A 144,179-nucleotide genomic window follows, 5' to 3' on the forward strand; every position below is an offset into this window, starting at 1 on the left:
GGAGACAGCAAGTTTTAAATAGATCACACAGATTTACATGGAACATAAATTAAGTCCCAAAAGCATAAGTTATAAGAGTGCAAAAAAAAAGTAAATAACTGTTAAAGCACTGCAATTTTAATTAACAAATCACTGATGTATTTCTCTATAAATGCACAATTTCTGAACTACAGAGTCCTGCTGCATTTCAGCCTGATGTAAGGTTTTATGGCCTAGTTATAAACCAAACAGATTTATGACAGAAAATGCTGTCAGCCCAGGGATAAGCAGTATAAACTAGGCATTGCTGCCATTCTCTGCTTTGTGCTGTCACCTCACACTCTTCACTGTAATTTGATCGATTCATGATCTGCAGCACATCATTTCACATATTAAAAGCTGTTGCAAAACAGTGTTTACAGACATCAGCAATTTCAAGATCTATGTTAGTTTAGTTCTGAACTCCTTGCATACCTTTAGGCCTTTACACTTGGCTTTGTCAGAGGAGCTATTTTTCATCTTGAAGAACTGTAGCTCTTACACCACTATATGTGCAACTGGAATTGAGAATGATAAAGAAAAATCTCTGCAACTAAGAACAAAAATATAGCACAGCTGCTTTGTGTTCTGTTGGCTCAGTGGTGACAGCATTGTGCTACAAAACAAAACCACAATGGACTTGGAGAAACCTTCCACCCAACGTGTTAAAGCACCTCAGAAAGACAAATTAACACAGTTTCTACCTGGGTAAGGAAACTGAGGAAAGKGGAGGTTAAGAAACTAAGACCAAGTTACAGCCTTGGAACAAGATTTGGGAGAGATTCGGGTCTGCTGATTGGCTGCCCTGGCTCAGCCCAGCAGAACACACAGTGGTGCTCCACATGTATTCATACACATGAACAGGGCTGTAAACAGTAAAATCCTTCTGGAGCTGCTTACCTGGGACTTGTCCTGCTGTGTTTTCCAGGCAAACTTCAAAGGAAGCCAAGTGATTTTTACCCCAAATTCCTCTAAGGTTGCAAGGAAACAGTAATATAAAAATAGTCAGAAAAAAATTGAGGAATGGGGTGAGGGGAATCTAAAGAGGAATAAAACGTGCCTTGTGGCATCCAGCTTTATTCCCCTGAAATATGAAGATCAAACTCAGGCTGGAGCTGATGGAGTGTAATATCCTGGCTCAATAGCAATGACTCTCCTGCCTAGATTTCTTTACAGTATTCTGTAAGTTGGTCAAAGGTGCCACAAAAACTCTTTGAAAAATGCTGGTAATAATTTCTGACTCATGAAAGTTAATAATTTTATCTGATGCAAGGATACACAATTCTAATTCAATTTAAAACACAGCTTAGGGATTAAAAAGAAAATAATCAGTTAAACAGTCAAAGAGCACTTGTAATKTAGCAAAAGGTACTGCAAAAGAAGAGGAAGCACAGAAAACTTACAGGTACTGATACTTCTGTYTTCCCTGGACCACCAGTTCCTACTGATCACTTTGAATTTCCAGTTGCCTGCTGCAAAAGCACACCCACCATATCACAAGCATAAGGAAAAAGAAAAAAATTAAGGACAATATTCTTTAATAAAACCTAGAAAATATTCTTAAAAAAAAACCTAGGAAATATGAAAGGTCAAATGTCAAAGGTGATGTGAAATATTTCTTTGTGCTGAAGCAGAAAATATAAAATTCAAAGACTSTCATTAAATGGCTGTCAAATAGCACTACTACAAATGCTAAACACCCTTAAACCCACCAGACTGTTAAATGTTTTCCATGCTGAAAATTACACCAAAACATGAAATGTCAARTGATGCCCTTTGACCACTGTGTGGATGGAGGTTCAGCATCACAGCAGAAGCAAAGCTGGTGACTTTCACCTCAGCCAGCTGTGGAACTCCATGGCAAAGCAAATGTGTGGAAGCAGACCCTGAGCCAGCACCCTTGGGGGCTGGGCTCGTCCAGGGGTGCCAGCAGAGAGCCCAYGGCTGCACAGGGCTGCCAGGAGAAAGGGACAATCTCTGTCCTGCCTGCMACCCAAGGCCAGGCCACAGAGATGATCAACACCCTGTGACTCTGTGCTGTGGAGTTCYTGGACCAAGAGCTGTCAGGAAGACACAAGAGACAGGAAAACTACAAACAAGCAAYCCCAGCAATCCAGACAAACAGATGGAAAACTGCAAGAACAAAATTAGGAGTCATAAAGAAGATACATTGGCTAAGATGGAACRCAGCTTTTGTAAGCAAAACCCTGCCTTGTAAATCTATTTAGAGTTCTTCAAGGTTCTCTGAAGCAAGGGGACAAACAGATCCWAGTGATGGATCCACTTGGAATTCCRTAACTAGGTTTGCAAAAGACTTCCAAAGAAATTAACATAGGAAAAGAAGAAAAAAAGATCCTCACTCTATTCAATCTATCTGAACATACTAAATAAGAAGRTACAGAATCAGCTTAAGGGTACAAGCAGCATTCCACTGGGAAAATGTCACAATATATTTTCCTCTATTTTTCTGTGCTATTCCCTTGGAATCTACTATAGGCCATTCCTAGATGCAGGAGCTAGACTGCATTTAAAGAAACAGATAAATAAAAAATATGAAAAAAACCTATCCAGGGAACATCATCTTGTACACCAAAGCCCAGTTCCAGCCTTGCCATACTCTCCAAGTGCCAGGCCCACCATGAGATCTAACCACAGGAACTGCATTCTCATTTTACTGGAATCAATGCCAAAGCATCAGATCGAGAGCAAGACTGAACCCTTTTTAACAGATACAGAAAATCATCTTAATAATTTGGTTTCTGAGAACAGGTTTTTCTTCTTTAGGAGATCTCTAGTGCTGTTTCAATCTGTCAGTTCTTTAACAACCCAGACAGGTGTTAAGATAACCTCAGTAGCTTTTAGGACCTTAGCTACTTCCTGAAGTACAGGGAAGATAAAGGGAGTAATTCRAATTTAGCAAGGTATAAGGTTTTAGGACTGTCCTGACTTAGCTTTGGCTGTCACATCAGTTGAAGCCTATTAGGATCCAAACATAGAGCACRGTAAGAGTCTGTCAATGGCAAAACAAAGGAAATTCAGAAGGGAACCATTTGGTGTGGCTTCATTTAAGGCAAGAGCTTAGGTTGGGTTTATGTTTCACCACAAGGCAAAAGAAGTGAGCAGATTTATGGCCTATGAGGATATGCTTCCCCATTCYGTCCTTGCTGCACACAAGGCCAAAACTGAAAGTTGTTACTGATACTCAATGGGACTGCCCATTAGCATTGGAGAAAACAGGAACATTTCCACTACACTGTTATTATTTTTTTACTGTGGCTGTACATGTTTGGATTGCATTACAGGAAACACTGAAAAACTCTTTCTCATCCCTCCACTGCAAATGATGCTGCAGAGAAGGAGCASATTAAAGAAACCAGCAACAACAGCAAGTGCAGAAAGCCTTCTAAGTATACAAAAAAACCCAGATACAGGGACCACTGTAGAGAAGGGTGTGTAAAAGAACTGCACAAAATATAAGTGTACATTGCAAGGACAGAGTGATGACCCCATTGATCCTATTTGCCATTCCATATCCATTATAAAGACCAAGGGAGGTAAGGGGACCCTAAAATCATCACAGTTTGATCCATAATATTTTAAGCTGTTGCACCATCCAGTCTGCTCCTCATAGTCCAATACAATTTGCATCTCTATCAAGCCTGTTGGCCAAAGTAGCCAAACTGGCTCAGCACTGGCCAAGGCTTCGGTGTTATTTGCACACAGATGTGAAAAGAAAGAAAGGGGAAAAAAAGCTAAATCTATAATCTGCATGAGGAAGAAGACATGRCACAATCAAACATTAATAGATGTATATCCTTGAATGGAAACCTTAAACACTATCAATTTAATCACTAAATCAGGCAGAAATCCTCATTAGGGGAGAAACTCAGTCTTCAAGAACTTGCAAGTGAAACGAGTTCTAAGAAATGCTGATTTCAGAGTATGTTATGCAGCCTATGCAAGTTTTCATTACAAAACAGACTTTCAAGACACATTTCCTGAAAGCTTATTTTTAAAAATTCACAGAAAAAGGGGAAGCAGAAATAAATTRGAGTACAGAGGATATAATCTTCTAGGAGAAACTTTCTCAATTTTTTTTTAATTTGCCTTTCACCACTTAAGAAATGCAAAAAACTATGATGCTCATTATTGTACTGAAGTGCTGAAGTGATGGTTAAAAGAATTTTTGTGGCATTTGTGATTCATTTGTAGAATACTGAAAAGAGACTTCTGCAGGACAACCATTGCTACTGAGCCACAACTTTCTGCTCTGTCAGCTCCAGCCTGCGTGTGATCTCCACACTGCTTTTTTCTGCAGTTCATAACTGTATGGATAGATTAGTCTCTTGGGTGAAATATTTCATGTGTGTGTTAATSCAAAGGTGAATTAGTCTGCAAGCATGATACAATTCTGACAGGTCACACRGAGCTTTGTTACACAGACAGAACTGAAGATGTGCACATGGGGACTCTGAGCTTTCTTGTCCCAATCCCTGTCCCCACACTCTACCATATACAAARGTGGTCTTCTCTCCAAATGCCACAGACTCTCTGAAATGCACCATTCTCTTTTTGTGGATTGCCTTCATCTATTTTTATCAAGTCCAAATAATCCTGACCGCATAGAAGCTTTTCACTTCATGATGCTAATAACTGGATCAAATCTTCACTATTTACCAGAAGCTAGCAGCATCTCATTTCCCCAGCTATACCAAATGGTTATTTGGGATAAATTGGGATGAGAAAAGCATTCAGATCAGAAAATTCCTTTTATTCCTTCCCTTTAAGCATCCATCAGAGAAGAGAAAGCAGCAGTTCTCTAACATCAAAAACTCCTTACGGACATGCTGTCAGTATCAGGATTCCCAGGGCTGCAGAATTTCCTTGCCCTGCCTCAGCTGATCCTTCCAGTCCCTCTCACAGCAATGCAGTGCAACACCTCCCTGTCTTATCACTGCACAGATCCTCTCCACCCAGGATAAASTGACATCTGAACCTGGCCTTAGCCCCTTTGCAAATCACTGATCTGGTGCAACTCAGCCCAGCTCCAGCATGCAATGCTGCCCATCTGAAGGCAGGCAGATTACAAGTTCCATTTACTTCCAGAACATTCTGTGGATGTGGTGACTAAGAATGGAAATCCTTGACTCCTGAAACAAGAGATGGAAATGGGTTTGATGTGCAGCCACTCAGCAAGAGAGTTAGACCAAGATTACGTTTGCTTTGCTGTAATCAATAACAGAGACCAGCTTTTGGAAAAACCAACCAAAAGACAAAAAACCTTCACTCTCTAGAAGAGACACACCATCACTAATGATGTTTGTAGAGATACCTGTGACCAGTCCGGTATTTGCTTAAGCCAATGGAACAGCATTTCATAGTAACAGTGATTGAATGTGAAAATATTCAGCTGGCATAGACCAAGAAACACTGATTGTCTCCTCACTGCTCAGGCTTCTTTCTCCRCTCATTTTTTGTAGGAACCTCACTCTTCAGTCTGATACAGAAGCACAGCTTAGTCACACATTTGTGCCAGCCTTTGGGCCTGGTCACAGGCACTCCAGGGGACAGGAGAGCACCTGGATGTGAGTACAACCCTTCTTGGGATCTGCCATTTCAACAGTTCAGTGACAACAGTGCATTTTAACATGTGATCCTGAAAGAGAGCTGAAAAACTGAAATGATCAACTTCTATTGTTATCATTCCTGAGTGTTCTGAACAATGGCTTAAAACCCCACTGTGGGCCCTGTCAATGCAGTTCCACAGTGCAGGGTGCAGACATGAATACCCTGAGTTTTTCAGGCATGGGCACTGCTGGTTCACAGACCTCTCTATGCAGTCACACAATGATGAAATTCAGTTCTGCTCTGGAACATCCCATGCGAAGAACCATCGAGGAACTGCCCTCTGGGCTGTCTCCTGGATTCCATCAAAAAGATCATCTGTCACCTTGGAGGAAGCATCAATACTGCAAAGCACACCTGGCCTGCAAAACACAAAAGGTTTGTGACCGAGGGTGACATGGCTGGTTCCCAGAGCCCACACCCCAAAGTGAGCTTGAAGCCCTCACAGGGAAAATTAAAAGATTACTAACTTTAAATAAAAAAATAAATATACAAAACACACTTACAGACAATTCTATGACATTTCTGTACTTGCTTTCAGACTGTAACTGTTCCAGGAATAAAACCTATCACAGCATAGAAAATCCTGTCTCATAGGTGTAGCACAGGCAACTTTATGGTRTCTCAGAGTGATCCATTTCAACTCCTCACTTCTGTGCATACAAAAATGCCTGAAGCATCGTTTGCTGCATTCCAGTCAAACTGTTGTGCTCACTTCAATTTAATCACCTTCACAAGTACACTGAGTGCCTCTATTCATAAATTGCATTTTAATAACCCAACTAATTGCCTCCTTTTCCCTAAACAGATAAGCTCTTAGAAAGACAGAATCTTTGGTATCTTCTGATACTGGCAAAATTCAGCTGAGTTCTGTAGGTGTTTCTATCATTTCCTGCAAAAGGTGGCTGAAAGAGGGAAAATTTTAGTARGGCCTGAGGAGTCCAAATAAGTGTAACTGCAACTGAAGCAAGACACAAAGTTTTATCAGCTTCATTATATACACTTTTTAGAATATGGCAAAACTTGCCTGTAAAAAAAAATACTTGATTAAAGTATTTACTACAATTGAAAAAGAGTTGGATGAAAAAAGGAAAGCTAAGCAAATCCTCTAAGGAATTCTGTAGGATTAATTTGTRTACTGGGTTTACACAGTTCTACATGGTCTGTATACAGCAGATTTTACTTGATTGTTGTATTAGATATTGCTAAAGGGAAAAAAAAAGGTTTTCTGATTTTAAGAAAAGTCACCATTGTATCAGTGGCTTCTCTGCATCCCTCCCAGGCTCACAGAGCTCTGGCACTTCACCTCCCCTCAGCTGAGGCTGGGRTGCCACAATCACACTGAAAGAGAAGAAAAAAGGATAAAAACATTTATGCACTCAATTTGTATGTGCTGTGCAATAGGAAGATGCCAAGAACCATATTCTAAGAAAAATATACTGACTCTGATATTATGTGTGATTATAAATAATTCCTAATAACTTCTAGAGATGCGTGTCTAGTACTTACACCATGGATGCATCAGGTAAGCTTTATTTTGATAAAGGCAGAGAACAAATTCCAAAAGCACAGGACAGAAACTTCTCCTCGCTGACAGACATGTTTCTACACATACACAAATTTGCTCTTCACAAATGTCAATATATTACACAGACAAAACCCTTTCAGCATACATTCATCAGTAAATGTCCAGGAAGAACAAATCAATATGCCAAACCAGAATTTACAAAACACAGGTTACAAAGCACATTTTCTAAGGGCTCAGAAGCTACAGAATACAATAGTACAATTTATAACGTTTTTTATCCTGATGACAGAGTCGATTTTCTTCGGTGCAAAAATCCAGTGCAATGAAAATCCTGAAAACATCAAAGTCCATATTGTATGCAGTGAAAATACAACACCTGTGAAGGGTTTCTAATGGACATGGTGAAGTCCTTTCAWGTTTTTTTGGTTTTCTTTTTAAATAGATTCAGCAAGGTCATAATTTTCTTTTCACTTTCACCAACTCAYAGAAATCTAGAYTCAAAACTGCCCAAGGTGAAAGGAYTGATCTAAGGGTTGCWTTTAACAGGGAATGAAAAAGAATAAGAAAAAAGGAATCAATATATTCCAGAGTATTTTTATTTTTGTGAAGAAAGCTTTCAATATGTCATGCCAAAATCTGCAAAGTGGGTTAAGTTTTTATTGACAAAATGACATCTTAAATAACGTTCTGCACAATGTCCAGTTCTTTCATAATAGGGGACTTCTTCTAAGATTTACTTTCAAGTATAATGGAAAGAATTTGCCCATTTACAATCCAGAAGCAACCTCAGAAATCCTGTTACTGGGTTTAGGTTTTTAAGTTTAACCAGAAAGAAAAAATGCTCAGAAAAGCATTAAAATATGTTTAGAACAAGACAAAATAGAATAACAGTAACATGAAAACCATTTGTTAGAATCTTTCCAGAAAAGGGRGCAGAAGAGATGACTTCAAAAGAACCTCTAGAAGGGAGATGTCGACACTTTTTTTTTACCACAACCGTAATCCATGTGCAGAGAACACAGGTGATACCCATGAACCCAAAGTAGCAGCCAATGCAAGTATCTTGTTTGCTCCAGTTCAGAAGATGTGTTTCATGTGCTTGATTCCATATGTTTTGAAGAAAACCATGATGATCAATGCCCAGAGTCCTAAAATAAATCCTCCAGGAGGATGCCAATCCTTTTGTTTTGGTTTCTGGAAAAGAAGAAACAAGAGAAAATCAAAGAATTTGTACTTAGTTTTCCACCATATTAATCAAGTGCAAAAAAAAATAATCCTTGCAGTAGAACAAAACAGTAATAAGCTGTATTTCTGCATGAAGCAGAAGCATCTTCCTTTGTGATGTGGCTAATGGGAGGCAAGCTGTCACTCAAGCAGGGAGGGTGAGGACCACAAAAAGGCCACTGGAGCTGTGCCTGAGWCACCGCTTTGCCTGTGCGTATTGGTACCGTGGGATGTGCTACAACTCATTTGTTTGGACAGATTTTCTTTTATTTGGTCTCATGYTAATACAAGAGAAAAATGCTGTAAGTATGAAAAACAGCTCCCACAAGTGAAAGTGTGAAAGAGGAAAAAGAGTGKTGTTTTTCCACTACCTGTTTTCTACAGCTGCTTTTGTAGTCAGAATTATCTGAATAAACCATTATCTGACCACATAAGAAGCAAAGACTCATCATTACAGGAATATCATAAAACAAAATAGGATTGTTTTCAATGTCAATCCCACTTCCCAGGGGCCTCATTGAGTTTAACTGCCTTTCCCTAATGTAGAAATATATTCTGCAATTCAAACTTCTGTCCCTCTTCAACAAATTTTTCACCTTCATTAAAAAGTAATACGCTGCAATTGAAGGCCTTTCTTTTCTGTCTCACACATAGCAGCTAGACAAGATAAAACTTGCCTGTCTTCTGCCTCCTCTTATTAAACAAAAAATTCACATACTCCCCAGTCAGCAAATGGAGAAATGGATTGTAGAAGATAAGAGTGACTTGTACCCCAACATCTGTCTCTGGGGCTAAGAATAAGGTGRTGATATGAATGCAAAATTTTAGTTAAGACTATCATGACAAAAATATCAGCATTACAGTATTTAGAAGGATAACTCAGTCCCTCAGGCCTGTGCCTACTGTTGCCCTCAGCAGGTATGTTTTATAGATCTTCTAGGCAGACAGGCATGATTTACTATTAAGATAATAAATACTGAAGCGCTTGCTGAGATTTTTATTCCTGCCTTGCTGGAAGATTTGCACCATTTTGTCCTTGTGCAGAATGAGACACAAGGGGCACRGAGCATTTTGGTTTTGTTGCATTTTAGTCAAATTTAAAATTCTCTTTCTGCCAYGTGAATAGCTGTTACAAAAGATGTTGCTGTTTCATTTCAACATCAATCCACGTACAGAAGCTTGTTGTTCTCTGCTAAATGTACCAGGAGGCTGGGGAACTTTAATGCAAGAAGGAACAGTTTGCAGTGTCTGTTCTTTCAAAACAGCTTTCCTATCAACACAAAAACAATGTTTGCTGATCGCTCAGCTCCCACTTTCTAAACCACAGTCTTAGCTTTAGGATTTTTCTGTACCATGCCTGCAATTAAAAAGCAGAACAAATAGTCACATCACCTGAGACRCCCAAAGAACCTGGGAGTCTGAAATATTAATGATTTTACTCTGATGCAGGAATCACAAAACCAGCACTATAATTTACATCAACCACAACAAAACCAAAGATGTGAGCAGAGCAGGTGTCTCTGTATGCAAACCACTGAATTCCCTGAGCTGCACTCGTCACTGCAGCGTGTGCTGTTGGTGATCTGCCWCCTCGCTGATATTCACAACTGCACATCTCCACATAAACAGCTCTGAAAATCAACTCTGCCTGTTCAAAAGGCTGCCAGCAAACCTCGCTTCTGAGAGTAACAGCACATGACACTTCTCCACACAAAGGGACTTTCTTGTTTAAATCTTCCTAATTAACCCGTAACTTCRCATGCATATTGCAGTGCCTGTTCCATCAATCTCTTTGTACTATCAATCTTTCCCTTCTTGGATCTCAGACAAGTATCTTACCACAAAGTGGCACCTGACCCTTCTAGACAAATGACTTCAATTTGCAGCCAGTGACACTAAAAGCCTCTCTTTCCTATTTTGTATAGAACACGTAATCTAATTTCTTTAAAGAATTTATATGRATAAATATTTATAAGGTGATCTATGAGTATGGTTTTACATTTTRTCATGTCATGTACTGAAATCTCCATGGAATTGTGCAAGGGAAGRGAGGCCAGTGCAGCAGTGGCTCTGCACTGGGAAATCAAGGACATAAATATAGTCAGTTTAAAATCATGGGATGCAATGTTAAAATGTAAAGGATTAAAACCGTGAAGGCATGACAAAAATTCTATGAGGCTGTACAAGAGCTACATACTCAGTAATCTTAAAAATAAACTATCTTAATAAGAAAGACTGACAGACCCAGAAACTGAAATCTACGTGTAAATATTAAACCACAATATAAGGGCAAAACGATGCAACTCCATTGAATATCTGTAAGYCAATACCTGTAAATGGTTAATTGAGCACAAAATCATACTGAAATATGCCAGTATTTTCCAGGAGGGGCACACAGATATCAACACCTTATGAATATCTAAAATGGGATTACACACATTCACGTTTAAACATAGAGAGCATACCTGCAAGAGCTGAAATATCTAATTTCATTTAAATGAACTTGCTCGTAGATTCCTAAGAGAGTTCACCAGTGAATTAAAAATATAATTATCTATCAAACCAACAAGTTCATCCTTCTAAAATCCTAACAAACACAACACAGAAAGCATCCATAACAAAACTCTGCCCAGGTGGGCACGTCAGCGAAGAGCRCTGGAGTTCCTTTAGAAAAAGCTGCTTTTGGCACCCGAGCACGACCCCATCTGCATGGGAGATGGAGCCACTGCTCCCATGAACTGTGCCAGCAAAGCTGTACTTGTCACACGCTGGCAGGGCACTTCAGCTGTCCCCAGCAGCTCCTTGCCCTGGCAGCGCTGTCACCAGAGCTCTGACAGGGTGGCACCGCCCTGGGATGGCAGTGAGGACGGATGGGATGCCCCCCATAAACACACCCCGCTGTGGCTGTTCTGTGTAGGCAAAGGGGAAGAGTCACAGAGATTTCTCCTAATGGGAAAGACTATTACAGCAAGAAAGAGTCACTTTAACAGCAAATGAAAATCCTTTTTAGATCCACATACTGGAAAAAGATTTAGAAAAGTCAGACTTTTTTTCTATGCTTATATCAGTTCTGTGGCCACAAGCAATGCCYATATAAGCTATCTCTTTACATCAATTTTAGGATTAATCAGAAAGCATTGATGAAAGTAAAGTTTTTCACAGATTCCTAAAAAAGAAAATTCAGTAGTTCTCCTATGAACATTGCCTACTTCAGAGTCTCATTTCAGCAAATTTCTGTGAGAGTCAGGCAATTTCTAAAAGGCATACATTTTGTCACTTGCAAGAAAATACTAAATGGGCCAAAACCATGTTAAATGTCATAATATTTTGATCTGCAATTTATTATGTATCATTAATATGTTCCAAATTGATATGAGGATGTGTCTGTTAAAGGCTACAGACTGGCTGCACTACCTACAAATTACACAAAACTTGTTTGGGACTGATCTGGAGGAGCACAGGCGACACTGTTTTTGCTCAAGTTATTCTGAATTTCACTACGGTAGAACCCACCTGAGAGCTGCTTCTGTAACTGACATATTTAGGTATTGTGATTTCCACCACAATACAATGCCATGACAAACACCCTCTTTATCCCTGTAATAACAGCAGTAACACATAGGTGAAATGCACATTCAGAATGGTACAATCTGTCWTGAACAAATACATTTAGCAGCTTAAGGACTAGTCATTATGGAATTGCTGGAGATTCCAAATTAAAAAGATAGGTAGCTAAGCAACGGCAAGCTTCCTCCTGTGAACAGTTTTCTGTTGTACGCTCTCTAGTTCTGCTAGACTCATTATCCTGTGGAACTTAAAAACAGTTAACAGAGAGTTGCTCCAAGTACTGTAATTAAGGAGAGGATAAAACAGTGTATTTTCAAACTGGATGGGTCTGTAGGGACCTGGATGGAAAGTATCCAAGGCTTTCAATGAAGGTGTTTCATAAAACATGCAATCCGTGTTACTCCAATTAAAATGAGCTTTATGAAAAAAAAWAATTTTAAAAAGCTGAAGTAGTAATTAGATGAAGAATTATTTAATTTTAAAATGTTACATCACAACAGAAATAAGATTTAAAACACCATGCATTAACATTTCACATGGACAACACTGTAAAAATTATCTACCAGGATAAATTTAACAGTGTTTTCCACACTGAAAGGTTGTTGTATTATAATATCCAACAGCTTTCCAACAGAACCCCTTTTGCCACAGTGTCCTCAGTGAGCACACAAATATTGGTACAGTAAGCTTTGGGTTAAACCTGCAATCCACATCTGGATAGTGGCAGCACAGAAAGCCATGCATACAGTCAGGAATGAAGTAATTCCCAAATGAAACAGGAATACACAAATTCTTAATCTCCTCCAGCATCTCTTTTCCAAGGAGGGCTTCAAGAAAGGGTGCAAAAGCTTAGAAATGAATGTGCACATCATCCTTGTTGCAGGGGATGTGCTCCCCAACCTGAGGCAGATGGTGTGTGTTTGTACCAGGAGTGCAGAACACCCCTGTGCAACTGCACAACAATAACACACCAGAAGTGCTGTGTGCCAGCACGTCCATTAAAGTGGCAGTGATTGGATTTCAAATTAATCCCTGCTTAATTCTCACTGCATTTCAGCGCTGAGTGTCCTAGACCCAGTTTTGGCCTATTYATTGCAGCACACGTGGTGTAAAACATCGCAGGGTTCTGGGGCTGCCTGTTCCAGCCCAGGAGAAAGCCCGTGCACAAACTCTGGGGGTTCTCCAGCTCAACTCACCCTGGGGACCGGCAAACACTCACAGGAAACCGTAACACACCTGCCTGTGCTGTGCTTGCACTCACTGGGGTGAATTTCATGTGTTTTGGGGGGTGAATTTCCAAATTTCCATCTTGGTCATTTTCCATTTAAATGAACGTTTCTTTTTCTTCCACTGCATACCAAAGATTTTATTTCTAGTTTCTCAGGGTACCAAATTTTATGGAAGGCTCTGTTGTAAAGACCAATATTGAAACCTGAAAAGATCCACATCTCAGAACAAGTCTTTGAAATTCAAGGTGAACCTCAGATCCAAAACTGAAACAATCCTCCTGCTTCTCATYTCAGAAGACTGATCTCAGTCTGAAGGAAATTCCTTGGAAAAGCTAAAYTCTGCTACACAGTGCACTGTGCCAGTAACACACTATGTATTTCCTAGAGGCACTCAACAACTCAGGTTTACTTGCAATTTACAATTTCAAACTGGCTAATCCTTTCAATTCTTATGACAAAGCCCATAACAAAGTTTATTTTCAGAATGAATTTATACGTATCACAAGCAAATCACAGCATAAAGTATGACCTCAAAGCTTTCAGTGGAAGTCTGCACTTCTAATTTGTTTGATTTTGGGGTCCTTGCAGGGGAGTGGGGGAAATCAAACAGCTCCAGCCATCAAGTAATAGTTTAATCCCTTGTGTGCCCACAGCAAGATTAAAGTCATAAGAGAACTCCAGAGTAAATGGTGCTGTTAATCTGCAAAACAATTTAAAGTACTTTTGTCTAAGCTCTCAGTTTGTATTTATTAACCACAGTGCCATGATTACTGATATCTCCAATATTAATAAAATAATGAAAAATGTTCATTCATCAACAACAAAAACTCACAAAGAGAGAAAAAACAACAGCTAAACTAAATTAACATCAATACCAACAACTGCATTTTAATATTTACTTTGTATAATCATTGTAATAGGAACAATACTGTTAAGATAGCTTTACTTTTTCATTTCCTTCTAAAATTAATCTATAAGGGCCTTTTAAAAATGAGCTTCTACTTATTACTGCCTACTTTCAGAGTTATCTCGTAGCATTTCACAGCACTGTAAAGTGCTTTTAGTGGTTTAGCAATTATTCACTAATCTCTTACCTGTGWTATATAATATACAACTTCTAATCAAAGGGAGCCTTTCCAGTTGAATTTTCAGACGCACCAGCGCTCAGGTGAGTGATTCCCACCCAGCAAACACAACAGGGATTGCACCAGGGTGACTCCAAACCCAGGAGCAAAAGAGAATACACAAATACACACATCTCTGGACAGGAACCATTCCCAGCTGTCCCCAACAGCCTGGCACAGGGCTGAGCTCTCACCTGCTCTGCTGACMCTGAGCTACATCAAGGAATTCGCAAATATTTTGGAGAGGAGATGAGAAAAGCCACACTATAAAGCTGTATTTAGAAAAAAGGGTACAACTATGTCTTTTTAACATATGCTAAGCAAATTGTTCTTTATATTTTAATCAAATTCATATTCGTATATGAAGCCATGATCAAGATTTTCCACAAAAGAACACCTAAGTCGACAGCAAATATATGAATTACATTTGCAAACACAAAGGTTCATGCCAACTGAAGCATGAAAAAAAACCAGATGAGCAGTCTAATTAAGGAGACTTGGTATTCAAAATTCAGTCACCRCTACTTAGAGAAGCATGCTCCTTTTTTAATATGCTTATATTTAATTAACTTAAACAAGAGGAGGATTATTAGCAAAAACAAGACTAAAGGCWGGACTTTAATGTTCAATGTCACACCACAGATGGAAAGATAAACTCCTTGAGCTCCTTACATTGGAGGGGGTCAGAAAATGACAAAAACACGCACTGGWGAGGCAGGGAAAAGTCTCTAAAAATCATCAGATATGAAAGCAGCTCGCTGCTACTGAAACTTTGGGTGAAGCAGACACAGAGAGCAGAGATCACAGGCAGTAAAAAGGGTGTGTGAAGGCTGCTAGGGGGAAAGGACATTCTGTATTCACAAAAACACAGTGGTGTCAATAGGGCCARTATCAGAGCTATTCTCAGAGCACCATTTTCCAAGAGTGTGCACTGCTCACCTTCCCCTGGGAAAAGATTGATCTCTCAGTCTTTTGCTGTGCAGGTTTTTACACAAATGCAACACTGCACTGCTGCTGGGATCAGCCCAGAGCTCTGCAGAGCCCCCAGACACGGGCACATGCACACATGGACTGCCAACCTGTTTCATCTGGGATCATTATTCCAAGTCCCACCCTCATCCACCCCAACCTTTCCAAGGAGCACAACACTGCTGCTTCCTCCTAGGAACTCTGACATGGATTTCCCTTAGAGCCACAAGGTGAGTCCACTCAGATGGTTTTAAACCAATTTTTCTAAGGAAGGTTTTATTCCTAATCTTATAAAATTAATTGTATGCTTAGAACTTTCATTATGAAGTACAATTCTGATCATTCAAATGCAAGCAAAGCTTTTTTCTATTTATATAAAGAAACCATGATGTTCATAAATTATTACGTTATTCCTTTCAAAGTGTTAGTGATGATTCTAACCACACTTCTTTTTCTGCACGTCCCGTAAGTATCTCTTCATTTACTGGCAGGTGACAGGCTGTATTAACAACAGATATTAGACTGCATTAGTTCTCATACTGAGTGTGCCATATTGAATACATGATCTAATCAAATCCTTCAACAGCTACGTTTTAAATCCAAATAAGTATTCCTTATCCACATAGTTTTTAAGGCCCATTACTCAAATCTGTAGAACTAGAATTTTAAAAGTTCTCTGTTACCCTGAGCTATGCGCTGCATTACGCGTGTGCAGTAAAACTCCAATTTTCCAGCTCCAGCTTGCACAACTTGAAACARCATTACACTGAAGAGGCAGGCATGAAAAAAGAAACCGAGGGAGAATCAGGGCTGAGGCAAAAGATGCCTTTACTCTTTTAAGAGCAAGATCAAGTATGGCTGTACTTTTATTGCAATACATTTTCACTTTCAGTGAGAAACCAGTGAATAACAGCTGGTGACAGCTTGGTTTGTTCYCCACCACCACTCAGCTTTTGAAGGTGATTCTGTATTCAGGACTTTTGTATTTGCAAGTCGAACAAGTGTTCTTACCCAAGTTTATGTTGTATGTAGTCCCCCTTATGGGAGCAGGAAAAGAGGAAAAGAAGACCTRTTCTGAAGAATCCACCAAAAGTAGAAAACAAACCATAAAACGTGGACACAGCAATCATACAGGCACTTATTTAGTGGCTGTACATGATTACAGCTACACAAAAAGGCCATTTTTGTCACACTTGATGTGTCAAAGGACAAGGAGTCCCAGAGAGCAGATCCATTCCTGCAAAGAGTTTTTGTAGGCATTAGCAATGAACAGCAGACTTACGGTATCATAAATAATCACTGCTACCCCTGACATTTGCTTGACACAGGTCATCAGTCAAATACTCTGTGGSGCTCACAAAGAGCATCCTTCTGGAAGAATGAAGGGGTGTAGCTGAGGACACACCCTCCCAACACTAACAAGTGTGGAATAAACAGCTTCTGAAAGGGTCTTCCAAAATGATGAAACCGTACATGGTTTAATCTAGGGGCAAACCAGTTGCACCCTTCCTGCCTCCATCTCACTAGCCAAAGGCTACTGCCCTCTCAATGTCCCACTGTCACTCGGTCCCCTGTAAACAGCAATCATTTGTCAGCCATTATTTGTCCAGGGTTTTCATGCTGAGCACTCACTGGGTAATTCACAGGCACACAAACCCTGATGCCAACAGTGAGGCTCCCACGCTGGGCAGAGCTGGCTAAAGCAGGGAGCCACACACCAAGCCAGGCATTACAGAGGAGCCATTTCCACAAGGTGGAATCACAGCCCCMTGTGAAGAATTTGCACAGCAATGACAATGCAGGATGCTGTCTTATCTGTCCAACCGTATGAACACAACTGCTCCATTACTGGAGTCTTCATTCATTYACCCCTTCCATTCATTCTTCAAATGGAAATGATTTCATCAAATTTCAACCCTCTGAATTATTTAGGAAAACAATTCTAGACAGAGCACTAGAGAGCAGCCTGCCAATATCTCTATCTCTGGCCATTCATCAATCCTGTCAAGAGCTCGTGAGTTACGTTTCTATGCTCCTCACAGCATGCTACTGAAGAGTAAACAAAACATAATTAACTTAACACAAAAAAATCACCAATAACACCTAGGATTACATGGTTAAGTGGGATAAATGTGTGAATATATWTGGAGCTAACAGTGCCTTCCCCTGAGGAAAACTGTTCAGAAAGGTATTCGCTGTCACAGCACTGTAAAACACATCAAGATGGATAACATTTATATTTTTTCYTTATCAATGTGAGCTTACTGGTAACAGCTACGTTTTATGCTGCATAAGCTCAGAAGAAATACAGTAGATAGAAGAAAAAAAATTATCAAAATTCCTACTGCTAATTCTTCTACTCACTGGAATAGCATTTAAATACACACTGTCTATCAGGGAAGCTTTCATGTGTAAACAATAAAAAAGTAATGATTAATAAGAACTGTACAATGTTATGTGAGAAAYRAAAATGTTACACAACACTGAASAGACATCAGAAAATGGAATTAAATSTTGCATCTTGGACAACCTACTATAAAAAACTTCAGTAATCTGCTTTATAAAGGAAGGTCCTGATCCTGCATGTATTTAGTGATAGTTAACACAAACTGGGTCAAAAATCTAGTAACTGAGTGTAATTTGCACTCAAATTACACATGTGCTTATACACACACTAATGGTGCCCAGTATCACGTACTAAAATAAGAATAAAGACTAAGAAATACATTGCCCTCTGCCTAAAGGTCTCACAGCATCCTCTCCTTTCCTCAACTCTACAAACATCCATGCACACACTTGGTTCTCTTATTCCTGGCATTATTATTCCAGGGCCACAAACACAACCCATCAGAAACCAGAGAACCAATTTACCAGCCACAGTGGATGCTGACCCTCCTCTCCAGGCCTCATCTCACCAAAACTGCATGACCAACACTGGACTTTTAGCCAGGTAATTTCTACCACAGCTCTGGGGAGAGAAGGGCTGAGGGACAATCAGATCACTCCAAGGCTCCTGTGAAGAGACACAAAGAGGGGCAGAGCAGCTCAGCAGCAGCAGGAAAATGCTGCAGCAGAATGTGCCTCACCCCTGCACACAGCAAAGCTCTGTCCTTTCACCAGTTTCTACTGCAGGCAAAGCCAGAAAAGTTCTCAACGAGTTGGGCATAATTTTGGGATGTGAAAGGCAGCATTTTCATGGCCCAAAGAGGCTTCTGCAGAAAAAGCAGCTGCAAGCTAGAAAAGAGGCCCTTTCTCTGCACATAAAAACTAAAGTCTTACTAATCAATGACCACTAAGGAGCATTGCTTACTTTACATCTGCCAGTAAATCTCATTGCAAATACAAAGCTTGGTCCGCCAAAGACTCCTCCTGAGGAGCGGCAAAACTGATCACCAAAATGAAAGTAACTCTAGAACAGTATTTCTACTGTTAAATACTGTATTTAACAAAAGAAAAAGTAAYTTAATTTACCATTAAAAGGATTTGATAAATCCATTTTCTGTCACCCAGGGAAGTCCTAAAATTTATTTCAGGTCAACCATAAATTTTGAATTACTGGACCATAGCACTTTACAAGTGGTTCTCATATAGAAAAGATTTACATTTTTTTAATTTAAGAAAGATTAAAAAAATAAATGTAGCAGTAGCTCTTCATTCCATAGTATCTCAGCTTTTAATATACATTAAAACACAGTGAATAATTTCTTTTAAATGTAGACTTCTAATGCTACTGTTTACAATATAATAATAATAGTAACAACAAYAATAATAATAATAAAAGTTATTGTCTCTACAACCCCAAAATTCTACTGCAAGGAATTATACTTTCTCACTAAGGTTTTTGTGGCTTAATTGCCTTCATGTAATATTGATATCTGGTACTTRGATGTAATTAAGAATAGGGGAACCATTCTTAGAGTACTATTCCAATCCATTAGGTAAATTTTCTCACTATGATATGAAAATTTTCATCTACTTAATTAGCACACCTACTTCTTCCACGCCTAAGTGCACCTAAGCTGTGTTTTATGATGGCCCAAGGAAAGGAAAAAKAAACCACAACACATCAATTATGCCTCCACTCAGTTGTACAACTATTTTAAAATGTGTGAACAGTTAAGACAAAATTGAAAAATTACCATAATAGGCTTTTGACACTTCCCCACTTAAGCAAAAATTAATTCTAACTCCCTGTTTTTATGCAAAGCCTTTATAATTTCTCTAATCTCAAGTTCCCACGAGAGAGAACACAATTCTTTCAAGTACAAGTATGTGAGGCTTGGCATCTTCTCTTTTTAGTTATGCAGTTTATTTGATGGAAGTCTAAACCACTAAGCCTCCCTTTGTGCTTAATATAAGCCATCCTCAGTGGAAATACAAGTTAATTTAAGTAAAATGAAGTTTTAGGAAGAATGCATTCCATTGCACAGAAAGCCTCACTGAATCAAAGCTTTTTTAAATGGAGCATCTGTTTCCTGAATTGCTCTAGAACCTGTAACAAAAATAAACTAAAAAGAAGAAAAAAATTTTAAAGGTACTTTTACATATGAAACATCATAAACATAAAAACAATCGAATGGATTAACAGTTTACTTCTCATTTTACTGTGCTTTGCAGCCACACCTTGCATCGTGCATGAAAACACTCTTGTAACACAATGAATTAGCACATTTTAAGCATCATCTGTTTTATTAATGGTGACTATTATTAAAACACCTGCTTGTGTTTACAAAGGTGCATCAGCTGTACTGGATTGCTGGGATACACTTCCATACACACAAAGCTGTGTGGATCACGTCCTAAATTCAGTTATTTCACAGCACTGCTTAGCCCTGAAACACACCTGAAGTATTTGTACATCACATACTTTGCTTCAGCAGCACAGGGTGTATTCTGATGCCTACAAACCTATTAAGGTCACAGACAGCTTGAGCAGATATTTAGGATATCCCCATGAGAGGCAGAGGTATATTATTTGCATACCATTATGCAGTGAAAAACCTATTCAGTTATCCCCGCTGRAGACAACTCACCTCACTGACCTAAATAGCATTCACATTTCCAATATTTGAAGGAACAGCAAATAAATGGGACAAATCCAAAAAGACTCAGAATATCTAAGAATCTCAGCTTMTAAATGACAAATGGAATGCATGCAGACCAATGTATCACATAAAAATATCATGGAAGCAAGGAATGATGAAAAAAGTGAATTMTATGCTTAAGAGAGGACTATAATGTTGAGAGTGAAAGTGGCTGTAGAGATAATTTTAGCAAAAAAAGCTGACATTAGCCAAGMTTATTACGACAACAAAGGAGAGCAGAAGTGTCTCAAAGCACAGAACTCACTTAAAAATAGCCTCCTTACATYTGCAGTGACAGCAGTGGTTCTAATATCATATCACCTGCCCAAAACAAAGTGTGAGAGCTACTGATATTTTATCTATAACAGAGTGCAACTCTTACAGTTCACATATGTCAGCAACTGAGACCCATGGGACATGTACATGTTGGTTCTTCAGTACCACATGCAATACTGTGAATATTTGCTGTAATTACAAATATGTTCTACCATGCCTAATTGTCCTCCTCGGTTTTACTCCCCCCATAATTACAATGTTTTGAATAAACATCTCCCAGCCTTTGCAAACTCCCTTTTTCTATTTATCCTTCCTGATGTCAATACAGCCACAAAGAAGGGAGAATATAAATAAAGTATCTGTGTGCTTTGTGCAGAAAGTCAGAAGAGATTAACATAATGGTCCTCTACAGCCTTAGTCTGCAAATCAGAACCTCTCACTGTTAAACCTTGGTTTTTGCCAACCTGCTATGTGAAGTTTACTTTAAGCTGCAAGCATTTTTGAACCTGTCTCTTTCTGTAAAGCTCTGAGCACAGACACAGMACAAAAGAAACAGTAACCATTGCCTTAAAATCACAGTTGTGAGCAGGTTGAGAAGAACAACAAAAGGGGATCACGGCACAATCAGTCCCATGCCAAAACAAAGACACAGAAACATCAATAGTGCATATTGAAAGGTTTGTGCACATAGGATCTTCAAACACATGGCTGCTTCAGCTGAAAAAAAAGCAAATCAATTTTTTGAATATAAGGAATATAATAATTTTTTGAATCCATGGCTGTACAGCTACTACCGACCCTCCAAATGCAGTTATTTGAAGTTCAGATGAGTAAACCCCAGAGATCTACAGCACTCTATAAAGCCTGTCATGTTACAGTMATTTCCTGAACATCTTCCTTCATTTTACATCTTAAATAGTGCTTATTAAAAAGAAACGGTTACTGGAATCACCTCTTAAAGAAGCTGCARATCCAATGCAGCACCTCGAACAATTACAGCTACTATAGAGCCAGGGTATCTTTTCATATATTTTTTAATAGTACATCTGACAATTCTATATGCTGKTGGGTATGAAACTGATGTCTCATAATCCACGAAATGGATGAGGCTAYAGTCACATATAAAGCCTCATATTAGCAGTATTCTCAAGGGCAAATTGAACACTCCCATGATATGCTCAAAAGCCTCAAATTTATTTCCATTTCAACTTTCCACAGAAACAGCTATTTTTACTCTCATCTGCTCATGAGAAATATAAACAACAACTTTCAGGAATTCAAGTACACTTTATCAGTTTTATCTGATACTACGTATCCTAGTTGGCTATAGAAATTCTGTAGTCACACACCCAACCAACATAAAAAAAACAGCCTTTTTTTTTAAGCAGTAGTTTGCACCACTGCTGTGCTTAATGAGCACAAGACTGTACCAGGAGTGGTGAGAGTGGAGTGTGGCCACTTGAGGGGCAGCTCCTTAAATTGCTCCGAGCTGTCTGTCAAACTGATCTCCCATCCTGTGCCAAAGAAGAATGGAGATAAAATGCCAATCTGTGCATGTCAGGGTTTCACAGGAAAGAGAAAAGGGACATGACCTCAGAAAACTGACAGATCAGAGTTAAGACTTTGTCCAAACTGCAGGATCTGGACAGCCTAAAACAGTCATTTTGAAAACACTGCATCAGTTGCATCCACGTCTGCTACTACRACTCCCTGAAGAGGAAACTGGTTTTGAGGGCTGGGGGTTACTGTCACCTTGCTGGGAGCCATTTCTGTGACRGGATAAATTCACATTCCAAGACATGACAGCAGAGACTGGAATCTACTGCTGCCCAGAAGAAGCTCATAATGCACATGCACATCAAACAGAACATTTTGATAACTGCTCAAGTGACTGTTCTTAATAGAGTGTGTAAGAGGAAAAAATGGGTCATTCTTTTATTGGTTTTAAAATCTACTTTGGTTTCATTTTTTAACAATGCAAGGAGCAAGGTAAAGTTGAATGCTTTAATGCATATACAGGGAAGAAAAGATGGGCCATGCATACAAGAGTTCTGGCAAGAAGAAGCTACCCAACACCATCTCAAGTGGCTCTGGGAAGCTGGAAAAGGCAAAAGTTCCCCTTCTTGGCTTACAGGAAATGTTCAGTGTGGTATTTCCAGTAYGAAATGGTTAAAAACAAGAAGCCCACAACAGACTGTACAGGTTCCTCATACAAGATACCTTTTCAATGGATTTAGTTATTCAATCCATTGTATTCAGCTATAATTGGAAAAGTTTAACACTACATTCAGTTCCCCTGTAATGCTTGGTCAGCAACAAAAAGCACTCATGGTTCTTTTCTGCCTCTGCTGAGCAGTGTTGTGTGCAGACAAAGGAAATGCTCCYCATGCATTCATATTTTGGCACTCCAGCCCTACAGAAATGAAGTTYCCCATAATTGCTACTAAATTTTTAAGATTTGGGGGCAGCATTTGAAAGAAAAATATTCTAGATACTTATCTCTATCGTGTCTTGAAGACTAAGAGAAGAGATTCCATCTAATATTTCAACTTAACAAAGAGATAAACCAGCAGAACTTCCCCTGTGGTTGGGAAACAGTAAAATAATGGTCCTGGACAGGCAGAGAGTGATCACCCACAAGAATGCTTTAATGGGAAGATGGAAGAGCCTGCTTTATTACATCACTGCTTCTGAGAGGGAAGATCACAATCMGATGAAAAACATAACAAAACAAAAGCAGTTATGTCTTGCCAGTAAAAAAAAGATCAGTAATTTATGCTAACTCCACATCATTGTATTCTGTGATTGGAAAAAACTGATGAGAAAAACACCAAATTTTTTAAATTACATTTTTATCTTATACAAAAATACTTTATGCTGCACTCAGATATGCTGTATTTCAGGCATGTTACGAAATTTAATGGCCTAATGAGCTGCTTAACTTCTGAAGAAGAAAAAGAGGGACAACCTTACTGTTTTTGTGGACTACCAGATTACAGTGGAAGGTCCGAGTACCATTCCTGATTCTGCAGTAGTTCACTAGATGAAAAAAAAAAGCCTGAAAAATCTCTGGTTTAATGTTTTGCTAGAAATAGAACTGTACCATCTATAACCAAGATTGTTTGGTGATTTCTTTCAGTGAGTCAGAGAAACAGGGGACTGTGCCATTCTTAATGTTTTACATGACTCATACACATAGCAAGACTCTGCTATTCAACYTTTTTAATCAAACTTAGTTTGATTTAAATCAAACTTATTAGAAGGAATCTTAGCAAGTGAACTTCAAAGCACCTGTATGCACCAAGTAGCAAAAGGTGTGCCAAGAATACCTATGATATACTCCGTTTGTCTGGTAAAGTGTGCAGTAACAGCTCTTTTTCTTTTGGTCCTTTTGCGCACTGAGTTTTCTACTAGGTTCACTCAAATTTAAGAAAGCCCAAAAGATTTAAATAATCTCTAACTTATGCAGCAGTGAGAGAAATTAAACCTATATACTGTTTACAATTTAGGGGAAAAAGCAAGTTCTTACTTGCTAGATGACATCCAGTCATGATTCCACTTGAGACCACTTCCATTACAGTTACAAAATGTAGGCAAACCACCTCTAGGTTAAACAATTCACAAACTTATGTTTGATACATAAAAGAAATGGAAAAAGCCTGAACAKAGTAGACTACATTAATTTCTAACTCCCACACATCCCAAGTGCCTTTGCTGGTTMAGCAAAGTGGGTAAACACACCTGGGTTTAGCTCTGCCTGAACACCAAAAAATGACTGAACCCCAAAAAAGACTTCAGGTGAGCTGGTGAAAATGTCAAAATATTTCCATGACCTGCACCAGAAACAGCTTTTCTCACCTGTAGTCTGCACCAGCCAGATGTGAGCACTGGCAGGACAGGCTGCTGCTCTCCAGGCACTCAAAGTGGCCACAAGAAGTGGCCATGGCAAGGGGACAGCACTGTCTTCAGCACATTGCTCAGAACTCAGCAGTGAAGCCTGACCAGGCAGGTGTCCTAGAGCAAGCTGACACGTCACAAGGCTTTTTGGTAGGTAGCCAAGTGATGTATTTTGTTAAAATAAAACTGGGCTCTGAAGTGAGTGTACTTTTTAATATTTGGTATGAAAACTTCAATCTTCAATCATCCTGACAAAATCCATTTTTGACAAAGAAAAGCATCCCTGCCTGAGCAGACCTGTGTCTGTGCTAGCAGGTGCAGCAGAACTTGGACCTTTTGGTGAAAGGTTGTGTTTCATCTCTGACATCATCTGAATATGATGACCTGAGTTCTAAAAAGCAAGCTATGCTTCAAAGTTATTTTCAAACACAGCTACATGAATGGATTTTCAAAGAATGTATAAATAGCTCTGTCTAAAACTTTACACATCAAACCCAATACATCTAAGTATTACAAGTTGCTTTTGAACCTCTTAGCCTGTAAAGACACAGTAAAATGCAAGTATCACTTATCAAAGTACTTTCAAATTTTTAATATATTAATATTCATRAACAAAAACTACTGTCTGCATCAAAAATAAAAATAAAAATAAAAATTTAGGTTACTCTTGTGCTGGTTGACACCTTGCATACTTAACCAAAGTTCTAAACACTAATGGCTTTATAAAATATTTACAGGATCCAAGACTCCACCATCAGGACAGAAGCAGGGTGGGAGTGAGGGGAACTCCTGGAATGTACAGACTGGCAAAGGGCAGCTACAAGGCAATGGGCAAGGCACCAATGTGATCCCTGAATTTTAAAGCTATGTTTTCAAGACTGTATCAGCATGTGATGGGTTGCTTTTCATATCGAGCWTTTCACAAAGATCGTAAGACACATAAAACCACTTTAATTTAATGTTTGTGAAAACATTTTAAGTCTGAGAGCTAAAATTGTTTTGTTATAGACAATAAAAGATACTTCAAAAAAAATCTATACAACATAGTGTGTTCTATTTTCTTAATACTGTTTCAACAATTTCTGGCAAATGCTACTAAAGAAAACCACTGTCAATTAAATCAGCATGAAACCAGAATAACATCAACAAATGCAATAAACTACCAGCCCTCTACAGTGTGAGACTGAGGCCCTGAGAATGAACAAAAAATTGATCTTCAAAGCAAAAGGATTTTATTTGGGGGAGGGGTAGGCAGAGTCATGGCTGCCAGCTTGTTATAGAAACACAGAACTGATGGAAACAAAGGCTTTCCTGCAAGACTTACTGCAGAACTGCAACCCTGCAGAATCCTTTGATGGCCATCAGTCTGTGCATTTACAGCTCTGGAGATTCCCCCTTCCATCATCTTTCTTAAGTTGACTGATTTCCCTTAAGGTGGGCTGCAGTCAAACCAGACTGGGTGCAGCACTCCCTGCTGCTCTCGGAGTCTGAATGGAGCAAAGCTCCCAGTGCTCCCACCACCTGCCCAACTGGAACCTGAAACAGAGACATCTCAACAGGGTCAGCGTGATTTCCCAGGAATCTCCTGAAATTACTGAAGACATTTTCCCCTGAGGCTTCTTATGGAGAGGCAGCAGAGAGGCACAGGTTAAAACTTCAAACCAAACAAACTTAACATGTATCTCCAAAAGGAAATTCACTCTAATTTAATTAGATATTACATGTAACATTGCCCCCATGACAAAATACCTAAGAAACTCCTTATTTTTAAGTAAATCTGCAACTGTAAACCATGTCAGATTTCAAGTAAATTGTGCAATTTCCMCTATGGGCTGCAAGTCACTTTCCTKAAATACTATCCTRGTTTAACAGCATGTTCATTTATCTRCTTAATGGTTTGAAATKGACTAAAATAAGTATACAAGTTGATCGTGGTCTGAATTTGCTATTTCATTTTGTTTTCAATTATAACACCATCAGGAGATCTGGTGTTTATCCACTGAAATGTGCCTTGCATCAATAAAACATTCTTCCATCAGCAGGACACCTGGAACAATTTAAATCTCTTCAAAATCCTAAATCCTGGTTAGGCAAAACATGCTAACACACAGTGACATTCCAAGCACAAGCACTGGCACTGAAGTTAGGTACTTCTATTAAAATGACTTRCTGAACTGCAAGGCCAGCAATAAATATCACTTATGATAAATGGAAACAATCTTCTCAAATGCAGTTTTCCCTGTTCTTCCACCAGACCTGTTTTGACTAAGATAAGTGCGGAATCAAAGTAATCTCTCTTCTTTCTCCCCTTTCTGATTTGGGTGKTTTTTTGGCCTTATTCTAAGTAGCACAAACTTACTCTAAGCAGCAGCATTGTRTGYGTGGCTGTACAGAGAGAATCTCATYAAAAGGTTGTCTCATGGGGACATTACTCTGAAAGCTCAACTTTTACAAGTTTATATTAATGACTGCATTCCTTTACCAAGCACTAGTGGCTTTTTATTTCAGTTAAAACCAAAAGGAGCATTTTGGTAGTGTTCAGGAGAATAAATTAAAGATGAAATTTAGACACTACTAGTGGCTATGTTGGCTAACAAGGATAATTAAAATATACTTTATACATTATACTGATCTAGGAAACCTGCCCACCACTGTGGAACTTTAATGTATATTTATAATATAAATACACAACACTGATGCTCTCATGTATGTCTAGAGGTAAACAGTACATGAGAGAAATTTTACAGGAGACAGAGAAACAACAACAAATGCACAAACACAGTGCTTATCTATTTGGATACAGCATCATAACACCACAAATACTATTCACTGGTTTTACTCCTGTGATTTTTCAGTTTCTTAAAATTCCTTTCCTTTTACTTAGACCAAAAAAAAAAAAAAACCCAAAACTTATTAATATAAACATGGCCCTCACTCAACTTGTGGCAGTTGTGCCAGGTCCCTCAGAAAGGGGCCAAGGGATCTCTGCAGAGCTMATTCAGCAGGAGGCTGGTGCAGGGATGCTCAGCTGGTTACAGCTCCTACAGCCTCAGACAGACCATCATCAACCATTTCACCCACAGCCAGGGCACGGTGCCAAMCCCCCTCTCACCACAGCCAACAATGCCCTTTTTATTCAACTTCTCTACATCCAAGATGTTTGCAGTTCTTTTGGGTCTGTTCTGCTGCCTTGTGCAGACCCCACCTCAGTGCTATAAGTTTAGCAAACAGATAAAGAGTACATAAAAGCAGCTTTTTGCTTTTCCACAGCRCAATATTCTATTGCAGTGTAACACACAGTAGCCAAATGAACCCTCCGTGGTTATTACCCACCTAATGCTGTAAAAATGTTGCTATGACATTTTGTCTGCTCGACCATTTTAAAGGTTAATTCTGTTTCCTATTTGAGATTTTCCTCTAGGTGAGCCATTCCATGCACTTTCTATTTACTGATTCCAAACAACCCCCAAACTGTTTCATTGCTCACTCTCACTGTTAAGAACATATTGACTGGCTGCCTGCTCTGCTGTTTAATTCATTTATGCTGAGAGTCAGGCATGAAGACAGAATTTTAAATGTGACATTTGCAGGCTGTTGGGTCATTTGAAGCTCTGACAACACCAGGGAGTTCCTGACATACAAACTGGTCCTGATTTCCAATCTTCCATGTTCTGAACACATCAGAAATTCTTCCCGAAGGTACAGATTTCAGCCAAAAGTTTTAAAATCCCTTGTGTTTACAACTTGCAGGAAAGGCTTGTACACGTTAAGGTTTTAAAATAAAGCTTATGTTTTCTTTAAGGCAAAACCAGCACCACCTGCAGCATGAGACTCAATGCCTTAAAAAAAAAACTTATTGCAAGGTATTTGGGAAGATCTACAATAATTAACACACCTAAAGATGTTTAGAAAATTCTTTACAAAATTAAGGGACTTAGAGGACTTTTATTTGCTCCTGTTGATCTTCAAGCATTTAAAAACAGCTCAGTCTGAAACCACAGCTTTGTCTAACATTGCCTATCTGGGTTAGCACTACTCTGACCAGTACCAAGTCCCAGTTTTCAGTCTGGAAGTTTTCTTTATCTCAAGGCAGTGAATGGACTGCACCATTTTGTCTGCTATGATGAACTGTCATTATCTTCCCCAAATTTCAGGCCAAATTTTGAGAGCACACTTGATTACCTGAAAGATTCCATATGGACAATATACTGTTAGGAAAACAGTAATCTGACCTGTTTKGTCCTGATTTAAGAAAACTATAGTTACATGTCCCTGAAGCAGGACTCACATCTACAAAGYTTAAAAATTATTTATTTTGAGAAAATTCCAAATGACTGCAACACAAGAGGCCATTTTGCTTCCTTTAAGGCATSCCCAAGAAGGGGGATGCTGAGTCTCCACAGTCATGGTTGACACAAGTTCTATTTATGTTATTTGGCCATAAGCCTCTCCACACAACAGGCAGAGCCTCTGGGGCTGACAGCAAAGAATGAGGAGACCCATGAATGCAGACTGGGGATCTGATCTACCAGCAGGATGGACTGAAAATCAGMCCTTGAACTTTGAGAGAAGAGCAAGTTCTTGCTATAAACTGGGGAAGACATGTTACAATAAAAATTTCTATTCAATCCCAGCTTGAATGTCCACATCAGCCCTCATTTGTTTAGTTAAATCMATAGCACAGTATTGCATTTAAATAAAGACAAAGTTAGAAGGCACAGTCTAGGAAAAATACAAATCCTTTTTTTTTAATTGTGCAAAACAAAAAGCAAACAAAACACCCTGTTCAAAACAGAAAGTATGATGACACTGCTATAGTTAGAAATTAAAATGGTGCTAATACAGAACTACATTAGGAGGAAAGATTGTTTTTCCCTGCTCAACTTGTCATGAMAATTATCCCACAATAATGACTCCATACTTTGGCTGCTTTTTCAGGAAGAGGAATATGATTTAGGTCAAGATGCAAATTTGGAGAAATTAATGGATTTTTTCTTTTCTATCAGTAGACAGAYAACGATTTTAACAAGTAGCTCTGAAGTGTTAACCGTGTCATACAGCAAGCATCTTTTCATTGCCATGTTCAGAATAAGACTTTYATAATTTAATAGTTGTCATCTGAACAAGACTATCTTGTTTATACATATTTCTAGCATGAGGACATTAATTCTATGTGACCTAGAAAAGCAGTTTAAGTATTACAGATGTTCTTTATTTTCAAAGGAATTTTTAAAATAGAAAGACATACCTGGTGTATTATCTGTGCTACAGGAAGTTGTTCAGCATATTTTAATGGCTCGGTTGCCAGCTCCTCCTCTGGAAACCTGGGAAGAAATTAATTCACATTTGTCAACGTCAGTTCAATGTTTACCAAATTAAGTTAATAAAATTAAGTTTTCAGGGATATTGTTTTGCTTAAGAGAAKAAAAAGTGTATTTTATGACAGTAATGGAATATATTTCTAATAAAGTGTAGTGAAAGAACAATTTTATAGTGTGAAAATATAAATGAACACAAATGTGTGAAACGTTCTGGATTTTCTTCCCTGACATAAAGCACAAATTTAGCAGCAGAAACCTAAGAAAACCTTTCAATTCAGCTTTAGGTGAACAAGGACTGGTGAAAGCTGGATTGAAATCCCCATGGAAAAAAAGTCTTATGCATTTACAGAGAAGATTCAGCACTGTTAACAATACAAGCTTCTTCACTCAATCCTGCCAACATAATTCAAATACGACCATCTCAAAAACCAGGAGGATTCATTCACCATTTCCCATTTTTGCTGCAAGGCCACATCAATGTTTAGCTGTGGTAGAAGTTCAACACCACAAATATTTATGCATTTACCAGCACAGTAGTATGTAGTCCTGGTTGTCAAAAAGCTAGCGGGGAAAAAAAGGGTGAAAACCTCACAAAGAATATACATCATAACCCTTTAAACTTTGAATAAACTKTAGTTGCTGCTGAAAAATCMGAATCCATAAGAAGTCTCTCAAAAGAATATTTAAATGAYAGTAAATTAATATGAAAACAYGTTTTAAACCCTTCAACCATATTGCTTTCATCTACTGGAACTGCACAGCATGTGCTACATTTTCAAAGTATCACTCAAATTTTTCATCAGCCATTCCTCTATCTTTCTGAAGAGTTCTGAATATATGAATTTGAGAAACATGACAAGAAAAGAAGGAGACAAAAAAGATCCTGACAAAAACAAGGCCTTTCTCTAAAGCTGATGCAGAATTATTTTCAGACAAAASCTGTGGCCAAAACATTATTTTCCAGGCTCAAACCAGTACCTTCTACACATTCTAGTCAAAAGGGATCCACACCAGCTGGGTTATTTTACCTGCAGACAAGCTCCCATGTAAGAGCCAGAAACAGACAACAGGCTGTGGTAAAAGAGAGAAAAATATGTGCCCATCTCTTCCTTTTTCCACYACTGAATTTCTGCTGTGGTTTGAAAGGTTTTAAGCTCCAAATGAGAGTCTGAATATCCAGAAATTTGTAATGAACAGAATAGGAAAGTATGAAAGTCTTACTGTATAAGAAATTTAAAAGCAGAGAACAAAAGAAACACAGCAATATTTCAAAGATCATAGTGACAGCCTGCCTAGAACCGTTAAATGTGCTTAAGAAAAATTAAATAAGCAGCAGGCTCTGAACTACTGAGGCTGGTCTACAGATAGAGCTCATTTACTGATACGGTTTTTAGAGTTTTTGGATTATTATGACAATGATGAATTCATACTTTTAACATGAAATTTACTGCTGTTATAGTCCAACACAACCATCAGAGCTTAGAGGGGGATCAGCAATTCCACTACAGAGTGCAGAAGGAATCTTTCCACTCAGTCCATTCCTGCTTTCTATCATTGGTCCTGATTGGCAAGCACATCACAGTCAGTACGAATTGGAGATTACTTCTGTTCTACTGGGATCCTGTTAGCTGACACAACACCTTGATTTATGGATAYCAGCTACATAAACCCATTTTTTAGCCATAGTTCTAGATACAAAATAACTGTACACACAACACAATATTCATCAATATCTTGAAYGCTTATCTCTGCAGTCTTTACAGGGACACTGCAAATCCAGGGGGAAAAAAGGAGTATCTCAAATACCAAAATTAAACACTTGAAGCTGAAAGTAACACCTAAAATTACTATAAACTGAATGTTAGCAGAATTTTTTTTTAAAAAAAGAGGCTTCTCTGTCTGTTCTGTCAAGGACCTTGTACATCTGGCAATGTTTTCTGTCTAGACAGAATCAGCCTTCCCTTGCATAGTCAAACACCCTCCTTGTCAACTGAAGGAAAAAACAGACCTTTCTTCTAATGACAAAGGATTAAAAAAGATAAAGAAAAATTATCAAGATAATTTTAAGCCTTAGGAAGCTTAACTGAAAAAAAATAGGAATGGGAGAGTAGTATAAACATGCATTTAAAAGTAATTAGATTTAAATTGAAATTATGCTGATAGGAGCCTTTCAACATCAAGAAAAACATTTTCCTTTTTTCTAATTTACTTTCTGAAAAAAAAAATCCAGTCACTTGAACTACACTACATTTTATACATAAAAAAATTCTAAGATATAGATTAGGTAGATTAAATTCCAATTTATTTACATACATGTCTACATTTATATACCCATATTTTAAAATGTTTACACACACATAGACATAGGGGCATTTTGGAAGAGAAGTTCAGAACTGTTTTCTCAAMATTTTTGCTGTAATGCCATGAACCTTTTGCATATGTACTTAGTGATTTACTAACAAGTCTACTAAAGAGTTTTATATTCTTCTCTCCTGCAGATAAGCCTAAAATCCCCTGCAAGTGGGCACAGAGGATGTATTTGAACCGGTCATTTACATAAGAACAGAGACAGCTCATGGTCAGTAAGATCAAACCACATGATACAGCTCACAAATGGTTGAATTCTCCCACCCAAAGCAGGGACTGGTCCAAAACTGGCTCCTCATCCAAAACTGGCTCCTTGAGGCCGTGTGAGCCTTGAACCACACACAAACATTGTCCAAACTGGGGTGGGCCACACTGACAATGGCTGCAAGACAGGACATCAGCCCAATTCAACAGCACAGATGCAGCCGCAGCCTGTCTTTGAGGAAGTTTTGTCTTGGTTTATCTTGGTCAGTTTTGCTACGGATCAAGCAAAGCCACTTTCAGGGCAGTTTGTAGCGAGGAGAAAGAAACCCACTGCAAAGGTGCTCCTTAATTTTAGGAACAGCAGCCCTCAGCACTCCTAGACTGGCTGAAGGACATGTAAAAGGCAGTCCTCTTCAAAAAAGCATAAGGGAAGAAAGGCCTAGAGAGGAGAAGGTCAACACAGAAAAGGATGTTCTACTTGCTCCTCTTTTGCAGGGTGGAGGAAAAGAACATATCAGAATAAAGATCATCTCCATCACAGTTCTTCTGACCTTGTCTCTCCCTTTCACAGAGGGACACAAGTAAATTGSTTACTCCTTCCAGAGATAATTTCCAGGTGCCTGGGGAGGCATTCACTTCTGCTCAAAACTAGTTATGTCAGGAAAATATCCAAATACAAAAACCATCTCAGCTGATTGAATTTGTGCTCAAATCACGTGTGGCAATTTAAGGCTGTAATTTCACAAAATTAGTTGCCCTCATTGTGTTTAGTTCATTCATATTTGACACTTAAACCTTTATAAAATTAAGGGCTAATTTGTTGTAATACAGTTTTCTTTGTATGTTTAATTTCTTTCAGAACAATTCTATTACAGAAACAAAGGTAATTTTTCATGAATTAATTTTCCAGTAAGAAACAGTCCTTTCTGTCTCAATTGAGCATGACAGCAGAGTGCTGCCAACAGTGGCAAAGCAAGCTAACACAGTGGCATATCAGCATATACGGCATCATGCCTGACAGCTGGTAATGCAAAGCATAAGGAGATCTTGATTTTCAGGGAGAAGACTAAAAGAAATGTAAAATCAGAAGRGAAGTGAGAAGCAGTAAGAGATAGCAGAAGAGGAGGATCTTGAAAAATTCAATTTAGRAGTTATTTTTATACTGCTACTGTGACTGCTCTAAGATGAAGGAAAGTGAGCATGAAACAGAAACTGTGGAAAGTGAATCTAAATCCAGTAAAATGTGTCAAGATATTTAGCGAAATATCTTATTTGTTATTTATATTTGCTAGCTTGCTCTTGAGGGAGGAATCCTGTGAAAGTCAATGTGTGCTAAAGAAACATAAATTCTGAACATGAGAAGGGGGCACATTGTAACACAAGTGCTAACCCAGCCCTTGGTTTTCCACACAGAATATCTATGTGCAGTGGCTTTAGGGCAGAGATGTAGTTTATCTTGTGCAAGTGTTACAAAAATACGGGGGGAAGGGGGGAAGTACAACATGTGATCACCAACTGGTTTGCTCATAGCAGAAATTTTGTCTGAAGACATTTAGGAGACAGAAAAGTCTAGGTAAAACCTGGCTTTCTGGGTAAATATAAACATTCATTAATTATACCAGGCAATAGGACKAGGCTAGTATTTCTTCCTTCCTATATGGTCTGTAGACTTGATGGTTCCGACAGCTCACAGAATTTCATGTCTATGACTCATGTACAGGTAATATTGCAGCTTTTGAAATTGTTATTCCTTGATGGTAAGTCCTAATAAATAACCACCTCTCTTAGAAACTATAYAAACTGCAAGTCAGAGTGTCACCAGGGTACAGAGACAAAAAAGCATTGGAAGAACGGGTTTGGGGATCACCATCTTTCTTCAGTGTAGTTGCAAATGATTTGTACTGCTCAAGTGCTGCCGGGCTTGTTTGGGGCATGACTTCTGAATAATGAGAATGGAAATACTGGATTGGGCTGTCCCACTTGTAGAAGAAACATGGCAACTGCTCAGACAGTCAGCACGAGACCAAGGGATGCAATAACACAGCAGTGCCTGTATCTGATACCCAGGACTGAAAAGCTGRAATTAATCTAGACCTGTGTATAGCACTGATAGCTTTATTGACTGTAAATACATGAACACACTTGCATCTGGCAATAAAAAGAAAACAAAATACCAGAGCTTTATGCACCACATCAGAAAAAGTTATGAGCTTTCCTATTAAAGAGAGGCTGAAATGGGCTATGTCGGGTTTGAGTGAATAGTTTTTAAAATTGGCCGTTRAGAAATTTATCTACCATATCCATGGTACAGAAGATTAAGAATTAAACCTTGGATTGATGCCAGGTACTTGATCTATCTGTTAAATCCTAACTTCATTCATATTTAAGAATTGGGTATGTTTCAACACAAAGGTACATGGAAAACAGCAGTGCCTGCAAAGCTGAGACCATGCTTAACYCTGCTCTTCTCCCAGGGTGTCCTCATCAAGGCTTTTCTTATCTCTAGAAGGGAATGCCAGGTTTGCCTATGCACATGTTTGCCACATGGACACTCACAAAGAAGAGAAGCAAYTACTTGAGAGCATCATCATTCCAGGGAACTTCCTCACAACGTCTTCTCCCTGGCACAGTTTCTTTAGTTAAAGAGTCAGCACTCAGTGTGCATTTTATTGCTGCCAGCTTTGCTCAGGTGAGTTTGGATCTCTCCCTCTAAAGAYCTAATAATGCAAACAACTTCCTTCATTGCCCTGGTCCTGAGCTCTCCTGAGCAGGGAGCTGACCTTGAGTGACCTCACAGGGCTGTCTCACAAGGCCAACACTCATCTTTGCCCTTCATGGCTGTGCAGTCTGGATTTCACATCTCTGGATGGGAAAACCATTAGTGCACATCCACAGATGAGGAGAGGAGGCAGCTGTGGTGGAAATGTGCAGGCATTTCACAGSTACAGCCAAGAACACCAAGAGTCTCATCCACAAATACTGTGACTTCCTCTCAATAATGCTTTCAGTACCTACTGCAGCAGATGGCAGACCATCAAAGACAGCTTCAAAAGAAGATTGCACARAAATGAACAATAGAAGATGGAGATAAAGGAAAAAATAAATTGACAGCAAAAATATCTTTGATGCAAYGAAAAGCTAAAACAGTGTTAGACACAATCAGTTTTATAATTTTTTGAAGAAGGAAACGACTGACTTGCATTGTGAAGAAAAATTAACTACTTTAGCATGCTGGCCTTTGCAGGAAGATATTCCYGTGGAATAAAGAGGTAAAACATCTTACAGCTCAGAAATGCAAAACACTTTTTGTAATCTGTTCAATTATTTTCAAATAAATGTGAAAGATTTTGACCCAAACTAGTCATACAGACTTATTCCTGGAGTTTAAAAAATAACTGAAGTCTSTAAATGCACAGCGCCTTCTGTTGGACCTGACCATAAAAAGGTCTGCTGGTGTTCCCAGAGTCTGCAAAACACACTGAGWTACTTCATAACCTGGATAAAAACTGACTGCAACAAATGTTTCCTCTRTCTTTCTGTGATCCACACAATTTCTTATCTGAAGGATTTCAGATTATTAACCTTTGTCAAGCTACATATTCTTAACCATCCCACAATCCTAAAAAGACGTAACAAATCTATCGTGTACTTYAACACAGGCTGACCAATATTGTCTCTCTCCTCTTTTCTGGCCAATGACTTGTGTCAAAAAATGTTGCTGAAGGGACTCTGTTCTGCCTGCTCCTATTTTTATTCTGAGGCAAGACATAGGGAAGGAATTAAAAAGAATATTAGCTTAAGTAAGCAGAACTGACTTTCCTGCTGCTAGAAGCCACAATGACCTATAGGRCTTCATTTTGTTATCTCAAGTATTCCACATTTTAGGTAAATTAGAAAATCTCTTTTGAATTAATTTAAAACTTCCATATGATGATGCTGCTGAAGCACAAAATGCTAATCAAAAGYTGGAGATAAAAAGACCCACTAAGTCTCTCCTCTATCACTGAAAATCACCATTTGAGTCCATAGCTGAAAGTAGGTGCTCATTGCTTAATGCTAATTCATTCTCACAGCAGGCAGGTATTGTGGGGGAAATGAAAAAAAAGAGAACAAGTGTCAAATTTCCTAAACTTGAGGCACATTTATAAGGTCCAGTAATATCAGAGGAGCTTCAACTGATGGTCCAAACCAGTCAGAAGAGAACACTGCCCACCTCACTGTGCAAACGTTTGATYGAGTTTGAAGTGAGTATGTGCTGTACCTAAGAACTAAGGCAGCAAACTTCCTCCTTCCAATCCTTCCTAATTGCATGGGGAAACGTTTCCAAGAATGGTTAAAAAACACATAAGTTATTATCRTTCTATGTCTGGAAACCCATGACTGAATTTCATAGTAATCTCAAAGAAAAAGATCCAAATAGTCCCATGCCACCACACGTAGGTAGTTTAAACACTACTACCAGTACATGTTGAAATTATACTTTCAGCTGGATAAAGCAAGATTGTTCATTTTCCACAACCTGAAAGTTTATCCACAGTGCCTGATCTTTATGTAGACCAATTCAAAACCACCTGCTAGTGCACTGCAAGTCAGGAAAATCAGTAGGAAGATGTTTTTAAATCAAAGAATTAACCTGGGAATGTGCCAAGATAGCAGTTCTATTATTTAGTGGCCACAAGAAGTCTTTATAGCAAAGTTCATTTTGTGTTTAATACTACTGTTCCTTTCTGCACATACTCAAACTAAACAAGTATCTGCATTGGTTTGCATTGTTACACTTTTCAACAAGCACCTTCTTAAAAACCCCGTAACACATATTTTAAGTCCCAATATTCTACACCTACAGTACATATTTCTATTTTTTCAGTTCATGAAACACCTAATGTACCATCCAGCTTAAATTTCTCATGAGACTGCTAAGTTCAGTACAAGAACCTGTAAAAGTTGCAGTGTTCTCTGCCTGTTCTCTGCCCAAAACCATCCTCACCCTTTTACCTTACTCCCTTCATTTCAAGCTTCCTATTTTGCTTTTTTGACCCTTTACTCCAATTAATCAAGAGAGGTAACCACACAGAATTACAGAAATCTTGTTTCTAAGGTACTTTTTGAGATCATCCAGTTCAGCCTCCCAACAGCAGGTCAGGTTCAGCCATGGCTTCGTCCAGCTGAATTTTCACAACCTCTACAACCTCTTTGCACTAATTCCCTCTCTTTGCAAGCATTTCTCCTCATGCATAACCTGAACCTCCCAAGCCACAACCTACAGCCACATTCTGGGAGAGGTGATTGAGAGACTTGGGCTTGCTTACCCTTAAAAGGCAGAAATGTAATAGCAAGCTGCAGATGGTACTGGTACCAATATTACACCCAGATTTTCTTRAAACATGCTACACCCAAGGCACTCAGAAAATTAATCATAAAAATTACRGTTCTGGGCTTTTGAGAAATGGTTTACTGTGCAATCATGTCTCTCCTGAATATTAGATGTTGCTTTTGATCTTTTTTGATACAACATGATCAGCAACACATTTCCATAAAGCAGACAACCAAGACACATCAAGAATTACAGAACACTATACTACAAAACTTAATCGTTTCCCCTTTTTCACCAGTGCTGTTCTCTGTTCCAGTGCTGTAGCCAACTCTAAGGGTCCTGAGATCGGCCACACAGATAAAATTGAGAAGCATTCCAATCAGCCAAGCAATAAATGCTTTATTCTCCTGTCAATGCATGGACCTATGTAACACTATATGGTTAACCACATTACAAGGGTTTTTCTTCATAGAAAGCTGCACAGAATGTATGCACCTCTTAAGTTTTTCATCAGTCTTATCCTTGGGACCATGATCTTCTGTTATTTATAGATGAGGTCTGCACGACTTTTGTCTGGATTCTGTATGTTTGTTCTTGTTAATGGCAAATGAAACCTCCAGTTCAAATACAAACACTTAGATTATATTCTCTGAGGCCAAGGTGCTGCAGTTTACYGAGTCTGCTGATGTTGAACAAATCTGTTCATGTTTGATCCTGTAGTGCAGTAATCCTTTTTCTTACTATTAGTATTTTGGTCTGTCTTTCTGTCCTCACTTATCTCATAGCATTAGAACCAAAAGGACTTGTCTCCTGTCTACCACAGATGCTGTATATTAACCAGAGTGTCCGATATTAAATTCAGTGCCTTTATAGCCTTTAAGCCCATACAATTTAAGTGGTGCCAGGAAAAAAGGCAGAATCAGCAAGTCATACTTATCCTGGGCCAAGTACAAGGCACATCATTTGCTAACCTCCCAAAGACACACACATTGGGAACTCCCCTGCCTATTCAGGGAAGCCACTAGGTACAAGGCCTGTGGGACAGAAGGAAGGACTTTATATCCTTGTGTTCAGTTCAGTGCTGTTCTAATTCCAGTACCTGTCAGCTCTACCAATACAAGATACATATCTGGATTTGCAAGTTACTCCTAGATGCAAAGCCAAGCAAGTTGGCTGGAGAAGCCAAACTTCTAATATTCACAGGTGGTTTCTATTCTAAATACTTAAGACAAAATCTGGCATCTCAGACACCTGCCAAGTCCAGATTTCTCACTACCTCAGCCCCTTCTTACTGGGAAGGGACAGATGCAGTAGCTCAGAGCGTGCCACAGGCTATCACCACCCTTTCTCTCTGCACTCTCCAAGGAACAAGCTTAGAGCAGRAACAAAATCAGCTCTGAGGGCTACAGGCATGTGCCTCCACTTTCTTTCTTCTCAGTTACCTTAAATTCTTGCACAGATTTATTTGTCTTACTGCAATAGTAAGGAGATAAAACCATTTTAATATGGAAAAGCTTATTTACAAAGTTTCCTTTAATTTACATATCAATTCTGCAGCATGGTAAATGCCAAGCAATRTTTAAGCAATCATCAAAGACCTTTATAATGCAATAAAGCAAAAGCTACTTCTGTGAAATATAAGTTCCTAAAAAATTAATTAGCACGTTTTTCAACAACACCTATATCAGTTGGACCTAGCCGACAGTAAAAATACGTTTGTAGAATTATTATACTCACAAAAATGTCTAATGGAGACTAATATTAAATAGTTATTTCTGCAAATGGGACTTAAAACTATTTAAATTAAACCTTCATTATTCTGTCATGCCCAAACTTAAACTGACCATGACTTTCTAAGACTTTCTTATGACAGTAGAGTACCTACAGCAAATGGATTCAGCTGGTTTTACTTTCAAAAACAAAACAGAAAAAAATACCAAGTTCACTCTTTTGTGAGAGGATTATTCCATGTTATTTCTTTTTAGACAAATGCAACAGTTTACACAAAAATTATTTACAACTTTAACTAAAATTGAAGGCTGAGTATTATTAACCTAATCTCAGTCTAYATATCATTTTTATGGTATGTTCTTCCATTATTTAAAAGTAATTTCCTACAAACATTTATAATCTACAGAACATTTCATCAGTTAATCTRAATGTTAAGTTACATTATCAGTAGATGCCACCATCAAGAGCCTGTGTAAAGCAGAAAAGATCATGATGCCAATCTCTAGTCACTCAGTTTTTAGAACKTCAGCTTTGTAGCACACCTCATGTAAAAGAATAAAATCTCCAGTGCTGGTACAGCCTTTCCCAATCCCACACATATATATATGAGTGTGTCTATGTGTGCATAAAAGGCAACTTTGAAACTAAGGCAAAAATTAAAAGTTTTTTAGTTCATTTAGCACAGATAATGAAGGCAGATTTCGCTTTTGACACCTTAAGATGGAATAAGTAATAGCTACAGAAACAATGGAACAACTCCAATTACACAGTAATACACTTAAGAAAAAAATTCCAAATTGAGAGAAGCATAAAGCAGGCAAGAGCCAAAAGAGTTCATTCTACAAAATTTTATATGGCACATATTAGTAAATATACAAAGTCTAGTAACGAGTTTACATTCTGTCTTGCACCTTTCAACTTCATATTTTAYGTTTTGTGAAAAAACCTTCATTTTTAAACCAGCTGTTTTCTCTCATGTTTTCATGAAAGTTCAATGTACCTACCACCAAAACTGCAAGAGTACTTTGAATGGGAGCACTACAGTGTAAGTTGAGTATCTTTATTGTATATGTTCATTGCTCAGCCACAGTGGATCCTCACTCATGAGTGGGACTCCCACACTACTACAATATAAGTAATCAAAACCATTGGCACTGGATTTTTTTGACAGAAGGAATATCAAAGTATTTTAACTATACCACGAGGCCCTTCTACTTACATCACCATATAGTTCTACTCTGGCTTTGAAGTTAATAATAGTTGAAAGTGAATGATGGCAATTGAGTATGCTGGTCCTCTACCCAAGGAAACTAAGAAAAAAAATACTTTCTTTCGCATTTTAAGGCTAATACCTCTGTTGCATTTTTTCTGTGTGTATTCTGTAGAGGCTATACAGCACAACAAAATCTTATTGCAAAGCTCAGAGTGTGTGTTGACTATTTGTGGTTAGTGTATATATTCTTTATGGTTGCTGCTCAACTGAGATTTCATGGGTATAAGTTTTTATACTTTAATGTCTTATTTCTAAAAAAAACGACCCAGCAAAAAACCCTCCCAAAAAAATCCCAATCGAAACACCAACACAAAAAACCCTAATCGAAACACCAACCCCAAATCCTCTTCTGCTGCATTTATCACCACTCAGATGAACGCCGCGAACACACCCATCCTGACCGATGAATACCTAAGCCACTTTGAAATGAAAAATTTCCATTYCAGTAAATATACTGCACAGTAATATACTGAACTTTCACTAGAAAGCTGCTCAGTGACTGCAGTTACTGTCTTATTACAGAGTCCTGGAGTGAAAGGTGATAATACAGTATTTACTGATGCACTGTATTCAGCGAGCGAGCGAATGGCAGACAGATAGCGAGGGGAACGCAGCAGCAGCAGCAAGAGGAGCTGCTCTGTCGGGCTGACTGCTAAGCAGCCACAAACACTCCCTGCAGCAGCTGCCCTTTAGCACAGGCAGAGCTCTGCTCAGGATCGGGGCAGCACCRCAGCGCCAATGCCTCCTCACACGAGCTGGCAGCCTGCAGTCTGCAGGGAAGCCACATAAACTCTGGTAAAATATGATTACTGACAAGAAAATGAGAGTGCTGATGGYTCTCCACAGGTAGAAATTCCTGGGGTCTTCCACTTATCTCAAGAATGTGCTGTTTCTTGCTATTCAAAAAGTTTTGCTACTGATCCTATGGCTGTAAAAATATGTTGACCATGTACGGGCCACCGCATCTTCAGTAAAACCACCATTGCATGAGAGATGTTTTCCGTGGAGAGCAGAGAATATTGAAAGGTTATACAGCCTGAATTTAAGACAATGGCATAGCCAAGTGCAACAGAAACTGGTATGGTTACATTATACTCACCTCAGGAGTACCATGAAGGTCTGGAGTTTCATTTTGTGATTTTCTGGTTTGTTTGTTTACTTCCAAATAAAACAGAACTACTGATTGCTTTGACATACACATTAACCCACTACATTAGACTAATCGCCTACATGATGTCAAAATTATTTTTTACTGGAACTTTGTTCACTCCACTGTAAACTGACAGTACATTATTGTAACTTACTGATTGAAATCTGCTCTTTGAACAAACAAATAGTTTTAACTGTGTGTTCACAAATAGAGCYGTAAAGGTAAGCAAACCCAAAGTAWAACTGGCATAGGATAAACTGCAAGAGAGATCCTGAGAGAGAATACTMCAAGCAGATGCCAAGTCTGGAAATGCCTCAGCTTGTGGAAAGGATGTTATTGCACAGCAGCCACTTCTGATACACAGCAAACACAATGGAAGCCCTCTGTCTGTTACCTGCTCGGTGAGCCCCCCCAGCCCTACTATGAATACACCATCGTGGCACCAGCCCACTCTGCAACAAAGGCATAAATACGCATGTCTCAGCCAAAACAAGAACGCACTTTTTTACCTGTATGTGGAAAGACCAGTCTAAGACAGCATTAAATATTAAATTTCAATAACTGTTATACGAAATCACAAATGAAAAAAAAAAAAAAAGACAACAAAGAAAGAATGCCTTTTAATTTGATGAAAGACACCCTTTCCCCAAGTTTATTCAGCTGAAGCGAAGTAGTTTGCAAGGTGGTTTATTTGCTTGCACCACCTAGTGGAGTTTAGTTTAATCTACCAAAATAGTCAGAGGTCAGTTGTGTTCCTACCTCATGACATTGGTGACAGACTGCATTTTGTCACAGGACAATGTTTCAAGCCTCCATGACCCACCCACAGCACTACACTGTTAGGTTTCCACACATCTATAAAAACACATTAAAAAATCAAGAAAAACAATACCTGCTTTGCTTGTATTAAGTTCTGCAGGAACTTAACAGAGYTGTCACAGAAAACTGTTTCATAAAGGGATGTTTATGAGCTTCTAATTCAAAGCACATGTCAACAGTACCTTGTCAGAGTGTACCACACATAAACTCCAGAGTCTGAACAGATTGTAAGGTGATAGCAAGGCCACACACTGACATTTGGAATATTTCTGCAGGACTTATGGATCAAACCCCTGGCAGAGACAGGCACATTGTGCAAAGGGCTCTGCCTGCAAGAATGAGGGCTCACCAAGCAACAGCAACCACTTGTGACATCTTCCAGCTGCAGCAGGAACAAACACCTACAGCCCCTCTGTCCTGGCTCCAGTTTGTTCCACCACACTTTATGCTCATAACCTGGCTGCTTCATAATGCACTGCCCAGCACAAAACTAGTACTAGTTTCCAGCCACACTGGAAACGTTTATCAGACCAAACCCCAACCTGATAATGGACAAGAATTAATCAAATATGCTGCCTAGGGCCTGTACTGAAACACTAAACTGATCCTGTCCAGAATACATTCTTATCCTAGTTATTCCTAGGGAAGAACTCACATACTGGAGTAAGAAGTCTGTTGCATCTGATCTGAAGCAGAAGTCATGCTAAAGAGGCACTCTGTCGAGTGTTTCCAGATGAGGCAATTAAACAAGAGATCAGTGCCAAAGTGCTTCTACATCATCCGTGTGAATTTTGCAGAGGAGAGACCTTAAACATTTACAGAAATTCACACCACCTTTCTTTCTTWCAAAATATTTTATGTTATGATTTCAGCTTAATCAGTCTCAGTTCTCACTTCCATACAGATGTGTATTTGTAACTCTGACTATTGTCASAGAAAAAGTGCTAAACCCACTTTACAATAAAGAATCACAAATGTTTCATTCGGATGCACAGGAAGACTTTGGGGAATGATGCAAGACTTTTTACCCTTCTATAAACTTCCATACGAGGGAAGAGGAGAAGAAAACATTTTTGTTTCACAGTGGTTTATAAAATAATCAAAATCTGTTTGTTTAGAAGCAATGCCTTTTTTTCAGAAGAAACAGATGCCAGTAACAACTGCTCTGACATGCACACAAAGCCCCAGGCTACRGCTCTGTCTAGGACAGTTAAGTACCATCTCCTACTACACACAGAATCATATTCTAACAACGTGAGAGGATAACTGTGCTGCAGCCAAGCAGACAACAACACAGCTGAGAAGGCAAGAATTGAGTCAGACTCTGTTATAAAGAAAGGATGAAGTGTTTGTTGTTGCCCTTTTTGTACTCAAACTTGTAGTTTGTTTCAATCCTCATATGAAGCACTTTTTCAGGACAGAATATTAAAGTTACTTTTTTCTTCATAGTTTTCTTATTTGGTTAAGGCTCCAACATGGGCCGTTTTGCTCTATGAGGACTAAGATCAAATTTAAGACAACAGCTACATAGGCAGGAGGAAAGAAGATGTTTGCAATTTTATTCCATGTACATTTGATGCTCACCCACATAAAATCTAATCCTTCACAACTATGGAGTAACATCTAGACAAAACACTAGACTTCTTACTTGATCTGGATGCACAGCAGAATGCTCACTCCATTCAAAAAGATAAAAAGAAATCCAAGCTCAGCCCTTAAATAATCACTGATAYTGGAATACAGGTTCACATACAAAGGCACAGGCAACTGACTGCACCTGTTATTTTATGTAAAGGTGCTATGAATGGGCAGCTCACATCCCCAAACTCACCAATGTGGCTCTTTACTGAAATTTTTATGACCACAATTTTTAAAGCTGCCTTTGCCACTCCTCTCCTGAAGAGCAGGGCTGTGAGTTGACCCCATGTACCATCCCATGAAGAACTCATAGCAGTGCCATTGTGGGACCACATTTRTTAGTTGGAATTTTGGTCATATTTATACCATAAAGGACATTTTCCAAAACTCTACTGCACTGATTAAGCCTGCAGTTGCTCAAAAAACCATTTGCAGAGAAAAAAAAAARGAAGGAAAAAMCCCCAACAAACAACAACTCATAAAACTTTCAATCATTTTTAACCAAATTCACAAAAGTATCTCCTTAATAGGGTCTAATGGGAACAAAACACTAAAACTTTTATCAATAGTGGTCCTGTTTCTAAATAAAGAMAAGCTGCTGCTTATCAGGGATTTCTAAGATAAAAGCTGAGCAGTAATCATATTTGCCTTAAATTTCATTTTTATTTTTTAATGCTTTATGAAATGGCCCTCATATTTTCTGTTACATTTCTGCTCTTTTTACTCAGCTATTTTCTAAAGCACTGGTGGTTGCTATGGTAACTGTGGCTTTTTTCCCCTCAATGTTCATGCAGGTTTTCATCAAACCCAATGACTTTTTTTTTAATCTTATCTGCTCTATAACAATAGTTCTTTGACTAAGGTGCTGGATACTGTACCAGATGAGAATCCTGGTATTTCACAATAGAAATGAAAAAATGGTAAGTTTTGCTAAATTCTGAAAACTAGCAATTAAAGTGGAGGGTTTTAGGAGGTTGGTTTATTTGTTTTTAAATGWCTGAGTACATTCCTTTCTTCCTTTTAATCTGCGTATTATTCAGGTGAAAGATAAAGCCAATTTTTAAAAATAGCAATGCTTAAGGAACAGAAAACTTTGTTTGGAACCTTTTTGAAAGAAAAGTAATAACTGTTGTTTCACACGGACTAAGCAGGACACAACTAAACTAAATGAGAACTGTGTCATTTACTGCATTTCCACTACAGATTAACATGGGTCCAAATCTCCCTGTCACAGAAAAAAAATACTTCTGGTCATTTTAATACAGTATTTCTCATGATCAGCAGACAGTTTATTACCAAGCTGATCGATAACCTACAGGAAACAAACTGCAYATGCCAGCAAACAGATGAAGAAAATGCAAAGGTCTGAGCCACTTCCAAAAACTCTTCAMTAAGATTCTATTTTAAATCTATTCTTCCAAGAATATTGAAGTTTAGAGCTAAATTTTTCAATGCAGATTTGGTCTTAAAGTTTTGCTTTTCCTTGTTTTAATGCAAAGGAGATGCATTCTTGATATTTTCTACAGGACAAGGTTATCTTTTTCTGCTCCAGATACGAAGAACCACTCAGAAGGACTTATCACCTTACTCACCAAAAGTAATACACACAGACTGGGCTGATTAAATGATACAAAATTAAATGAACATACAGGACTGAACATTCAAAAAAATTAATCCACCATACTTTAACAACAAGGAGATAAACTACTTCACTCACTAAATGAAGTCCAAAAGTAGCATTACTGAACTGAAGTTTTACTCCAAAATAATTACCTGAACCTGGCCCCTGACTGCAATGTTTACAGGCAGAGCCATGCTGGAGACAGCTTGGTCCAGTTCAGCAGAGTAGGCTATTGAAACAACCTTTGCTAAAATTAATTCACCTTTAATAGTRTCATTTTCCTAAGCAATATCAAAAACATGAGCAAAAAGAGAAAGGCTTTACAAGCTAGGAAAATTACTGTTTCATAGAAATCTACTCTGAAAATGATTTTGTACTACTTTCTCTGGGGATGGGTTGCATTCAATATCCATTTGCCTCAACAGTAATAACTCATCTTTTTGTCTTTTATTATGGTTATGGAAATTTGCCTTAATTTCAGGTTTTATAATCAGAAGCACATTATGCTTTTTTTACTTGTGTAGATGAGTACCATGTATATTGCTATYATTTCTGATTATATCGATTTCTTGAGTCTCTCCTCCCTATGAACTTTTTTTCAATTCAGTTTGTAAGAAGCATACCTAAAAATTATTATTCTCTTTTACAAGGACAGGTGAGAATAAATAATCCACAATTYGATCCACTTCATTTCAGCAACTTTGTTTCTTTTCAAATTTCTGGTGAAGTTAGCTTCATTATACAATTATTCTTTTTACAATTCTGATTACATTTAGCAAAATAATCTGATTACTAGATGAGCACAGTAGGCATAAAATGCATTAATACATTAATTATTCCCTGTTTTAATTTACATTACCCTGGTTTTACTGAGACTTCAGCAACTGGGTGCAGGTTGCATATTCATTTGGCACATTAAAGATGGTTGGATTTCCTCAGTAGGTGGGATCTCCTTTCTAATGATATCTGTATCAACCACAATTTCTACGGCTTTCTCTTATGCTCACAGCAAGATACAGGCAACAGTCACACAGCAATTAGGTCTCTTCCATAGCTGCATTTTATGACATAATTACCAAGATGTAAAATGAGCTTCCCCTCCCCCAACTTTTACCTTCCAGTCTCAGTGTATCTTGTAAAGGATTTCATTTGACATCCAGAGAAAGCAGAAAGAAACATTTAGAAACCRGTAAGAAACAATTACCTAGGATATCTAAAACTCAACTAAGTACCTCCTGGGTGATGTACTACCATGAATAAATGCCACATCAAACTGCTAATCACTAYTATTCTAACACATCTCTTGCATCTATTATTTTCATCCATAAAACTCAYGTAAATGTACACAAAATTCAAAGCAGTGATAATGATAATCTTTTCAGAACTGCACTGTAATTTTAAATGTTTTATATTTACTATAATCTGAATTTAAGAACAGTCATAATATGGCATAGAATTATCAACTGACTCATGCATACTCTCCTATAGTGTTCAAGAAATAATTATGTTTGCACAAAACCTCCATAGTGCAACATAATAAGAATTTTGTGACGAGAATGGAATCCCTCTGTTTGCAGAATATGTACAGCCACATACAAAAACTACATTTTATTTCTTCCACACTCCACCAGCAAGTGGAAATGTGTCCCCCTCCATGACCTTTCCACAGCTTCCAGTGTTGCTGGAAGCATCCCCAAGAATGACAGTTGAAGAAGCTGTTTCCATGAGATGGTTGCTCGTTAGTAACTGAACAGACACATCACATAAATACAAGGATTATTACTATAAAATATTTAGAGTGACACTGATGTAAACCATCTTTGAATCTATGCCATGAGAACTCTTCCTGCCACAGCTAGCTAACAATTTCTCTTGTCCTTCCTAAACTACTTTATAAATGCACAGATTAAAAACAGTCWCATATTTTTCAGTAGTGCCATTAGATTTGCAAACCACACAGAAATATTCTGATTTAAGGACAATTTTCTATCTAACCACATTTTCCTTGTGCACACACAGTTTCCAGTTCTAAAACATTACAGCAGAGTGCAGATTTATCCATTTTACAGTTATGCCATATATTTTTATAGAGACATTTGTAAAAGCTCCTAAGCACCTAATAAGATAGAAGTCAGCTCAGAATATTTTGTAATAAAGTACCTGTTAGTAAAAACTGCATCAGAGGGAAACCACACACAAAGGAAAATGGAACTAGGGCACTCTCTTTGACAGCTGAGGAAGAAACAGAGGTTACGTCCTCTATGGCTGAGATTTAGGGCAGTTTCACTTAGTGGCTGTTCTGCTCCAATTCCCCAGTTAAAATTTAGACCTAGAGCAAGAAGTCTTCATTCCTATTTTATTCTAGCAGGAAGTCATGGTTCAGACTCTTAAGTAACCAACAGAAAAAAAAATACTAGCCAGTGGGGAACTATGAAGCCTAAATATTATGTTACAGTTAAATTGAGATAAACCTAAGAGTAACTATAGTGTTCACTATATTCTCCCAAACGAAAAAGTTATAAATTGCTAACTATTTAGAAGTGCAACTTTTGTCCTACTATTTCAAACATAAAAATACTACCGGAATTTTGGAGTATGTCTATGGATAACACAGGACCAGGAATCATCCAGGAATACAAATAACCCTTTCTGATTTTTATCTCACTCAATTTATTTAATACAACCATAATATTATATGCACTACCCCAGCTGTCAAATTTAAATAGTTACAGTGGAACTAGAGGAAAAACATACTCTTATCTACTCCTTTCACACAATTTGCACTTAGGTAATCTTTCTGATTGTACAGAAGATCTGACCACTCCAATCCGTCAGAGCGCTCTGCTGATGGGGAGGAAATTCAGATGGACAATCTGCAGCCAGATTTGGTCCCAGTTTTGGAAAGCTTCTGCCAGCAGAATAATGGCCCTGGACTGCRGTTCCAGGAAGGCAGCCATGGGGAAAACATATTGGCAGCAAGCAGCCCCAGCCCTCCTGTCCCTCTGAGWGCCCAGATGGGGTCTGTGCGAACTGCGAGGCAAACGGGGCCGTTCACAGGACACCACAGCCTCAGCACAGATTCACTCTGCCCCTCTGACACAGCACCCTCAGTCAGCACMAGGACCATCTGCTCTCTCCTTGCAGTTAATCCCCCTCCCAAGGAGGGCAGCAGATCTGCCCTGCCAGCAGAGTGCAAGTGAAACAGCTACCAGAGCACCTGGGAACAGCTACRGTGCAGGTACAGAACTGGGGAGATGCATTTCATGGCCCCCTCTGACAGCCACTCTGGCTTTCCTGAGCAGGATTAATGCACCCAGCTCTGGCCGAAGAACATTCAACACCCCATGACAGCAAACCCACTTTCAGTAATGGTTAACCTGGCGAGGGTATTCAGATTCCTGATGTTAAATGTGMATTCAAACATTTAGCAGAATAAGTGCAAGAGGTAACCCACTTCTACAAAGCACCCTTCCATGCATTCTGAAGCTGTATGAATCCAAATGTCTGCCATTTATCACTGACTGCGGAAAAACCAACAATCTAATGAACTTYTTTAAAATACTGAGATAAGAAACATAAAAAGAGTGAAAACATAACATCAATTTAAAGATTATCATCTGGTGAACATTAATCTGAAAGATCAGCAGAGTTTTTCCTTATCCTTCAATCAGTCTAAAATTATACCAATACATTGCCAGTATTATTCAGTCTCTTCCTCTGCATCTGGTGCCTCCAGAATTGACTTTTTTTGTATGTTTTTCACAKAGCAATTACACAGAGAATTACACAGAAAGTACCACTGTAAAATTAAAAATCCAGTAACACAAGGCAGGAGGAAGGTGCAACATTTTTAATTGTTTCCGCTTCTGATAAACCATTCCCTTAGCAGTGGAACCAACTTGTACATCAGCTACACTTCAGCAACTTTTTTTTAACCAGTAGGGAGAGAAATTTAAAATACCTATCATATAATTCAAGGAATTTATGCCAAAGGAACTGTGAACACCAATGTTCAACATCTATTCTTCCCTTCCCTACAGGAAAGGAGATTCCAGCCTCCACTGTGGTTTTGCCTTCCCTTGGGAACTACTGGTCTGAGCTGTTTATGTCTCAACACTTGGCTGGGGTGGGAAGAAGACACATTCTCTCTCTGAACCTGCTTCTAAATTCTCATTCCTGCCTGTCACCAAAATGCCGTTCAAGTAATGCTGTGCTCCCACTAATTTAAGGTAGCATGTGCAAAGCAAAAGGGGAATGCCCTAAACGTTCTGGTGGTTTCAATGTATATATTTTGGAAGTCCATTGATTTGAAGCWTTCCCGCATCCATAAGAAACATAAATATATTTTGGCCACATAAAAAAAAACAGTAATTTCAGTTTACAATAAATTCTGCTGCTACATTACAGAATATGGACACACCTCTATMCTTAGACACACAGTAGCAACTTCCAGTTCATTTTGTGAAAGAGAAATCCTGCCTGTCTTTATGTTCCAAGTGAGATCAGATGTCTATGCAGRTGACTAAGGAGTTTTCAACTTTTTTAGTTCTTTTCCGATATCATGTAAACTTGTGCCAAATTTAAYTGGCAGGACAGAGGTGGGCTGTTGCTATATATCCAACACTTGAACAGATATTCTCCAGCTCTCTATGTATCCTGCTTTCATTCTTTTTTTTTTCTTTTTCCACTTCAGAGGATACAAAACACTTTATTGTGCTTCATTACTTCGTGTTTGTTTCTCCTGGTATTTACCTATTACAAACCCTTCATGCAATCAGTCTTCTGCCTGCAAAAATGCTGAATAAATCCCATTTTGAACTGAATTCTTTCTTTACAGTATTACTATCTTTTCCTGAAAGATCAATCTCACCACCAAGATAATATTTTGCTGTCCTACAAATTTTATATAATAATCTTAGCAGCAGCTCGGGCACTTTGGTAGATGTATTCAGCATCTGTTTCTATAGATTTCTGATACTCTTGACCAAACACATAAAACAATCTCATTTCATAAAGTAATATTAAACAGTGCTCAGCAAGCCATCTGTAAATCCAGAGCTTTATGTGATCAGAATCRCCTTTTGTAATTACCTCTAGTTTTCTTTCCATCTTTTGATGCAATTGTGATTTTCTTGCTCCCCTGATATCAGAAATTCACACTGGTCTGAGCTAGCTGGATAGAGAAGAGATGCCTGGCAATAATGCAATGCTTTTCTTTTTGGAGTTCAGCTCTTCTTTCACACCTAACCTATGTATCTCAGTATGCCCACTGTGCAGCACAACTTCTCTGAGTGTTGTAGAGCCTTCAGAAACAAGCAGTGCAGGGGCACATTTCAATCTTCCAGACCATCCTGCAGCTCACCAAAAYCAACAACAAGCCTTCAGGGACTTGGTTTTAAGCAATAAATTTAATAGCACTACGGTGAGAGCCTTGGTCCACCAAACACCGGACTTGAGAAAAATCTCTCCTCTTGGGACGACTGGAAGATTTTGGCTGAGATCAGTTTATGGTGTTTTAATCATCATTATATAAATATGTTATGAAGGCAGAGTGTCCCTTTCCCTCCCACAGCTTTGGGCAAGGCAGGAATTTTTAGAGGCAGAAATTTCTGATCATCCAGAAGGTCATCCCTCAGGCAGTCARAAAAAATCAAGTTTAAGCTTTTTCACAATACGACAACAGGCAAAGACTAAAAGTATTTGCATATGGCCTAATACCATATTAAAAAAAGTAGTACTGTTGCTTGAGCCTTGGAAATTTAGTAGTTATGTGCCCAGATTAATTTCTGGGGTGTAAGGAATGCCAGTGTGAGCTTGGCTGCTGAATTCCAAAGACCTGAGAGTCCCACAATCACTGCTTCCAGACGCCTGTTTCTCTTCACTGCTGGTTTTTTCACTCTGCTAGAAATCACACAAGAAGTGTACCCTAACAAACATCAGCAGCAGTTCTGGTACTTCTGACAGGAAGCAAGTAATAGTGACACAGATTTATTGAAACTCCCATGTTACCTCACAGTCCTCAAAAACATGCCAAAATTATATGAAAATATTCCTGGTCAAACTATGCTAAGTACTACAGCTGTTTTCACAGTCTTCTTCAGCAGCAATAGAGTACACAGCTACAGAAATACCTMTAGGAACAGACATTAATTTTTATTTAGCACCTGGGCAGGAAAGCAAGAGGATCAAGCCAGGACCTCCATATAAATAGCWCTAGAAAGAATAACAAGCACTTAAGGAGACTGCAATTATAAAGCAGCCTGCTCAACTGCAAAAATAATAGCAGRCAAAGATCACAGAGGGAGAAGAGATGAAGAAGAAATAATGAAACAAAATAAAAATGTTACATAGGAAAGGTATAAAAAGAAATGGAAAAAGGAGAACAAAGTAAAAACCCTAGACTGAACATCCTATGATATCTGGATATTCTCAAGCTRTCTAGATGATGTTAAAATCTACTAAACATACTTAAGACCTCYCACTAAATCTGCCATGCAACAATTGTAGACATTATCTGGCCACTGCCTAACAGTATGATGTGCCCAAGTCAACTGATATCTAAGTACTTATGAAGAATGTAAAGGTTCTGAACTTGATTCAAAAGCTGAATTCAATAAAATATTGCCATTCACTTGCATGTGCTTCGTAGTACCTCGACAGACCAAGAGGTTTCTTTGCTGTCAATGTCTATTAAAATTATCCATGGAAATAACTAACTATATAGAGGTTCAGTAAAACAGTGTTTTACTGAAAACATGATACCGACAGTAGAAGGTTTCTCATAGAAAAAATGCAGGATGCCCCACAAAACACAAACTTGGAGGAAGAGGGGGGAAAATCACCAAAGAAAATCTGAGTCAAGAGCTAGAGTTTTTAAACATTTTTTTTAAAAATTACAACAAAAATCCCTAAAATCTGTCAGAACGCATGGTCAAAAAATCATTTCAAAGGAACAAAAAATATATTGCTCAAAGCTGCTTTTTAAAATATCGTGCTAAATAGGGACTGTAATTACCAAGCATAACACTTTAGTGTATTTAAAGTCTTCCCAATGCAATTTTTACCTGCAGTTCCTTTCGATATTGTCAGTCATCCTTATTTCTTTTATACTGACATTATACTAGTGAGATTATACCCTCCTATATAATTTTCCTTCTATAGCCTTCATACTAGTCTCAGTTGTATTACCCTAAAAAGTTCTTTTGCACTAGCAGGTATAGGAGTGTATGTATGTATGCCCATACATGCATTGACCTGTCGTTATGCAAGCAAAGGAAACCCAAATATATTTACAAAATACTTTAGGAAATACAGCAATAATATTTAACAGCATTAAGTATTAGTTCACCCACCTTATTTAATTACTTACAGGCTATTAAAAAACACATGGACCACAAAATCCAAACTTACCACTAAAACAAGATAAATTTGGAAGGCATTAGAGGAAAATACAGTGCATATATAACTGATTAGTGTTGTTCATGAGAAAAATTTTGAAACCTATCTGAAGATGGTTGTGGACCTAGCTTCTTGATCCCACTGACAATTCAATGAGTAGAGACCTGCTAACTTCTGTGTTCTTTTCCTATTCTCACATTTCTCTGAAACTGAAACACAATACATCTCCACCAGTTTGCAGACAGTAGGAAAAGTGGGAAATAAGACAAAACCCTCCCATTATCCCGTCAAATTTTCACCCAACAACGCCCAAGTTGAACTCCCCGCTTCCACATCCCCTGATTCCCAAGGGATCCCGCAGAGCGGGGCGAGGGGCGGGCACGGTGAGACAGCCCCGGTTGCGGTCCCGGTCACGATCCCGATCCTAGCCCCGGCCCCGGTCACTGTCACGACTCCACTCACGGTCCCGGTCACTGTCACGATCCCGATCCCGATCCCAATCCCGATCCCGATCCCGATCCAGATCCAGATCCCGGTCCCGATCCAGATCCTGCTCCCAATCCCGATCCCGATCCCAATCCCGATCCCAATCCCAATCCCGATCCCGATCCCAATCCCGATCCCGGTCCCAATCCCAATCCCTGCCCCGCTCCCGATCCCGATCCCGCTCCCGCTCCGGCGCGATGGCGCCACCTGCCGGCTCCGGAGCGGAGTGCGGTTCCCCCCGAGCTGCTCCTGCCGAGCCAAGCGATCGGGAACCCGTCCCGAAACAGGAGCTGCCAGAGTTAGTCCTAACAGYGACCAAGAAACCTGAAAGGACTTTACATTTGTGGCCTCTGGGATCTCAGAACAAAGCCAGACATTCATGTTAAAGAAAGTCTCACTGAGCTGAACGGCGTCTCCTTGCCAAACCAACAAATGACCTGTGGGTTCATAAACTGCATCCCAACGACAGCTTTAATTATTAAGCTCATCAAATTGAAAATAGCTGGTGGAAAAAGGGAAGGACAGGAAAGAGACAGGAAGAGACACCAACAGGCACACACAAAAAAAAAAAAAAATAGACTGAGAGAACATTAGCTAGTAAAAAAAAAAAAAAAAAAACCAAAAGGCAAACAAAAAAAAAAAAAAAAATAGACTGAGAGAACATTAGCTAGTAATATTCTGCAAATGAACCAATTACTCATAATTAGCCTGTTACACAAGCATCCCTCCTAATACAAGTGGCCAGTTTATTTACCTCTAGGAAAACAGCCATTGCCAGTAGAATCACAATTCTTCCTAACAGAAGTATTAAATACAAAGCCTAATTCTCAAAAGCGATGAAACTAGGATGGCTTTATATGATGCTGTCTTTAGTTCACTTCTTACTACCCTCAAGGGAAATATTCATCCCAATTTTTACCTACACTTTCTGCTGATACAGATCTTTTCCTCGTGTCTAGAACTGAAAAGGAGGAAGTGTTCCAACTGGCTGCAGAGTTATTGTCCAAGTTTAAGAGACACACTCCTAATTTATTAGATGCAAGGCTCAGCCTCCAAAGATGCAGGRTTTCTTCTACTCCTTAATGCTGACTCCTTGCACTTGCATGGGGATTTAGACAAAACATAACCAGCTGAAGCCTCAGAACCCCTAGACTGTCAGATTTTCTGCTAAAATTGGCAGCTACAGATCCAGTCACGACTGAGGCAGCTGCAGAACAAGCCCTTTGAAGTGAACACAGCTTAGACTGAAACCGCTATGAAGAAAGGAAATAGCAGAGGAACCTTCTCTTTATTTTTTAAAGCTTTTACTCGCAAATATTCRCCTACCACTACGTGGATAGAAAGAAAGCCTCTTCTCTTGGTTAATTAGTAGTTGTTCTCTGTGCGAGTCTCAGCCCAAGCCAGAGGAAACTTCAAASGGCTCACTCGTCAAATGTCACGGCATGAGCTCCACGTGAAGCTGCCAGTTCTGATCTGGTTGTGCAGCTATGGCTCACGCTGGGCTTGGGAGCGGATCTGTACAACCAAGTAATTGCTAAGCAATTGTGTGACAAAAGAACAAACTTCTATTGAAAAAGATTTGGCAAAGTCRCAGCAGTGGGCAAGATGAGAACTTGAACAGTCTGCCAGCAGTACAATCCTGATACRTGTTCATGCCTCACACGACAGCATCCTCTTCACCCATAATCTGTGTAATCAGTGGTTTACCTCTTTTGTTCATTTGGCTTTTAATGTCCTTATCTGCACGCAGGACACCTGCAGCTTTAAAATAAACAAATCAGATCTAACTCAGACYACTTAATATTGTGTCAGAGTTGAGGCCTGGATTTCATTTTCTGGTTATGCCCCATAAAAGAAATATTCTGTAGCGTTCTACTGCCACCACCATGTAAAAGGAGAAGAAAAAAGGTATCARGCTTACACTGAGGGAAGAATAAAACAGAGGACMTGGTTSATWAAGGAATGAAGCCTYGAGACTTCATCAAATATTCAGCCARTAACATCTTCACACTCAGTAATCAATGTAACAGAAAATTTGATGTATTAGTAGTGTATACTTGTGATTTATCAGATACTTCTTGCAAATGCTTCTTGGAAACTCTTAAGGGCCCAAGTTCAATTCTCTATTACCTTATTCTGCTTCATCAGGGCTTTTAAAACAATCTTGAGCATGAACAAGATTAGTCATAAATAATTTAGAAGGATTATTTTAATAAGCTTGATTAGTTCCCTCCCGATGAAACAAAAAAGAATAAAGCAGGCTGCAACAGCCCCATCTTTTCCTAGCTATTTCACCTAAGAGTGTCAACAGCCATCACATTCCCAAAAGGCACAGAATGATTTAACTGACACTGTGAAGGTTAAGAACAGGCATYAACATTCTTCATTCAGGAGTCATTCTTACATTAATTTGGGGCAATCAGTGGTAGTACCTATTCAAAAATCACATAATTTGTGTTCTGCCCTCTCAACACCCTCAGAAATAGATGTGTGTAATGTTCATAACGTTCCTTTTTAAAAAAACAGAGTAACAAGCTCTTGTAGACCAGATACTCCAAAACTGCATTTTTAAAAAGCATTGACATTTTCATTTAATAAATTCACTTCAACCTGTAATTCTTGAATTTGTCATTGCTAAACGGAGCTGTCATACCAAGAGGTACTCACCTCAGAATTGTTTTAAGGAATTTATGAATCACTCCACATCACTGTCTGTTACAGCTATACAACAATTTTTCTGTACTTTTTTAACAAACTCCATACTTTCTCCTCCATTAAAAACATATCGTTTACAAACTCTCTCAAAATGGTAACAAGACACTGAGAAATTAAATACTTTCTTTAGAAAATTGTATAAAGGATAACTATTCAGCTATTAAATCACCATGTCCCCATCCCTTCACAGACTTAGCATGGCATTATCATGCCATGATAATGTAATACAGCTTTCATTAAATATCAGAACATTTCACAAGGATAATATTTCTGTCTGTGCACGAGTGCCCATTTCTCACCCTGCTTCCAGGGTGTCTAGTCCACTAGTGTCAGGCACCAAAAAAACCCTCCTCTACTGGCACCAAACAAACAGAAAAAAAAAAACAAAGCTGAAAATCCCAGCCAATCAATTCCTGTTTCAGAACAGTAGTCCTTCAAAATCTATTTCTCCTTTCAACCCTCCACAAATTAGAAATACACATAGGTAAGTTTTCATCATGGTTTTTGACTAGCAAAACATCTGTTACTTACCAAGAGCTTTTTTATTCTTCAGAGAAAAAACAAATTTACTATCACTAAGTATTTTTCCATACTAAGAAATCATAAAATTAACTTAAAATTTATATGGTATGTAATGCATATGATCCCAATATAAATATAATATGAAAGTAAAATAAGAACTACACTAAACCTGTAGAATGCTTATAATTACAAAGACCAGAGTAACTGTTACCTTTAAAATAAATAAAACTGCTATCCACTAGCTTGAGCAACAGTAAGCAACAAGGCAGACCAGAATTTACATACATTATGTGTTGAAAAGTATTTAGTCCCCAATATARTAAAATATTTCTATCCTTTGTTACCCCATCCTACAGGGAAGTATCATCAAGCATAAAAGAAGCAACAGAAATGGAAGTACAATGCTAAATAAATGCTACAGAACAAGCACATCTTCCTTCACATCTTCCCAATAGGTGGCAACAGAATCCCAAAAATACAAAGAAGTTTAAGCTTCTTTCTTTATCCACAAAGTAACAGAAGCCCTGTTACAATTTCTTTCAATGAACTTGCAGCAGCATTTTAATCAAATGAATCACTGCATCTCAGGACCAGATATTCTCAGGACAGGACAATGTCAAAGGGCAGAGAATCCAGAGAACTGGAACRAAGTATTTATTAAAAAGCTAATTGTKATCAAACACCTAACTGATGGCTTAYACTCAGAGCTTATCTGGGGGGGTAAACTATCACAAGCAGGAATTGMAATAACAAAATATTGGAGCACTAAAGAAGAAATGACAAGGAAGAAAGAAAATTCTGAACTGCTTCTTTTGTTGTTGACATCCACACCTTGGTCTCAAGCAGCATTTATTTACAAGYGTAAGGAAAGGACTGGGCACTTTCAAACTAAGTTTTCAGCTGACAACTTCATCACAGCAGAAGGTCCAMACTATCTCCCTGGTTCTTTGTCAGAAATGACAGGAAATCAGAGTTCTTTTTCCTTGTCAGTTTTACAACTACTTTGTTTTTGTGGCACAAAGTTATACAAATCAAGTCTAAATAATGACCACTTACTTGCTTTCAAAAGCAGCCACGTCGCGGTCCAAGGAAACCGTCTCTGCTGTGATCTCCACCTTCCTGACGCTGCCAAAGAAATCTGTGATCAGAACATTCTGAGGGTCTCGCTGGAACAGATCAGTTCGGTGCCCAGGCGTGGAAACACACAAGCTTTTGGGACAGACCTGAAACTGGAAACCAAGATGGACAATCACATCCTGTCCCTCGTTTATCAACAGTCTCCACATACACCTTCCAAAATGAAATTGCTATAAAGAAAAATGCTGAAAAGAATGGTTGAACAAATACATTAAAACATATAAACATCTTGATTGTGCATTTTTGCAAACCTTTTTCCTTACTTGAGTTTAGAATAATGCCACTTGAGTTTAGAAATGCTCCTGTGAAAGCCAACCATCAATTACATCTAACTGATAAATGCACAAATATATTTCKGAATACAGATGCAGCACTGCTGCTATAACCTTCCAGAAGCCACAAGTGGGCATAAATTTTCATATTTACCAAAGGGAGGCATGTAAAATTAAACAAGTTTTGATAAGCAGCTATGTTGAAGGCTTCATAAAGAAGCAAGGATMTACATTTTGATTGAAAATTTAAAAATCCATCAGTCTTTTTTCTAGTTGATAGCCTACAAATTAATGCAGAATTAAGATCTTCAAATACAAAAGGTGCTTTATTTACATTAAGGTCACAGACATCCTACAAATTAGAAACCTACAAATTAGCCATATACCTTATTATTTGTTTTACCCATGTATTTTGTGTATGTATCAGRTCCCTATATTCAGCACACTGCAATACCTTGGAAGACAAAAACAGCACTAACAAAAGCAGATGTAACAGTGACAGATYGGCTGCAGCATTTAGAATATTTGATGAGACAGGATGCCCCTTAAGTAACAAGATTGCTAAGTCCCCAGCAGGCAATAAAATTCATTTTGGACACAAAGCCATTTTGCACAAGTCCTACCACACCTACACAAARCAGACCATCCACTACCACTGTGAGAAAAGAAGGACTGCAAACCAATTATACCACAGCAGATTCACACTAATAACCAAGGTCTTCTGACAAAAAAAAAGGAAAAGACAAAACTGGCTACATTACGCACATTTTCCTGTATCATTTTTYCCAATTTRTTTTTTTTAAACAGAGGTAAACTCCCCCAACTTTATTATCTTGACTTTTCYTAACAACAATTTAGCTATTTTATGACAAATGGCATCTCATTTAGAAATTTATTTTGATTTTATTTTAAAAGWTCAAATGTGTGACATTTCAATGTATTCTTTATTTTCTGGGAATTGTGATCAAACCTAAAGTCAGTCATTTGCACAGCTTTATGCTATCCCTTAGCAACACAGATGGAGCAGGTGGAGAGTAGGTGGAGTGGATTGTGAAAAATAATGTCTCATTCTCTGCAGGAATGCAATATCCAAATCTTAGGTGGATGTGAAGAGAAGCTGTTTCAAGAGTGGTTAGCCAAAAGTAAAGAGGTAACAGGATAGAAGTGGTGTGACAAACACACAATACCTCAAAAAGACATATCAGAAGATGAAACAACTAAAGATCATCTAATTTCAAAGCTAGGTAGTGAGCAACATAAGTTACCCTGATCTTGGAAAGYATTAATTTAAATTTAAAAAATCAGAGTTGTATAAGCAGTGTCTTTGTCCTTAAACCAGCTAACACTAACAATGTATTCCAGTGCCAAAGTATCTCCTACAACTATTGGCAAAATAATAGGTTTATATCCTTACCATGGACTAACCATATGCCATTTTGGAACTCTTGGATGAAGCCTCGAAAGGCACTGACTCAAGGGCAAAATGTGTGCAGATTATGACTCAGTACATGATCACACAATGGTCTGAGTTGGAAGAGACCTTAAAGATTATCCAGTTCCACTCCCACTCCAGGGCAGGGACACCTGCCACTAAACCAGGCCTCAAAGTCCCATTCAACCYGGCCTTGAACAAATTACCAMAAATCATAATAGATTTGGATCCCTTCTCTTCCACTCTCTGAGCAACTATCAGCAGATCAACATATGATGACATACATGATGTAAGGAATTCACCAGTATGGATAACTTTCCTTAGCTCTTCATGACTATTTGGCATACAAGCAAAACCACAGGTGACTTCTCCAAAGAGCTCAAAAAGTAAACTACTTGGCCAGCTAACAAATTTCTACACTGTTCATAATAATCAGATTAACATCCTGCTGGCCAGACCAACTATACCACTTCCCAGTCAGTGTCTTACACAGTGGAAAGCACTTTTCCTTTTTATGACCTTCTATTATTAACAAATTAATTTTCTGGTTTACAGTGCCATTTGAATGAACAGGYTAGACAAAGATAATCAATAAAGAACTTGCATATGCTTCTTCACCAAGATTTATTTTTAAGTTATCTGTATCACATAATTCAAAGGTGTTAAATTACAGGAATTTCATTCCYATAGAAGTAAAAGATCCTTGAATCTTAGCCACTGAATCGATTCTGTATCAATATAAAATCTGTCAAGTGTGGGCTGTTTAGAGAGAATTCTAGCACACATGTAGCAGCCAGGCTAACACCATCCTCTGTAGACAGAGGGTGGCATAAAACTTTTGAGCAGCTGCTCCTTTTACAGAAATGAATCTATGACAATGTGCTCTATAAGTGGTGGCTCTTAGATCACTGATGTGGCACATCAGGATTTACAGCTACAAGGTACCGAAGTATAATGCATGACTACAAAGAAACTAGCATTGGAACAGGTATAAAGGGACATTAGAGTAAATAAAATATGGTTACTTTTAAGGTAATCTCACCAGTATGTACATCTCACTGCTAGAGAGGCATTTTCATAAGTTTTGTCATAGGTTATCTGTTTGGCTTCTTTTCTTTCTGCCTCATACCTGAAATCCACAACAGTGTTTGTCTCAGCTATAATTAAATCCATACACTGATGGATTTGGACATATCTCGCTCTGGAATCTAAGCAGATATACAGATAAATTACTCTCTGTAGGCATCTGTGAGTGCACARTTGGAATTTTAACTGTTTGATCACCTTTGCAAAACAACACCAATCCCTGCTTTTCCACATCTGCAGTGTCTGGTATCCATTAAGCTGGTTTTAGAAGGTTCCTACTAAAACTTTTCACACGCAAAAGCTTCATTCTATTAAAATCTGGCTAATTTTGGTTAATTTTTTCTGTAGCCAGCAAACCACTTTCAAACAACGACAATCCTTGAAGTGTTACACAACTACATTTAACAATGCCAAAAAAAACCTCCCTCCAAAGCTGCTTCCAAGAGAAACAGAAGGAGCATAAAAAGCATTTGAAGAACCCTACGGACAAAATAGATTAGTTTTGGAACTATTAAAGTCATTAGCATATTCATGAATGTCGAGTATTGTACTTACCAGGTCATTCATGTTTGTTTGACTGGCTGGATGAATTTCTTCCAAGAACTCTAACACATAGAACGTGTATCTGTCCATAAGATGAACACCAATCCCCAGGTCAGGTTGATGCTTAAAAAACAACAGAGAGCAGTTATTGGGCATTTGCAGGAGAGAACTCAGTATTCAGGAGAGGGAACAGAATGTAACAGCATGTTGCAAAAGTTAAGCACAGTATTTTTTGTTCTTAGGCAAATTACGCAAAAGAAATTACTAGTTGTGAAGAAACTGATAAGGTGAACAATGTAGTTTATCTATAAACTATATCCTGGTAATACCTATGTTTTCCAAAAAGAAGGGAATCCTTTCTTAATGTTCCAGCATGGATTTGTGGACTTTGAAAACAGGGCTGGGAGAGCCGGTGTATCTTACAGCAGTGCATGGGTTCAGGTAATCCTGACCTGCTGTGTTTGGTCTGGCTAAGGTCTCTCCTATTTCTCCTTATGTGATTCAGCTGGGATATAATTACAGCAGGTGAAGGTTATTGCTTTGTTTTGTTTTAWATCAAGTGTATTAAGTCCTAGATTGAATATTCCCCACACACATCTCTCAGCAATGTTCTGCTAAGATATCTTCCTATCCTAGGCAATGCATAAACTGGCCAGCAAGCACAGAAATCCATCATTAGCCTGGTTCTTTGGGACAGCACACAAGCAGGAAAAGTAGAAAAGTACAAGTTTTGTCAAAGTTACACTTTAAGCAAATACCTCACACATTCAGCAATTTTTAGTTAAAAGTCAATAGGAATTGTGCTTTTAACTCAGGCATTCTGAAAACTGTCTTCAGGATCACATAAATCTACTTACTGATAAAGAATCTTCTCCTACTTGGCTGCTAGCCAAGGCCATTATGTTAGGGGAATAAAACCGTTCATACATGGATGCTCCTTGACAAGTATCAATAATAAACAACAATTCATTGTACCTGAAAGAAACAAAACAGCCTTCTTACCCATTTCTGCTTAAACACCATATACATACTTTGCTTTTTAGTTACCAGGGCAGCTGCTCAGAACCTAAGGAACAGAAGCTCACCCTGATTGGTTTTAAGATGCAAATTTGGCCAAAGCCATGCATTTGAGCAGGAAGCTGAAAGCAAAAACTAAAACTCTGCTTTCTGAATGCAAACTTTTATRCAATCTTATGGAAAACAGACAGTATCACTGCCACAAGTAAGCAAGGCCTACCAGTAAGACACACTCAAGAAATACAGTATTCAATGTCTAAATAATGCTATTTCTTACCTCCTTTTCTGCCACATTTGTTCAAAGGCATCAGCAAGTTCTACATTTGTGATTTCTTCAGAATCCTGAAATTTTAGGAAACCATTTCCACCATGGCCTGACAGAAAAATCACAAGTTCAGCAAATATGTAGGTTCAAGGACAATATTCAGCCTGGTTGATCATTTTTCTAAAATAAGGCAAACACAATTCTCTTTCTCCAAAGACARCTCAGCAAAAGAAAATATTAATACAATAAGAACAGTACACATACACCACTTCAACTGGAAACTATACTAGCTTAGAACTGCTTTACAGGCATTTTTTTCTTAATTAGTCTGACACGCTAAAACCAGAAAAAAATCTTTTGGTCGATCCTTTTGTTCATCTGGACTACTGATGCTTTCAACAAACCCATCCAACTGAACAAGCATCAATAAATTGTACATAGAAACCTGCAATTACCTGTCATGTATATTAGAATATTGCTTCTGTCATCAGAAAGAAGACGTTTAGATCGTGGTGTGCTTGGTGGGATTCTTCCCGTTAATACACGCAAGAAATTTTCCACAGTAACCTATGAATAGAAGCAAAAAGTCATTTTCAAAATATAAAAATATTGATTAGCTTCAGGCTGGGCAACAGCCTTTAAATAATGGAACACTGAAATATGCAGTGTTTCTAACCAGACATAGTATGGCATGGTACAAACTGCATAAACTGACTTTTTTGGTGTAAGGCTTTACCACAGGTTAAGAATCATGGAGTACCTTTTACTTTATTCTACAAACATCAGCCTGTTGCTTAATTATATCCAATAATTTTACCACCTTTCAATTTTAAAATACATTTACATTGATCAAAACACCTGTCATCATACAACTTCTTTCTGCCAAAGCTGCTCAGGCACTCAAAAAGCTCCAACATTWGTGTGTGTGTTACCATGGAAAAACAAAAGTTTAAATTCCCTTTGCAACTCAGGAAAGGAAAAATAAGATCAATTTGATTACATAAGTCTGAGTAATCAGGTAAGGTCCATCTGAGTGGTGACTCCAAGAYATCCTATAAAACACCACTTCCACTTTATGTACACGTACACAGCTCAAATGTCAGTAACAAAACCACACTCTGGAAAAAAAACATTATAAAAAGAATGTAGCTCTATTCCAGTTCTTTACTTCTTTGTATAAAGYTTCAGAGAAATAGAGCATCCACTATATACTTAAATACAATCCAATAAACCTTTAGCAATAATTATACAGCACTATTAATCCAAGAAACTGATGTGTAATTTTATCTCAACTGGTGAAGACACTGCCTGGTATGAAATAATGTTACACAAAAAGAAAGGTGACAGAATGCAGATTTTTATACAGTAATTGCTTTGCAGTAATGCTTAGGTTATGACTTTTGTTTGACAATTCACTTGCACACCAGAATTTTTACAGTAATTTTTGTGTTGGCAAGATGAGACAATGAACAGTCATTTCCACAGAAATTTCAGTAATAGCATTCTATTCCATTATTTAAAATAGCCAGTATATTAAACATGTTTATAGCATAAYGAACTTCAAATACAAACTCAAATAGCAAGGAGAGGAGGGGTATGTTTAAACTCATCAGCTGATAATAAAAGCCCAGCCCAAAACCAGAAATACGAACAAAAAAACTTCCTCAGACTTCACAGATGCTGCATGAATCTTTAAACCAACACTAAAAATTAAAGACGCAGTGTTTTAAATAAAGCACAGTTACCTCATAGCTTCTGTAATCCACTTCCACATCATCTCCATAGACATTTAGCTCCATGTTTTTATGACTAAACACAGTAGCTGGTTTGGGATTTCTGGGATTACATGCCATATCATCTGCCAGCATCAAGACAATGTGACTGTGGAAAATTGAACAAAAACAACATTTCAGTCATTCTACTTTCACATAACAGTCAAACAGAAATTAGAACAACACTGTTCAACAATTACAATCATTAAAGAGATTCAATCATTAAAGAGATTCCTGGAATTGCAAGTGAAACTTTGCATAGTTATACCCTATTTCCTTATGAGCATCCTCAATATCACCAAGRTAGCACACACAAAAATGCAGTTGGCTGTCATTTACCTACAGGACTAAGTCAGGCCAAAGATGATAATGGGAGGATTTGACACCAGCAACTTTAGCACACAGGCTTGCCTGGACCTAGGGTTGTAGAGCTCTCAAAAAAAAAAATCAGAGATTTTCAAAGGGCACTAAATCATTTCATGCAGYACCACAGAAGATATATTAGCATGTGTGCACCTCCTCAGACAGGTCAATAAAAACATTATGATAATTTTCAATTAAATCTGAGGAGCTCCTGAACATTTCCCAGACCATTATACTACATCACAACCACCCCATGCAGCACTACAGGTCAGGGCCAGAGTGGGAGGGAAGCAGACAGGCAGAAAGGGACCCCGGGGTGCTGCTTGACAGAGGATGAACACGAACCAGCAGTGTGTCCAGGAGGCCAAGAAGGCCAATGGTAACCTGGCCTGTATCAGGAACAGTGTGGCCAGCAGGACCAGGGAAGGGATTCTTCCCCTGTACTCGGCACYGGTGAGGCCACACCTCGAGTGCTGTGTCCAGTTCTGGGCCCCCAGATTACGAAGGATATTGAGGTGCTGGAGCATGTCCAGAGAAGTTGGTGAAGGGTGTAAAAACACAAATCCCATGAGGAGCAGCTGAGGGAGCCAGGGCTGTTTAGCCTGGAGAAAATGAGGCTCAGGGAGACCCTATCACTCTCTACAACTCCCAAAAAGGAGGCCAGGTGAGAGTCAGTCTCTTCTCCYAGGCAACCAGTGACAGACAAGAGGACACAGTCTGAAGCTGCACCAGGAGAGGTTTAGGYTGGACATTACAAAGAAGCTCTTCACAGAAAGGGTGATTGACACAGTTGCATGCAAATAAGGCTATGCCTAAATCCCTCCAAAACATCCAACCGTAAGAACCACGATGTTTATTTCTAAGATGTTATTTTGAGGTTGTTGGAAATTTTTGGTTGGGCTTTGTCTTGTCAATGTTTTGAATGAAGTCTTGCAGCAAAGAAAGAAAAACAGATAAAAGTCTGTCTAAGGAAAAAACACACTCAAATCCACATAAAWATGCTGCAAATACTAAAAAAACAGTCTCACTCTCCCTCTCTAGGTCTTCTCCAACATTTTATTCTTGACTGTAGTCTAAAGTATTGCTGGCTTTTTGAGATTTAATTTCAGATCTTTGGATATGAATAAGAAATGGATCTTGCTACTGAATACAGAAATCTCAGTCACACCATAGTTCTTGCAGTATTTCTAAAACTGACACCTATTTTGACTTTAATGGTGAAGACGGATGGATGCAAAGAAGATGAAAGCTCTCAGGTAAGGGCAGGACTAGTGACAGAATTTCTGAGGCAGTGCCGAGGGCACCTGTGCTTCAAAGGCAGCACAGGAGAGAGGACAGCTGCTTCTGAACAACATGCAAAAACAAAAGGCATCCTTCTGTTGCTTTGAGCCCACAGTGCACTCCCTCAGATTTATAACAACAAAATACATCTAAAAATTAAGTTTCAAAATCCCCTCTTTCAAAAACCAGAAAGTCACTATTTTTTTTTTAAACAATAAACACAGGGAATAAGATGATACTGCCATTGCATTCACAGGTGAGTRGGAGCTAACTGGGGACTCCAATTGTCCAGTTTTGGACTTGGACAAAAAAAATGCCATACAAATTTAATCAATCAGAATATGCATATTGCAGTGATGAAGCAGGCCACACTTCTTTAGGCAGGCATCCTGGAGAAACTACCAGTCCTCTAAACTAACATTAAAAACCAGGAGCACCAGGATTTCCACAGGAGCCTATGGTACATATARCCTACTATATAATGGATGCTGGTGCCTTAAATTCACTTCCACAGCTCCAAGTAAATTACATTGTGAAACAGCTGGATGGAACTGTGCCAACACCCCTAGAACTTCCAGTAGGAAAACATAGAAAAGACACTTGAGAACCTTCCTACTCCTGTTGTGAAAGAAGGGATACTGTTCCAATCCTTGTGCTGTCACTAGGGAAACACAATTTGTATTGACAAAGAAACCAGTATCTCTAAATAAATCATGCAGAATGGCTTTCTTCAAGGCAACTGTCAATATAGAGGAGTGGCTCTGTTCAGAGACTTTTCRAACTCAGTGGAGTAACACATGTGGAAGTCTTACATCTTAGTACAGYCACAGTCACCAACATCTCCACACTGAAAGGAAATACAAATACAGCGAGGTTCATCTCTCACAGTAGTACTGTCATTGCTGAGTGCATTTAGCAATTTTCATATTACRCTTTCACCAGCTGCTAAGTGGTACATTTTAGTGCCCAGATCTAATTAGCCTGCTACAAATGGAACTTTTATTATATAACTTGTTGCTTTTCCTTTTGAAGAACATTGGCTGTACTCTTCACCACCATGATTCTTCCTTTCTACTTTTATCAAGTTAAACTGGAAATATAAATGTATTTCTACGCTGCTTCAGATAGCATGAGAACTTTAATAGCACATTTGTAAGGAACAGGATTCACCAAGATTCCCTCACCTATCAGGAATGCCCAGTCTCTTGACACTTCTGTACACTGAAAGAGTATTTGCCACATGACGATAATTAAACCAGAATCGAGATGTACACACCTTGGAAAGAAAAAAAAAAACAAACCACATATTAAATAGTGTCAAAACATACAAATTGATCTGGCACATTGCATCGGAAGAACACAATTACAGGACTATTAAAACAAAAGTAGTAACAAAAAGAACAGAAAGAACATAGTAATATCAAGAAGCTCATGATATAAGCTATATAAATCTTTGTTGTACCAAAGCAAAAAATACTGAAAATAAAACTTTTAAAAAAAAAGTTCTTAGTATATTGACTCATGATAAAATTGTCATAAACCCTAACRAAATATAGAAAGTGGCGCTTTGGGGAATAATTCAGCAACAGTAAATGGATAAGCTAATTTTTTTCATTTGCTTTCTCCTTATCAAATGGAAGAAAAATCAAAGGAAGAGTTCTCATCTCAATAGCAAACCCATTCTGGGAGCATTCTTGCACAAAGGCACAAGTGAATCAATTCATGCAGAAGCCACACACAGGGGAAAATGCACTGAGGACATTTGCATTTAAGGAGTCATATATAATAAAGTAAGAGCAAAGTGAGCTCTAGACAAACTCTGAATGCAAATTCTCAGAAACCTCCAGTGAGCTCAGGTTCTACTGTTCTAACAGGCAAACAGTCAGGGTTCAGTCATTCCCTGTACTTAAATGCTCCCTAAATCAGGTATTATTCTGATTCAGAGATTTCAAAAACTTCTAAAAGAGGTGAAACCACAAAAACAGAGATGCAGGAATAAGCCCTTAGATGGCTTTTTAATTTTTCAGCTTTAAATGTGGAGATAGAACTGAGTTGTAGCTTAAGTGATAATAAAAATTCAACCGAAAGGATCCCCTTGTGTGCCTACCACCCTGTCACTCAGGAATTAAAAAAAAGCCCACAGGAATCAGTCAATGAGAACATCTGCCTTTTAGCAAGATTTGAAACTCTGAAAATTAACTGTGACCAATTTAGCTGAGGCATTTCAAGGCACCATCATCTGCCCCTTGCCTCCATTACCTCTCTTAAAACATAGTGGAAAGTGTGTCTAAGCTTTAAACACAGTTATTCACATTGCAGCACATTAATTCAAGMAATTGATGAGATGGGATTGCAGTATGGTCCCAGGTTTGAAGTGCCTGACAGCAGTAAACCCCTGTTTTACTGTTTAAAAAATAAGTAGCAATTGTTAGAAAAGTTAACAATGAACTACTGAGAAAATATAACCAGCAAAAAATCTGTTCAGGACAGAAGGTATAGCTCCTTGGACCTAATTTTCCACCTTCTTTGTGTGTTTTTATAGGGACTAAAAAAAGCATCTATTCGTTAATAGCATTAAAATAGTCTGTTATGTTTTAATTGCTCCAAGTTTGTACATTGTAGAATATAGAAAATATTCCTTCTAATTCAATTAATTACTGTTAACTTGCCTTTTATATTGCTCAATTTTAGTATCTGGAAAACAAACAGCTGCTACTGAGTAATTACAATACTGTTCTGAAACAAATTAGTCATTAAGACCTGAATTGTGATTAAGAACCAATTGTGCAACATGATTCAAAGCTAATAAAAGTTCCATAACAAAGGAAAGAAGAAAAAGGGCAAGAACAGTTGATCTAAACACTATGTTGCCTGAATTGATTTTATTCTCAGCCTGTTACACAAGTTAGCAGATTGAATAAGAACAAAAATGAGATATAAATTCTACCTTTCTGGTAAAACAGACCAGACTTCCCTCGTATCAGAATTACATATTTTTTTAATACAAAGTATGCTAATTTAACTATTTTAATGCTTTCAGAACTTCTGTTTTATGAAACCTGCCATGTAGCTAGACACATTGAGTGCATGAAATTCAGTCATATTGAAAATATAATTTCATTACAGTGTAATAAATTTGCAGGCACAATTTCAAATCTATTCATTTCCAAATGTTTATCTTCCCATTTCTTTCAAATGAGCAGGACTCTTGAATAACTGCCGCAATTATGGGCCCTGATGAAAAATCATCAATTTTATTGGAGGAAAACCTGGACMATGCTTACCAAAACTGCCCAGTTATTTGTATGTCCACTTCTAAAAAACTGTTCAGCTTGATCCTGAAAGATGAACAAAATTTTAGATTTTTCAAGAAAAGAAAGAAATCACTATAGTTTTGTTACTTCCATAATAGTGTTCAATATATTTGTTTACCACAAATTAACACTGAATAAACCTTCAAAAAGCTACAAGAGGTCTTTTTCTCTGTTTTGCACATTTCGTGTGAATTAACTGCTTCAAATCTTTCCCTGAAACTTGCCATGAAAATGAGAGAACTATTAGTCACTTGCAGCTTAGTTAAAACAAAAAGCCCACACACCTCTAYTCCAAAGGACACTCCAAGAACAAAATAATATGATTTATTGACCAGTAGTTTCACCCTCAATGAGAAAAGGGGTTTGGATTCAATTCAATTCTATTTTTAAAAGCAGGTAAGGGAATCTGCAGTTCTAACCCACTTTAAATCCAAGATGGTTACATTTATCTTCCAAAATCAGAATCTATGACAATAACCTTCTGTATAATCTGTGTTCTCCATGGTTCCTACTTTCCTTTGCCAATGATAGGGCCCTTTTTCCTTAACAGAGAGCATAAATTAGACACAAAAAGGGGCTAAGACTTCACAAAGGTAAGGGAATGAGCCTGTCACAGGGCAAGAATCTACATAAGGTGACTCTTAAATCAGATTTTATTAACTCTGAGGGCTTCTGGCATGATGCATGTACCCTTACACAAAACACGCAGTAACAGAAATAGTGTTTGTTGAAGTACACATAAAGTCTATTGTCTTTCAAGCAGCAAAGAATTTTTAGTTTAATTAGCCACCCAAACATTTTCAGAATATTTCTATTGTTGGGGGTGCGGGGTGTTTGGTCCTAGTTGTAATTAATTTCAAACATAATAACTTGTTAATAATGCAGAATTCAAAAGCAAACAACACTCCAGATGTAGCGTGGGCACAGCGCATTAAGCTAATTGCTGAAAGATGAAATCACTCCCACCTGACAAACCCACTGACACCTGCCGTGTGCCAGCGCCTCGCACCTGCGGGACGGGCACCGCAACGGGCCCGGGCGGCTCCTCCGAACTCCGACACCCACTAGAACTTACAGAGCGTAGCCAGAGAGGAACTGAGTTTCAGAAACCCGCAAGAGGCTGAAAAGTCTGGGGTTTTGTAACTTTCAGCAGTTTGAACACGGTACGTGCGCCTGCTGAACCTACCACTCCGGTGCTCCCGGCACACGGAGCCCCGCGGATCCGCCCACAGGGCAGCGCCGGGCGGGGCGTGGGGAGGGTCCGCCCGCCGGGGAGGCAGCGCTGGGGACCGCGGCTCAGATCGGTGTCCATCGTACCAACACGGTCCCCAGCGCCTCCGGACAGCTCCGCGGGTGCGGTCCCTGGCTGCGCAGGGGAGCGGACGGGGCACCGGCAGCACCGAGCCCGCGGCGCCGCCCGCCTGTTCGTTCTCAGCCCCGCCGCTGCTCCCCAGCCCCGTACCTGGAGGCCGCCGGCCAGAGCTGCACCGCAACAGCCCAGCAGCAGCGCGGCGGCGGCGGCACGGGCCCGAGCGGTGCCGGGCACGGGGGCCGCCATCTCAGCCCGCCTCTCGGGCCGGCTCCGCGCTGCCGGAAGGGAGGCGGTGTCCTGTGCGCAAGTTCCGCGGGGCGGGGAGCGCCGCTGGCCGGTTCCCCTGCCTGTTCCCAATGCCCCTCGCTCCCTCCCTGCCTTCGGAGGAGCAATGTCCCGCTCTAGCCCKCTTTGGCAGAGCAGACACGGGCCTGGCAGCACATGTGGCTACACGGGTTCATCGTGCTTCTGTCATGAGCCGGTGCTGGAAAACAGCGGCCGCGCATCTCGCCTTTGGCTGGGTTGGCTCCTGCAGCCGTCCCTCTCAGCCCCTTCCAGAGAATCAGTGAAATCCCTGGGCTCTGTTGGGGTCACTAAGAGGCCAGGGCATGGCTAGCTGTGGTGTGGGTGTCCTCAAGTCTTGGTGGCCACAGGGCTTCCTTGGAGAGTGGAGGTGAAGGCTTGGGGCCACTTTTAGCGAGTGAGAGAGTGGGATCCGAAGGTAGATTTTTCTATTTTTTTTTTTTTCATGCAGCCTTGCTATAGCTTTGCCTTCAGTGCATGCATCCCTCAGAGCTGACATACCGTCTATTTTTTATTTCAATCTATTGAACTACTTGGTATGATTCTTTTATTTCCACTATCTCATCTTGTCGCTGCTTTGTTCAATTGCTTGATGCCTTCTATTAGTGAAGATGCTGAATCTGCCCTGAACCATGGAAGCTATTTCCTGCTCTGTGTACTTGTCACCAGTAATGACTTTCTCAGACAGGAGCATATTTCCATGTATTGATGTTGGAATTTCAATAGCATCACGTTTGGTGTTTTAAAGCATCACTGATTTCCTTGACAAAAATAATCACATGTTGTTAGACTGTACATAATCCCTTTGGAGCACTATAGCCACCAGCTCCTGTTGTGCCTGAACCCATCTCCTGGGTGAGCCTATTGGAAACCTACTGAGAAGTGCTGTAGTTGTCAGTCTTTTCTGCCTCCTTGTAAGCTGCACTGTTTATTTTATGACAGAAAACTAAATTAATTTAGGGCCAAGCTTAACCTTTTTTCTTGCCCCTTCAAATGCTTCCAGTTGGGTCTCTTCGTCATTCCATGATGTGCTCAAGATGTGTCAATAATTCTAAAACATCTCTCCGAGCATGTATTCATGCAGTTTGATAAACTGGTGAGTTGATTTCTTGCGCTTTGACTCAGCACCTCAGCACCTCCACCATGTGAAGCTGGCCARAAAATGTGACAGAAGGTCTGAACCTCTGACTGAATTTCTTTCAGTTAAGCTTACTTCCTTGCTCTTTGTATTCATTATAAATATTCATCCTTTGATAACATGGATTTTAGTCCACACAGATATAACATGGATTTTAGCTTTTCACACAGATATAATGTCAGCAGCTGTATCCTGATGATGCATGGTTGAACCAAACATCTCCTGATGTTTATATCATATTACAAGTTCTGTCAGATGTGTCCAAAAGGTGACTTTCGGCTTATCAAGAAACATTCCTGACCCAAGAAGTAATGAACATCTTTTCTGTGAATAAAATTTAAAATCATCCTATTTGCTTAAAAGCTCCTGAAACTTCTGAAAATTGTACTGCAGGTGACCTTATATTTTTCATTCTCTGGAATGCTTGATTTTATAGATGTAGTAACATTCTGTTAAGGTCACTCTGTATGATGTGCTATTTAAGAACATAAATGGAAAAAACCCTCATGTGTCATTGGAATGATATAAATGTAGGTTATCCCTTGGGGACTGTGCAAACAGACATCTACTGCTTGTGCTGAGCAATTAAGAGCTGTAGCAAATTTTCTGTACCTGAAAGATCACTTGTGTTTCTCATGGTTACATGTAGCTGGGTGTGCAATCTGACAGGAAGGTTCAGCTGGCTCCTGTAAAAAGATGTAAAAGCATAGCTGCAGACTGCAGCTCTTGTGTCCCCTGGTGTCACCTTCAGTGTGTGAGCAGTGTTTGGATCAACTACAGCCACACTGCTGGGATTTGATTGTAGGTGCTCAGGTCATGGTGCTGCCTTTCCATCCCAGCACAGAGACAGCACTGAGTTAGGGCAAACTCAGTTGCACAAGCTCACTGTGCATATTCCAAAAGAATGGTCGTTTCTCCTTCTGATTTATATGTTGTGTAATGCAGTGCATCACCTTTTTAGGTCTGTCTCAGATTTGCATTCTGAATTCCGTTAGACTGTTTGAGTGTATATTCTAATGGATCTGTTTCTCCTTCTGGCTTTTACTTCTTTGCAGACTCATTCTTTCATGGGCTTCAGTATTCATCAGACATGCATGAGTGTGCCAATGCTTCAGGCATTATTCCTGGAGGTGGTATCACTTCTCCTTTTTTTCTCTGGTAAGACAGTACCAAAAGCTTTCTCCTCATTTTTTTCATCTTTATTCCCTTAGGCAGAGATCTCACWACAGACTTGGTGTTTGCTTCCATGGCTGTACGGGATTATTTTTTTTTGTCTGGAACTAAAGCTCTATGCTGTCTGCTTCTGTTTCTTCATTCTTCTTTGTTTTTATGCTAATAACAGTATTTTCCATGCTCTGAGTGTCTTCAGCTTGACCTTTGCCACAGTGTGTCTTGTACTTCATGGCGAGTAATTAGAAAGGACACTAAATGCGTATCCCAAAATGATTTGTAATTAAAACAACTGTTAAAAAGCTGCTGTAACTGCAGCTGGTATTCACATTGGTGCACATCTTGGTGCCCTTCCAGATTCTTTCCTCCTCCAGCAGGTTGCTCAGGCCCTAATCCTCTAATCTACACTCTCTTGAAATTGCCCTTTGTGAGCCATCTGTCAGCTTACTTCTGTCCAGCATGGAGCAAACAAGCCTTGCCATGCACTGAAGAGGAGTAGCAGTCCCACGTGGAACCCCAAAAGCTCCTGAAACAGGGATTTATAATACTTGAGTTCATCTGACACTTTTTGATCACAAATTTTGTTTTTTTTCTCTACCAAAATACTAATTAAATATTTGTAATTTTTTTAATTAACCCTGATTATATTCCTATTTATATCATAGTGTATCTCTTCCATCTTCTGTACTCTTGATCACTSTTCTGTGTCTGCTTTCCTGTTTGTATTAGTCTTGCATGTACTCTTTGATAATTGTCTACTGTATAAGAGAAAAAAATATATCTTTGGCTGTATTTATTATGCTTCCTAAAGAAAAATTAAAAGAAGTTCTCGCAATGATGTAAGTCAACAAGAGCAATTCTTGAGGAATCATCAATAAAAGCTTGACTCTACTATCTCACTTTAAAATGCAGATTTATTGCTTTSTTCATTTTGACTGTCAATACAACARATTWAAAAAATGCCCAAACAAGTCTACTGTAGTTTGGTATCTCAGCTGCCAAAATGGCAACAGTAATTAAATTATTGATTGATCTTCCTCATTTGGGTTTTTTTCTCCTTCTGTTGATGGAAGACTGGCTTGACTACACAATGTTTGTACTTTGAAAATATTTACAATAGTAAATTAATATGAAAAAAATAGGCAAAATTAATATGGTGAGAATAATATATAGAGAACTTCCAAAGRAAAATTATTTGAAAGAAGCCTTGCTTCTAATTTTACTGAGCTGAAACAGATGTACTCAAGTGTGTTTATCAATAGAATCTCTTTATACTCTGGCTAAACACAGTAGACCATACACTTATGTTCATCCATAGCATCAAGAGGCTTAATTCTACTTTGGAATCAAACTAGACAGTATTTTTTACTGTTATTTACAAAGTGGAATTATAGACATAATGTTTTACAGGCCTTTTGAGGTCAGAATAGAGCACAGGCAAAAACCTTGAAGCCTCCAATGAAATTCAGTTGACATTTGTTCTTAATGAATTAACCATCTACCTTGTCATCAKTTCTGTTCTGTCATTAATGATGTAAATATTAGCAGGTGGGCAATTTACATACTGTTGAATTGTGTAATAAACCAGTATTTCATTTTCAGAAGACATGAAGTTACCAACCATTCCAACAGTTTRTTCTGTGGGCAAAAAAAAGGGTGAAGTACGAGAAAACAAAACATGGAGAAACAGTGGCAGCTTATTGAGATAGTTTGTTAGGYTGATAGTTTGCATCACATTTAGTCTTTGTGCATCAGTATTTTTCTCAATAGAAAAGCTGAAAATACTTTCTCAAAGAATTATTGAAGAGCAAAATATGTGAAAAATACAGCAGTAACCCCCCCAAAWGTATTATCTATTTAAAGCATTTTCTAAAATTACCCTCCCCATTGTATTTTTCCATTAATATTTCAGAAAGGTTCATTCTCAAACACAAAATTCATGGGCTTCTTAATTAGGAACAAGATAAGAATCTTAATTAAATTGCGCTAAATAAAGCAAAGTTTAGAACAAGTTTTAACCTTGACTATAAGCAGTAGATATAACATTGCTTGTTAAGAAGTCATCACTTTATTCCATTGCCAGTTCTGACATCTCTATGATAAATCTCTCCTGTGTCCGAGTACCTGAGTGTCTCCCTGTAGGGATTGAGGTGAAGTAGACTCAGCTCTCCTGGTTAAATTAACTCAAATAAAGGGCAGTGTTGCTCATAGACTCATTTTAGCTCCCAAACTAATACTTAAAGCTATTCTGTGTACTCAAACTGCTCTTCAGCCTGMAATCTAAATATAACCTTTTGTCTTTCAAGTAATTGTCTTCATTTGCAAGCAAGGGGTTTTGTATTCCATTGAGAACTACTCATCAGCTATATGAGAAAACAAAGMCAAAACATTTGGAGAAAAAGGCTGGATGTTCATCAGCTTTAACTAAAAAAAGTTAATATTATGAAAATCATATTAGAAGTAAGATCTACAGGGAGCACTAAGTCAACTTTATAAAAGGTTAYTCATACTCCAAGTACAATAACATTGATTAACGTTAAATATTTGTACAGTGACTAAAACTGAATCCATTGTATTGCCAGAAATGGTTATGCAGATCAATGTGTGATTGGTACTGAAATTCTATTTGACCTGATTAGTGGAAGAGTGCACTTGAGAAGCAAAATTTAGGACAAATCCAAAAAAAAGCCATTAAGAAATTTAAATATTCTCAATGAAAGGAATAATTTAATATTTTTAAATGTGAATATGCATTATGATTATTATGATCATTATGCATGTTTATCCAGGAGTTTTGGGGAAGAGTACATTGRAACAGTCCAACAAATTTTTAGACAAAAGCTTACTTGTACTTTTTAGACCAGCTGCCCAGCAGCAGATCAGCAAACCTTTATAATTTCCCTGTCTACTCAAGCTGTGTAAAGCARAGAGAGCATTTTGTTCCTGTCTTTAGCCTCATTTACCAGGCTACTGTAAAGCTGCTGTGAATCAGGTGGAAAGTGCTCACACTGAACTAAGCAGGGAGTATCTTCAACATACTACAAGTTCTAACTCCATGCTCTTGCAGATTAAAAGTATCTGTTTCTGGGAGYTCATTTACCAGAAACTCTTCTGAGGCAGAAATGCCAGAATGACTTCATAAATTGAAATCATAGTGCTTGGCAGCCAGAATTTGCTATGATTTATAAATKGAAGTATTTTTAAAATTTCTTTCTGTGCAAGTTTGTAAAAGGCCTTGTCATCGTGACAGTGCTGGCACCCAGTGCAAGGTGGAATTTTACTTTAAAAATTAAATGAACTATTACTGAGCAGAGAGTCTGGAAAAAAAACAACATATTCAGCAAGAAAGTAAATTAGTGACTTATCATTCCACCAAATACTTCCTTTCTGAAAAGCCAAGTTGTGTGGCCCAAGTTAAGGATATTGTGCAAAATGAGAACTGGCCACACAGGAATGCATTGTTATGAAATCAATGGAAGCTTTTCTATATTGCTTTGCAATTCATGAATAAAGAATCCAAACTCCTCCTTTTTACCTGTCTTTTATCCCTGTGCTACAGATATCTCATCTAACCTGAYGAGATTTTTCTAACTGAAAGAGACCATCAAGAAAAAGACCTAGTGATAATTGGAATCATCAATATATGAATAATCGCCTATCATTTCTGTGTATCTGTCCTGTGACCTGAACTGGTTGTTTTTGCTGCTAAATATCAACATTGCATGAAAATGTAACAGTTACATTTACTGCAGTTAATGACCTTTTACATTTTAAGGCAGACATTCAAATTTACATGTGCATTCAAAGTGTTTGATTTTCACATGGAGAAAAGACACCCATCAATCAATCAGTTTCAATTAATCAGTGCCTTAATGGATGCATTTGCAAAAGTATTGTCTTAGCAAAAATCACCTTCTTGCACTTGAACTCTCTTTGTTATCAAGGATTATCTTAAAAAAAAAATTCTCCCAGTATATTTAGCTGCATGTTCATATTAAATACGTATCTCAAAAAAATAACAATACATATCTTTAACAAGTACAGAAATCTAAGGATTCCAGATCTAAGTTTCACAAACAGAACAATTATTATTCTTTTCAGAATAATRACATCAAAATCATTATCTGAGGTCTAGGGTACATAATTTTACTTGCTACTTAGCTTTAGAATAAAGATGGTAATTATTTGACATTGTTAAATGTAAAAATAATTAATGCTTTTTAGCTGAGATGTGCAGCATCTCTCACTGAAAGATCTCAAAGCAGTCAGTGTGTATTATTTCATGTCATCTTGAACCTGGATACTTCAAACACTATTCAAAAACTTGGGRTGTTGCTAATTTATATTAATTTTTGCTTTCATCAGATTCTGTTTGTCAGCATATTTCCACAAGATTAGGAAAACAGTTTAATTTTTTTTGATTGCTCTATATTACCATGTTGTAAGAAGCATTTTTAATTCAGATTCTTTTCCATKAATCGATTTTTGTCACATAGAATTAAGGAGACAGAACATATTTTGCCTTCCTTAWATCCTCATCTAGGAACCAGAATAGTATGAACTATCTTTTCCATTTCCTTCAGTAATTCTCYATCTAGTTATGATGGTCTAAAATTGCCATATTTGCTTTCAAATCCTTTTGTGAAATAAATCGATCTTCATTCATTATGCTATTTGTCTGCTCTGAATTCCAGAAACAAAATATATTTTCTCTCTCATAGGRGATCCTCATATGTTCATAAATCAAAAATTTGTTTTGGGAAGGAATTATGCCTGTGTGTGTATTGGTAATATTGAATGGTAAAAACAGGATATTTTTTCCAGAAATTRTTCATATTTCCATARAAGAAGTCAGCTAGGGAAGCTGTRCATTCTACCTGTACAGGTCATATTWCCCTTTTCCCWAGCCCAGAGTGTGATGGAGTAAGRTTTCAGTAGAAAGAYAGGAAAATGCAGCAGAATATCAGTCATTTTCAATCAATGTATATAGAAAAGCATCAGCTACACTACAGGGTAATCCAAAAATTCTGTTTCCAAAACTGATTCAGAGGTGATATAGCTGTATAATGTAAAGAAAGAAGTAATTTAAGGGACCTTTGAATATTCAAGTCTTGTCCAGTTATTACCAACTCAGCTGTAAGCCAGTGATCACTTTGTCAAATACGCGACAGTTAAAATAGGGCTTTTTTAAATTCCTGAATATTTTTTAATGAATTAGAAAACCACAACCACTGAATTTCTCACTTTTATACTTGTGCCATTTTATAGCTACCTGCCTCGCCTGATAAGGAGTTCACAGGAGCAGAACTTTGTAAGGAGTTCTCCTGCAAACMGCTATCCTCTATAAGCTTTTTCTGAACCCTGCCTTGTGTCGTGACTCCAACATCCAGCCCAGGTGGATTTTCTTTCCAGACCAAGGAAAGCTTTCYAACTGCCTAATCTCTTACAAGGTATTAGTAAGGCAGAGCCAAGGGCCCTGGGAGTTCAGCAAGTACTTCATTTTACTGGGTAGCATGACAAGAAAAGAAAAGGTCTTGGCAATTCAACAAGTGCTGAATATTAGTAATTTCAAATCTTATCAACTACTTGGTGTTAAGCTCTATCAAATACCAGACTAAAYTCCTTTTGTCCATTTAGCCAAAAGTTTTCAGTACATACTATATTGAAGCTGAATTCAAGTTCAACCCTTATGTGGTAGTCCCACCGACAGTTATCTTTGCTAAAAAGCCATCTGGGAGGGTGTCAGCCTCTGTGGAAAACAGGTGCTTGATCCAATTGTCATTTGTTATACTGTCAAGAAAGAATTCACTAAAGTTGGTGATTAAATTCAGGCTATGTTCTTGCACGTCAGCAGAAAGACAGGATGAATTTCAAACTAACATTAAAACATTTCTGCGGTTAAAACATTTGCCAGTTTCTCTCACTTCTCTCAATTTACCCCAYTGTATCTTCAGGTGCAATTTCTTTATCTTGCCTACATTCTATGTTCTGATTTGTATCTAATTATTACATAATGTGCATATTTTAATCTCAAGATATTGCATTCTATTCATTGTGATGCAAGTACAAGAAGTTAAAGGGATGAGTTCAAGAACATTAGTTTATTAAAAATGACTTAGGCAAAATTAAAATTCTCCCCCCACCAAAATGTGTTCCTTACAATAGATTTCAGAGTTGTGAGGCAATACCTACCAAAGTCAGAGCCTTTCTGGGTCTAGACAAGAGGGTTTGGACAGTGATTTCCCACTTTATTATGGAATATGAAAAACAAAGAGAGCTTTAGCTCTAGCAAAACTAACAAGGAAAATTAAACACCAGTGTCTGACCAAAATTTGACAGCTACTGCTTTGCGCTGAATACTGGATACACAGTGAATGTGAAAATAGGCAACTACTACTTTTTGTAGTACCAAAATACTACAGTTACTGCCATGGTCACTTKCGGCAAGCAAACATGCCAACATTATTCCACTGTCAATCCTAATTATAAAAGAAACACTGTGTCACAAAACAATGTTATTTTCCTTAACATTAATTTTGTTCCTTGGCATACATGTACATCCTGAAAAAAATTAATAGTACCTGTGTTTGAGTATAGTGAAATAAAAATATGCATTTATAAATGACTTTCATACAAGAAAATAGCCCATCCAGGAATCCTTCTCGACCCTAAGTAAGAACAAATTATATCAAACTAAATTTCACCTCTTTCCTTTTGACTTGACATCACAATGTTTTGTGCCACTGTAAAGATATAAGCATCAAAAAATGTTGAAGGTTTCTCAGTGTGAGTAATCCCTGAAATCATTATGTGACTTTTCTAAGCCTTTCATACGGGAAGTTGGTATTACTTGCAATTCATTTAACTTCCAAAAAAAAAAAAAAAAAAAAAAAAAAAAAAAAGTCAATGTGCTTATTGCTTCAAGAGCAGAACTTTGTGAAAGATGATTTTGAAGTAAGGAATTTTCATTGTATGACTGAATAATAAGGTAGAGAAATCATGTCGTAAAGCACTGGTCTGTTTAACCACTGAAATAAAATGCAAATGCTAAATAAGTGGGACTAGTTAACTTTCTAACAATCTGAGCTCCATGGTGTTCCCAAGATGAGGGCTATAGCAGTGCTTGAATTCTTTTCTATTTCCACCATCACCACCCACAAGTCATTATGCAGTTCAAGCCTCTTTTATTGAGTGGGTTTCGCTGTCGGTTTTTGTGTTTAGTTTTGGGTTTTCTTCCTRCAGCTACACAAAATCCCTTAGCTCATAAAGAGTGAAGTAGAGGAACAGAAATTATTAACTGGGGACAATACATGGATTAGAACCTTAAAATCTGTGGTTGGATCCTTAGGACTTTATTGGAAAAAAAATCACACTACATTTATAAGTTTTTGAAAATTCAGTATCCACTGATTTGGTGTATTTATTAATCAGTTACTGAAAAATGATAACTGAGGAATATAAAATAATCCTCCCAAAGAGCAATTTCTGTAACACTGTGGGTASAGGGGGAGATTCAGTTTAATTGACAGAAAATAAAAGCAAGCAGCATCAAGAAGCTGTAATAGATCAGACAGAATATCTGTGTAAGCCTTCAATCTGTGTTCTCCCCGATAGTGATCAGCTGTCTCAGGGACAAGGAAAACATCTACAGGACATCCTGCCTTTCATCTTTCARAGGTTTAAGGACTTCCTGAGCTAGTAACCTTGAATTTATTAAGTTACATAATGCTGTACAATATCCTCATTCTACCTAATTATTGTAAGCCAAATCAAGGATAAAAACTTAAATACAAAAATATGCATTGGAATTGGGAATTATTAAGAAATGTTAACAAGACAGAAAAAAAAGCAGCCAATGCTTTGAAAATAAAGATACGTAAGAATAAGAAAAACATATATTGCAAATACTAAAAGCTGCAAGAAATATATGTGAGATATTTAAGAGCTGTTAAAAAAAATAATAAGGAAAACAAAAGGACATAAAATCCAGTGGTCAGGGAGCATAACAGCATTTAAAAGCTGTTTTTCTGAAGAAAGAAAAAAAGGATCCTAACAACATTAGTGTAATGTGTTTGCATAGATTTATCAAAAGCAATTGAAAGATTTTGTTAAATATTTCTGTTCTGTATATAGAGAAATGATCAGATGATGTTATTATACCACAGCATGATAATGAAACATTCTCCATTGGAACTGTAGTCAAGTAAGTTTTATAAATAGTAGTCACTAAAAATAACTGAGTAAATCTGCATATTTGGATAAGTTGTATTGGAGTTTTAAAACAGCTGGAAAGGACAGGAAAGGAAAAAACTGGAAAGGGACTCCAAGAACTCTTGAAATATTTACATTTTGGGAATATGCTAGATGAGTACTTTCTAATGGTGGTGGCATAGGAAATTATAGCCCTGGCCATCTAGTGTGGAACTTTGTGAAAAAACACAACTGATAAGAACATACTGGAATGTAGCTTGTATGATATCTAATTAATGTCTGTCAATGCCAGTTTCTGGCAAAAGATCTTCTCAGATCTATTTGCAGATACTTGTTCAAGAGGGTTTCTTTTGACTGATGAAGAAAAAAAGTGCTGATCTGGTGGTATTTACTTACTGCTGCAAGATATTTCCTTTAAGAAACATGAGTGAATCAAAATTAATGTGTGTATATATTTAATGACTGATTGACCGGCCTCAGAAGGGAAATATAAATGGGGAATATTAGGTGAGTTTCTGTTTTGGTCCCATGGGAGCTGTGTTTTGGCTGTATGCTGTGTAAATATTTTCATTGATTACCAAACCCAAAGAAAATCACCGGTACCAGTGGCAGATAACAAAGACTAGGGAAGTGGGAACTCCAAAAGGGAACAGCTCACTGGTACTGAGCACGCTGATTTCTTGGTAAATCAGATGCAAGCAAATATCTGAAGTCATGAGAATAAAGTGCAGGTGTTGATGCTCCAGTGGAGGAATTGGTGAGAGAAAGCAGTGGAATCGTGGAAAGCAGAGSTGCTGGGAGTCTGCCAAGTAACCAGCTAAGGGTAAACCCTGTTGCAACACCATGACAGGGCACAAATTCAGTCCATCAGMAGGAAAACAACAGAATGAGGGTGGTGAGGATGTCACAGGCAGGCTGGAACAGCAGAACAGTGCGTCCTGTTCGATGCTTCGCTCAAGATGTGTGTTGATGAATTGGAGAGTTCAGGGAAGGGTCACAAGAATGATTATACTGTAATTGGAAAATAAAACTGCAGCTATTAAGTTTATCATAACAAAGAGGGACTTGATCATAGCATTTCTTTAGAATGTTTTTTTCTCAGCAGATTGAAATATGCATCCATAAACATTTAAGTGGCATGACCTTCTTTCTTCCCTCCTGTGTTCTATTCATCTTGGTGTCCTCAAGAGTTACATAAAATAGTTATTCTGGGACTTAGTGAACTCTACATCCAGAGATCAGGTATTTCAAGGTAGATTTTTCACTACCTTTCAATTAGTGATTTAATTCACTTAAGTAACAAGTTTAGGTGCCAGTAGAAAACAAAAAAAAAGTTCCATCAGAGAGGAAAAGAAAGGTGGGGGAAACATCAAGCTGAAAAAAATGTTAACACTGCAGCAAAAGAGTTCAGAAACACTGAACTCTTACTTCTCATAAAAAGGAAAAGATGATTTTAACAATCATGGATTAATTTATACCACACTAAACACAATATGGGGCTGTAAGTAAGTTCAAAATTTACATTAAAATGTGTACAATTTCCAGATCAGAAGCATATAATTCAGCATATTCTATTAAAAAGGCTGCACATAATTTATTTACTGACAGAATCTACAAATTCAAACTATCCACATATCAGCCTGTGCAAGCACATCAATCCAAGGACATTGGTTCTGATTTAATAAAGGMATCTAGCAGAGCAGCAGCTTGTGTACACATCCAGCTACTAGTGCTTGAACAGACACTAGACAGAAGAAAAAGTTTATAAAATACTGGGGTATTCTGAAGTGGCTTTTGAAAACACAGAACCTAATTAAGGTTTGACTGAAGGCTATGAGTGTTGCGTAATTGGTTTAACCAAGAAGAATAGAAGGCCCAGAACACCATATTCCAGCTGATCCCTGGAAATACTAATTTCATATTAGTGYAGCTTCATGTAGCTCCTGGAGCAAACAAGAAGAATGAGAATGGAATCTGCCCAGTGGTATAAGATCCTKAAGAAGTTTTCAAGATGAATTCTCAGAAACCTTACCATTTTGATAGCAAAATTTCATTCTTTCTAGTGCAGTTTTTTCCCTCCAGAAAAGGTAGGAAATAACCAAAGTGATCCTTCTGCCTCACCCAGTACCCTAAAGAGCTGCCTGCACCTTCAGGAATGGGCAGTGCCCTGGAGCTCAAATGAATCCCCATTTCYGTGAGCATTTTTGCACCCTGAGTTATGTTCTAAGGCAGTAACATCACTTCACTCCCACTGTGCTCTTGATCAGACACTTACAGAACAAAGAGCTCACCTTCTAACAGCTCCCTTATGTTACCTGCACAACAAATAACCCAGCTTTTCATGCCCCTTTAGCTTATCTGTGCTCAATCCTTCACTGCCAATGTTCTTCAGAGCCTTTGAGAAACTTCCACCTGCGACCCTGCTTCAATATGGGGATTATTCTGACAGCAAACACATAACAAAGTGCCTCTAGAAGGAGGTACCGTATTATTAGATCCAAAAATATCCTTTCCAGATACATTTCACACGTTCAGTCTGATAGATTTCCTAAAYTGCTGTATTTGTTCTGAGGTGGTAATTTCTGCAACACGGAATTTGATTTTGTGCAATCAAACAACATTTTGAGCAATAATTAAGATGTGCATAATGAGAATAGTTATATAGCAGGACAGTTGGAGGTTTTTATTTTCTGTTAGCATTATCTAACYGAGCAAAATGCCTGGAAGCTTACAGTAAAAAAAACAACAAATAGGGCAAGACTTTACACAAACACATTTCACATTCCTAAGGAAGATGCCATGGAAAGCATGTGAAAGGTAATATTTTTTTCCTGCCAAACCAGGACATCAGATGACACACTAATTTCCCCATAAATGTTGAGTATATAAAAATATATACTCTGAAAGCCYATACATGGAATTTATCCAAGACAATGATAATACAAGTGAAACTTTTTGTATCAAGAAACAAATAAATAAAATTAAACCCATAAAATGCCAAAACCACAGCTCTGTGTTCCTAAATAGAATGGCATATTCTGTTACCCCTCCTTAGCAAGGACCTTATTTTAAGAAAATATCTATTTCATTTAATTCCATCTTCCTCTTGTCAGGCTTCATTTAAAGTCTTTTAGAAGCAATTACGTCTCATATCTTTTGATTAGGACATTGGAGTCTACTCATTTTACTCAATTAAAATTAAGGTACTGTAGTTTTCAATGAATTTACATTTGGACAGATTGAAACTTTAGCAAAACAAAGTAGGGTTAAAGCCAYGTCCAGATTTCATGGAAGGATGAGAAAAAGTGCACATGAATGCTGATTATACTCTCCAGCAAAGACCAGCATCTTCCTTGAACATATGAGAAGTGTCAATTCAGTGACTGCAGCTTCTCTAAGTACACAGCACTGGATCCATAGAAACTGGAGCTGGAAAGGCTCTTAAGCTGTCAAAGCCAAGCTTTGCAGAGACACTTCCAGTTTTCCAGTAGGTTTGCCCAGAGTGGTGGATGCCCCAACACGGTAAGTGTCCAACTCCAGTTTGGATGGCGCTCTGAGCAACCTGATCTAGCAAGTGGCATCCCTGCCACTTCTGTGWTTCTAGGAATGGGCCATCAATCGATTGCTGGGAAGGGCTGTTACATAGACGCTACTGGGAGTATTTGGACGACTTGGAAAACCAACCAGTCCAATTTATCATTAGAAGATGATGGGACTGCCTTCTGGGCAGCATTTAGCAGTTCATGRAATGAACAAGGACTAGAAGCATCTCCACGAGAAAGTGTCAACATAAAAAGCTGGAGGCCAGGCTGAGGAAACAAGGAGCAGTTCARCTACAGAAGCAGCAAAACAAGAAACATTGCTGCAGCTGAGAGCAAGACTGTCCAACTGATATTGATCCACAAATCATATAAAAGGGGAAGAAGCTTCTTAAAAGACACCCGAGAAGACCTATCCTATGTCTGAAAAATAGGAATGTACCTATGAAAGGAGTTGTTTAGTGTTGTTTATATGCCTGCAGTTATATAACCTATTTGTATTAGGGTGTGCCTCAGCGCAACTACAAGGATATTGTGTTTGAAAACATAAAAAAAATTAAAAACTCATCRGAACTTCCAATTTGATATCATACACTTCAGCAAATGAAATATTCTACTCTGATTTCCAGTGTGCCACAGAGTATCACAGAAGCTACCCCGTACTTAACACTCCCCAGAGTACATCCAGAATAATGCACCCTGTGAAAGAGAGATGTTGACAAACTGGATTTGATCCCTGTACCAGCCATTCATTTACAAGCTGGAYTCGATATATTCTGTGATTCTGAGCTGAGTGGACAGCCACAAAGATGGTAAGGGATGAGWGCACTTGCTCTTGAAGACAGGCAGAGGGAACTGGGCTTGTTCAGCCTGTGTGGCAGGCTTTGCACGTAATAGCAGCTCTCCAAGGCTTGACAGGAGAGGGTCATGAAAATGGAGCCAGGCTCTTCACAATGGTGGAGAAGAAATAAATTGAGACATGGAAGATGATAACTGAATAGGAGAAAACCCTTTTTCACCTCGACGSGCCAAGTAYGGGTTGCCCAGAGAGRCTGTGCARTTGATGAGACCAGATAAAACCCTAGGCAACCTGGTCTGACCTCAAGAGCTGCCCTTGCCTTGAGCGGAAGACTAGACCAGAGATGATTTCAGATATCTCTTCCTGTGACTCGCCGATCACAGATGCTCATGACTGATCGTAGTTCGTGGCTTTTCGCCAGCCCAAAGTGTATGAAACGTCTAGCTCTTCCAAACGCCCAAACACCGTGCCAAGGGCAGAGACCGCGYTACACCGGGAGGCTCCCACCACCTCTGCGCTACACCGGTGCCCAGCCCTCCGCACAGCCGGGGGAGCCGGTCCGCTCGCTGCCGGGGCAGCCTGCCCGCGGCTCGGCGCCAGGCACAGCCCCTCGCCGCCTCCGCTCGGCGCCTCACCGCAGGCACCCCCCGAAACTTTCCCCGGCAGCCTGCGCACGCTCTCGCTGCCCGCCGGGGGAAAGCGTGCTCTCTCTCGCTCCCTCCGTGCAGCGGGCAGGGGAGGCGGGCGGCTGCCTCTCTCCTGCCTCCCTCCTCCCGCCCGCCCGCCGAAGCCTCGCCGAGGCTCCCGCATTGCACCGCCGCGCCGAGCCGAGCGCGGGGCTCGGGCTGCCCGCCCGCCCCGCCGGCGCCCCCGAATGAGCGGAATGAGCGCCGGCGAGGCGAAGGAGTATCTGGCCCGCAGGGAGATCCCGCAGCTTTTCGAGGTAGGCGAGGCGCAGCGGGGAGGCGTTTTCCGCCCCGTCGGGGGATGCTCCGCGCCGGGACCCCGCGGCGGGCAGGGCTGAAGGTGGCTGGAAGGACAGAGCGGCCGGAGGCTGCGGCCGGCGGAGCTTGCGCGGGGAGCGGCGCGGCGGAGCGGCCCCAGCCCGGGCCGGTGGGCGCTGGCGGAGCGGGGCCGGGGCAGCGCTGCCCGCACCCACCTGCGGAGCCCCCGCGGCCGCGCCCCTCCGCCCCTGCGGCCGCGCCGCCCGCCCTCCGCCGCCACCGGAGAGAGCCAACTTGGGTGTCCGCAGGGCAGAGCGGCGCCGGGGAAAGCGAGCCAGGGGCATCTTTGGCGGTCGGGGGGAAGGAAAAAGCCACAACTATTTAGCGAGGTTTTGGTTAGCTTCCTACAAGTTACCTGCTGCTAATGGCTGATAATTATTTCGCCGTGCAATGTAGAATTTTTCCCCCACCCGGATCAGACATCCTGCCATCTGTATATAAAACACACACATATGTATTTTCCCTTTTCTGTGCTGAAGCTAGACATTTTTCTATATATTTGAAAATTGCAGGACACAGACCGTGCTAATGTTTTAATTACACAGTTAGAATGTGAATGGTTTAGCAAGAGATGTAGACAAAACTGGTTTTCTCTAGAGGCTCAAAGCTTGAGCTAGTGATTTTTAAAAATTGGTGCATATCTTCTGCAAAAATACACCATTAGTTGCTGTGATCATTTAAGTAGTATCGTAAGGGCACAGATGCATAGAAATTATATCCTATTTTATAAGCTTAAATATRTGTAAATACCAATTCCTGTATAAACTGTGGATAACAGAGCAAATCCTCAATTGGAGCTGTTTATGCTTACTACTAATACCAACTRTGACCCTCAAGTTTACTCACACAAAAATTAGGAAAAGCACAAAGAACAGAAATCATCCTGGAAGACATGTATTGTTTAGGGCCAGTTGGATGCAGCAGTCTTGTGGAGAGGTGAGATGATGACTGATGTATCACTTTGTCAAGGAAATGTGTCAGAAGAGGGCCTGGCAGTCCTTCCTTCACACTCCCCACAATGCTCGTGAGCATGATGAGTGAAGAATTAATACTGTAGAGAGGGGCTGTCTTATGGCTTGAAATTTGTGATCAATTAAATCAGGAAGCATCTATGAATTTTGGGGATTGTGGGGGTTTTTTTCCCTACTACTAACCAAGATGATATTTGAGTATTTCTCATGATTTTTAAAAGTCCTTTTTTCATTGCTTGTGTAAGTGTTGACAAGAATAAGGAGAAGATAGTTCTGGCTGCACTGATCTTTAAGGAAATAATACATTTTAGTGSTATCAAAGACTACATAGAATATATAAATTTTGGGGCTCTCTAGCTTGCACATTGCTCTGTGTGTACTTGCCAGTGATAGTTGTAAGAAAAATGTAGAGATGTTTTTTGCTATTTTTGGTTTTTATTTTAGTGCAAACAGACGACTATAAAGATATAGCCATGAGCTTCCTTTCTGAGTAATTTTTATGACGTTGGCAAACCAAAATCGTTTGATTTTTTGCAGGCCTCACTTTTATGCATTGGCTTGAAATAGAGTCTGAATATCAAGGAATGTGGTGTTTCTCTGTGCAAAATAAAAGGCAAGGTAAAGGTGCTTGCTTTTTCCTGGCATCTGTCATCATAGAGTGTAATTTTGATCTTACATTTCAGAGTCTGTTGAATGGATTAATGTGTTACAAACCTGATGACCCAATTGAATATTTGGAAAGCTGTTTGCAGAAAGTAAAAGAGCTTGGAGGGCCAGAAAAAGTGAAATGGGACACTTTTGTCAGCCCAGAAAAGAAGACCCTGCCTCCACTCAATGGAGGACAATCCCGGAGGTCTTTTTTCAGGAATGGTAATGTATTAAATTTAAAAATTATCCTACTTCTTCAGTTGTGTGTGGTTTTACATCCACCACTGAATTACTTTATAAACACTTCTATAGCAGATCATTCCTAATTTCTGATTTTCTGTAGGCAAGGGAGTCAAGAATTCTGTTTCCTTGCTTTTTGGCATTTGTTTTTCTTCTCCCGTAATGGATGCTAGGCAGGAGAGAAAATTGTTATCACTTTCCAGCCAAACGATGGATGTTTGCTGTGTAAATGTTTAACACATCAATGGAGCGATTTTTTGTATCCTACCTAAAATGCTTGTAATGATAGGGGCAGATTTGACTCAGTGAACCTGGCTTGTGTTTTCAACTGGTCCTTATGGATTATTTACATACCAACTTAGTGCAGTTAYTACACTATGTGGTTTTTCTAGTTTACATTGGAGCTATATGCTAATTTACTAAATGCAATGTAAATTATAAATTCTTAGAAAAAGGTGCATCTCATTAAATCTAAGCAGATGTCATACCAAGACCTGTAATTTTTTTATTTGTAATGCTAACAAAGAGTAATTAGCTCATCTTTCAGTTGCCATAGTTATTTTTCCTTGCCATCCAACATTTCATTAAACTAATCAGCAAGAACACTGTCTCTATCTGTGTGTACAACATGTATCATTGAAGGAGTCCTGCCTAATAGTAGAGGTTATCTGCACAATATAAAGCTTTTCTTCTCAGAAGCCACTGGTGAGCTCTGAGTGCTGTGGGCAGATGTTCACAGCAAACCTGATGTGCTTGCAAAGAAAAGCCAGAGAAAACTGACTCTGACTGGTTGGGATTTTAGAAATCCGTTAAATAAAGGCAAAAAAAAATATTTAATATAGCAACAGCAAACACATAATGTACAATTATGAGATATTTCTGCTTTATGTATGATACTTATTTAAATCTGTGTACAGACCACGTTTTGAGTYTCCTCTCTATTTCCACAATTCCCAGATTATCTTACTATTTTACAGTGATGCCTGATAACTCTAACTTCCCATACCGCCGCTATGACAGACTGCCTCCGATCCAACAGTTTTCCATAGAAAGTGACACCGACCTCTCTGAGACTGCTGAGCTGATTGAGGAGTACGATGTGTTTGATCCTGCAAGACCTCGACCAAAAATTATCCTTGTCATAGGTATGAAGGCAGTCATTCTGACAAGGTTTTATCTCTGCTACTTTGCCTTTTGATTTGTACTGCTTTGAATTGAATTGAATGCTCATACGAATTTAAATACAATTCTTCCATCTGCCAGAGCAAGTGGTGCAGGCCAATTAAAGGGGTGCAATTGTTAGTGCTGGGGATAAAGCATCCCAACTGTAAGAATTTTAGRGGTTGCAGTGAGCACCTGCACTTGTGTTCTGTAGACTGGCTGCCTCTCAGCAGCTGGAGAGCTCATGGTCTGCATRTGGAGCACATCTGCTGGTTGGATTTCATCTTAACTAAACCTGCCTCATGCATTCCAAGGCAGYAGCACCATGCGAACCAAAGTGCTCTTCCAAAGCATGCTTGGGATTGAACTAAAACATGTTGTAGACATCAACTCATAGCTGATCACAAAAAAATGGTATTTAAAATACTGTGTAAGCCAGCTCAAAAAGCTGATGGGAACTGCCCTCTATATTTAGACCCTTGTCAAATCATTGGTCTAGCTGGAGTGAGAATACACTGTCACAAGTTCATTGCATTGATAAATTAATCCTGAGGTCCATTTGGCAAATGAATCCTRTTCCAGCTTCACAGAGAGTATGCACTCAGTTCACGTTAGTTAATTGTTCTCTCCCAAAATTCTGTCTTGCGAGCTGTTTAGTGTCCTTTCTAAGCAACTCATACTTTCTAGCCTCAGACAAGCATAGGTTATTGAAAAAGAGCTGCAGTTGAAGTGTAAATCAATACTTTATTCTGTTCTTGAATTTAAGTTTTTGCATTGGTTTCCTTATTATCTGGATAGTTGTCTTYAGAAATTTTACCACCAGGCCTAATTCTCTGATTCTCTGGATGGTTTAAAGAGTTACAGCACAGGTGCCAGGTGATGGAGAATTACATTTTTAGTCTATAAAACTTTATTCGTATTAAAGACAGATACTACTTGCATAACAGAGAATGGTATGTAGTATAGTAAAAGGGAACAGAAATRTCTTTCTGTACTACAGAGTGGAATCTCTCGGAACAGCATGTCCTCTAAGCTCTGCATCCAGCAGCTCTCAGAAAKAAGATAGTAAAATAGATTGAAACCAGAAGATAAGGCATTTTTTAAGGTATCTGTGGTATGCCAAAGCAATTGCTCAAGGCATTTGAATTTTATTAATCTTTTGTTTCAGAATTATAGTTTTCAGTATGCAAATCTCTGTGTGTGTTGCTGAAATGTGAAGATTGCAATTAGATGGAGAAATAACACATACGTTTCTTTCATCTTAATTAATTAGCTACCCTGCCTTTTCATAAAGGAGAATAACTGGCTCCTTTTCAGTGACCACAGAGAGCTCTTAATGCATTGAAATCCATGTAGCTCAATTGCAGTAGAGTGATGAATGAAGGTTTGATTTAGGTGAGATAAAGAGAGATTGGCTTTCACCTCTGCAACTGAGTGCAGATGTATTTGAAGTGAAATCCTTGAGCACCAGCGTGTAGTGAACAGACCACRGATTTTACAGAGCTTTTCTTTTCTCCCATTTATATAGGGAACATTGTAAACATTCCATAAAGGCTATTTCAGGTTTATAGTCCCACTGAGTTTCTCTGAATCTATTACAGTGTGATCTGATAGAAACACAATACTATATGTAGCTTAGCAGCTATTGTCCGTTTTTGTAGTGCATGAAGACAATTTCTCCCAAATTCAACTTTCTATTGAGAAAGCACAAAAAAACCCACATATTGGAAAGAGTAACTGAATAAAAGAGACAAAATGAATAAAAGTATACTCTTCATTTCAAGAGAGACTGCACACAGAAAAATGTATTGCATATTTTCAGTTTGCATAAAATGCCAAAAGAAAAAACAGTTAAGCAATGTTTTTGTGTCTAATTAGTGATAACTGATGTGTGTCTGATTAGTGATAATCATCCTGCCTTGCTGAGGTGGTACTGGTCCCAGTCTCTGTTAGGGATTGAAATGAAGCTAAAGACCTGTCTTCTGCTTCGCATATTCGGTGAACTTTTCTTTATTAATGCATTAGCCCAAGATCTTTTTAATGCTTCCATAAAGGTTTTTACAACTTCTTTGCTTTACGAAATCTATCATCCTTATAACGAACTGGGTAGCTCCAGGGCTAAAGAGAACTCACTTGTAAAGGTGGGGGCTTTGTTCTTTTTCTGGGTTTGAAGAAAAGACCTCTGGTGAAAGACAAAGTTGTAAAGGTGTGTAGTGAGTATRTGACTGGATTTTGGAAAAATCTAATGGAACCAGCCAGGATGGCACACATCTGAATCACTGGAAAAATCAAGTTTCTAAAGTATTATAACGCTGGTAAACGAGATTGTGTTTAAAAATGTGCTTGCTAATATTCTTTAAAGAAACACATTTTTACTGTGGATACAGCTTGAATTTAGAGATCTTAAAGTATTAATTAACTGGTGTCATTAGAACCTTAGATCAGTATGTTTTTAAGCTGCACTTTCTTAAAAATATTGCTTAATATTTCAAGAATACACTTTCCTTTTGTGTTCAGTGTTTAAAGGCTAGATCAAATACAGTGGTATCAGCAGGCAGCTGCCCACTGATTTGTTAAATCAAATGCRCATTTAGATTTTAAAATCAAAAGTATTTTTGGAGACGTCATTATTAGATGAATTTATTCTGAATTTACAATAATAAAAGTAAATTAGGAACTTTGAGTATCCACTGACAAAATTAGATTAGAACAACTGCTTTAGTAACACTTTTTGGGTTTCAATCTTTACTCGAAACCTGTTAACAAATGTAATTCTAGATKCAACAAGTGCTCTGTAGTCTAGACATCTTCTAGAAATATGTAAAATGAACATACTTTTCTTGAATAAAGTATCTCAGAATAAGTGAAGAGACCAAAAAMCAAAAGTGATTTGATTTTCCTTTCTTGTGAACAGTTTGTCAATGTGATTTATCTAAGAGTCAGGAATGGATACATAGTTCAATAAATTATGATCTGCTGTGGGAAGTAATTTTGTCCTATCACTTTTCTCTTGTTTTATTACCTGAATGTTTGTCCTCAGATTCTAAACGGATAATCCCAGCTTAATATAAAGGATGTGTTTGGATTAGTAAAAATAAAATTTGTGAGAAGCTTATGAATATRAACCAAATACTTCATTAGCTATTTTCTGATTGCAATTCCAATTGAAGGAACAKAAATGCTGAGCTACACTAATTTTTTTTTCTGCTCTTCTTTAGTGACAAGGCAAACAGGAGTGTGAAGTCTATCTATTTGTTTCAAGCAGGGATTTTTGGCTATTTTGTCCTTTTACAGACTGATCTTTTATCAAGTATCAGTTCTGGTTTTCTGGCAGCTTTTGTATCTCTGTTGGAGCACCAGCGCTGTTTTCCTTGTTTCCAATTCWTCTGTTTGTAATTTTCTGCACTTTATCTATATCTATTTTGCATTTTTATTGTTGCTGGRGTGCAACATAGTCTGTTTCAAACTTGTAAGGTTTGGTGAAATGCATTTGCAGTGGGGAAGGCTGAGCATGAAAGAGAGCAGGGGGAACTGGAGCAGAAGTGCTTTAGAGCCACTTCAGTGGAGAAGATGATTCCCTCTATATCAGATACTTGCATACCTACAAAAGGGGAACATTCTTTATTTTAACAAAGAGGACAGCTAAGTTGTCTATGAAAGAAAGAGTTCAAGCTGAAAAAACTAAGCCCTGGAATTACTGAAATGGAAGAATAGCTGTAGAACCTAACACAGTCTGCTGAAAGAAGAGAGAAACTTATGTCTTTTGTCTTTTTATAACAGAAACAGCAAGTGAGCTGAATGAGAGAAAATTATTGTTCAATTGTGATCCTACTGTATAAGATAAAATRCAGTTTTTCTTTCGTTTTTTTACTTGTGTGTTTTCTGAACATCTGTAGGTGTGCTGTCTAGCTGGATGTTATAGATAAATGCTTGTAGAAACATCATTTAAACAATTGATAATGATAAAACCTTTTTTTCCCCCAAGGGTATAACTAAACTGTGGGCAGGATATGGGGACATGATAACAATAGGAACATTTCTCTGTGCCCTCTCTTGAAAATGCTCCTGCCCTGAGTTCCAAAGGTGCAGCATCAGCATCGCAGTGTGGGGRCACAGAGAGCTCTAAGTGACTGCTGGTGACACTGAAAGTTCTGTGACAGTGATATTGGGSCACAGGCTGGAACCTGGTTACACAGAGAGTGCCCTAAGCACACATGTACAAATATTGTAAAGCTTATCCTGCAGCCAGAACTGTATTGATCATAAAAATGCTTAAAAGCTATTATGGGAACAATACAGATAATATAAAAAGAGTTACAGGATTACTAACAAGAAGCTCAATGCATCCGTATTTACTTTCATTGCATTGCTGCATTTTTTAAAGTTCATATAAAAGGTRTATTTTTAATAAATCTTAATTCTTTGTCTGTTGAAACAAAATTCAGTGTTCTCACACAGAATTCCCCAACCTATAGCTATTTAGGATTGGGAACTATTATCAAAACATTTGGTTTGACTTTGCTTTGTTATACTGTTCAGTACGATAYACTTTTCTATACATCAACATTGATTTTTATCAAAACAATTCCCTGGTTTACATATTGGATTCCAGATTCTCTGTTCATCACATCATAACACGTYCTTTTGTTCAGACAAGGGCTGATTGTTTCACATGCATTCTTGCTGCTGCTGTCCAGCTGACCTTCCCTGCAGCTTTCTCTGCTATGTAATGTAGCTGTTTTCTGTGATTTTGRTGCCCGTTCAGCCTGTGCTATATATATTGAAGGGTCTCTTTATTCTTCAAGTTGTCCAGCAAGCTGAACCTAATTTCTTCTCTGTCAGATACTTCAAGCATCAATACCAGAAGCTGGTATTGCATGGTTCAATAAAAGTCCTTGTACCAAATCACTATGGAAACATCCTCAATGATTATTTAATATTTTTTTTTTGTATTTTAAAATCAAGAAACCCTCAGAAGCTCTTGCAAGCATGTTTAGGAGCAGATTTTATTAGTTCCATTTCTTTACTAGTCCACTGATTTAATTGGTGTATCTAACCAAGTATGATTCTTTCTGACATGAATGCACCTCAGACTATCTGGCTCTGTCGCTGGATCCTGAGAGTTCAAGAAGGGAACAGTTCATTTGTCTGTTCCTTTACTATGGATCAAGAAAAACTCCATTCCAGGAACAGATTTAAAATTAGGTCAAACTTTGAAGAGTACTCTTTTTTTTTTATTTTACATGTGGATTTATATTCTTTTTTTAAAATTTCATTTTACAAACTGTTATATTTATGATTCAATAGATCTGACACATTTCTAGTGGCTGGTAACAGGTCATGCAGTTGCAAGATTTACTCTGATACTGCTTGGAAAATTGGTGACAATAGCAAGGATTTCATGTGTGATCTGATGAAAGGTTAATTTAACATTTTGCTTGTAATTCACACTAGGTGGCCCAGGAAGTGGTAAAGGAACACAGAGTTTGAAAATAGCAGAACGTTATGGATTCAAATACATATCAGTTGGTGAATTGTTAAGGAAGAAGATCCACAGCACAAGCAGCAATAGAAAATGGAGCCTCATTGCCAAAATAATTACTACTGGAGAACTGGCCCCTCAGGTACAGCACTTCCTATGTTAATATTTCCTTTAAAGGCTTTGTACATGCTGTATTACTATGCACTATCAAGAAACTTCCTTCACAATGTTAAATAACTAACTTCTTTTCTCTGTGAAAGGAAACAACCATAACTGAGATAAAGCAGAAATTAATGCAGATCCCTGATGAAGAGGGGATAGTGATTGATGGATTTCCCAGAGATGTTGCCCAGGCAATCTCCTTTGAGGACCAAGTAAGAGACTGTTTTTATTCTTAAAATAACTTACATATCTCTGCAACAATTATGCTTGTTGAAATMATCAGTCAGATTCCAAGGAAGAGCATTGCTCTTTAAATCTTTGCAAGTACGTAATTACAGATTGACAAAAGATTTATGTTACTTTATGTCTTGTCATCTGAAAACAGACTGTTTTGTAGAAAGACATGATAATATAACCAATAGGCCAAGCCTCTTGTTTCGTAATGAAAGTCCTCTCAAGGTGAAGAAGAAAACATGAAATCTAACAGTGAATGTTTTCTGTATCTTAGTGATTTAGAATGTGGGAAAACATTATATTTCTGTATCTATTTGTTCAATAGATTTGTTCTCCTTTAAGAGAAGCATACTTAAAGCAATGCATGTCTTCGCAATGCTTTTAATATCAAATTTATTACAGTGCTTTGAAATGAAGAAAAAAAAAGTCGAAACTGCCCATGCTTTGCACATTTTTGTAAACCAGAAAGTATRCTCTTTTTTTCAAAAAATTAGGTCATTTTGGTTGTTCTAAACTACAGTTCTTAGGTTTAGTCAGCTAAAACTGTATTCCTGAGTTTCCTATTGACAAGTTTTCATGTGTGTATTTTAAACTAATCTAAAAATACTTGAATTCAGTGGAAAAACAAACAGCTGATGTCATTTTCTGATCAAGTGCTGCTAACATAACAGTTATGGTCACAAGAAGAGGTTGCAGTTTCAGAGCTGAATTCTTAGAGTGCCTTCATGCAGAGTGTTTCAAAGTCCTTTATAAATGCTGGTGTACTGCTGTTTCTGTACTTCGATTTCTAAGTGGCATTACCGAGGCAGAAGTAACAAAACAAAGCAKCTAATGAGGCATTTCATTAGTGTGCTTTTATAAGGTATTATTCTGGGCAAAATTTAGAAGACTGAATTGAGGAAATTAAAGGAAACAGACAAAATAGTTATTACAGGAAATAGCAATGACTGCCAGCTATATCTCCTTATAATTAACAAAAGAGAAGATTGATTATTTTGGAAGTGAAACAGCAGAAATGTAGACTTAAAGATCATTTCCTTGATCCTAATYATTTTGTCCAATGTGTTAGTGTGACTTAAGTGCATTTTTTGGTGGCATAATTTAGTGCTGATGTCGTTTTCAATGAAAGAAAGGGGGATATGAAACTGAAGGCAGGAATTAAGTTRTCCTAGGCTCAGATTCTCTTTCTACTTAGGAAAAGCATTTAAACAACACTTGAGTATATTCAGAGAGTTCCTTCATTTTCAGTCTATTGAGATTTGCTAAACCATACTTCCTCTATTCCTGATCCTGCCTGAAAGATAGATCACCACCTAAGTCAGGAGTACTTTGTATAGGGACACCTTTCATTCAGTGTATCTGTTCTAGAAAAATATGGGAAAGAAGGAATCACAGACCTTTTATAGGAGTGTAGGCTGTCTGTTTGGGCTCTCCCATTTTCATCTTTCTTTCATCTGACCTGTAAAATGAACTTATATAAGGCTACGGAAATAAATGTACAAAAGATACACATATTTCAACATTCAGCATCCTATATCAACATCACCGGTAAGATATATTCAGTGGTTTATCATGGATTTACAAAGAAACAAAATATACTCCTTGTTCCTTTAAAATTCTCTTGTTCAGTAAGCCATAGTTCTGCTCACATTGGTAGGCAGGGTTTGTTTTCAGGAGGAGGGACTCTCAGCAGTCAGGTACTGATCATCTTTCACAGGATGACACTGCCACTCACCCCTGCCATGTCAGGTTATTTACATTAAGCATGAGAACATTTTCCAGGCACTCAGAGATTCCTCAATAGGAAGTGCAATTGAGTTGTGGAGAATTCAGTAATTAACTGTTGTGAAAATTTGTCTAGGTCTGCAATTAGAGATAGTAGGGGGTTTTCCACAGCTGAGAAATGTTACAGCTTTCTTTCTAGCAGTGTGTAGAAGAACGGAACAGAATTGTTCTCATTAGCCAAAAGTGACAAGGTGAGAAATAATTAGTTGAAATTTCARCAAGGAAAGTTTTAATTAAATAGTAAGATAATTTAAATGAGATCTATTAAGCAATAGGACATCCTTTGAAGAAAATGGTGAAATCCCACAAAATGCAGATAGTAAAATTGTACACAWGCCTTATTCTCACAGATATCCCCTGTAAAACTCTGAGATCTGTTGATTAAAAGTTCTGAATAAGAATTAATTCTTATTGCTATCACTAGTATTGTCATGAGCACTTATTCCTACAGATGGTCCCTTTGAGACCATTGTATGCTTATGTACCTGAAAACAGCAGAAAAATTTGCACTAAATGTACAAATTCTTTACCATTGTTTACAYAGAATATAGGTAGTATTGCCAAAAATAAACAGTGGGGAGTAGCAGAAAAGGAAAAGGAAAAGGACAACTGAGGTGCCTGGTTTTTCTTAAAAGCACATGTAAAATCTAGCTGTGCTTTGTTTGCAGTCTTCTTTAATGTAATAAATTATTTATACTAAATTAATTACTTCAGTCTCATGGTTCATATAGCTGTTACTAAGACTTGAAATGGAGCTTTCATAATCTCTTCATCTTGTGGAAAAATCAAATGGATGCTCTATGTCTGACCTGTCGTTACAGGACCTGTCCTGCAGAACATTCTATTACAGAAATACATCATGATAACGTCTGCTTGTTAAACTTCACTTGTAACTGCTCTTGGTACTAYCAGCACATTTTTATCCCTTTGACTAATCCAGAAGCTGAACTTTTCTCTGGGAAAAAATGTTATTTTTAGTAAACTAGTCAAAGCAAATCAACTTATGCTAACATTCCCATACATAGGTATAGCTAAAAGATGATGATTTCTTCCTTATTATGTTGCCAGACTCTCGTGTGGACAGTAAGTCCTCAACATGTTGCTAGGCAGAATTGTATTAAAACACGTTGCATCTCAGTGACTAAAGTGCCTAAAATAAAGCAATGTATCATTTGCAGCAYGCACAGTGTTTCTCTTTCTGCTCAGATCTAGAAACCAGAACTAACAAACACTGCTTCCATGCAATAATAATGCCAGTCTGGAATAAGTGCATTAGAAAGCACTTTACACATCACAGGAATTTTACATCAGAATTTAAGCTTTTCTCTCCTTCTTTTCCATTGAGTTTGTTAATAACACTGCGTGATCCTTAACTTTTGAGCAGGAAAAAAGGCCTTTAAGATGTTTTCAGATTTTCAGCAGTGCTTAYCAGCCAGCACCACGTTGGTCACTCTGGTCACTTACACCAACTTCATTTCTTAATGCTCAGCTACTCATTGCAGCCTTCTTGCAGCCTGGGAGAACTCAGCCATGAGCACTGCAGAATTCTTTATCTCAGTTTTCTTTGAACTTTTTATCCAAGTTGAAATAAGTCCTGTATTTTTCTCTTTGAAAATGGAKTTTAATAAGCAAATACTCCTTATTGGAAGTCTTGGATTGTTGCCAAGTCCTGACCCTCTCATCTCTTCATTCCAGAGGGCAGAGTCGATACCGCCAATACTTTTGATAGGGGTACTTTTAATAAAGCTATGAAGTTCCAGACAGTCGTAGTTGTGGGGAAAAAATGAAAACATRAATTTTAATGTCTTAAAATCAAGTAGGACTTCCAGTTCATATATTCCTTTTAAATATATGATAATTTCTGCTTTTTGCTCAGTTTGAAATTCTTCTGCATAGAAGTGCAGATTTAATATTGATGYGTTTAGCCTATCAGTTTGAGCCTAGGCATAAATCTACCCTAAAACACAAATTTGTAAGGGATCCATGATCTCGACTGAGTGCAAATAGCAGAAAGGTGTTTAGATTTCAAGGACACATTTGAAAATGCCAAGGAGAAAATGGTTTATTTACTATTAACTTGTCAGCTTGAAATTCAGCAAGTCACCTCCAGTCCCAGCATGCTGAAGCATGTTAAAAATCTTCCTTTCCTGCAATGCTGTAATGAAATGCCTCTGACTGATGTATTGAACTCCAATGGCTTGTGAAGAAAGTGCAGTTTGACTTTCTGTGTTATCTCCCACAAGGTTTTTATCCTTCCCGGGAGAAACAATTAACTGTATTTTACAGTTAATTTCAATTACTGCTATGGTTTGTTTTTTTCCCCACTGTCGGTCATTCATGTGTAACCTTCTTTTCTTGTTAGTATCAATAGAGTAACTACAGATGCARTTTGCTTAAAATATATTAATTATGATTTTTTAATGGTGAAATATAGAAGAAGTATTAGAATCAATGGATGTTCATTAATGAATATTTAATTGCTAGATAGAAGAGAAAAACTATTTTTGTAGAAATTATTTTTTTAAAAAMCTATATTATATGGCCTGGGTAACAAGACTGTATTTGAATAAAACTTAAATTTAAAGAATAAATAGAGGCAACAAATTTTATCTTGTTCTTTGTTTTAAGAGCCCTTGGGAATAYTCATAAATGCACTATACCTCAAATGAATAACTACTCATCTTGGCTGTAATTTGAGTTAATTTTTAAATCTCAGACATATTCCTTAGGGAAACTATTATGAGAATAATTGTGATAAAGTAGAACTGTGTAGGTGGCACAATACAGGATGGTGAGAAGAGCTGCCTCAGCCCTTTGACAGGCTGAGGACAGCAGCARCACTGTTCCTCCAGGACTGACACTCAGATGTCCAAKTTTGACCCAGGTGTTTGTGGCCAGRTGGTCTGACCRCCAAGSTCCTGCTYTGCAAAGAGCTGCTCCCWGAAATCCTGCTCTCCCCAGCCAAGAGTGTGGCCTCCAGAACAAGCAGGGAAATGAATGCAACTTTGTTGTGAGCCTTCTTGAGGGGAAAGGACCTGTTTGTTGCAATAGGTTTTGTTCTGGTAAAGCTATTTTTATTGTATCACGGCCAATGTGCCCTCCTTATTTCATCTCTCCCTAAACTTCTGCCTTCCTTCTCCCCAATCACTATTTCACTGATCCAGGTATGATCCCCTACTGATTATGTACTTGGTGATCTGTGGGAGGACTACCACATCAGCAGTCTGCTTTGATGGGGTTTCTCTTGTTCATCATGTTTTCCCTGTGAATTCTACACTGCTCTCTTAAAGCCAAGCCTGACCAGAAAGCCTGTGGAATGGTCTTACCRTTATCCTCTTCTCCCCTGGAAGCCTGAGCACTGTCCAAAGACAAGCAGGGTTCAGTTTTCTGCTGGGGAAAGGTGTCCAGTTTTCCCGGGCAAGGGCTCTTCTCTGCTCATCAGAGCAGCCAAAGGAGAGCTCATCCATTGCTGATCCTCAGTATGYTCTGAATTCAGAATGGATGGAAGTRCCTGCTGAGCAATTCTAGAGCAGAGGTCTGCTCAGAACTTTCTTTGTAYCACCAGCATTAGTGTTTACAGGTAGGGATTTTTATTAGTTTGCTGCCCGACACAGGTGAAAAGCTGAACCACTTCTCCCCAAAGACACCAGTCTGCCTAATTACATACTCCAGGCAATTTGCTGGAGACTTATTTCCTGGGCAGTATGAATATGGTTCAAAAGCAGCCACCAGAAAAAAATTCTATCAGCAGGATTCATTCTTTGACAACATGATGCACGATTTTGCATTTCTAAAACAGGAAAAAACTATGCAAACAGTCTAATAACCCAGCAAAGATGGAACTATAAAAAGCAAATAAGTAATTACGAGGGAGAGCACACATACAAAGGACATAAACCAGCTTGCTAGTAACCTTTACCAACAAGAATAAAATGCACTGTTAAATTAATGGCAATTGTTCATGAGCTGTCAGTTTTCTCGGGAGTATCTAGTAGAACATACCAGGAATTAAGAAACAGAGCATTTTCATCTTTTGCCTAATGAGGAATAATGAGAGAGTGTGTAATCATCTAATTTCTAGCAAACAACCACACTATTCTCGTTAACAGGAGGAGATGTACAAAATATCCCCAGAGGAAAGAGAGCATCTTGCCACTTATACTGCTTAATGTCAATAACACCATCAACTTGCATAGAATTACTCTCAATTTACTCCTAGTTTCAGTTTAGGAAGGAGATACAGACCCAAAGAGAGTAGGATTTACTTACTAGTAAATATTATTCTGAAAAATGAGAGGATGTACCCACCAGTTTTATTCTGAGTTGATGCCATATGCTCTTCATCTCATTTAAAATGAATAACCAGAAACCTGTCTGTTCCCATAGGCAAAGATTCTCCCTTCAGCTGAGTTCCWGTTAGTAAGTAGTCAAATTCACTTCCCTGAGCCCCACAGTCCTACCTCACATGCGTTGCTGGACATGAATAAAACCCTCTGTCTTAAGCACAGGATGTGTGTACTGTGGGAAATCAGCAAGAGGAAATCCAGCTCTTCTGTCTGTGTTGGTTCTGTATAACTTTTCTACAAGATGTGTCTCAGARCAAAACTTATTCCCTAGCTCTAAAACTCAACAACTCTTAGTAATGAGTTTGAAAAAAGGTTTCTTTCCAAATGAGTCATAAAACTCCTTTTCCTTTGTCAAAAAAAAAGTAATTTGTACTGATATTTACATAGGAGAATAGATATGTTTCTAGAGAAGTAATCCCAGATGTYCATATATTCACACTACCCTGTTGCATTCCAACTAAAAGTATTTATAAGCATGTCTTGCAGGCAGGTACTGTTGAGGTAAGTGGAAGGAGAGTKGTTCATGAAAACAGGAGTGAAATATCAATAGCATTTCAAGGATGTATCCTGAAGGTTGTAAATGCTTATTGGGGAAATAATAACATTAAGTGCTATTAAGTCTCTATGCTTATGCATACAGGAGAGATGTTACCCTTTTGTGCATCTTGTGTTTATTAAATGGTTTTCAGCTACTTTCTGATGATAAAGATTTGTATTCTGCAGGTAAAAGCTGAATTCGTAGAGATGTCACGTAATCAGATTCTGTTTTGTATTCCTATTTCAAATATGCTTGAATTACTTTTTATTTTACACTTCGAAAAATCTTTCAGACAATACCTCATTTGAAACTAGGCTTCTTGAACTGAGAATTTCAAARTATTGTTTTCATTGACATTTTACTTCTGTGAGTGAAATAAGTTTCAAATTAGAAAACCCACAACATCAGAAAAAAAGCTAGTCTTAGTACCTGGGATTCTGACAGTATGTTTTGTATTGTTGCTGTTGTAAAAAAAATAAGAACAGTACTCAGATCCTGTAGAGAGCTTTCCATTTTTAAAAGCAAAAGGAAATAAATAAACCTAATTAATGAATTGTCCAGCTGATACCTTGTTATTATCCTCATTTTAAAATTAAAAAAATAAAGAAAGAAATTGAATCCAGGGTGTGTTTCCCCATTTTCTTAAACAGTAAGTGACTTCTGCAGCCAGTGCAGTTTGTAGGAACTAAAAGCAGATGAGAACTTGCACACCTGATGCACCCATGRTGGAATTCAGATCCTTCCCTTCCTATGGGGCTGCCCTTACCCAGCCACCATTTCTTCAGAGAACTGAGATTGGTTGTGGTAAGCTGCACTCTCATGTTTGTGTGAGACAGAAGGAGACCCTCCTTTTCCTTCAGAGCTGATAATTTCATGAGTGAGTGAGTGTTTATTCTGAGTACCCTCTGTAGGATTTGAGTAGTGCACAAAAGCTCCAGTCCTGCACTTTAGGAGGTCTGGTACCACTTCACAGCCTGAGTAGGTGCCATCCTGAAGTCCTGAGCATTGAAAGTGAGGCCAGCTATGGCTTGGAGCATCTCAAGATTTCTTACCAACTTCCTGCCACTATTATTAGGATATGCAGGAATGGAAATACTAAATAAACTATATAAACTCCCCTTGTCATTTGCTTTACTAGATCCTGATTGCCAGTTGTAATTTCTGAGTCCCTGTGTAATGTATGCTAGGAAGCTTCAATCAGCTGGATATCCACAGAGTGACTTGAGTTGTCTCTGTGCTCAGTCTGCTGCAAGGTACCTCAGCCATTCCCTTTCATCAGACAGTGTTCCTTGACCTAACAGGCTTTGAAATCTGTAGAGTTTTKTCTTTCAGAATCTGTCTGTGCCATAATTTGGATTTTTTAGTACTGTATGCTTTTTGAACTCCCAAATTCCTCATTATTCTTCTATTACTAGTGAAGCAACCTTRATTTAACTGGGCTACTTTTAATAATGCCCATATTGCATGGAAATCTAACACAGAAACTTACTTTCTTAGTCTTTCATGTGAATAATTGCATGCCTTAAAGCCATTATGTGGTAGTAAAATTAACTTTCGTAATTAATTAATCCCATGAAAGGACAGAATAACTCTGTCTATTTACAATAGTCTGAAAAGGGAAGGGAAAGTTATTCTGGTTTTATTGACATAGAGGTACATGTGATAGAAGTGGGAGAGAGCTTCTCTCCCACTGGCAGTTATTTWAAAAAAACAGGTTATAAGGTTAATTGTTTCAAAATCTAATAGATACTCATAAATAATTACCAGAACAATTATCTTTGTAGTTTGTGTGCTCATGTCTCAARTCATCTACAATATGTGTAAAAAATAATTTGATTTTCTTTAAAATCCTACTTAATTTTCTGTAATGATAAAGAGGCCACCATCTTTCTTCCAAGTGCTGCTTTTCAGACTGTCCTTTATTTGGAAATGGCTCTGCTTTTTCACCACTTTCTGCTCCCTTGTTGCCATATACTACTGTCAGCGACCTCATTTGTAAAGGCTAATGACCATCACCTCAGGCCAGAGAAGCTGTAGTAGTTTCTTTTGTCTTGCTAAGAACATTTTTGTACTCAGACTGCCAGCAAAAAAAGGCCAGACCATATTTCATGTTGTATTCTCTCAAATGACACAAACCCAGCCTAGACGAGATTTTTTTTTTTAAACTTAGTTATTAATTTTCCACATTGTCCACATGGAAGTTTTGACTATTCAGTCTAAAATATGGTTATCTTTATGCAATTTAACATCTTTGGGTTAACATCTAGATAGAGAATCTTCAAAAGCTTAATTGGTTTGCTCTGGCCTGCAATAACAATATATTATGACAACTACATAGTTAACTTAAGTATATAAATCAGTTTTTTCCTTACACAGTAGTAGTTAGAATACATGTAGATATTTTAAGGATATTTGTGTATTGTTCAAATTTACATCGCATCAAGCTGAAGCTGAACAAAGACAAAATTATTCTGTAGATAGAAAACATTATGAGAAAAATGTGTGTTTAATATTCTTGAGCATCCACTATCATTTGCATTGTAACTAGATTATGTCATTTCTAGAATAGGAAGCCACTGTTTTTTACTAATATGAGTTAAAATTAAAGCATTAATGCACTTTTTTGTTCMGGTAAATAAAGACAGCAGAAATTACTTTGTTCTCATGTGCAAGAACAAATAAATCCTTTCTAATCTGTAATCARATAAAAACTTGAATGGTTTGTTTTTATCTTAAATGCTTCTTACAGAGAATTCTAATATGTTTTAAAGAACAGCACTAAGGTAGTGAAAACCTTAAGCAGAGGTAGATTTCTTTGCGGTGACCAGATGGAGGAAAGAACAAAATCAGATCTTATGAATAAAGTTAATTTACATTTGTAGCTGCATTTTAAAAATCCTGCAAATTCAGGTGTCTGAGAGACTTTAGGGTAAGAGGAAACAGTCTCAGACTGAATCAGGGGAGGTTTAGATTAAATATTAGGGAAAATTGCTTTATGGAAAGGATTGTCAAGCATTGGAACAGGGAAATGGTTGAGCCACCATCCCTGGAACTATTTAAAGATGTGTGGAGATGCTATGGCATCTGATTTTTTTTCATGGTATGTACTAAGTAGTAGTCATCTCCAAAAATTTCCTGTGAACATTTAGCAGTGTTCCTAAGAAAGTGAGTCTATCATTGCTCAAGCACCAGAGATATCTCTTATTTAAATATTTGATAGCAACTTATAAAGAAGATTTAACTGGGAAAGGGCTAGAGTTCAAAAATTTTTTCGTTATTTTATTGCCATAAGTCTTTACTTCCTGAACCATAGTGCAGGGATGGGTGTGACACATACCAGTGCTGACCACACAGACCAAAAACGATAAGGGAAATTAAAATTCTTTTAGCTGCTACACCCAACCTCTTTAAAAGTGCACTGAAGCTTTAGTGATATTTAGAGAAATAGAGAAAGTGTTATAAGAAACTGTGGCTCTTGGAAGAGGTCTGATTTYTCCTGGTCCTAGTCATCAGTTAGCTTCATAGTGGCTGCTGGATTTTAAATACCACCTTACTTTAAAAGTTTTCAGATGGAAACCGTACAACCATTTTCCTGTAGAGTATGAGATATTTATATTTTTCTCTTTCAAAAAATTTCACTAGGGGAGCTTTCTGTTAATGCAAATGATGATCATAGCCTAGAGAAGGTTTCTGCTGTGAGGTAAATTTTTTTCATTTAACTTTTTCCTTGCCTACCAGGTGAAACAAGTTGACCGACCTCCATGTAAAATCGACAAACACTGCTTAAGCCTACATGCTTCCCCTTAAAAAACAAGCAGAAAACTATTGACTATAAGTTCCAATGCATGCAAATATAGCATATCTGTGCCTCATATAATGGAATTGCTGAGCCCTGCCATGTGGAATAATCAGCTTAATCAAACTKCTTGCATTGCTCTTTCCACAGATCTGTACCCCAGATTTGGTGGTGTTTCTGGCATGTTCCAGTCAAAGGCTGAAAGAGAGGTTACTGAAGCGTGCAGAACAGCAAGGGAGACCTGATGATAACCTGAAAGCCACTCAGAGRAGACTAATGAATTTCAAACAGAATGCAGTCCCACTGGTCAAATATTTCCAGGAAAAAGGGCTGATCATCACAGTAAGTACTTCAGTAGATACCTCTGAAACCTTAATTGTTGTGGCTATACTTGACTTCTTATGCCTTTGGCTTYAAGACAGGCTAGACAAGTCAAATTCTGTTTTAGATTAATAGCATGGCTACTTACATGCTTAATGCAGACAATGAATTCACTGAGCAGTTGAATTATTGGCATGTTCTAAATTACAGACTCTGTCTGGTTGTAATGCCACAGAACTTGGAACCACATATGGTTTGAGAGCACAGATGGCCTGTGCTGTTCCTTTTGATAGCCTAAGTAACCTATGTAGGTCACGTTGGTATGGTCTCCTCACAGCAAGTGTGACTAATTCTGCTTGCTGGTCAGACTCCTGACAGGTCCAAGCATCCTTATTTGCAAAATCATCTATTGATTTTAGTAGCCTTAATGATGYACTTCAGCATCTTTCTGAATTTCAAAATGAAAATCCCATGAAATCATTACATTAACTTCTCCAGAGGGTATGTGTTCCGGTTTAGGATTTTGATTAATTCTGTTTTTAAGGGTAAGAGGATTAGGATTCTTTCAAGCTTTTCTTTWTTATTGACAAAGTTTGTATTTTGTGATGTTTCTCTAGCCTTTACAAGTGCTTCTGCTATAAAAAAACATACTTAGTTCGTCAGGAGAAATGTGCCTTTGTGCATAAAGCACATGGGGCGTCTGGATAGAATTGTATTTTTGTCATGGGACCTGCAGAACAGAAGATTTCTTTTTCTTATTGAGATTTCTTCTACTTTTTAATTCTGTTTCTTGAGAGTTCTAAAGATAATTTAAATTTCAATGTTCACCTTAGATATCCTCTTTTCTTTTTGAAGAAAGCAGATGTTTATGATGGGTATGGAAGTGACAACATGGCATATGAACATTAAATTACKCTACTAGAGCACAAAGGAAATAGCATCTACAGAAAATATTGCACTTATTCATGCTATTTCCCTGTGGAAGGAGGAAGAAAGGAAGAAAATAGCATTCATCCTGCTGCTTATAATGCTGAACCTAGAAGATACTGAAATACTATGCAGATGAGAGCAGGGTAAGAACTAGAACAGCATAAAATAGAATTAGAGTAGCCTAATTCCTACAGGAGTGACTCCTTGAGGCAAGGTCAGACAAGGTCAACATTGACTAGGAGGAAATAAAAAGATTTACATTTTTCTTAAATCCCTACCTGCACCTTGTCACTGCTATTCAGAGCTCTAAATCTCAGACATTTCTAGCCATCATCACAATTCTACTCAGGGGAAAGAGACCRGATCATTTGTCTTATGGAAAGTTATAATTTTAGAATCACAACTCTTATTTTATATATCTGCCTAATAAATACATCATTCCTTATCAATAATAGACCAAATGAGAAAAGAAAAATTCACTGAAATGTAACTRAATGTGATTTATAAGCAGACATTATATACATATATATAATTATAATCTGCCATTTGACACTTTATGAGCAAGAAATAAAAAGCTAAATTCCCAAAGAAGATTTTCATGCTTCAACCATTATTTCATACTRCTGTTAACATACTTTGGTTTATAGAATTAAAAGCCACATTCTTCATTTCAGATCTTATTCGCTAGGTTCCTTAGCTGTATGTCTTTCCCTTCACCTTTTTTTTTCACATGATCTTTGATAATTTTCTACAAAACAGGGTGTACTTGTTTGGTGTTCTGTATGCCTAATGTTCTCAGTGTGTGCATGGTGTACCTCCTCTCACAGTCTGATCCYGTTCTCTGTTTTTAAGGAGCGATGTTAGGCGCCCACCTACAGTACTTCTAAGAAATAGGGAGATACAACTTGGTCCTTTCTGAAAAACTCCCTCTTTGGAATAATGATTTGTAAAGTTCATTATAATTAACACAARTAAATAGCTGATATTTTCATGAACACACAGTCTGTGTTTAAAATTCATTTCAGCAATCTGTCAGTAGTTTAATAAATCAGAACCTGACTTAAATTTAGATTCAGAAGGTATCAAGACTATAATAACACAATATTGGACAGGGAGTATGTAAATAGATACATATGCTGCCATTTATTGTTTCAGTAACTTCTAACAAATATTAAAACATTAGGTATTGTTTACCCAGACAATAGCTAGCACACAGATTACTTGGTGGTGTTGGGGAGGTGTTAGTTAGATTAAATTATAAGAGGGGGAGCATGTAAGTACCCAGGTGACCTCAAGTGCTCTAATGTTTARCAGAGAACTTCAGTTCCAGACCAGATTTCCAAATCCCCAGTTTATGTGAACTGTAATCCACTGAAGGTAATGGTATTTTGTTGGAGATGAGATCATTGGGTTACAAAAATCTTTTGCTCAACAGTTGTTAAAGCTGCTCTCAGAGAGCATAGCTGTTTCTTGTAGAACATACCCCTTGGTCTAGACAGAAAAAAGTTTACAGAGCACATCATCATAGCAGTGGAAGTTTCTTGTACTGGAGGCAGGATTTGGTCCATTCTGCCTTATTGACAATGATTCTATATCATCTTAGAGCTGCAGTGTCAGCCTTCTTACGTTAATATGTCTGTATGCATTTAAAGGGCAAAAAACTGCTATGCTGAAACAAAAATATTAAACATTAGAAGAAGGGTCTGGTCCTTATTTAAACAGCCAGAACAGGACAGTATCCATTCCATTCCATGAAATGCGTATTTCTCTGATATCTTCATTGTTCCACTTGTCCTTTTAGGGAATTTACYATGCTTATGAAAACATTAAAATGACATTCAGATTAGTCAGAAGTAAGGAGAACCCAGAAAAAGTAGTTGAAGCTGGAAATGGATTTTGAGCACAAATTTAGACAAACAGTTGCGGGTGAAGGAAGTAGCTGTCTGCCCTCATAAGCATCAAACGAGCCTAATGGCTGTCAACTGTCACAGAAAAATTCCCCACGGAACTGTGTTACATAAATTTTTCTCTTGTTTTTGTTTAAAAAGGAGTTCTGCTATGGAACCTGCACATTGACATGGCCTTTATCCAAGGRCTATGACTTACCAAATGCTGGCAAAAATATTGGGAATAATTTATTTCTAAAGTTTCTGTGTTATCATACAACTGCCCAACTTGGGGTGTTTGTTTCAGTTTTTTATTTGTTTACTTCTGAATGCTGATCCTAAAAGACCTGCATTTACTCATTCTTTCTTTAATTTTGAACTGTTCCCGAAGAAATGTGGGTCCTGAAGTCCTTTTAGCAACTCTTAAGGTCTATTCAAATCTCATGGCTAGTAAACTATTATGGAAAGGCTTCATAGGAACCCACACCCTGCTTCCAGGTCCTAATGACACTAAGTGCCTAAAGGCACTGCAGGCATGTCTCCCAATCCAGAATCCAGCTCAGAGAATCTTCTCCTCAGCAGAGGAACTTGCATCTCTTTTGGCAGAACATGGGATAAGTAGATGCCTTTGTTTTCATAGTGCTGATACTTGCTCGCATCCATGCCGTTTTTGCATTAAAGAATCATTAAAAGGAAAATTTGAAAAATCCCACTCCTCCTTCCCTGAAGTGATGCTAGGAATAGGGACTGTTAGCCACCACCTCCCCCGTGTGCTCTCACTCCCTGCTGCAGGCTCAGAATCTCATTTACGTGCCATCTGATGCCTGGATCTTGCGTCCTTGGCTGCAAAGTGATACCRACTTGGCAGGAATGGTTTCCCTCAAATGGAGCCTCATTGGTGTCTGAGCATGGCCTTCACCCCACAGCTCATGGATGTGGATTTGAACTTGCTTTGTGTTCTGGGGGGTACTGAGMTGAGATTTCCTGTTGATTGGCCCAATGCCACCAAAATATTTTCAGATGCCTCAGTTGTTTTAAAAATACAGCAGCCATAAAGCAAAGCCTTTTAGGAGCATTAGATGTGTTTTTAACCTGACTACTACACAGGATCTTCAGGGTACTTCTGGCTTCTTGGGCAGAAAGAAAAGCTRTCTCCTGTAGAACTGCTGAACTAGAGAAATTTTATGCATTTTCTAATCATTTTAGGTTTTACACTGCATCTTAAYACTACCAGTTCTCTCACTGTTTTGTGAGATTCTGAAGAACATACGAAAGAAGGTAAATTAATTCATAAATGCATTTTATCTAAAATGAGTTGTAAACAAACTGTTTGTAAATATATGCACATTTTTATMTGGAAAGGATAGATGAGTAATTTGTGCATATATGGAAGCATGTGCACCACAAACACTTCCAAGCTTCAAAATATTTTAAGCCTCCCATTTTATGATTTATGTCAACAAGTATATCAGAAATACCAATGTCTGCCAGAGAATGACCAAGGATGGAAACTTGCCATCTGCGTACACAGAAGCATGCAGAGAAACCTTGAGGGTAGAAATTCTTTGCTAAGGTGAATAGTATCAGTGCAACACTATGTTCTTTTCTAACTTTGGAAGTATGATAATTTAAATAGATACCAGCTTTTTGAATGCTGCCATGCCTATTGTACACCCAGTGGCTTGAATGAAGTAGATGAGCTTGAAAAACGAAATAAACTTTGACCAGTCTGGCTATAAAATAGGCAGTGATGAGTGCATGGGCCAAGCTGAGCTCCAGAAAGAGAGAGGGAATGCTGGTTTTGACAGCCATACTATCCCAGATTTTATYCATTTCTGGCACTGTGAAAGCTGATACATGTTTAAAATTAACAGAGGGTTTTTTACAGATCTGAAACTAAAGCTGAGATAAGTAATTAAGCCAAGCTATCATGCAGAGGAATGAACTGTAAGAGATGTTTAAAATAACATGTCCTAAATACTCCTCAAGTCATTTCAAACAGTTCATCTTAAGGTAATTAAGCTGTGTCCTTTGGGTGAATAGCAGCGTCTAATTTAGTTCTTGTAGTTAAAGTGAAGCTTAAAGAGGATTAATTTTTCTTATTTAGATGAGATATATTAAGAAACCAGCTTGGAAAAAATATCTCATCTCTGGGAAGACCTTTGGTATTGAACCAGGAATATTTGTCATCTGTAAGCAAATTTTCCTATCCTGAACCACAGCTGAGTTTGTGAACATCCAACTGAAGAACCAGTTTTAGCCCTGCCTTGCTGTAAACAATAAAATACCAATTTCTTACCCAAAGTTTCTGTAGTGATTTCCAGCTCTGGTTGCCACCGATAGATCTTCCCTGTGAAAAGTGTTTAGTGACTTCCTGATTTTAAGGCAAAACAACTTTGCTGCCATTTGGTGKAGAAAATTTGCATATCAACTCATGAAAGTTGCTACTTCAGTAGAATCAAGATGGTCTTTCAGCTCTGACACTCAACAGTCCTATTAAAATGTTACTATATCTGGTAACTTGTGCTCAGCAAGTATTTAACATCCTTATTTCCTGAATGTGTCATTGCTTATAGCATCTAAGTTGCTATCATCAGCTATTATTAACTATTTCTGTTTCCTTATGCAAGTGGCACATGAATGTTTTTTTCTGCTATACTATTCTCAACTTTGGTCCAAAGGGCAAAATGACACTCAGTGAGCTGGCCTTTAGCAATCCAATATACTACAACCTGGATTTATTTGAGCATTTGTTCTCAAATGCTCCTGTTCCTTCTTTCTGGTGGATGTACCTGAAAGAGAGGGGAGACCTAAAAGATTCCACTTTTTTAATGCATTATAAAGATACTTTTATTCAGATTTGTGAATGCTCAGGTATTGTAATAATGGAAGCCATTTAAGTGTCAAAGCTGTCAGCAGGAAGTCTGATGCTGTTAATATTATGGGCTTCTGGCATTTTTCTCCAGCATTTTGGAGTCTTATTTAGGCTTAACAGGGTTAGCTGCAGCTACAGTGTTGGTGGAGAACTGAGAAACTGCAAAGTTACTCATCCATTGTGTGACTCAGGGTACACACCGCACTAGACAGCACTGAAGTGAGAACTACAGCTTTCCCCTAGGGTATTTTCCCCACTGCAGAGTATTCTTTTGAGCATTTCTGATAGCTGTTTGGAGGACTTTTTATTTTTTTTTTTCTAATACAGCTAAATAATATCTACCAAATATTGCTTTGAAGAGCTATATGAAATGCTTCATAATTAGGAAAACACCACTATTGTGTTAACTCAACATTTCACTGAAGGAATATGTCCTTGCTCCCTACATTCACTGATACTTACACATCAGAAAAYCCCTAATGTGGTTATCCAGTATCAACCACTATGTTGTGTTTCTTCTAACTGTGAATCATTTAGTATTAGCAAGAACATCTCTGCACAGCGTTGCTTTTTGCCATGTAGRCATAACCTAAAATTCTTGGCAAAGACTCTCCTGTGAATCCTCTGTAGTTTGTCATTGCTATAACTATATATGTTTCTGTATCCTTCTGCTCAGTTATCATCTTTCCTGCTTCCAKGATTAACATTTGTATCTTTCYAYCTTACATGGTASTGCAGTTTGTTTCATTAATGGCYAGTGAATACAACTATCTGTTTACTTTGTTGTTACAACATCACATTCTGCAAYTCAGTAATCTACTTAAATAATAAAACAGGAAAAGAAGCCTCACAAGATATAACACTGCAGTTGAAATTATTGTCATTTTCTGCGAAGGAAGAACTGTTCTCTCCATTCTCAACTGTTTATCTCCTTTTATGCCAACAGAGTCAGTCACACAAGCCAYGGTAAAAGAAATAGAGAACTTAATGTAGAAAATGTGGCATCTTTTCACAGTGACTTGCTACGATCAGCTATTTATATCTAGGATTGTTCATACATATGCTACCTCTTGATCCGTTTTGTTAAAAATAAAATTGCTAAAACTACATTGGGTTTAGGCAAATCTTAACATTTTTTCATTATGTACTCCACTGAATTTCTCCTCTTGTCTTTAATCAGAATGTCAAATTGAAGCTTCACATTCATGTTTTCAATATGAGTAGTTCAAAATTCTCTGTTCTGTCTAGCATGCCAGGTCTTTTCTTTTTTTATACCATCCATTGTATGTTGGTAATACTACAGTTTTTCTAATGCCAAGGTCATTTCCCTCTCCTACCACTGCAAGATGCCAATTAGGCAATTTTAAAATATACTTTCCTAGTTTCCTGCAGCGTCCTGCCTTCTGGGMTTTTTTGGTCTGCTCTGCTGAAAAGAACAGAATTCTCTGACAATGCAAAGTCCTTACCAAAAGAGAACCTAGAATGTGGGCAATACAGCTTTTAGTCAAGTTGCTTATTAAATTTATTGGTCCTTAAGGCATTGTAAAAAATATCCAGCAATCCTCTTTGTATCTGCACCTTRCTGCAAGAATTTCACTGTATGGATTCTACATAATATAGATTCATATAAACCCAAGGCAGGTCCTTTCTGTTTCTTTTACAAGAACATTCTCTCAGCTCTCTGTCAGGCTCTGTGTGTCACCTCAGTCTGCTGTAACGGCCATTAAAGGTTTTGTGGGTACTTTAGCTTTCATCTCTGACCCTGTTCATGGGGTGCAAGACACAAATGAGCTCAGTTCCAGTACTGTGAACAGAGGGTTTTCTTCATTTATGCATTTCATGTTCCCTCATACCTCTTGATCTTTAGAAAGAGGGTCAGGAGCCATGTGAATTCTGAAATGAGTTTCATTTTTAAGAACTATTCATTATATCCATGAAGTATAGCCAGGAGACCACTCCTCAGAAAAAAAATCACTAAATTTTGTAGGGTGAGTGTAATACAGAATAAGTTGAACAAATTTGGGTATTCTCTCATAGGTTGGGTCTGCAGTTGGTAACTGAAACCATGCCAGTGTTTCTTGGAAAGATGTCTCTGCTAAAACCCTTAGCTTAACAGCCACTCATGTTAGTGGGAACTTTTGAAAGAATTTATTTCATAAAGCTTATTTCATAGCTTTTTGTTAAGGCTGCACTATTTTTTATGACCCCAATCTGCAACATACCTTGTAAATATTAATTATTTTTTTAAGTTAACGGTTATGGTTGTTATTTACACTGAGCAAAGTTCAAACAAAACTGCAAGATTCCCTTTTTCTCCATGAATTGCCTAAGCATGGGGAATTTTGCTGATTTTGTTTTTGAAAAGTGCCTTGGAAAAAYGATTTACAAGATACCTGATATTTGACATGTGAAACAAGGCCTAAATCCAACCTTTTTTGAGTACATGATATGGCTTGAAGATGAAAAAGGACGAATACAAATGTCTTAAGCAGGAATAGAAGCTTGTGAGAATTTCTTCACTGGAGTAGGGCTGAGAACAAGAATGTAGACAGCATCACCCCCTTCTCCAGTGACTATTTACAGACATTTTACTGGTCTGGGAGAAGGGTTTGTGGGGAACTTACCGTAAATGAAACCAAGGCGAGTACCAAGGGTCTCATTACACAAGGCAGGAGAGTGTTGAGCCCACATCAGTTTAATTAGCTGAGATGCAAAATCAAGTGCTTGCAGAACCAGCACTAATGGGCTCTCTGCAGATTTGCTTCCCACACTGGAGGGAGGAGGAGGAGGCAGCAACATCCTAAGATCCACTGAAGGGCTTTTAAAGGAAATGGGGTCTATTCTGTTCTGTGTAGAAGGGTCCACAAGATACTTGTTTTATGAAATGTTTGTATTTAGTCACTTCCCCAGCTCCCTTGGCATAATTTTAATAGAGAGTAAGCTTTTCAAATAATTAGGATCTGCCTCCAAATAATTTTTCTTCTCTTTTAGGATAGACTACTCTCAGAACTAATAYAATCAAATATGAGACTACAGTTCTCTGGAAGTTTGGATACTGACYTCCAAAAGTTTCTGGGAACTAGAACACTATAGTACAAACTAYAATTTTGTCTCCTTTTTAGCAATAATGGCTGTATGAATGTAGTCATTGTTTGAACTTAAGTTTTTGAGAACTAATTTTAAGAATTAGCACATCTGAACTGTCTTGAAAACTGCAAATCTTGTTGTTGGTTCTATGAATCACCCCAAGTCCCCTTTAGATGGAATGAGTATTTGATACTTCCAGCTTGACACTTATCATGCCTATTGGAGAAGAAGGTAACCCTTAGAGTGAAGTAAATAATTTACCTTTGATATAATACTCTGTAAGGTTTAGAAGACYTAATAAGATTTATGATATGCAAAAGGAGAGAATTGGAATTGTATTCATTATTACTAATTAGGATATGTTCGGTGAGGCTCCATTTAAACATTTTTTGTTTGAACATATTTTTACTGTCAGATTATCCAAGTAGTTTTATTCAAAATCAAAGCAAAAAAATTATTGAAAGAGAAGATAACATTCAAAATATTTCATTTTCTATCTCACTACAGCTTAAACCAGGTGGGAAATTAGGAACATAAAATCCYTCCCAGTCTCTTTTACATGCCAAAGAAATTGGGATGAATTCACACTGTCTTTTTACTTACTTTAAGTAGTTTCAGTGCAAAAGTAAAGAAGTCTTCTATTTCTTGAATGTGTTTYATTTCATTAAAATTGTAAACAGAAAAAAAATACAGTAAACTGTATCTTTCAGCCTAGTATCAAATGAATCGAAACGAAGCATCACAAAACTTAGTAATAAACTTGTTCTACCCCACAAATTCCTTTCAGCACTTTTACAATTGCTGGCTATATTAAAACTAAAGAATGGGTTGCTATTTTCCAAGGTTTATAAGTGCCAATGTCTAGAGCCTGTGCCATTCACTCTGGATGACATGAACGGTTTTAGTGACTTTTTTATCAGCAGTAAAATTTTGATAATAAAGGCAAACATAAATCAAACATTYGTTATCTTAAGGTAAATAAAAAACAACATATGGTTGCTAAATTTTCTAAATAGCTATTATTTCTAGTCACTGCTTGAGTTCTATCACTACTACAAAACTGGGGAAGGTTGACACAGAGGGGCAGTCCTTATGTGTACTTTTGGCTGGTTTATAGTACAAAAACAAACACTTTGAATGCACTTAATTTTGTAATTTGTTGCCCAGGTTTTGCCATGATCCCAGTAGAAATTGATATCACTATGCAGCTGTAAGATTGAGCTTATTCAGATAAAGTAATCAAGTGTTGAAACAGTCAGAAAAAAAGCCCAACCCATAATAGCATTAGGCAGCAAAAGGAAATGTGGAAGCTTCACAGATCTTTCTTTGACTGCCCTTTCACCAGGTGACATTGAAAACAAACAAAGTACCACAGTGTGAGGAATACCATCGTGTGTCTGATCCAGCAGAAAAACAGAGCAGTGGTGAAGGAGCTGGGTGATGGAGAGCAGTAACCAAAACTATTTTAACAYAGAGAAAACCCCCAGTTATAAAATAATTACTGTTCAATAAATGCAAAGTGGTGGATTCTGGTTAARAATATCAAAAGCTCTAATTCTCTGTGTAAATTGAAGGAAAAGTCAGTTCTCTCAGTTTTTATAGGTAATGGTTCATGAATACTCAATATAAGTTGCATAGTTTGCTTTTGCAGAAAGTTATTCATACTCTAACAATGTATTAATACCATGGTATTAGACCCCAAGTGTTAGAATTTCAGGTATTCTGTAATGCACTTAGCTCAAACAAACAGTCAGAGGGAAAGTTATGAAATTCTAATAAAAGAAAGATTGCACAGGCTTAATTTTGATCTTTCTTGGGTCTTTTTTCTTCATCTTTCTCCTGCAACACACACTATTGTCACATGACATGCATTTCTTGTTCATATACCTATCCCTTCTCAGATTCATTTTTATAGTGAGGGTGAGTGTTCTGATTTTTACTTTCCATTKTTCTGGTCAATAYRTTGGCCATTCTCTGTGCCAAGATGTCCCTTGGACATTTATCATGCTTTTAGGAATAAATTAATTTTGTTAGTTAGGGCTTCCCTGAAACTATATTTAATTTAATAGCCTCTGGGTAGAAATATTGTCTGAAGCTTTAAAAAACTTAAATAAATTATGTCAATATCAGTTCCACTTCATCCACAATTTTTATGATATATAAAAAATGCTTTCAGCCTACATAATCATGTGGGATTTTGTCCTACATTTGTTTCCAAAAAATACATGCTAGATGCAAGAATGTCATATTCCGTGATGACTAAAGCAATAGTTTCTGTCAGTATCTCCTTCCCTTGCCAGCTTTCATTTATAAATCAAGAAGTCTCCTTTTTGCTCTGAAACAACATGCTCCAATAACTTAGATGTCAAAACAGAACTTTCTGGTACGGAAATTAAAATAGCAGGGGCTCACTTCTTGCTGCAGGAAATAAATTCATGTCCTTCCTGCAGCGGCGCAGTTGGAAGTTGGCTTTATGAGCCCCTCCTGAACTGAAACCAGCATCTGCTGAATATTGGCCTGTTTGATAGAAGTCCTACTTTTAGAGATAAATAACTTGTTTCATGAAAGTTCAGTACTTTTCAGCTCAGGATGCCCAAGGGTGGGCTTATTATCAAGGATTCCAGTACCATTTACGAAGTTTATTAATATAGAGACCACCACCAGAAATGCTGCTTATCCTGGGTCAGAATTTAGCTAAATACACAGGAACTGTGTAGCTGGGAACYAAACTTTATTTTTGTGTTCCAAGGAAATTAGAAAAGCCAAAATTTGAAACATTCCAGTTCTTACAGTGTGAAATTTCATTCTGAAGTTCTACAACTATTGCAGATGAAATTATTTGTGTTGCTAAGGTCCTAGATGACTAAAAATGTCACATTTTTTTCTTGAATTAAATGTAGATTTTTACATATGCAGCACCCACAACATCTAATGTTTAAGCCTATGGTTTACCCCATGCTTGTTCTTGCAGCTGAGTCATTAGTCCTCGTGTTTGAATAACTGGCTAAATTTGTAGCTGAAATAAACTCAGGATTTTTTTTTTGTTAGCTTTCAGATGGTAGCATTCTTCCTTAGAAAACTGTGATGATAGATAAGAAATAATTATATTTTTGGTAATAATTGTTATGAAATGAAAAAGACCAGACRACAATATTTTAGTATTTTGCATTCAGAATCTGTTTCACAAAAGCCAACAGGAGAAATGCTATTGATCTCGAAAGGGAMAGATTTGGCTATATTTGGCAGCGGCATCAGTGTTTTTCTTGGAAATAAATTGCAAACTGCCAATAGAAGAAAATAGTATAGGAAGAAATGTCTTTTATTTCTGAGTTTTTCTGATTTTTTTTTACCCCATTGGTGATCAGAGCTGTTCCACTAAACTGGGTGCTCTGGGAATGTGAACATTCCAGTATTCATCTCATGGGGTACTGAAATAAATAAGGGACTTGTGCTGTAGAAACTGATCCTTAACTGTTTTTTTCCCGAAGAGTTCAATCTGAAGAACAAGGACATCCAAGCCCCATAAAAGTTCAAAGGTGGAAGAAAAACTACTGGAAGAYGAGCATGGTTATTGTGGAAAGAAAAATCAGAGAAGGGGAAGAGTTGGGTGATTCTAGGTCTTTCTGTAATGTCACTGAGCTGTATGCAGCAGAGTGACAATTACTGCTGTTATTGATTCAGCTTCATGCCACTTGTTTGTACYACTCTGTCCTTTGTCCGCATTTCAAAATACTGAATTTTACATTAATACTTCATTATTGTGACATTGCTGAGCTCTGGTAAATAAGAAAGGATTTTGCAGGCTAAGGCACAGAGGGYTGTTAAAGCTGTGTGAGGATTTGGACAGCTTCGAGTCATACCTGACGCTCTGTAATCAGTAATGTCTTTCTCTTTCCTTTGGGGTTAGGTGCATTAAAGTAAAAAAATCAAACAATTTATTCTAGACACAGTGAAGGTAGAGTAAGATGATTTCTGCCTCAGGCTGAATGTTTTCCTGGGTTCTACAGGAACMGAGTGAAAAATAATTCATGGAGCATCTCCTCAGACCTTAATTAAGTTTTCCATTCAAGCTCTTCAGAAGTGATCTGTCTGGATGCTCAACACCGCTGTTCTGTTTCTTTGTAATACCATTTGCCTCTTTAAAAGCAATTTCCTTTAAAAAGAAAATGCATAGTGAAAATAACTCAACAGTGGAAYGTATATCTTTTAAAATAAGAAAAGGTAAATGTTTGTTCTCCCCAGGTAGAAAGGATCTCTATAAAAGCATATGCTAAAGCATTTCTTTGGTTTCAATTAGTTTTCAAAAATAATTAATGTAGTTGAATTTGCTATAGAAGCTGCTGAACAGATGTAATCCTTGTCAGGGTGCAAGTTTTCAATGATTTGCAAAGTGAATATRCACAGAGAGTTTATATGTAGAGATGCTGGCTGTATTTATAGCTTGGAAAGTTACTGCTGGAAGTAATTTATCTGGCAAGTCAGATAACCCAGAACAAACACATGCAAATCGTGTCCTTTTAAATGCTATGTGAAATAATGCATATGCTGCCTAATTTGATTCTGATTCCTGGCAACAATTTCCAAAATTAATAGAATATTTATAGTAGTGTAGAGAAATGGCTGAAACATTTTGAATTGTTTATTACTGTGTTAAACTGACTTCTGGTTAAAAAAGTTAGAGATACAAATGTGSTGGAGGATAATGCCTATGGGAAGTTCAGAGTCCCTCTGAGGAATGGAGAACATGATGCAAATTTTTTTTGTTAATACAAGAACAATGCATTTGCTTTCCATGTAATAGTCACCAGCCACCCAGTTGAATAGACTTCTTGGGGGGAAAGAAAATTAACTAACCAGTGCTCTTTAATATCTGCACAGGCAGAAAGGCTTTGCAYCTTAGTGTTATGAAAAATATGTACGTTCTAAACCCACTCTGTAGTACCATCAGCTTCCCTATTAAACAAGTAATTGCTTTATCTTCCCAGGTCCATTAGTTTTCTGTTACCATGCCGCCAAATTATGGATTTCTCCCCTCATCCCCAATCAAATCCAACTCTCCTTCAGTTTGTCTGCTTTCTGCTCTACAAGGGGCTGTAATTGCATGGTGCCTTTCCCATCATCTCTTGCCACCACACTGCCCGAGGCGCTCATTATTATCTGCCGAAAGCTGCTCTAAGTCAGGGTGTTGCTCAAATGATCACAGCAGAAAGACAGAAGCTCTCCCTCTGTCTACCCATCACAAGTTATTACTCCACACAAATGTACAAAGACAGGCTATTACTTCTGCTGCTGTTAATTGTTTCTTCAGGTGAGAGTTAGCATTTCCTTGCTGTTGCACTGTTCAATATTCCAAATATGGGAGCTGGTGTAGCAGTTTTACTGTGAGGGGAAGGAAACTGGCAGAACATTTCCACACTTGTGTGCTTTGGCACTAAGTTGTTGAGTTTAGCATGAAATAAGAGAAAATCACTTAAAGAACAAAAAAAAATCCCCACGCCTGTGTTTTGTAGTGGTTTCATTGGTTTTGTGTTGCCAAATTAGTAGAAAAGTATCAAAAATACAAAACATCTGTGTGCATCAGTGTGCACGTTTGTATTTTCACATTTTGTGGTATAAGGCAGATAACTTAGCTGATAGTTTCTAAAATAATCATGTATTTTTTAAGGGTCATTTTAGTACTCATTAATGTTACTGGAAGATATTACTTGAATTTGATGGAATAATTTAAATTTTTTCTTATCATACAAGAGTCTGTGTATGCACCTAAAGTGTTCAAAAATCACATAGTYAKTGGCTTTGAATTACACCCATTTTKWGTAAAKGAGTTWSGGACACATAAAAGCTACCAGCAGCTGCTGCAGAGCTGTCAGCTCCACTCAGGGCTGGAGAACATTCACCCTCATGCCTGTTTACAAGTAGCACTCATAGCAATAGACCCTTAGATACAAGTGCAACTTGACAAACTAATGATAGACATATGAGGGCTCTGCAATTATTTATGAATCCTCTTTGGAACTCCTGTGGCAAAAAAATAAGGTGTGAAGAGGTTTATTTTAGATAACTCAGAGTATTCCTTGGGATTGTAATAATGGTGTYAATATCTCCAGTTCATTTTTGTTCTAAATTTCTGTCTGATACCAATTTGTGAGCTCTGMTAATTGCATAATATTTTAAAAATTATTGGTGTACTCTAGTTCAATTTCAATTGTAGTTTTTCTTCTGTATGTGGTAAAATATAATGTAAAAATTAATCAGTGTAATGATTAATCAGATGTAAAAGAATGAAAATATTAAAAATAGAGAATGKATTAGAGAGAAATCTCTCTCTCCTTTGTCCTCAACCCCCCATTTTGTGGTGTTCTGGAGGGTTTTTTGGTTTTGTTTAAGTATATCGTTAGAAATACTTTATAATGGGGAAATGCTCCCTGAACTCCCACTCTGCACATTCCAGCTTCATTTCAGTACCTCTGCCTATTGGTTTTCCTATGCAAGGCTTCAACTAATTTTTCATGTCCCCCATCCCAGTGATTATTATCCTGCCTTATGTATTTTTCCTCACATATTTCTTTGCTGTTTTCCCATGTTGCTGGTGTTTTTCTTTTGAATTTTCCCCTTTCTCTAGAAGTAACTAGACAAGTCAATTGTAATTATTAAGAGAAGCAAACTAGGGTTGGAACAACAATAATGAAGGGATTTCTGTGTGGGTGTCCAAAAATGGTAAAGCAGTGCCTATACCTCAAGTGTGTCTCACTTCACCTTTTAGTATTGCCAAGGGTAAAATAGAACTAGTTCTTATTTGTTTTCATTCCTTMAGGAGTAAATCACTGCCTAAATCAGCAGGAATAATGACAGTGTGTTCTTGTCACATTTGTAGCTACTGCCACCTGAAAATCATTGTAACTTATTCAGTCTTAAGAATCTGTTTATTTTACTAGGATTGTCAGCTTTTCAAACAAAAGTGCCAGCACTTAAGGGACAGTGGTGCAATCTGGCTTCTGATCTAGGTATCACTTTTAAAAACATGGGGAAACCATGATACAAGAAGCCATGTGCACTTTCCTGTGGATAAGCCTCTTTTTTTATTTAGGAAGAAATTGTTTCTCATTGCAGGTGATAATATATGGGTGATTTGTCCACTTTCTAGACAATGATTGTGTTTCACTTCAACGTATCGGGTTAATGGATTACAAAGCCAGAAGTGACAGCTCTGGCTATGCAGAGCAATTTTTTGGACTGCAGACTTCTCTGAATTAATTCCTATTTTAATTKTAATTTATTATTAGGTTTTGTTTTAGGAATAATCTAAAATTTTCAAATCATAGGGAATCCATTGCAAATTGTGCTTAATTATTTTTRTATGACTGAARATCTGATGGCTTATTTTCCAAAGCCACAAATCAKTCAGACACCACTGAAAGGGCCATGAGTGAGGATGTGATTTAAAAACAACTCCAAGCATCTCTGTTGCTTTTTTCCTCCTGACCAGAGTTGACTGCAATGGTCAGAGGCTTAGCACTCCATACTCCCTCATGCTCTTGAAGATCAACARTGAGTAACTTCCTACTGAGGCAAGACCTAGAGTTCATATGGAAACTGCTTGCAGCAAACAAATGGATAATGATAATCAGATCACCCGTACCTTAAAATGTACAAATTTGAGCATTTCTTCCAGTGACAAAATATGCATTTTCATGTCTGAGAAAACATCCAGACGTCTACAAGTTACAGTCTTCACCTGCAGAAGAGAGCAGAGAGAGCACAGGTGGATAAAAATATTGCCATAGACCAGTTAGCCCAGTGTTCTTATTTTAATTTGGACATGGCTTCTTTTCTTTTCATTGGCATCCATCATGCCCTAAAATCGAAGGCACTTTTATCTACTGTTGTAAATGTTATTTAACTACAAGTTTGCTTGGGGTTTTTTTTATGCTTCCTCCATTTCTACCTGCACAAAAAATTCCCTTGATTGCAAGTCTGTGCAAYCAGATTTCTTTCTAGCTTTCCTATACTCCCGTTTGAAAGGCTAGTGGGATCTCCCCCTCATTTGGGAATGTTTTGGGTAAACCACCTGCAAAACCCAGCAGTTTCATTTTGGGTGAATCTGTCCACAGGGAGCAGTACCAAGCTGAATTACCATCACCCAAAAATTTAGTTAACTGCAGTTTCCTTGATGTTTGTCCCCTGACAGATGTAAGGAAAAATCTGTGCACTTWTTTCTTTAATTCAATACATGGTATTACCAAACCTCCGTTTATCATCACGGACCAGTGAGATTTGCAATGTTCAGTAACTCAGACAATTTTCCCGTGAAGCTCCTTCTGTTGGCTGAGATTTGTTGGGTGCKTATTTAGAAACACTAATCATTTTCTCTCTGAGCACAACAACCACCTGCATTCCCTAGGGCAATCATTTACAATGCAGCAGATATGTTTTTCATCATTTTTATGTAACACCATGCCAGTGTCAAATTCAGCAGTTCAGCAGTGCTCATGTGAAAATGATATTAACTTTCCAGAAAATTTCTCATGGAGCCATTCATCATTTACTTTCAAAAAATAATAAAACCAAGCATAGCCCCAAAAAATACTTTAGAAAGGTTTGTGAAACCTTTCCTGGGTCAGAGATTAAGATTGGCTTCTTAGAGAAATGAGATGCTCTTGCCCTCTGAGGTTCTCCCTATCTTTTCCTGCCCCAACAAAACAGAGATGGCAAAAGCAAGACATAGAGCAGAGATAGAACAAAAACACCATTAGTGCCTCATGGAGGGAAATGCCATGAAGTTCCGACCTCMAACCCCTTTGGCCACAAGGGGAAGGAACATTTTGCTTCTTCCTGCTTCACTGGCAAAAACTATATCAATGCAGAAAACAATACAGTTAATGTTTAGAGAAAGTACACTTCTATAAAACATAGGCCTTGACTATGGCCTATCCATAAAGATACCCCTATATAATTTGCAAAGAGCTGTGCTTTGAAGAAAGTAGGCATTTGTTTTCAGTAAGGAAAGCAACTTATGAATTTAGACAGGTTCTGCTAAAAATACAAGTATTAATGCTATTTTTCATTTGTGACTAGGGTTGTTTGAGTACCTTTTATCTTTTATTTGAGCCTCCAATAATTATCRAAGGATTTAATTTTRAAATATTTAGTAATTCACTGAAATACAGAACTCACAAGGTTACTTAGTTTCTTTCAAAAATAATTTCTCCATGGAAGCTACCTTGCCTTCYTGTGACTCAGGGTATTACAATTTTCATTTTGTGAAGGGAAAACTGAATCTATGTGCAAGCTTCAAGTAATTGGTTGCTTTGGGTGAAAATACAAGCTTTCATTACAAAGCCCAGACTTTTTAGAATGCTGAAGCACAGCTGGTGTTCTTTGAATAGGGAATTTGGTGTTTCAAATTCTTGGAACCTTCAGAACATTTTGAGACTGATCATGTGTTTTTTTTTCATGGTGAACTGGATTACTCAGAGGAATGCTGTTAATGAGAAAGCAAGTCCATCATCTCTCCAAGTGTGGTGTGACCTAATAATGATCAGGCACAATCTGATTACAATTTACTGGGTTTTATGCATACACATACCCACAAACATCATATATGGTTACCCTAGCATATTTTAGGAGCACTCTTTTCCTATCAACGAGGACATTCCAAAGCTGCTCTTTGTGTATCCATGATAAATTGCCCAACAGTAGCCCAGCAGCTTCAGGACCTGTTCTTCCACAAGCCCTGGTTTTGACACAAGTTAAAATGTAATCCCTCTAACAGGTAAACACAAACAAATTTCTGCTTTAAAATTTAAAAAAAAAATCTTTAAATTATGACAAACACTAAATGGCAAAGGAATTTCTCGAGATTAGATAATCGTCTGCTAAGACAGATGGGTAACTGCTGCAGGATGAACTTCTTAGTGGTCCTCACGGTCAGACCCTCAAACTCCATTTTTAGAACCACGCAGAAAACTCCAAGTATTGAAATTTATATTAGACTCATCTATCTGAATAAGTGATCATCTAAATAAATGAAGTTTGATAAATACAATCAGGAAAATCACAAATCCGCTGTAAAGCATGTCATCTGTCCATAAAAAGAACCTGTCAGACAGAGCTGAGAAAAAACTTGGGAGAATAAGTATCAGAATTCAGGCAAAAGATAGAATAAATGAAAAAGTTTAAATGGTAAGAAATTAATTATTTGCCATTTTAAAGCAGCTTTTATTTCCTGATTTAATTAATTTATCAGTGAGCCATTACACTTTATGCTATTGAGAGAACAAGGAAAACTCTTTCCTGTAAGTAGCGGATTTTCAGAAGTACTTATTCTTTTCTAAGTGTTTTGCTCAATGCTTGTAGAAATTGTACGTCACAAAAATTTGTTTCAGRCAATTCAGAAGTTGCTGAAAAGTCTTTCACTTGCAAATTTAAMAAATTAATTATGCTAATCACCAAAAAGAAGTGACAGTAAAGTAATGCCATTTCTGGTCTCAATKCTAACATTTTTATCAGCCATCCAAYGACTGAGGAAGCAATGTGCATTATTAGTTTTACTTTCTGCTTTGAAACTTCATTCTCTGAGARCAAGTTAGTTTTACTGTAGCTTTGGTTTCTGAAAGGCAATTAAAATTAGGCGAAATGGTTTACAAAATTTAAGTAACAATTTAAATGTATCATACCTAAAACACTGGACAGCACACAGAAAAACAGAAAGGTTCCTATCAGGAAGGCTTGGGGTGAGAAGGCACTGTACATGCTGATGTTCAGCCAAGTAGTTAGCAGTGTCTGATTGCCAACGTTTTCTTTCTTTTTTTAGTTTGATGCAGACAGAGATGAAGAAGAAGTGTTCTCTGACATAAGTTCAGCAGTTGACAATAAACTATTTGCAAACAAAGAGACTGCGGCAGGTGAGTTAATGTGAGATTTAAAGAACCATATTCATTRTATTGMATTTTACATTGGTGGGATGCTTTTCTCATATTCCTCAACTTTGGATGTAGGTACAATAGGAAAATTTTGGCCGACCTCAAACATTTACACAATCAAGGAAAAAAAAAACCTCTTTATGTTTGGAAACTTCATATAGCCCATCCATTTTAAGTAACCTTAAAATACTGTGGCAAGTCCACTAAGCTATACTGTTAATATAAAAATTGCACAAGTTCTCAATTCCAGTCGTCAGTTGTTTCAGTTCCAGTGATACCTTGGTGCTCACCAGAAAACCAGTCCTGTGAGATTAATGGTCATATTTCCTAATAAYTGTTACTAATTCTGAAGCGAATATAAGTCAAGTGTTCAGGTATTTTATTTGTTTGTCTGCTTATTATTTGTGCTTATTGAGGTTTGAATGTCTTCAAAGTAAAGCCTTTGCAAGACAAAAGACTGCAAAAGAATTGAAGCTCAAAATCAAAGCAATAAAAATCCTTAACATCTGTCAGAAATATGTTGCTTGAGGGCAGCAGAAAAATGTWCTTTGGTAATTTCACAGCTTCTTCCTTTTACAGTGGCATCCCTTGTTGTTTTCCAAATAAACCATGAAGGTTACATAGGTAGATGRTGTTATAAATGTCTTCTGAAACAGCACACAAAAAGAAATTTTTTATAATGTTCTAAATGAGATAAAGATGAAATATCAAGTTGGGGGTGGGGGAAGGCAGTGAATGCAAGTGGGAGWTGGGGAGGATGTTGAGAATTATAAAAAGTGCAGCTAGAAACCCCACAGGTTTCTAGTGCCCACCCTGAGACGTACACAAGAATAAAGATAACTCTCTTTCTCTGTTAAGTGGCACACTTACTTCTATTGTGCTTAGCCTTATTCATAGAGGCAAGAGATTGATCCCAAACCTAAAATGGCACTCCCACTGTACAACATTGTGTTGGTAATTGCCTCTGGATTCCCTAATTGATTTAAGTGCTGAATAGGAAGAAGAGGAAAGAGGTGTCACAAAGGTGCAAGCACTGACAAACAGCTTGACGAGAGCTAAACAATTTGCACAAATTGGTGGTGATTCTGGATGAGTTCCAGTGAGTTCCTSGAAAGTCTGATCTTTTTAATAAATCCCTCACCAAAATAGAGAGCTAAGAGCAGATGCCATGCCACAATCACCTAATTAGTGCCTAACCTGAGCACTGATAATAATAAAGAGATTTGAAGTAGGATTTCCATGAGATCAGGTGTTTAATTTCTAGAGGTTGCAATTCCAGCATGTCTTGATGTCACTTTTTGTCTTCTAATCTTATTAATGATATTGCAATATACTGTATTCCTTGTAGCTAATATAAACAYAGTATTTCTAATATTTTCATGCCTCCACATCAATCTAATTCATAYGTTATGCCTGTACAATCCAGTTGTAATCAATTTCATAACAATATGTGGTGAAGTAAAACAASTGAAATGTTTATAGCTGAAAATACAATTTTCTCATTGTTGCCTTCTACAACATATTAATACTGTTGCCAGGAGCAACAACCTGTCATGAAACTCAACAGTGTAAGGTTGCAATAAAATTTGTATTAGAAGCATCTTACTGAGAGGAAAATTAAATGTAATCATTCTAATGCTAATCAGTCCTTCAACAAATTATTTCTATAATATTCCACTTGAAATTTATCGTCTAAGCATTTGTCTTGCCCAAGTGCTTATATGCAACATATATTAATTGAGTTATTAGAAAGTGCTTCAGAGCATGTTCCACAACATAAAAAGACATTTTTATTTTCTTGARCTTAAACATGCTATTAAGAGAAGCAGCGTGTTTCACAGGATAGGCTTAGATTACTTTTATGACAGTCAGTGTTGATCTATGTGAACACTATCATTGTTAAAATATGAGYATGGGCATATTTGAGCCAATGAACTATATTGAATAAAATTGCTAGCAGGATTCCAAATAAGTAATGCATTTAAGCAAGGATTGGAAATTCATTAGCTGATTTGCCAAAACACAAATGGTCCAAGGAGCAGACATAATTAATTCGCATGATGGGTCATAGCTACCTTGTGATGGGAAGTGAAGTCAGCTGCAGATAAATTTAGACAGATCAGTACATTTTATTTTCATAGTATAAATGAATTTAGTGAACTGTGAAAAAGCAATGCTTGACATTTGCATTCATGACAACTTAAGGATGAACACATTTTCAGAGAAAGTGCCATGAACCCAGGCTTAAAACACTGAAATGTTTTATAGGACCAGAGACATTTGCAACCATGGTCCCCTGGGCTTTGGAGTGCATTTCTGTGGTGGGAATTACACACCTGCCCATAAAAGCCACACTTTCTCAGCTCTCCATGATCAATCTTATGCAATTCAGCTTAGGGGCAACAAACTATGTAAAATACAGCATAGAATGTAAAATAAAGTCTTATGGTGAAAGAAGTGATGAGGACCCCTGTGGTGCAGGTGTCACTGTCCCTGTCTGTCAGACCTGGCAGGAGTAGCACCTGTCAGCACATCCTTGTACAAGTGCAGCCCCTTAAATTCACCTCATCCCTCAATGCTGTGTCATTGGATCATCTTGGGTTCCTCACAAGACAAATTTTTATGAAAGATGCCTTCAGTGTCAAAATACAAAACATAGCAAAGAAAACGAATGCATTCTAGCTCTCTGTTTTTTCTTACTTCAACCTGTTCTCCCTAGAGACCGGATTATTCAGTTAATGGGGATTTAATAAAAACTTCCAACTGCTTTGTTTTTTAATTGTGCAGTACTGCACCTGTTAAAATCGTCTCTTTTTTTTTCTCTAAGGCAAACATAGGGCATTATGAAAAAGACTTGCCTTAACTTTATTCATGCAAATAAGGAAGCATATTTTAAGCCCTGAGGGTACCTTTTCAGATCAGGTGCTTGCAAATTATTTCTCCATGGCAGTAGAACCTTCATGGGCTTTCCTWATTAATGTTTTTTAGCTTGAGTTTCCCCTTTTGCAATTGATAAAGTTACTCAGATCACTTTCTATAGGTTCATATAAGCCCAGGAAGGCTCCAAGTTAACSAAGATCTTATTTGAGACAAGAGATTATTTGCTGGAATGTGACCTCCCCTTTGAAAGAATTAAGATGAATCAGATTGTAAGCCTTTCCTTCTAATAGTAGACAAGTATTAATTGTTTTTATAGCCTAGTTCTCATGGTACCAACTTCACAAAAGAAAAATAATGCAACTTACTCAGAAAGAGCAATGAAACTTATTTATGATCAATTGTTTTGTTGTCAGACATGAGATGTTCAGCCTGCAGTCTCGTTGAAAGTGTCAGGGCATGTTTGCTTCCAAGCCCTTTGACCAGTTCTCCTTTTTTCCTTAAGCCAATATTTTGCATTTCACCTTTGACAGATAAACATTGCCACAGGTTTTACATCAAACATTGCTGATTTAAACTTGGGTTTAGAAAACCTGAGCCAAGTTTTGAATTATCCACTTTCTAAGGCTCTCTTTTTTGGCTTTAGCCTTGTCAGTTGATCTGCCTACCAGCAGGATTCCTGACTGCTGGTACCTTGCCAAGGTGTTCCCTGGTGTGCCTCTGCTGYCACACGTACAAGACATCAGTTAATGAGCTCCTTGCTTTCCCCTGCAARACCTGCTTTAGGAAGATTTAGTCCAACCTTAGCAAAATGTGCTCCCTCCAACAAGAAACTGGGCTGGAGCACAGCAAGCTACTCATGCTGCACCAGGGATATCACAGGTACTCTTGTATATCCCTTAATTACTTTATCTCGTCCCAGGAGGAGCCATTTGCTTCAATTCATTTCTGATAGGTTTGTCTTTAGGCAATTTGAGAAGGGTAGAGAAGTCTGAACCCTGTTCAGTGATAGATGGTTATGGGGGTTGTTAGTTTTCATTAAACCATGAAAGAAAAGACTGATTTTCAATTTTTCTTGAATATACCCTAGGAAGAAGCTTTGTTTTCCCAAGGACACCAGTGTCCTAGTTCAAGGAAAAAAGGCTTTAAAAATGCTTGACCATATTAAAATTGTATAACCAGTATGGYTTTTATCACTTAAGATACATTATGCATGAGTATTCATTCTCGGCCTGACCTTTACATTTAAGTTTGCAGCACCGTATTTCATACTAATGTTTCTAGCTAAGGATACGTACTGCTCTTGGTACTTAAGTGACACTTAATCAAGGGCCTTTAATAAAGTGCACACAAGAGCCTTTAAAAGTGATTGATGTGTCAGAGTAGGCCAGTGAAAGTGACAACTGAGGCTTAGTTAAATTATATTATCAACAATGACATGGTGTTAAGAGTGAGATGTCAGCTGGGTAAAATAAATCAAAAATTAAGATTCTCTCAGCAGCTGGAAATCTATTTCTTTGTATATATCTTTTAGAGACAGATATTTTCAAAAGACCATAACGTGTACAGCAGAGAGCATGCTGCATTTATATAGGTGACACTGCAGTATCAGGGTTATAATACCTTTCTGTAATTTTTTATAATAATCTGATAAACTGTAAATGAGCATTGGGGGTGGGGGCAGGGGAGTGAGGTAACCAAAATAAAAGCATCATCGAATGGTAGAAGCAGATCTTTTCCTSGTATCTCTTATGTAGTCCAGACAGTTAAATTGAAGATTAATTTGACAGTAACTGTGATAAGGATTGTGAACTAAGGCACCCTGTAATCATCATCTGTACCAGGCAGTTACAGTCTGGTCATTGTGACATCCAGTTCCGCTCCTCTGTTCTCTGTCAATGATGTTTAGCTCACCACCTACACAGATTATTACTGTGTAAACCCAGGTAATACATAAATGCACCTGGCACAAACTGAACTGCAAAATCTGCTATTGACGGTGCTCGTTACAGCAAGCCACCCATACAAACAACTCTAAYGGGGAGAAAACAACTCGAGGTGAGCAATAGGCTTAAAACTCAGTGCCCTCAGTGCCGGTGCTTGCAGGAATATCATAGCAGGTAGAGACACCTGTAACCCAGGATGGAGGGGATTGTGCTCCTTATTAGTGATCTTGTACATTTTTATTATTCTCATTTTAATAATGCAGTGAAATGTACTTTGGTAGTCTTCCACCTACTGATATTATAATGTGTTTAGAAAATGTGCAGGATTTGGTTTAGGCCTGTGCCATCTGAAGGACCCAGGAGACCATTTCCTTCTTTATTGCTCAGCACTGAGATAATCTGAATGGGGTAACAGTGCCAGAATATGATAGCTGTGTTATACCCTTCCTGTGTTTATACAGAAATATGGTTTATTCTTCCATGGTGGTTTAGCATTGTTGTGGGTTCAAACCAAGACAAGCATTGACTGCCCCCTCTGCCTGACTACTTGAAATACCAAGCTCAGTTTCTGTTCTGCAACCTCCAGYAGTTCAGCTGAAGCTAAACTGTAAAGCTCAGCCAGGTCAAGCCTTCTCAACAATTGAATTTTGTCATCCCAAGTGCAAGTGACTGCATTCTTCCTGGTCCTGCTGCAGGAAGATGACAAGGAGAAGGGACAGAGCCACACAGTCTCCTTGGAAAGAGGAAGAATAGGATAGAAATGGAGACTATTGCTGCTGGAAGCATGCTGCTTTGGTCCCCTGTCAGCACCACTGAAGGATCCTCATCTGCTAATCAGAAATTAGTATTTCCTTTCTCTTTCTTAAACTGGTTTATATTCTCCCTTGAGTGTGGCAATTTCACAATTGCAAGTCATGGCACGCAGAACACCCTGCCCAATAAATATGTAATCTAGCTAAAACAATTCACCATTTAGCATAGCCCTTCCTGATTAAGATTTGTGGTAGCTTTTATGGATGCTTTGAAGGCTTTGCTAATGAAATACCATTTACCTGGGTGCTTTAGCAAACCAGCGTGGTTCCTTGGATCACAGTTTTTGCACAGATAAAGACAACTGGAAATATTATAGTGTTCCACCACATAAAGTGGAAATTCTCAATCAATTTCTGAATTCTAATTTTCTTTCCTTTTTTAGGGTCAAATGAACTTGACTGCAGTCTGATTATGGATTCTGGAGATACTGTTTATACAGAATTTGACTTTGAAGACCAGGTAATTTTCTGTATATATGGCTTCTCCTCAGAYAGTTTTCTAGTTATGTACATACTGTGCTATAAAATCTGTCTGAACAGGGTGATGGAACTTTAAGGATAGATAAAGCAAAGGGATTCATAAGTGCAACATAATTAAATACATGATACACAGCAGTTGCTTTCTGGTTAGGAAAAAAGAATGAATATTATTGTAGTATTAAAAGCCTGTATCTTCCATTACTGTACATTGCTGCGTTTCCTCCACAGATTTTAAAATGTTGCCAAATGTGGCAAATTGCTAAAATCACTGTAAGTCTGCTGTATATTTAAGAAGTAAAACACTTTTCAAAAGAGCAGTATGAAATTATAAAAAGTGTGAAATATAATTACAACCAAATCATTCTCCTTATGAAAAAATGTTTTTAAGAATAAAATAGAACAAATCCTTACAGTATGTTGAAAYCAGCCTTTCTACTGATCCTATTCAATCCACACCCGAAAACAAAATTTTGATAAGAGTTTTGCTTGTGTATAGGAAGAATGCCAGAGAGAGGGGAAAAAARGTTGTATGTATCTTTCCCCTATAATTTTCACATCCACATTGGTAAGGTCACATCTGGAATAGTGTTCAGTTCTGGATTCAGTACAATCATATGGAGATACTTCATAGTGCAGCAAAGGACCATTAAGATAATTAAGGGACTGGACCATCTCTTTTACAAGGAAAGGCTGAGAGACCTGGGTGTTGAGCCTGGAAAAGGAAAGGTTCAGGGGCACCTCATCAAAGTGTACAGAAATCTGAAAGAAACATGCAGRGAAAATGGATGCAGGCATTTTTAGTGGGGCCCAGTGACTGGACAAGAGGCAATGGGCACRARCTGAAACATGGGAGGTTCCTGTGGCTTGGATGCTGCACTAAGGATGTTGTTATTCTTGTTACTGTGCTGTGGGTAAGCATTAAAAGAATGACTTAGAATTAAAAAAAAAATAAAATTTAAAGCCATCTGCCTATCACACTGCCATACTTAAGGGTGGTGTTTTTGTATGTTTTGCTTCCTGTCTTCCACTTTTGCATGGCTCTGCTTGTATTTTCTACATGAATACCACAAACATTTCTCTAGATTGTGAGCAGCTTGGCAAAGAATGTTAATTTGTGTTTCTGTTGTCATTCAGCTAAATGCAGTTGCAAATGTTCTCACCTCTTTCCTCATTACTTGCACAAGATATCTTTTCTTGTGACATTTTAAAGCAAGTGACAAAACGAGGKCCAACAAAACTGAATTTTCATTATCATTGGATCATCCATTGGTTTTCTTTCACAGTATTCAATGCAACACTTCATCCYCACCTGCAACATTTGTATGTTCTAGCCCTATTCATTTATTTTAATTTATAGATCCCTTTATTGTTATTTTTGGCTCAGTTATTTCAGTTTGGCTTTTTTTCAAGCMGGCAGCTTGCCTCTGTCTCCAAATCCCCTTTTAAATCCTATTSTTTCATAAACCCTTCTTAAAACATTCTCTTGAATTTCTCATTATCTTTTTCTTTACTGTACTACTTCATTATTGAAGGGTTTAGGCCTATAAAGCAGARTCTATGTTTGTATTGTGTTTGGCTATGTTGATGTTAAATTCTGCGTTTTAATGACATTTAAAATAGGTTCTTTTGGAAGAGTGTGTACACTAAAGAAATTATACTCTTGGTTCATAGTGTTTACGTAATAAGCATAAATTTTATAGTTATAAAATAAAATAAAATTACAGAATGAAAATTATATCGTAATCATTTCAAACTATATAGTTCACTGATGATACATTACACAGTCCATATAAGCACTGACTGCACTTCTGAATGCATRTGGTTCTCACACGAGATTAAACAAGAAGATTATGATGGGACCATATTGTCTTTGCCAATGGCAAATATTCCTTCTGCCAGATGTGGCACTTAGCTTTTCTCATTATTTTGCTAAACTAATAYGTGGCTGTTCTGGCAAGAGTGCAATACTGTTGTCAAACAAAGGAGAAATGAAGCTAAAACAGYGCTAAAATCCCGTCACTCAAGGACAGCTACATAAACATGAAGTGGCTGACAATGACTCACTTCAACTGCRAGTTGGTATCTTGTTGCTTTTTTGCAACATTTAAAAAATATAAATATTTATGTTACCAATATTTTTATACCCAGATTATATGACATGCCTTGTACAAATATAAAGAAAATACAAAAGAGAAAGCAACCACAACCAAACTGAAATTATGAAAGTGAGTATTATATACAGAAGCAAAAAAGGGAGTGGAGATTACCGTAAACTCCTAATACCACCAGCTGTCCAGTCTAAAAAAACAAATTAGAAATTACTCTCAGGAAGGAAGGATCAATAACTGAATTCAGGAGTGAGGAACTGCTCACATTTAAAACTTGAGCTCATTTTGACTGTGGCAGTGATTTAATACTCCAGTGATTTACCACATGCTGTTTACGAATTGYGTGAAGCATCAACAACCTTTACTCAGAGAATCTCAAGTGGAAAAAGAATGCGTATCTGGATACAAATGTGTCATGCAGTGATGTTATTGCATAGGAAATCTGTCATGAGAAYGTGGGGGATAAGAAGGTTGGTTTCCAAGCAACCTTACACAGCTGAGCTGCTAAAAATGGCTGAATTTTAGGGGAACATCTTGGTAATCACTGAGCCAGAGGAGTTGGGGGTCACACAGTGTGTACTGAAAAACAGTCTCAGCTGGCAATGGGTGTCTTGGTGCAGCTGAAATGCACTTAAACAGATACTTTTGCATTTTCTCAATTTTGGAATGGGCCAGGAAAATCTCCAGTGTAAAGTAAGGCAACAAAGCATCCGAGTTCTTCAGCTATGCATTATTCCTTCCAGTAYAACGTCTCTTACTGGTATGAAGGAGCAATGAGAACAAGTGGTGTGGTTCCAGTTACTGATGTAGTCATTAGCTCGTGTAGGAGTGCTCCAAAATACAGCCAAGTGCTCCGAAACACCTGATCCCTGTTGTTGAAACAGTGCAAGGCAATGCTAGTGCAAACTAAGATCTAGCTTTTCTGGAAGTATACGCAGGGGAAACTGAATTAAAAACARCTCAGAAAAAGCTTGGGCTTTGAATTGTACATTTTATAAATGAATGTTCAAATAAACTCATGTTACTGAATTGAAAACAAGCTGATGGTTTTCTACTGACTATATATGAAATCTTCAAGAACTAGAGAACTTGTAATCACAAAGTCCCGACAGCACTGAAAGGCAGGAGGAAAAACCCCTTTAAAAAAGAATTTTTTTTTCCATATCACTGATAACTATTTTTCTGGTTTTGWCTCAGATCTGTCATATCCTGTATTACAGAAGGAATAACCTAGGTTTTTAGAATGACTTAGAAATACATTCCTCTGAAAAAGATAAATARATAAATAAACAAATAAATAAAGCAGATAGTACCTCTCACTGAGAATGCCTTGTGGAAGAGCCAGCCAAAGTTTCTTGTCTTAGCAATCTCTATAGCCTTTTCTGGGATAATTGTTACACTATTCATGACTTGATTGGAAAACATAAAATCAAAGTAACTTGATTAGTTTCAGATAATTTCACCCATCTTAAGACTTCAAGAATATATTTTGGGCCAGTCATTTTTGAGTGCCACAGCTTTATAGAATATTCTCAATTTGTAGATCTTGCTGTCATGACTAGTGTCTGGTTTAATAAGGATTGTTCTTTTCTGTTGGAATTCTCTCAAGTGTGATAAAGGTTTTTAATGCTCACTGTGTTCACTTATACTTGCCATTCAATTTCTCAACTTTGCCAGAGAGACTGTCAATATAATGCCACTTGTTTCTAGAGATCAGACAATTTTTGTCTTTAACAATTGGATTTTTAATTAGAAAGCTAGCATTTGGCTTATTTCAAGGGCATTCAGGCCAAAAGGGAGTACTGAAGAATTGGCATCAGTGAATCCTCTCAAAGAGTCCAGAAGAAAAGAGCATCCAATTATTTTCTTATTAAAATAAGCCTTTCAACACAACCTTAGCTTGCCTGAGGAATGTTTAAAGTAATTAAAGTAAAACACAGTCAGGCAAGTGCAGAATGAATACRCTCCTGAACAAGTGCTTGCAGAATTTCAGCATTTGGAAAACATGAAAATCAGGTCAACTTCAAGTAAAGAACCTCAAAAATATATTTAGCCTCTTCTAATATTTGGGACRGGGGCTCATCGATTTCATAGAATGGTTTGGGTTGGAAGGGACCTTAAAGATCATCTTGTTCCAAYTTCCCTGCCATGGATAGGGATGCCTTCCACTAGASCAGGCTGCTCAGAGACTGATWCAACMTGGYCTTGAATGTTTCCAGAGACTTACTCTCATTCTAACAAGAGGAAACAAGCTCTTGACTAAGAGTTTTTGCCATGTAGTGACAATTCATTTTACAGCTTGCTGTAGTTTCCTGTCCARAGCACACAGGAATCCAGGCTTTAGGAGAGCAGGAGGAAAGCTTTTAGTGAACTGATGCAAAACAGACTCCATTGCTACCAAGACTGTAACAAAATTTCTGACCTGACTGATTAACATAGCTTGAAACTTAAATATTCAAGAAATATAATGAAAAGAAACTGAGAGTCTTTTCAATGCAGTGGCAGAACACAAGTATTAATAAAACTAATGGGCAACAACAAATTGAAAGCCTCATTTAACTAAGCTCTGTGGATTAAACCAAAGACCATTTCCCTCCATTTACTGTGCTTCCAAACAGTTGTCACTTTGTTTTGACTCCCTTTTCTCTCCTCTGAAGATTCAATCCAAGTAACGTATTTAACCCTTTGGACACAGTACTCTGGGGTTAGCATCACAATACTGCAGAGRGCAAACTGCACACTTTCATCAGCAGGAGAAATTTTCATTCAGACTTCTAAATGTACCTTTCAAAATTAGATAAACATTAATTAAATTCTTCAAGAAGTCAGATTAGAATGTCATATATTAATCATGTGCTTTCTTTTTACTTGAAAACATGAGGAACTTCTGGTGTAACAGTAGTTTTATTCCTAAATGCTGCTCAGCATAAAGATTACAGGTCTTAGTAAAATACCAAGGGTATCCAGAAGCCATTTGGGCTTTTAATGCTAAATATTTCTGCAGTGTCCATTTCTCTTTTGCTGATAGACAGTGGTATCAATTTGAATTACAGATTCCTGTTATACAGGGAAACAGATTAAAAGAGGAGTATGAGATAGAAAAGAAAATRAGAGGAAACTCAGAGAATGGTGTGAAACTCTGTTCTCTCAACATTTGTTTTTGTTAACGATGGAGTCCAGTCTAGTTTAAGGCTATCTGCAAAAAGGCATAATGAATAAGCATCCAAAGACATGAAAGAGCTGGAAAGGCAGGCCTAACTACAGAGAAAAGATGTTTAATAGAAATGTACTGAAGTCAGTGAACAATCTGTTCAGTTCAAGTTGCCATGGAAACTATCCTATTAAATGCTTTTAAAAAAATCAGTTCTAGAAACAAAGTACTACAGTTTGCCTTACAAAATGTTTCCTGAATAAGCTCAAACCATGTGTATTTTGGTGCTCCTAAATAATCTTATAAGTGCAAAGAATGTTTTTTTCTCTTTCAGAATCACCATTGTACGCATGTGTGAGAAAGTCTCCTGCTCTWTTTTCCCCCATGCAAACCATGGCAAAATGAGAAAAAAAATAGCCCAAGAGTCAATCTGCATTTTTTTTCTGTGAAATGCCAGAAACATTTGTTTGTTTCTTCTTTCACAGATGTTATTTGAACTTACTTTCTGGTGATACCTATATTAGGAGAGACTGAMCTGCCAAGGTTAGTTGAACTCTTTGCATTCCAGTTCTTTCCTGATTTTGAACCAAAAGTTGCTGCCTGCAACTGCTGGCAGTGCAGGGCATAAGGATTCAGTTACAATGATGGTGAGTTCAGGTGAGTTACTGGAGATTTAAACAACAGTGACAGCATTATTCTCCAAGAGGAGGTGCATTTATGCCTCACTGAATAATTTTGCAGTAAATTATGAATCCTTTCTCTGTGGCTTGTGGAAGTGTCTGTAGTGAAAGCATTACAATTTACAGTATCTCACCATCATTTCTGCAGGCAGTAGGACAGTGTACCTTCCTTCCTCACACCACCTTGCCCCTCCACTGGCAAACTAAGGCTTCATGCCTTCATGAACAAAATATAACTTCACAGCTAAATTTATGAGTTCTACCTTTACAGTCCAGAGAATTTGCATTATTTTTGGGGAAAAAGCAGAACTTTTCCTATCGTACCAAAAGTTGATAAAGAAATGCAAAGGTATTTTAAAGCCCCTCTGCGTATTACATTTAGATGCCTTATTCAGGGTTGTGGATTGGTTCTGTTTATGTAGCCCAACATCCCTAAAGACAGCTACCAWAACCCTTTCTTGAAAACATTTCTAGTAACAATTCTTATATTTTAAAGCGCTGCAGAAGCAAGTGCCTTTTTATTTTGTAATATTTTTTAATCACTATCAAAGTACGTCCTATATATTTTGCATACACATATAAAACTGCAGTGTTCGTGAAGATGCTGTTTTACTCTATGGGATATGAAACTGCTCTTAAAACCACTTATTTGTATTTTATTGAAGCAGAAGAGTGGCTTATCTGGGTATATTGGAAATAAGAAAAAAATTCCCTATGTATTTTCAGAAAGCCATATGTTTCCTTTTTTTTTTTTTTTTTTACTCCTTATGTATCCCATGATTGTGCAGTCAATGTTAGTCATTTTGGGCTTAAATGCCAGTCATAAAGAGTGAAAAGTGGCCTAGTTTTAGAACTCCTTCACAGCAGTGCATCTCAAATCAGTGGACTGTTTCTTCAGATAGTTCAATTTCTTCTTAACACAGAAGTCCTTTATAAATACTGAAAAAGCTGAAAGTTATAAAACTACCTAATAACACATAAATAGATGTTTTAGTAAGCCTTGAATATGCTTGGTCAGATGTTAAGCAGAGAAGGTCTTTGAGTGGCAAAATTTAAGTACAACTGTAAATTTTTTTCTGAATAGCAGCAAATCATAGGATCTGAGGTCACACACTGGGTTTGGGGTTTTTTTTTTGCAACACCCTAATCTTGTCCTTCTCTCCGCCAAGATCATTTTCTTTTTGAAAACTGACTTGAGACAAGCCTGCAGAAAAGCCTTTCTTATCTAAAGTTTAAAAAAAAACAAAACCCAACAAAATGCGCATACATTTAAAAAAAAAAAAACCCCAAACCACTAACAACAAAAAACCCAAAGCACTGAATTTCAGCTCTCAGAAGGCAGCTCTCAGGGTAGAGAGGACCTGCGTATAGTGCGAGGTGTATGACGTGAGGGATCTGTTCATTAGGATTGTCGTCAGCTGTCTAAAATAAGGAGCTGAGCAACACCAAGTTTGCAGTTCGAGTACAGAGTGAGGTGTCCTGCTACACTTCTCTGCTGCAGTGGCGTGATGCAACAAAAAGCCCCTGGGAGAATTTATACCAAACAGCATAAATACTCCACAAAGAGAAGAATCATTTAAGGGGTGATGGTGATTTAGAGAAAAAAAAAGAATACTAAAGGAAAAACAGTGAAAACTTCAGAAAGAATTCTGTAGGCACTGGGAGCTTTCTATAAATACAGACCTAACTGAAAACTAACTGAATAGTGTATGTGACAGAACTGTTTTAAAGTGAGTGATAGATAGCAACTATGTATAGATAATATAGGTATTGAATGTCTCTTATGTCTTTAAAACACAAATATTTTTAAAAATCAAGCTCCAGTTCTKCAAGTTAGATATAATGCTGTCCCCTCTATTCAGTCTTTTAAATTAAATTAATATTAAAATTGCAAATGAGGTGTTTGGTTTACCAGAACATCCTTACACTGCTCTGCTGCTGCTCTCTTGGGAGGAGTATTCTGATTGCATACCTTGTTGGTAAGTTTGCCCTTAAGCGGTGATTTCTTTTAAATTTTTTCCAGTATATGGAAATCAATATGAARCTAAATAGATTTGGCTTTCATTTTCATGCTTAATAATCATATGTATTTTTGTTATTATAAATACACAGAAGTTAACAAAAACCAACCCCCCACAAACTATAGCAAACAGGATGTGACTTTTTCCTCTCTAAATGACCTACAGATATTCTTCTTGATGTTCTGGAGGAACACAAATGCAAAAATCTGAAAAAAACCCCAAACAACCAAATTCAAAAGCTAGATAATTTTATCTTGGCTTGTAAGCATTAAAAAYGGGTTAATGTCTAACTCTGTATAGGTATATTTTTTTTTATTATTGTTTTTAGAACTGATAATAAGTTTTGTTTTGAAAGAATAATCACAGAATAGGAAGAGGCACCACAGGACATCATCTGGTCCCACCGTCCTGCTCAAGGAGGGTYMTCCCRGWGCACAAGGCACAGSATTGCATYCCRRTGGTCCTTGAATATCTCCAGTGAGGGAGACTCCAAAACCTCTCTGGGCAATCTGTGCCAGTGCTTGGTCACCTGCACAGTGAAGAATTTCTYCCTTATTTCAGATGGAACTTCCTGTGCATCAGTTTCTGYCTGTTGCCTCTTGTACCATTGCTGGGCACCACTGAGCAGAGCCTGGTCCATCCTCTGATACCTCCATTCAGAGACTCGTAGATATTGATTAGGTCCATTTTCAGGGTGAACATGCCCAGCTCCSTCAGCCTGTGCTCACGAGAGATTATGGCACAGAGTTTTGTCTTTGCTAGAAACCCAGAAGTAAAAAGGAATCATAGTGATCTCACCTGGCTGTATTTTTTATGAGGTTTTTCCAGTCGTGTGCATTCCAAACAAAAATCACCTCAAAAAACATTAGCACTCTTCCCTCATCTTAATTACTATTAGTCCCTTTTGACACAAGTGACTCCACTTGCTGGGCAGTTTGAAGCATGTAAGAAAATTTGTCTTTTGGGAGGAAAAAAGCCTTGAAGTGTGAAAGTATYCCTACTGTGTCTTACCTTATTTATTAGTTCTGGAGAAGAGGAGGTCAGAGCACAGCCACCTCTGCTTTCCAGGGGCGTACTTTAACACTCAGCTTGCAGAAAGCAGCTCAGGCTCAAAAATTGATTTGAAGTATAAATCAAATTTAATGGTATGGCTCATAAAATCCATTCCCAGGGAGCACTGCCCTTGCATAAAACCAGCAGAGAAACATGTAATTTTTATTTTTTTTTAAATAATTTGTGTCTGACACATTCCTTGGAATATTTACATTCTCAAATTCAAACTTGAAAACTGAGCATAATTTTAAGCAGCAGTCATGCTGTATTTTAAATTCAGTCTCATTCTGCTGCCTTTTTCTCCTTTATCTGTGATTATTTATCATCTTCGGTAAATTTGGAGGAGAAACTCATATTGTATCTGTTAGAAATCAGAATAAAATGTATCAGGCATTTTTCACCACTATTTGCTAGAAGCAYTCAAACAACAATGAGGTGATAAGGGAAAATGTTTTCTTTTCAATGTAAAACAAAAAACCAAAACCCCAACTAAACCCCACAAGGACTGGAGCAGTGGTTATTAATGGGTAACAGAAAAGCTTTCTCATTTAATCAGGTATCTGGCATTCACAGCAGCTGTCACTAAGTCCTAATGAAGAAAATGTCCCTTCATTAGATAAAAAAATCACATTTATTTTACTGATATGCCTATGATTCATTAGCAGGAAAACGGAAATTTCTGAAGAATTCTGTATCATTCCTTTATTATTTGCTGAGACTTACTGTCATAGTTTGTTATTATGGAAATTAGGCGGGTCGAACTAGATGATCTTCCAATCCAAACCATTCTATGATTCTGTGGACTTAATTCATAACCTAGCAATGACAGGCAGTAACTGAAACCTATTAGCCTATGAAGTATCTACTACCAGTCAGATATTTACTAATTACAACCTAAATGACAAGTCAAATGGCAGTCAAAAACCTACATTTTCCAACTCTAAAGACAAATATCAGATAAGAGTTTCTTTTCAGGTAGCAAACTTCTCTATTTAGCAATTATTTTAACCTGCTGTTGATAGTGTTTAAGTAGTTACACAGGCAGCTATGATCTGCTAATGGATATGTTTCCAGGTAATATTTGTAGATGCAACTTGACTGTGAAGGCATCTGAAATTACAGACTACCCATCTTTCTTGGGAGCTCATTATGTATAAGATGTAATCTCCCTCACTTTGCTTTCAAGTACATGGAAGCAGCTATGCTGAGAATACAGAGGCTGCTGCTAAATCACTGTATTGCTGATGACAATGTGGTGTCAAATACCATTTGCCGTCTAACTGGAGGGACTTTGCCTTATGTGATCACTTGCTAAATCCCMCAGTTATTTTCCAAAGCACTCTGGTAATGAGGCAGAACAGTGTTTTCAGCCTGATACAGGTCGAGACATTCACAGTTTAGAGACCTACTTAGAAAGGCACAATCAGAAATGGGTATTGTCAACTGTAAACACRAGGGGACTGCATTAAACAGGGTGCCAGACTGTCACTTTTTACCACACCAAACAGCACATCTAGCTTCTCACCCAGATCAGCACAAAAACTGGTTGGAGGCAATTTCAGTCTGAAATTATAGGGGAGAATAAGAGCAAAACTTGAAAGAAATAATGCYGCTTTAATTTGGTTGTAAGCTTGGAATTCTGATCTTGATTTTTAGAGGAATTTTACTCTGAACTTTTTGTGCCTAAATGTGTGCCTAAAATGATTTTGATCCATAAACTTTCAAAGGCATTGTAAGAAGGAGAATTTAAAATGAAGGCTTTTGTATGCAATATATCCTTTGCAGGGTCAATTATTTTACTGTATTATTACATCCAAAAATAAGGGACATAGGGTGAATATTATCACTTGAAATGTTGGAAAGAACTTAATCTCTCATTTGAAAATGTCAGCTTTTTTTTTTAATATGCCGTTTTCCTGCTGCAGTGTAATAGGCTGAGAATTATGGTGAATCAAAAAATGAAAATACTCTAATGTAATGGTATTTCAGCCTAATGAAGAGTCCTTTAGTTTCTGTGATGATGGAAACACAAAGAGAAACCTGCAAGGGTAGTTCATGAGCCCTGCAAGTTACAGCGGGCAGCATTTTACCCATTCCAGTCACCTTGCAGTTCGTCCCACTTCATCTGCTCCTGCAGCTCTACACGTTTAACTGTGGCTATTTCTGAGAGTTGTGCTGTCAGAAACTATGGCTTGCTAACCATCTGCTGCTTTGAGATGACTCACATAACGTTTTGTGCTGATGTTATGTGTTGATGATGTAACACTGTCACATGAGGATGTGTGACTGTCAATGCTATTACTGATATTTTACACACCAGCTTAAAACATTGTTGGTATGAGTATATTGACACCACAYAACCTAGGCTATGTCCAGCATATATATTATTCTCATTTATCAGAACAACAAAGCATTCCCCTGCTGACAGTCTTGCTGGCCAATACTTGTGATTACTGTGATTTTAATATACAGTAAGTGATAAAATAATTTCAARTGGCTAAGTCTCAGGAGGAAAAACATTCCAAATCCCCCATTTTCCTGGATTGGAAGGGACCTTAAAGATAATTTTGTTCCAAATCCCCCACTGAAGGCAGGGACATGTTCCACTA

The 144,179-nt window shown here is 37.9% G+C and overlaps 2 protein-coding genes across 2 annotated transcripts in view; one reads left to right on the forward strand and one right to left on the reverse strand.

Moving 5' to 3' along the window:
* Positions 1–7,142: 7,142 nt before the first annotated feature.
* Positions 7,143–71,180, reverse strand: PIGK (phosphatidylinositol glycan anchor biosynthesis class K). The gene is made up of 11 exons (XM_057363563.1): positions 71,045–71,180; positions 69,553–69,606; positions 67,453–67,544; positions 64,598–64,733; positions 63,308–63,419; positions 62,865–62,961; positions 62,428–62,545; positions 61,583–61,693; positions 58,157–58,329; positions 29,790–29,865; positions 7,143–8,365 (listed from the first exon to the last, which is right to left on the reverse strand). The coding sequence occupies exons 1-11, from the start codon at positions 71,138–71,140 to the stop codon at positions 8,249–8,251; spliced, it is 1,182 nt and encodes a 393-aa protein (XP_057219546.1). The 5' UTR covers positions 71,141–71,180; the 3' UTR covers positions 7,143–8,248.
* A 15,733-nt stretch (positions 71,181–86,913) lies between these two features.
* Positions 86,914–144,179, forward strand: part of AK5 (adenylate kinase 5) — a 79,506-nt gene continuing 22,240 nt past the window's right edge. The window contains exons 1-8 of the mRNA XM_057363567.1: positions 86,914–86,997; positions 88,713–88,899; positions 89,895–90,062; positions 95,533–95,702; positions 95,821–95,934; positions 106,572–106,763; positions 126,334–126,424; positions 132,461–132,537. Of these exons, the coding sequence (XP_057219550.1) occupies positions 86,929–86,997; positions 88,713–88,899; positions 89,895–90,062; positions 95,533–95,702; positions 95,821–95,934; positions 106,572–106,763; positions 126,334–126,424; positions 132,461–132,537 (1,068 nt within the window). The 5' untranslated portion in view covers positions 86,914–86,928. The remainder of the gene's footprint in view (positions 86,998–88,712; positions 88,900–89,894; positions 90,063–95,532; positions 95,703–95,820; positions 95,935–106,571; positions 106,764–126,333; positions 126,425–132,460; positions 132,538–144,179) is intronic.

This window comes from Malurus melanocephalus, unplaced genomic scaffold, assembly GCF_030028575.1.
Source record: "Malurus melanocephalus ecotype Western Australia unplaced genomic scaffold, MMel_1.1 scaffold_28, whole genome shotgun sequence".
NCBI classification, from domain to species: Eukaryota; Metazoa; Chordata; class Aves; order Passeriformes; family Maluridae; genus Malurus; species Malurus melanocephalus.

Bases quoted from the DNA above. Each gene is read 5' to 3' on its own strand.
- PIGK (XM_057363563.1), bottom strand. From the start codon at position 71,140: ATGGCGGCCCCCGTGCCCGGCACCGCTCGGGCCCGTGCCGCCGCCGCC. The intron at 63,420-64,597 runs GTAACTGTGCTT...TTCTATTCATAG, and splicing joins TGGATTACAGAAGCTATGAG to GTTACTGTGGAAAATTTCTT. The intron at 8,366-29,789 runs GTATGTCTTTCT...CTTCTTTTCCAG, and splicing joins TAGCACAGATAATACACCAG to AAACCAAAACAAAAGGATTG.